The sequence below is a fragment of the Eschrichtius robustus genome, chromosome X (genome assembly GCF_028021215.1).
Source record: "Eschrichtius robustus isolate mEscRob2 chromosome X, mEscRob2.pri, whole genome shotgun sequence".
In the NCBI taxonomy this organism is placed as follows: Eukaryota; Metazoa; Chordata; class Mammalia; order Artiodactyla; family Eschrichtiidae; genus Eschrichtius; species Eschrichtius robustus.
The window spans coordinates 13,195,999-13,314,119 of NC_090845.1; the positions used below are offsets into that span (position 1 = coordinate 13,195,999).

Here is a 118,121-nt window from a genome sequence, read left to right on the forward strand (position 1 = left end):
AGTGTGAAGATGGTGAATTTATGATCCAAAGTGGGAGATGAGTACAATGCATAAAATGCTATAAAAATAGCAACATATTTAAACACGTCAAAGCCAAGGCAGTAGGAAAAAAGTGCAGGAATGTGTGTGTTTAAGAGCCTGCTTCATTGCATTTTCCTCTATACTGTTAAATCTAATTTTAAAAAACTATTTATATTATCCGTTAATGAGAAATAGTTGAATAAAAATTATGAAAGCTAAAAGACAACCTAGCTAGATGCTGCCAACATTCATTCTAATCGTTTTATTTTATTTAGGACGACAATATGGACACAGAATCCATTCTAGAAGAACTTCTTCTCAAAAGGTCACAGCAAAAGAAGAAAATGTCACCCAATAATTACAAAGAGCGGCTTTTTGTTTTGACCAAAACAAACCTCTCCTACTATGAATATGACAAAATGGTGAGACCCTATTTATTTCATTGTTTTTAATGCTACTTATTTTTCTCAAGTCTCCACAAAGTGCTTAATATAAGGAAACATCAGGTTTCTTAGCGAACACAGTAAAAATCAACTTGCACTCACTTATCACATTGTCTTTTCTTAGCCAAGTTATAATTAATTCAAGATAAAGCATTTTCAAACATTGCTTAACTTTACTAAGGCAAATTGTAACTTTAGAACAGTGGTTCTCAACTGGGGGTATTTTTGCCCTCCAAAGGATACTTGGCAATGGCTGGGGACATTTTTGGTTGTCATCATTGGGGGAGGGGGGCAGTCTGCTACTGGCATCGAGTGGGTGGAGGCCAGGGACGCAGCTAAACATCCTACAGTGCCCAGGCTGGCCCCGCCACAAAGAATGATCTGGCCCCGAATAGTGCTGAAGATGAGAAACCCTGTCTTAACAAATGCTGGAAATAAGACTATTTCTGTGCAGCTGAGAATTCTGTCACAGTAGAAATACTGAAATACTGTCATAAAATTGAAACAAGATGAAGATGCTTAATTTTCCTGAATAGATTAACCATATGGCAGGTGATTTGAAATGTGTTTCAAGATTATCAAAAAAAATTAAGTGCTGCTTGAAGACTTGCTTTTGGAGGAGTTTATGTCCACACTCGAAAAATATATTCTCTCATCATTGGATTTTGACTAGTATGGAATAATTGGAATGATTCTCACGTGCCCATCTCATCTCCCAATCTCCCTCCTAAGTGTAACGTTAACTTGATTCTGTTCTTTGTGCACCACTGTATATCACGTGAGGCATCTTATATTTTCCTTTTAATTCAGAAAAGAGGCAGCAGAAAAGGATCAATTGAGATTAAGAAAATCAGATGTGTGGAGAAAGTAAATCTTGAGGAGCAGACCCCGGTGGAGAGACAGTACCCATTTCAGGTAAGGGGAGGGATAACATTCCATTGGATGGATGGCTCTTCTTTTAATATTTTCTATTATGAACTCAGTATTGGGGGGATAAAGAAAGATGTTGCTAAATGATTCATTAAGACGATGGCAGGTGCTTATATTTGTGTAACCATAGAGAGCATTCTCAACCTCTCTCTGAATTTGGAACATCCCCAGATAGGATTGGGGCAGTTTGCTAAAATTCTATCCACCAAGCTGCCTTCCCTAGCGGGAGAGAAAGATAGATGAGTGTGTAAGCCTTAGTGGTCTGACTTGCCTTGGGGTCTGATGATCTCTTTCATCAAACATTGTGGAGCATTTCCAATATGCTACAAGGTACTAGGCAGGCTATCAGGAATAAAATGCCATCCCTGTCCCCAAGGCATTTACAGAGCATTATAATGCAGGGAGGTGGGTGTTAAGACGAAGGTGGCAGCGTAGCCATGGTGTCCCAGAAAGGAGAAGCTGCACTTCTCACTCCAAGAGGTCAGGGAGATTTCCTGTTGGAGGTGACACTCAGGTTGGGAAGGACAATGGGAGTTTAGCTCAGCAAAAACAGGAAGGGCAGCGAAACCAAAGAAACAGCAGATGTCAAGACCCTGGTAGGTGAAACAGTATGGCATGTTTGGAGAAATCCAGGTGGTGCTTAGAATTAAGCAGCCCCATGAAAGAGTGAGAGACGAGCCTGGAGAGGCAGCCAGGGCCATATCATGAATGCCTTTGCAAAGCACGCTAAGGAGTTTGAATTTTACCCTGAAGTATTTCAAACACCGGTCTCCTATGGAGAGGGTGCCTACAGTACCCCATGGAAGTGACTTGATCTAACACCTGCCCTACTTTTATTATATCAGGAACACTTATCTTTCTGCTCTAGAGACAGACAGACTGTTCTTCCAATGGTCAGACTACCCTGTGCTAGTATGAGGGAACAGTGGCCAAAAAATGAAATAAAATAAAATAATCCAGTCAGTGAACAGTCTATACTTCCCACTTAAAAAAAAAAAGAACATTGCCCAATTGGGAAAAACCGGAGGAGCGTGTGCTCATGGAAGATGCTTCAAATGAGTATCACCACGGCATGGAATACTCAAAAGAACATGAGCTTTGGAACACCACAGAGCTCCTAGCCCCACTGCTTATATTCGTGTAACCATAGACAACATTCTCAACATCTCTCTGAGTTTGTTTCTTCATTTGCAAAGTGGGCATAATCATATATTTTTATAGACTTGAAAGGGAATTAAAATGTTAAATTATCTAGGAAAGAGCCCAGAAACTAGTTGGTATTTAGTAAATGGTCTGTATTGTTTACCCACAAACGCTGAATAAACTAGAGAAGGATCTGGGCAAGATATTGGAATGTTTAAACATTTCACCAAGTATCATAAGGAATAGAAAATGATTTATACTGGGGATTCCAAGGGTGGGACATGACCCAAGGGAGTAAAGTAACAGGGAGACATATTTTCACTCAATATAAGCATGAACCATATAATGATCAGAATGAATGGAAATTGGCAAGGATGGCATAGCAAAAATAAAGGACATTCTATCCCTGAACATATTTTCAAGGATAGAGCAGATAAACATTTTCCAGTGGGCTATAAAGACAGTCATGCACTGGGTTGGTGGATAGACCAGAACACTTCTAAGACACCTGTAATGTCTAACATTTTATACTTTTATTAATTCTCCATGGTCCAGGGCATTCCTGCTGAGGCCTCAATGTTCACTGCTGTCAGATGCATCATTGCTGTGATTTTCCAAAGTGTAGAGGTGTCTGGGATAAAATAAATTGAGGGGTGGAGGATAAAAATAACTAGATTTAAAAAATCGAATTCCAGAGCTAATGTGTATCATATAGGCAAACTCAGTGTTTCTCTTGGATAACAAAAATTTGTACTTGTACCAGAGTGAACTATTACACAATTATATCTAAATGCACTAAATCTTTTCCTTTCCAGATTGTCTATAAAGATGGGCTTCTCTATGTGTATGCATCAAATGAAGAGAGCCGAAGTCAGTGGTTGAAAGCATTACAAAAAGGTAATTTTTTAAAAATGTCACCAAAGGGAGTCTCTGACTGGGCTCTTTTGAGGCTTAGTGTAGGAAAGATATGGCAATAAAAGGGCCTAACGCCGATACAGAAATCTGTTGATTTTCCTACCAACCTCAGAGAATGTGCTGCACTCATCCTTGTTTTGCATTCTCTTTGTTACCTAGAGGAAGCCTGGGGATCGGATTCCCTTTCCTGCCCAGCACAGAGCTGGCTATTGTGCCTTCCCCACAGCTAGGAGGAAGCCAGACCACCTGCTCTCCACCCACTGCGCTTGCCTTTATCAGAGCAAAGTCTAGATCCTCATGGGGCTCTCTCTTGGGTCCCGTAGCTACTGTGCTTTGGATATTTACAGAAAATTATGTCTAATACTTACTAATACTTATCATTTGCCAGCTACTGTGTCAAGTAGTTGTAAAACATTTTCTTAGGTAATCCTCTTGACAACTCTACGGCAAGGGGTAATAATACTATTCTCCATTTTTCAGATAAGTGAAATTAAACAGACATGGCAAACGTCACATACCTAATTACGGAGAACACATAATTCAATTACCCAAACCCAACTTTTTAAACAGTACAGTATAAATGCCAGGCAAAACTGGGAATTTCATGAAACATTTATTTAGTGATTCTTAGGCTGCCCTGGTAACAACCTTTGACAGAAGAGAGAAAATTATTACTAATTTGGCACTATGATGTTTCTCCCTATGATATTTTTATTTTAAAGGTGGGTAATGGTGTGAGGACAGTATTTAACTCAAACGAGTGACTCTATTGGTGGAATTTCAGATATTAAGCTCCCAGATGGGGGAAGATTTTACTTCATTTAAGTTTTAGATTCGGGCTCTTCTCACTACCCCTCAAATTACACCACTTAGACAACCACCTACTCTACTTCAATGCAAATACATCCTTTTTCACTCATAGGGCTTAATTTTCCCTTTGTATGAAAGGGTTTAGCAACCTATTCTGTAGGAGAATCAAGTGGTCCAGGTAAGAGAAAACAACATGGTTTTTTAAAATATGCACATATTCCTAGAAAAGTAGCCCCATAAACCGTTTATTCCTTAATGGAAACAGGTCAAAAGTCACGAAAGACCAAGAAGGGATGAGGAACTGTTCTAGCTCAAGAAAAACTAGAAAACTAAATGCCATGTGTGTTTCTAGATTGGATCCTCCATCAGAAAAAGTGAATGATTACAAAGGGTATTATTGGAATAACTGGAAAATTTTTGAATACAAAATATATATTAAGTAACAGTATGGTATCAGTGTTAAATTTCTTGAATTTGATAATTGTATTACAGTTATGTAAGGAAATGTCCTTGTTAACAGAAGTTACATGCTAAAGTAGTTATGGATGACATTATTTAGGTCATGATATCTGTGACTTACTCTCAAATGGTTAAGCAAAATATAATAATGATAAAAACTTTTAATAATAATAATAATAATGTGTATGTACAGAGAGAAAATGAGATGAAACAAATGTGGCAAACAGTTAAAAGTTGGTGAGTCTGTGTGAAGGGTATATGGACATTCACTGCACTATTCTTGCAACTTTTCTGCACATTTGAAATGTTTCAAAATAAAAAGCAGAAGCGGGGGGAGTATATGTTTATTGGAAACTTCTTTTCTTCTTGCTAAGATCTAGTGCTACTCTAAAATCCTAACACCAAGCTGATGCGTATATGTAGTTTCTAGCAGTTTTTTTTTTAAGACTGATATAAGTTATTGTGTTGTTCTTACTAAAACATGATTAGACTTTTCTTTTTGGCTTTTTAACTCCTGAGTGAAAGACTTACATCCTTTGGGAACCATTTGCTCTTAGCCTGGTTGCTAGCAAAATGAGGTTTTCATTGTTTTATGATAACAGCACTTACTGAATGTGTTTCTTCTCTTGGGCCAACGTTTACTCATGCTATGTTTTCTTCCTGCCTGCTCCCCAGAGATAAGGGGCAACCCCCATCTGCTGATCAAGTACCACAGTGGGTTCTTCGTGTACGGGAAGTTCCTGTGCTGCCAGCAGAGTTGCAAAGCGGCCCCAGGATGTACTCTCTGGGAAGCATGTAATGTGACCCCTCTGTCGGGCTGGACCCTGGGTGGACGAGGCCCTTTAGGCAAACCTGGCAAATGCCAGAACAGCTCGCCAGTTCAGGAAAACAAGATGTGCCAGATTGGTCAGCATCATGAATATCCAGCTTCGAACATGATATCTAGCAAATGAAATCTAATTCCATGGTCAATTGAGTCATGTTCCTTAAAATAATAACAATATGAACATCTGCCATTCATTCATGTCATGAGAAATATTTTTAAATGGAAATCATAAATCAAGCAAGGAGCTGTTTATTTCCTCCCAAAATTCTTCCTGGTTGAAGATAAACTCCAGATGGGTAGAACGTGGTGAACATATCACCATGGTTCACAAACTAACATCATAAACTTAAAAAACCAACATTCTTTTCAAAAATATGTCCAAGGATAAAATTTAAGTAACACTTTTAATCGCCATATATACCAAAATGATGGATGGCCAAGTTTTCAGATATATTTAAAGTGGTTTGCCATTCTGTACATGTTTGTTGATTTCTTAATAACATCACAGAAAGTAGTGTAGGGTTTGCTTTACATGCAATCGGATTCTATCCAGAGTTATATTCCCAGGGAAATCTGCCTGAGACTTTATCCAGGGACAGAAAGCCCACTGAGTGGCTCTGAAGGGCTAAGGGAGGGAAAGAATTATGTTGTTTTCTGCTTGTGCCCTACGGGGCCCCATTCTATCACCAGGATACTTACATGAAGCAGTCATATATTTTAGAAGTTTATCGTTGCTTAACAACATGAAGTTGTTGATAAATAAGAAGGAGAACTTATTTTGGTAACAGTTTTACCAGCCTGGACAAAATATGCTTGGACTATAATGACTTTAAAGAATTAAATGAGATCAGTTGCATGATAACAACTTCAGGAACTGTAAAACAAGGACGTGAAATATCATTCAAATTCACCCCACAATAGTATTGACCCCCGACAATCGTGTTAATACTACGGGTAATTTTACAACAAAATCAGTGACTAAATATTCATTGTATTTCCCATCTCAATTAAACTATACAATGAATATTTATTCATCTTAATTAGATCACATTGCCCTTTATACTCATGAATTGTAATGATTTAATGAACTATACAGAATGAACTGTGCATGTATCTTCCCTCCAGTGTGAAGGGCCAGAGAGTAATGTCTCCATACAGCATTAATCATTTACCCCACTGATTCTGTCTACGGTCAGCATTATTACTCAGCAGGCCAGATTCCAGCTCTGACTTTGCCCTAACTCCCTGGGAAAGAGCAGGAAAACAGGCCAGAGAGAGCACTGCCTTGGGATTATCTTCCTGGGCTCTGTCTGGACGGCAACTGCCATGTGTCCTGGGGGCCAAAGGCTCTCTGCCGGCCTCTGAAGAAAACTACAGAATGTAGTAGAGATGTCATGGCTTGCAGAAGGCTGTGATATTGTCTGTCTGCCTAAGTGTAACTTCTTCCCTCGGCCTCCTCCTCTGCTGAGCTACAAGGCAGCCCGCAGGCACATCTACTAGGAAGGGAACAGTTGGGCATCTTTGCTTCCTTCTGTTTCCAAAATGTCATGGACCATCCTCTGTCCAAGGTATATATGGCCTATAAATAAGTTGACCATACACCCCAATTTGTTTGGGACAATCTCATCCTGCAGCTGGGGACGAGGCATAATTATTAAAAGCCTACCCATCACTGTCAGAAATGTTCCAGCTGAGTCAATAAACCATATGGCGACCCCACTTATAAGGCATACAATGGCTTCACCCTCACAACCTGGATGTCTATCTACATGTGTGAGTAGAAAGAAAAACCAACAAGTATCCTAACAACGGGAGGGGGGGGGAAGCATATGATAAGTTTGTTCACTTACAAATCAGCTATTTCTATGCATCTTGTATGAGCTGATCAAAGAAGAATCAGACATGGATTCTGAATCCTAGGGTCGTAGATACTACCCAATGAGATTAGATATCTGTTACTCAGATACGAGGTGGAAATGTGGTATAAATTAACAGTTTATAGAATTTAGAGGACCTTGAATTTCTTATCCACTTAGGAAGATACTGATAATCAATGGTGAAGTGGTATCTGAGTTGGGTATTATACAGGAAAGCAACAGAATCACTCCAGATGTTCTGTCTAAGTTCATGTAATCTGGAGTATTGCTCACACAATCTAGTTCACTCTTTTGATTCATAACATTGGGTGTTTTGCTTTGTTTTATTTAAAGTTTTTTCTGCTATTACTTGGTTTTACTCTTCAGATGCTGATCTGCACATTGAACCCAAAGAAGAAAAACACAGAGTTCCCATCTTCCCAGACAGAGTGGTAAGTCGACATTTCAATTTTTTCATAGTCAGGATATATTAAATAAACCAAGAGTTGCCAAATTCAAGACTAGAATACATGGGCTTCATTCAGAATGCCCAGCAAAGAGAGAGAAGACGTGACCTATCGCCAATAGCCATGGCAGTAGCAAATAATAAATTCAAACATAGAACCATTTTACCATTTTATGTTTTTTGCATTTAACGACTGGGCCTTTTTCTAACCTGTAAACACAAAAAATGGTGTATGTGGGAGAAGCCCTTAAGATGGCATCACATATAACAGGCAGCTAGGCTGACAATAGGCTGACATTCCTCCCCCACCACCAGCATGGCTAAGTCTGCCTCATGTTCGTATCCTGGCAAAGGAACGGGACCCCATAGGGCACGCGCAGAATATAATTCTTTCCTTCCATTATCCCTTCAGAGCCACTTGGTGGGCTTTCTTCTCTGTCCCTGAGGTATGTCATTACCTCAGATGACATAAAATTTCCCAATTACTAGTAGTCATGAGAACAGCCTCTAAAGTGATCCATCCAATGTTATAATCCCATGACTCGAAACGTCATTTCAAGTTAAACCATCCCCCCCTTCCCTTAGCTCAAGTCTACATCAGAGGGCAGCCTGCTTTGGGGGAGGGGTCATGGAGAGGCTGAGATTTCTGACGCTTTCAGGATTGAGGCCCAGGAAGAGACGGTCTAATGAAAAAGAGACGGTCATACGTGGCCACTCCCATCATGATTTGGTAGTGGTGGCTTCTGGGTGAGACAGTTTTCCAGTGCTGATTCTTTATCATACAGGAGACTTTCGTGGATTTCCCCCTGGGGTGCAGTTTTACGACAGAGCAAATGTCTTGACCCTTAGCTCTTCGGTTTCTATCCCTCAAACTTTCTACTGGGTCCATTCACTCATCTGGGGCAGAGTTCCTTTCAAGATGGCTCCCAGCCAACCCTCACTCAAGGGTGGAGTTGGCCTACAGGAAAACAAACAAAACCTTGATTGCTCTGCTCAGTAAAACTGTATGTGGCTCGCGCTCACAGTACAGGCTATCCTTGTACTCTGCTCTCTTGGGTTCAAAGCCATAACTTCCTGCTTTTAGGCTTCCCAGGTAGGTGTCAGCCTCCTCAAATGCCAGGAGACACATAAAATGGCCTCCCTGTGGTTTTGTGGAAGCTCACCTGAAAGTAAGGGAGCATCTCCATCCACCCATCAGCTCTGTGGTGTCTTGGGTACTTATTTTCACCTACACACATTCACACATACTTACTTCTCTCTTTCTATCTAAGTAAAAACCATGTAACTTTTGTAAACCAACATGAAGGACAAAAAGAAATCCATTATTGTCATAGGTTGAATTTTTGTCTCCCCAGATTCATGTCCACCCAAAACCTCAGAATGTGACCTCATTTGGAAAGAGGGTCTTTGCAGATATAATTAGTTAAGGATCAAGATGAGATCATACTGGATTAGGATAGATCATAAATTCAATCACTGATGTCCTTGTAAGAAGAGGAGGGGACACAGAGAGATACACAGAGAAGGAGGCCATTTAAAGACCTAAGCAGAGATTGGACTTATGATGCCACAAGCCAAGAATGCCTAGAACCACCAGAAGCTGGAAGAGGCAAGCAAAGATCCTCCCCCACAGCCTTTAAGTGAAACCTTGATTTTGGACTTTTGACCTCCAGAGCTGTGAGAGAATAAATTTCTGTTGTTTTCAACCACCAAATGTGTAGTAATTTGTTATGGCAGCCCTAGGAAACTGATGGAATTTTTAAGGTTTGGGGGTTTTAGTTTGTTATCAGTGATATTGCTTTTTTTGGTTTGGATACATGCTACAGCCCTGAAGCTTGAAAATTATGGCTCTGTAAAACACCTAAGAGCAATGTCCAGAATAAGCAAAGGTCAATTAGTGGTTACCTAGGGGCAGGATGGGAACGGAGACTAACTAGAAATGGGCCCGAGAGATCTTACAGGAGTGATGGAAAGATGCTAAGACTGGATTGTGGTGATGACTGCTCAACTTGATAAATTTACTAAAAATCACTGAATTCTACACTTACAAGGGGTGAATTTTATAGTATGTGGTATGTAAATTATACTCTAATAAAGTTTATTTTAAACAAATCTAAGAGCAGAGGATAATTTAGGAGCCCAAAACCCTGGCATCTAGTCTCTGGCAAGTAATTCCCTCCCCCTCCCTCCCCCTTTCTCCCTTCTCCTTCCTCCTTCCCCCCTCCCTCCCCATTCCTCCTTCTCCCTCCCTCCCTCCCTCCTCCCCCTCCTCCCTTCCTCCCCCCGTCTCCCCTCCCTTCCTCCCTCCCCCCCTCCTTCCTTCCTCCCCACTCCCTTCCTTCCCTCCTCCCTCCCTCCCCCTCCCCCCTCCTTTCGCCCTCCCTCCCCCACTCCCTCCCTTCCCTCCTCCCTTCCTTCCGATTTTTTAAAATTTAAGAGCTAATATACTTTGGTTGTTAGTCCCCAGTTCATGCATCTGTGCCTCACTGTGATGTACTAAAATCTCTTATCCTTCAAAGCTGAAGATTCCTCGAGCAGTTCCTATTCTCAAGATGGATGAACCATCTTCAAGTACCGCTCTAGCTCAGTATGACAGTGACTCCAAGAAAAACTGTGGCTCCCAGTCAAACATCAACATGTGGTATATGCCAAGAGAAGACTGCCCTGACTGGTGGCAAGTAAGAAGACTGAAAAGGTAAACCCCAGCTTTCAGTCTGGCTGTGCGGTGCATAGAGTAGACACTGCCCCACTGCCTTGGAGCTGAGCCTCAACTCGGTCCACACAGGCCTCAGCTGAGATAGAGATGCCCTCTGAGAAAATGTTCAGTGCCTGAGCCGGAAGCCTGGGTAGCTAGCGGTGGCCCTGCTGAGACTCAGCAGCACAGACTTTCCATTTAGATGATTATATCTAATGATCTAAGTAATACTTGAGCATTTTATTCCCTTTCCTTTCTCTCCCCTCTTCCTCCAAATAACCCCATGCTCCAGAACACCAAATCTTTAAACTATATCCTCCATCTGAGAGAGCTCAGAGTGGGTTACTTTTTAATGTACTTCAGCATCACTGGCCAAATGACCAGTAAATCAAGTGAGGCCATGGCTGCCTTCTCAGGAGGTACACCTTCGCCCACACAGTCTTCTTTGCCACTTCCTCTTTTCACTTACCATCTGGGACATTTTTCCCATTTGAATACATGAGGACATACTAAATTTTTAATTTTTTAAAGTTTTAATTGTGGTAAAACGTAATGTAAAGTTTGCCACCTTAGTCATTTTGCAGTGTAGAGTTCAGCAGTGCTCATTACATTCCCAGTGTTGTGCAACCTGCCTGATTACTCTGAATGTCTGTATAGTATTCCCTCATGTGGATAAACCTAAGCGATGCACAATTGATGGATACTCTCCACGTGCTCTTAAAAACCACAAAAAGGCTAAATAAATCGCTTAGCATTTTTAAATAAGAGTTTTCTTATGAAGAACTGAAAGGAAAAAGCTATGTTAGTGAGCAAGGCTGTTTGGGAAGCTGGGGAAGGAGGTATTGCTGTGCTGGGGCTTCTCCAGGCATTCACTGAAGTGTGGTTTTGAAAAAGAACCTGGGCTGTGAAGGCAAACAGGAAGTAGGTCCTACATTCCAAATAAAACAGCCTTTGGACTTGGAGAAGTCGGTACTTCCTCATGCTCCTCTTCGCACCCCAAATGAGAGAGAGAAAATGATGGGTGGCAGAGGATGAAGAGAATCCTGCAGATCCATCTGTGTCCACATGGAGTTAAACGGTTTGATATTTTCAGGACTTTCCTTTGCAATCATAACAGCAAAGAGGAAAATAACTTATTTTAAAATATATCAGCAACAGAATGCTTGCATACATACAAGAAAATCAGGGCAAACCCAGTCAAGATGATTTATTAATCCAAGTTTTCTATTGTTTGGGGTTATTATGAGCCATTATTAAAATTCTCTTTTGTTTAGGCATCCTGTCAAACTACTGCTTTTTAGTGGAGTCCCTGCAAGTCTGAAAATGTGAAAATGACTCAATAGCTTCCATTTCCAAACCAAGTGACATATATGGGTCAAAATGTTAAAGCTGAAACATATCTAACAAAATTACTTTTGTCATTTAACATTTATAAATAAACATCAATTTATGAAATGTATCCCTCTTTTTTGTAGCAGTGAAGATTTGGCATGCAGTAACCAAAGGGAAAGAAATGTTGTAGATCACAGCACCTTAAAGATGTCATGGTAAATCAAATTCAGATATTCTTTTACACCCAGGATTTCTTCCATTTGCAGGAAAACTAACCACATTTGTAATAATTTTGCAACTAGCCTTTACTTTTTAAGGTAAATATAAAACAAATCCAGGTAGTTTGCTTCTCTGAACCCTGAAGGTGGTCTGAGTTGATGGCTTCTGGGTCACGCTGATACTTCCTACCCATCGTTCATGATATACACTGGTGTTCTCATGAACACGGACATACCGGGCTCAGGCATCTCTAGCAGGAGGGAAAGCAACGTAGAGTTGAGTAACTCTTCTCTGAGAATAGCTCTATACACAACCAAGCTTTTCTCTGGCTTTATATCACGGCTCTCCCGGAAGCGTCCTCATTTATTTCACGAGCCCGCTCTTCTGACAGAGTCAAAGAAATCTACATTCCTGGGGGCCTTCTGTATCAAGGAGCCAATTTCTCATGAAACTGGGCATGAGCTCAACTTTTAAGCAATTCTCTCTTCACTCCGCTGACACCTTCCCAAGTGCAAAAAAGGAGAAGCTAACAGTCCAGATTTTATTCACATGGATGAAAGCAGGGTGGGGTTTGATATGGCACTGTGAGGCACCTGGATTATTTCTTGGTGGTTTTTTTTTTTTTTTGTATTCATGTCATTCCCTCTCTTCTTAAGGGGATCCCCTGAGTCAAGTTCATCTGAAGAAGAGGAAAACCTTGATGACTATGAGTGAGTTTTGAAAGTCCTCTGTGTTTCTCTAAAACTAGACATAGATGTTTCTATTGTTTTCTTCCCCTAAGGTTATAAGCAGATGGCTCAAACTTGCTCAGGAGGCTGTATTTACATGGAGACACTCATGTGAGGTTCTGGGCCATGTATCTGGAGGATGGGTGACAATGAACTGGGTTGTTACTAATGAAAGTATTTTTCCCCAGTCTGGATGATCTAAATCAGCTGCACATATTCCTGGGATTTATCACATACCTGGCCTCCTCTTCATTTCGCTTTGACTTCATAGATACAGTCCATGACATTTCTGCTGATTATTTCTTCCCTGGAGGCCCCTTGCCAGGATGATGTTTGAAGGCTCTTATTAGCGTTGAGTCCAATTGTGAAGTTAGTTATGATGCAGTAATTTTACAAGGTAGCACAACCGAGCCTTGAATATCACAGCATTTATGTTGAGAGATTCCTATTCCTAGAGTGACCTTACCATTGAACATCCAAACTAGGACACTTTAGGAAGAGAAAGAGTACACTGCTCAATGTTACATCTGGACATCAGGCATAAACTGGACTCCTGTGGGCAAATAAGAATGTGTGATCACCCCAATTACACTGCGACAGGGTGGTCTTAAGTGGCTGTTAAGGTCCTTTCCAAAATCTAAGACTCTATCATTTGACAACAAATAGGGACAAAATAATCCTCTCCTGGACTTAGAGTCTGGCATTAAGGAGAGGTGGGAGTAATAAGGCACACTGCATCTCTCAGACACCTGCTACCCAACAGCGACCAATTCAGTTGGACACTAGGGTAACACATATTTCTAGTTCTGGTTTTGTATGAGTGCTGTTATTGATTCATTGGCTACGAGTGCAGTGAGAGCATTTACAAAGTACATGTCACTCTTCACCACCTTCTGGTTCCCCTTTGACCGTAGCTTCTTCCCCAACATCTACCCTCTGGAAAGCAACTACTGGAATCATTCAAACTAAGATAAAAATGACTGAGATACAAAATGTAAAACCGATAGCTAGTGGGAAGCAGCCGCATAGCACAGGGAGGTCAGCTCGGTGCTCTGTGACCACCTAGAGGGGTGGGATAGGGAGGGTGGGAGGGAGACGCAAGAGGGAAGGGATATGGGGACATATGTATACGTATAGCTGATTCACTTCGTTATAAAGCAGAAACTAACACACCATTGTAAAGCAATTATACACCAATAAAGATGTTAAAAAGAAAAATGACTGAGAAATGCTAGCACAAAAATCATCCAAAGATAATTATACTTTAACAGATGACAAAGACTTAAACCAAAGGGAGAGAACCTCTAATCATGGATTTTAGTCTTTCGCATTTAGATGAATTGGAAGGCTTTCTTTGAGTTGGAAAGCCCAGGTCTGACCATATAGACAGTCTCTATCTCCATCATTTCTAGATTCCAATGGGGTGGAGAGGCGTGCCCTGGGGAAATGATCAGGGCCGCACCCCAGAATCATAATTGGGTGGCGGAGACTGAGGAGTCTGAGTTTTTAACACCTCCTCAAGTGATCCTCTTGAACAGCCAGGTTTGGAAAACCCTGATCTGGGCCAATGCCTCATTTTACAGGTGAGAAAGTTAAGTGACAAGTTATACAATTAAAAACTATTAATTCTCAAAATGGAAATCCTTTCTATTGCAGCTGGTTTGCAGGTAACATCTCCAGGTCACAATCTGAGCAGTTACTGAGACAAAAGGTAAGTAGTCTAGTCTTTAAAATGGCCTCTAAGGATGTCTTTCTACTGTTGGGCGTGGAGGGTAATGCACTGCTCATAGAAACCTTGCTGCGAATTACACAGCCAAGACATCAGAGTGTTAACTGTCCGCCCTGTGGGTTACCAGGCCCTTCACAGCCAGCCACTTCCTCTAACCCCAGTGCTCTGTAAGAAACCACTCCAAAATGTAGTGGCTTCAAACAACAAGCTTTATGATTCTTCACCGCTCTATGAGTCAGCTGGGCCAGCAGTTCTGCAGGTTCTGCTTAGGGTCACCCATGTGGCTGCATTTAGCTGGTGGATTGACTAAGGGTGCGGTTAGCTGGGGTAGTCAACCAGGGTGCCATATTCCATCTCCATGGGGCTAACTTGGGCTTCCTCACAGCATGGTCATCTCAAGGCAGCGGTTGAAGAGGCCAAGCCCCACAGTTCAGTGCAAGCAATTACAGAGTCTCAGCTTTTGTCATGTTTGCTAATGTCCCACTGGCCAAAGCAAATCACCTGGGCCAGCCCAAAGTCGATGTGGGAGGGGACTACACAGGGCAGGAATATACAAAGAGATGATTTACTGGGGGCCATCTGTACCTCATACTTCAAGCCTGTCACTAAAACCATTAGCACCTAAACCAGAGTACAGCAGATGTAATGGGGAATAAATCTATTGGATTTTGTTACTAATTGGTAATGGACTTACCAATTGCAAACTCTTTTGACCTACAAAAATGACACTTTGCTATAGTTCAACCTAATACAACACACCAATTATTTCTTGGAGGGGTACTAGTGAGAATGTGGTGACCACTACCTAACTTGGTATTTTGTCACATGCATGGTTTAATATCCACTTTGTCTAAATCTAAATATGCTTAGTATCAGCACATTACAAAAGACAAGTTGAGCATAAATTTAATAAATGGTTTGTTCTGCATCTTTGGTTTTCTAAAACCTTCCAAGGGCATGATATGGTGATATGTGGTTTAAAATTTTATCTCTGAAAGATTAAAACGTTAGGCTTGCACAAACACAAAACAGGGAAAATTATCAGAGAAGGTTAAAAATTAACTGGAGAGGAAGAGTTGAAGCACACAGGGTAGATCTATAAAGACACTGAGTGAGAGAAGGAGGAAAGCTAAACCAGGGGTCCCTTCTGTGCCAACTGGTGAGTAATCTGTGCCATCAATGTTTAAAGTGGATCTAAAAGATCTACTTTCCTACCACCTACCAGGGCAAATCGTTTTCAAGAATAATGAAAATGTTTTCTGTCCCTTCCACACTCTCCTTCCTGTTTAGGGAAAAGAAGGAGCATTTATGGTTAGAAATTCCAGCCAGGCGGGAATGTACACAGTGTCCTTGTTTAGTAAGGCTATGAAGTAAGTATGATGCGGACTTCTTTCATCTTCTTGTGTATGTTCTTTGAATATGCTGGTCATTCAGTCACATTTTGGGACAAGATCCCATCTTTAAAGTCTGGAATTTGGGATCAAAGTATTTCTGTGGAATGCGACCATTCGTAGTTGCCTTCCCCGCCCCCCCCCCCCAACCCCGTACTATCAAGAGGCTGTTTTCTGGGCGATTCTCTCCTGCCCATCCCAGACAGCAGCAGAGCGCCCAGTGCACGGCGAGCCTTTAACATTTGTGAAAGGAATCCTGCGTTATTCCCCCTTGATTCATCCTAAGCCTAGAAAGAGAAAAATAATAGGAATGGTGCCTCTACACTCTTGGCCCTAGCCACCTGCTGAGCTGAGAAAGCTACCCCAGTGTCTGGTTTTTAGTAAGTCTTTCCAGGGGGAGCAGGAGGTTGAATCAGTGTAGCTGTGTTCCCTGGATGGCTTCTTTCTAGGGTGCTGTCCTGTTGGTGTGGTTAAGAGTTCTGCTGTTAAGCTGCACCTCTGAGTCCAAATCCTGACTCTGCCATTTCAAAACGTTATGACATTAAGCAAGTTTCTTAACTTCTGTGCCTCAACTTCCTTATCTGAAAAGTGGACATAATAACAATTATTATGTCCTATGGATGAAGTGGGTTAATTCACATATTGGATCAGAACAGTGCCTGGCACATAACACACACTTAATAAAGTAATAGTAATCACTAGTATTGTTGTTGTTGGGAAACAGTAATTCTACTACCCCCCCCCCATGCTTAGGTATATAAGGCCCCACGGTTACCTCAGGCAAGTCACCCTCACCAACATTAGGGTCCCCCTCCAGAGTTTTACAAGCCACTTTCCCATTGGTTGTTAGCCTTTTTATTCCTTCTAAACATCCTGTGAAGCAAACAGGAAAGCTGTTTTTATTCGCACCATTTTACATATGAGAGGACTGAGGTTCAAAGAGAGCTTTTCTTTTCTTTTTTTTTTTTTAACATCTTTATTGGAGTATAACTGCTTTACAATGGTGTGTTATTTTCTGCTTTACAACAAAGTGAAGCAGTTATACATATACATACATCCCCGTATCTCCTCCCTCTTCCATCTCCCTCCCTCCCACCCTCCCTATCCCACCCCTCTAGGTGATCACAAAGCATCGAGCTGACCTCCCTGTGCTATGCGGCTGCTTCCCACTAGCTATCTATTTTACGTTTGCTAGTGTATACATGTCCATGCCACTCTCAAAGAGAGCTTATAAAGACCACCCTCAAAACTAATAAATGACAGACTTGAAGCCAAGCCTTCAACAGCCAAGTTCATGTTCCCTCAATCATATCCCTGTGCCTATGCTGAAACCACCCAATGTTTTGGAATGAGAATCTGGTCAAATCTTGATTAGGGCCATTTGAAAAAAAAAAGTCTATGTGTGCGACCCTTTTTTAATGCTTGGATTGAACGACCTTGAATGACTGAAGGGCCTTGGTGGTTTCTCCATGTGCCCTGCCTTGTGGTGCATATATGTATTTTTTAAATAATTAAGTGATGAAAAAGTTATTTTATTTAGGGAATTTTTTTTTACAGAGTACCTACCTCCAATTTGAGATAATAGCATGTATCATAAGCCTTCGCATGGCATTTTCCGGTGCCAGAAGCCACATCCCCGGTGCACCTCGTGTACTAGCTTGCAAACTTGGATGCTGACTAAAGCCAACCCAGTAAGAAGGGGGAGAAGGCTTGGTTCACTGAATATCAAAAGCTCTGTGGCCCTCAGGGCCTCCAGTTTCAGCCAAACCTGATGTCAGAAGTCCTCTTAGTTAAGCTTCTTGACACCAGATTCATTTTTGAAGGTGGCTAGGTAGAAAAAAAATCAGCAAATAGATGAGGAATCAAATGAAAAGAATCCCTATGAGTGACTACAGAAGCCTTCTTTAATGAAACACCATCATTCGGCTGGAGTGAATGTGATGCTGAGACGAAGAGCCAATGAGCCGTATGCAACAAGAAAGCATCCTTTCTCCTTTTTATAATTGTAATTCTAACGAGGCCGACATTACAGCAACAAGAATATATTAACAGTTTCTTACGTGCCAAGCATAGTGCAACTGATATATACATACTCTCATCTGAGCTTTACAACAACTGGATGGGGTAGCTAGCCAGCAACAGAAATGTACTCAAAGCCCAGTTCTTGACCGCTATGCTAGACTCTAAAATCTAAGACAGGCATATCTTTCCTGGTTAGCCTAAATCAACGTGCAGCAATTCACCACTATTTTCTACAAGTAGAGCAACAGAAAAAAAAAAAGTTTTATGGGGAAAAGGCACAAGTTCGCGTGAGGAATTTAAGGCTATTCCCACCCACTCCAACCTGTACACTCCACTCCCCAAAGAGCTTCCCATCCACAGCCTAATGACCTTTGCCTCCCACCTTTTAATCTCCATTACTATGCTAAAAGAGAATTAATGTTCAGAATAATGATCCTGAAAATTGCAGGGCTCTCAATCACCAAAGGAAGATGCCAGCTTTATATTTACTAAAGGAAGAACGGTACAGAAAGGGGGAATTTTATTATAGATGAATTCTGTATGAGCACAAAGGATCCACTGAGTTCAGAGAGGAGCCCTCTTCCATAATTACGGATTATCGTGGACACCTCCAGAAAAACACTAGATGTCAAGACTGAGAAACCACCTCTGACTTCCCTTTCTAAAATTTGCAAATGCACATAAAATAATGATTTAACCATTATGTAATCAAGCTTCACTTGTTTATTAAAAACGTTCTAACATTCTTTCTTCCTTACTAGTGATAAAAAAGGAACCGTCAAACATTACCATGTGCATACAAATGCCGAGAACAAATTGTACCTGGCAGAAAACTACTGTTTTGATTCCATTCCAAAGCTTATTCACTATCATCAACACAATTCAGCAGGTAACTTGGTTCAGTTTTTCTTTTATGGGTCCTTGTTGATAAATATAAATTTTCTTGGATATTACTGACCCTCCTAATACTCTTTTTTTAAAATTGAAGTATAGTTGATTTACAATGTTTTAGGTGTACAGCAAAGTGATTCAGATATATATATTATATATATATATATATTCTTTTTCAGATTCTTTTCCATTATAGGTTATTACAAGATATTGAAGGTAGTTCCCTGTGCTATACAGTAGGTCCTTGTTGTTTATCTATTTTATATATAGTAGTGTGTATCTATTAACCCCAAACTCCTAATTTATCCCTCTCCCCTGCTCCTAATACTCTTAATTATATAAGGAACCATGAAAGTAGGGGAAAAATGCTCTCAAGCCCTATGACTGTTGTGATTTTTAACCTACATTTCCTGGAATATAACATTATACACTCTATAATGCCAGGAAAAATGAAGTTGAGTGAGTTCAGTGACTTAGAAGTAGAGATTCTCTTTATAAAAATATTTGCAGCTTTTTTCCTGCCTACAGAAGTAAGATGATTGCAAAATTCAAGCAATATAGAAATGTGCATCATTGGAGAGATAACCTTCATGGACAAGCTGGTGTCTATTTTGACAGAATTTTCTTCTATGCTGACACTAGCATTTATTACTCATTATATATATTCATATATATAATATATATGTATGTGCACACATTATATGTTTACAGATATGAGGTCATTCTATACATACTACTTTTCAGCCTGCTTTCTTTACTCTGCATGTCTTAGAAGTCTTTCCATGCACATGCGTATAGCTCACTCTGATCTGTTTAATGGAAATCTATTGTAGAATTACTCTATAATTCATTCACCGAACCGTATACTGGTTAGCAGTTGGATCATATACAATATTTTCACATAACAATGGCTGTTTCATGCAAACATAGCTCTGTGTACCTGTATGAGTGTCTCTGTAGCCAAATTCCCTAAAAGTGGAATTTGAGATAATGGTTAAGAACGTTTAAAATTCAGACACTGTCAAATGCTATTCAGAAACGTACGCTCCCACTAACAGCAACACTTCATCCTCACTGACCCTGGGTGCTATCACTCTTTTTAAATTTTGCCTAATGGACTGATACAAATAGTATAAAATAATATTAAAAATATATAGAAATCCCTTGTAATGGAAGTATTAACTAACCTTATTGTGGCAATCATTTTGCACTATATACATTTATCAAATCATCACAGTTGTACACCTTAGAGTTACCTATATGTCAATAAAATCTCAATAAACCTAAAAAAAATGAAATTAAAATTTAAAAATCCACTCTAAATGTCTTATCTAGACTAGTTCCACTTACAGGCAGTGACTGGATGAATTTCCAACAGTGAGAAAAACTACGCTGTGGGATCAGCATCAAACTTGTGCAGCTCTCCCTGACCTGATCACAGGCACGTAGGTGAATTGGTCTTACTCCTGGTGTTGATTTTGGTTTTTATTTGTATTTTTCCATGGTCCCAATTTCTTCAGTTGTTTATTTTAACATGTTGCACCTGAAAAATACACTTTGCAAAAGGTATTGTATAAATAGACGTCTCCAAGTGGAATGATTCCACTCCGGAGGATACACAAGAAATTCCCCAGGGGATTGGAAGAAAATACTAAAATGTTTATTTAGATTTGTTTCTAAAATCTCATTCTCTTAAGTTTTCTATTTGTGAGTATATTTTATGATTCATATATTGTATCAACACAGCAGCAATTATATATACACATATTTTGGAGGAGTGTATTAATTTTTTTTTTGTGCTAATTAAAGGTGCAGGATTTACAAGAGACCACTCATGTAAAAACTAGATAAGTAATAGAGAAAAAGGAAGGAGAGAAACGAAACATGTGTGATAGTTCCCAGGACTTGGAAAACGTCACACATTTAAAGTAAGAAACATACATTTTTTTAAATGAGTTCTTTTGAGCCACTATAAATACTTTGATTATTTTAACCCAGGTTTACCATAACTCCATGTAAACAATTAAAATGACTTGACCGTTAAATGCAATTTAGGAATAAGCTCAGTTTTTTAAAAAAAAATTCAAGTGGTTTACTTCTTATCTTGTACCCTTGTGTACTGTTTGGATTTGTTTTTTTTAACCAAATGTATGTGCTGTGTGTATAATACTTAAATATGAGACTAAAAAAAGATAGCAAAATACCTGAACAGCCATTTTTCCAAAGAAGATAGACAGATGGCCAAAAGACACATGAAAAGATGCTCAAGATCGGTAATCATCAGAGAAATGCAAATCAAAACCACAGTGAGCTATCACCTCACACCTGTCAGAATAGCTACCATCAAAAAGTCCACAAATAACAAACGTTAATAAGGATGTGCAGAAAAGGGAACCCTAGTACGCTATTGGTGGAAATGTAAATTGGTGCAGCCACTATGGAAAACAGCATGGAGGTTCCTCAAAAAACTAAACATAGGGGCTTCCCTGGTGGCACAGTGGTTGAGAATCTGCCTGCCAATGCAGGGGACACGGGTTCGAGCCCTGGTCTGGGAAGATCCCACGTGCCGCGGAGCAATTAGGTCCGTGAGCCACAACTACTGAGCCTGCGCGTCTGGAGCCTGTGCTGCGCAACAAGAGAGACCGCGATAGTGAGAGGCCCGCGCACCGCGATGAAGAGGGGCCCCCGCTTGCCGCAACTAGAGAAAGCCCTCGCACAGAAACGAAAACCCAACACAGCCAAAACTAAATAAATAAATAAATAAAAACACGTCTGTTAAAAAAAAAAAAAGCTAAACATAGTACTGCCGTATGACCCCGCAATCCCACTCCTGGGTATATATCTGAAGAAAATGAAAACACTAATTTGAAAAGATATATGCACCCCATGTTCATAGCAGCATTATCTACAATAGCCAAGATATGGAAACAACCTAAGTGTCCATCAACAGATGAATGGATAAAGAAGATGTGGTATATGTATATACAATGGCATATTACTCAGCAATAAAAAATAATGAAATTCTGCCATTTGCAACAACTGGGTAGACCTAGAGGGTTTATGTTTAGTGAAATAAGTCAGACAAAGAAAGACAAATACTCTATGTTATCACTTATATGTGGAATCTAAAAAATAAAACAAATGAATGAATATATAACTAAACAGAAACATACTCACAGGTAAAGAGAACAAATTAGTGGCTACCAGTGGGGAGAGGGAAGGGGGGAGGGACAAGATAAAGGTAGGGGATTAAGAGATACAAACTACTATGTCTAAAATAAATAAGCAACAAGTATATACTGTACAGCACAGGGGAAACGAGCCAGTATTTTGTGATAACTTTAAGTGGAGTATAATCTATAAAAATATTGAATCACTGTGCTGTACACCTGAAACTAATATAATATTGTAAATCAACTATACTTCAATTTAAAAAAATAGTTGATGGCTAGCTACAAATGCAATAAAATAATTAAAACAAGAAAAGCTAGCAAAATAAAAATGAGATTTTTTAAAATAAAAGATTCCATCAAGCAACTAACTTCGATGAGATTTTTTAAAAATCACATAAAGTATTGATAGTTTTACTCTTTGAATTTTTGCTTTACATAGAACTAGTTAGTCAAGTCAAGCAAATTAATATAACTACAGGATGAATATGGTTAGAATGGATTCTCTCTCTGCATGACAACATCATTAACTCTGTGCTTTTTCAGCTGCTCTAGAGAAAGCTTAAGCAGAGGTGTGAACCAGTGTAAGGTAATGTGATGTGACATAATGTGATCATGTGATGATATGAAGCTGATTCCATTGCAGGCATGATCACACGACTCCGCCACCCTGTGTCAACCAAGGCCAACAAGGTTCCCATCTCCGTGTCCTTGGGAAGTGGTATGGACATGCCCTTGGGCTCTTAAACTCCATTTCCTACCATTTTTCGTTTTAAATATATATATATATATATATATATATATATATATATATATATATATATATGTAGTTAATTTACTGAAAAAAAAAAAAAAGATGGAAGACAGGGAGGAGATCCCTATTCAGCTATTCAGATTGTGCCAGGGAGGGCTTCAGCTCTAACACATTCTTTCGTTTTCTTAAACAAACTGAAACCTTTTCTGTCCTCCCAACCTAACTCTGTAATCTCCCCAGCATTACCAAAAAGACTGACCCAGTCATCAGCCTCTAGAGCCCCACTGCCTGTCCTTTCTTCTTCTGGGATTCTCTGCCTGCTCAGGGGAGCCAGTTTGCGACCTGGATCACAGTTTAATTTATTTTATAAGAAAATGTAATGATATTTTACTAAGCTAAGGGCACTGAGCACATTTTGACACCAAGTCTTTCCAAGACGCCTCTGGTTGGCAAAGGTTTTTTCACTCTAACTTTTCTTGTCAATAATTGTAGCTGCTTCAGGAACAATATTGTTCTGGTGGCATTATCATGTGGTCTAATAGACCATAAGACCACATCACTAAGGATTTTCTTTTTAAGTGATCAAGTTAAAATTAAAAGGTCTTGCTGTTCTTTATATTGTCAGTGTTAAACTCTCATTGGAGAGGGAATCACTTGGGAAGCTGTTAGCCCCAAAACCTTCTATTCTCATCCTAAAGAGTGTCTGTCTTGCCTTATTAGGAATCTGGGAACTGAAAAGAGAAGAGATTACCCTGTTGAAGGAGCTGGGAAGTGGCCAGTTTGGAGTGGTCCATCTGGGCAAGTGGAAGGGGCAGTATGATGTTGCTGTTAAGATGATCAAGGAGGGCTCCATGTCAGAAGATGAATTCTTCCAGGAGGCCCAGACCATGATGTAAGTTTCTTCTGAGGAATGGTGGTTTACCCTCACCATGAGGGGACATTCATGCTAACAGATCTGTCCCTAACATTTGCAAGGCCTGAATCAAGAGTCCACATATCATAGAATATATAATGGAATATTACTCAGCCATAAAAAAAGAATGAAATAATACGATTTGCAGCAACATGGATGGACCTAGAGATGATCATACTAAGTGAAGACAGACAGAGAAAGACAAATATCATATGATATCACTTATATGTGGAATCTAAAGTATGACGCAAATGAACTTATTTACAAAATAGAAACAGACTCAGACATAGAAAACCAACTTATGTTTACCAAAGGGGAAAGGGGTGGGGGGATAAGTAGGAGTTTGGGATGAACAGATACACACGACTATACATAAAATAGATAACCAACAAGGGCATACTGTATAGCACAGGGAACTGTATTCAATATCTTGTAATAACCTATAATGGAAAAGACTGTGAAAAAGAGTGTGTGTGTGTGTTTGTGTGTGTGTGTGTGTGTGTATCTGAATCACTTTGCTGTGCACCTGAAACTAACACAACATCGTAAATCAACTATACTTTAATTTAAAAATGCACCATTTTTCAACAGGAAAAAAAGAATCCACAGATCATAGATACAAATATTTAGAAGTTATAAATCAATTTAACACACCATTACACAAAACTGGTTCTATGCGTCTCCTTTGACAAGTATACCTTCACAACAACCTGAAAGGTCGTATTCAAATTTAGAATTTTCAAGGCTCTTTAGAGAAGTCAGCCTCTGGACCATGCTCCCCCCACCCAAAACTCCACCCCTCCCCTTTCTCTTCCCACCCCCAGCCCCATCCTGTACTCAGTGCCTATGTGCAGACATAGCATTCAGTACATCCGAGCTCCCTCTGTGTCTCCCACAAGCAACTGTCTCGGCTAGGGGTAGGCACACCAATAGCATGGTTCACTCTTGGGGAGATAGACCAGGAAGAGTCTGCAAAGGTCCTGGAAGAGGCCTCAGTACTATGTGGGCAGGGGATTCCAGAGTCCTGGTACCCCAAGAGTGATAAAGAGATACACTGGTTCTGAGTGGACATGTCTCCTTAGCCCTCTGGCCTCTTTGTCCTGTGGGGAGGTACGCGGTGGAATGAGGAACAGAGTGGGGCCCTGTAAAGCACATGCCCAAGGGCACGAGCTTCTAGTGGCCAGGACCAAGGCACTACTGAAAACTAACGCCCTACAGACAATATCCCAACACAGTGTGGTAAAAATCTTTTTCTCACCCTACTTCCTTCCTCATCTGATAAATGAAGATACCCTTCCTAATGGGCCTCAGCTCCAAGCGCAGCTCTCAACTCTTGGCAATTCATATGTGTTCTCTCTCTCTTTCTCTCTCTCTCTCTCTCTCTCTCATGTATGTAAGTACAAAGAACTCTTTTAATGATTATACCTCTTGTCAACATGGTGAATCAGACTTTGAAGGGTGACCAACCATCCATTTTTGCCTGGGACTTTCCTGGTTTCAGCACTGAAAGTCTCACATCCTGGGAAACCCCTCAGTCCCAGGCAAACTGGGACAGTGAGCTGGTCATCCTACTTTAAGGAACCAATCAGCATGGTATGAAAAACAATGCTATAGCAGGCCTTTGGTCAAAGACACTTGAAACCATAAATCCTCGCCTGCTACAGAGGAATAACATTTTTTAAAAATTTACTTAAACACTTATATACAGTGTTTACAGGCATCTCTCTGAGTGCTTTATAAACATTAATGCATTCAATCCTCATAAGAAGGCTATGAGGGATGTACCATTGTTGTCTTTGGTAGGAAAACATTGTTGTGTTTGGTAGGAAACTAAAGCACAGAAATGTTAAATAACTAGCCCAAGGTCACCAAGCTAGTAAAAGTGGCACAGCAGAGATGCAAACCTAGCAGACCTTCAAATGTCCATTTCCTTAGTCATTCTTTTATGAAAACCAAAGGTACCCGGAGAGTCAGAATAACCACTTTTACTGCAATTGCCGAATTGTTTGGAAGCAGAGGTACTATGCAAACAGAAGCCTTTGGCTGGGGCTGGCTTCACGGGCACACAACCTGCACAGTATCGAGGGCTCCTGCACTTAGAAGGGCTCCGTGCTTGGTTTAATGCTGTGTTGTCACCATTGAAATTCTTAATAATTCTTACACAAGGATCCCTGCATTTTCACTTTGCACTGATCCCTGCAAATTATGTAGCTCCTCCTGTCTCTGGCAATTGTACTGTCATAAAACTGGGGAAGGGGTCCTTGATGTCCGCACAGAAAAATCCGACAGAAACTCCCTTAGGGTCATGGTGTAACCCCTGTGTCATGGTGTAACTTTAAAAGATATTTTTTGCTATTAGAGGGCTGGTAATCCTACAGAATCCTAAAAAGTCATTAACAAATCACCTAGTCATAGAGAAAGAGTCCGAACTGTATCATCAGGGGAAACTGTTAAATCTCAAATGTAACGGTCAAACGGAGGCCTGAAACGTGGGAAGTGTCAATTGACATGGTATTCCTACCATGTGCCCGCTGGGCAGTGACTGAGTTTGCTCAAGGAACACCTTTTATTGGGTGATAGACCTTGGTCCCACCACAAGCCTTCCCTTTGAAGGGAGCAATGCAGGTCCCTAAAACTGCTCAAATATGCATAACCCAGCTCATCGCCTTGAGTGACATGATAACGCGTGTCCCTATAGTTAAACTAAGGGGGAAGAAAATAACTAAATATTTAATAAATCCTCATCTGTTAAAAAAATTGTCAAGTTGACATGTTAAATTTAATTTACTTTACACATCTGAACATTAAAGAATCATCCTGTAATGCTCATCATCAATTTTTAGAGAAATGCAAATCAAAACTATGAGGTACCACCCCACACGAGTCAGAATGGCCATCACCAAAAAAATCTACAAATAACAAATGCTGGAGAGGGTGTGGAGAGAAGGGAACCCTCCTACACTGTTGGTGGGAATGTAAATTGGTGCAGCCACTATGAAAAACAGTGTGGAGGTTCCTCAAAAAACTAAAAATAGAGCTACCATATGACCCTGCAATCCCACTCCTGGGCATATACCTAGACAAAACTATAATTCGAAAAGATACATGCACCTCTATGTTCATAGCAGCACTATTTTTTTATTGGAGTATAGTTGCTTTACAATGTTGTGTTAGTTTCTGCTGTACAGCAAAGTGAATCAGTTATACATATACATATATTCCGTCCTTTTTAGATTTCCTTCCAATTTAGGTCACCGCAGAGCACTGAGTAGAGTTCCCTGTGCTATACAGTAGGTTCTCATTAGTTACCTATTTTATATACAGTAGTGTATATATGTCAGTCCCAATCTCCCAGTTCATCCCACCCCCCCTTCCCCCCTTGGAAACCATAAGTTTGTTTTCTACATCTGTGACTCTATTTCTGCTTTGCAAATAAGTTCATCTATAGCAGCACTATTTACAATAGCCAAGACATGGAAGCAACCTAAGTGTCCATCGACTGATGAATGGATAAAGAAGCTGTGGAACATATATACAATGGAATATTACTCAGCCATAAAAAAAGAATGAAATAATGCCATTTGCAGCAACATGGATGGCCCTAGAGATTATCATACTAAGTGAAGTCAGTCAGACAGAGAAAGACAAATACCATATGATATCACTTATATGTGGAATCTAAAATATGACACAAATGAACTTATCTACAAAACAGAAACAGACTCACAGACATAGAGAACAGACTTGTGGTTGACAAGGGGAAGCGGGGTGGGAGAGGGATGGATTGGAAGTTTGGGGTTAGTAGATGCAAATTATTATATATAGAATGGATAAACAACAAGGTCCTACTGTATAGCACAGGAAACGATATTCAATATCCTGTAATAAACCATAATGGAAAAGAAAAAAAAGAATCATCCTGTAAATTGATAAGAATAGATCAATTACATAAGGACTAGTTGATGAACATCATAATAGCTGTCATGACCTACTAGAAGTGCTATGTCACGTGGTTATTATTTTCTAAATTTATCATCAAAAAAATAACGTCACAATAATGCAAAATGAAAATTTTTAAAAAAGAAAGGAAAATCAGAACTAATCTCACTTCTCTAACATGGCATCTATTTTCATTTTACCTACGCCCTTCATATTCTATTTTTTTTTTAATGAAATGTTTAGACATGAAAGTTGGATGCTTTAAAAGGGAAGTGACTTCTCCTAGGGTATAGCTTCCTCCAAATCAGCCATGGAAGTTCTCAAGATGCCACGAGACTAAGCAGGATTTCTGAGGCAACAGACCACTGCTTCCCTGATTCTCTGTAGGAAAGTTGGACAAGCACCCAGAGCAGCTTAATGGCTGCTGACGTTGTCAAGATCCAGTAGGAGGCAGCATTTTCCTGCTTCCAAAGGCTGATGCTCCCAGAATCAGACTCTTCCTCCGTTCCAGTAGGAGGGGGGAAATTAAAACACACAAAAATCTGACAGTGATTCTTTTTCAGGACATCTGGAAAATGGAGTAGGGAAATTCAGTATTGAACTCTGAACATCTGTTGTTTCCAGGAAACTCAACCATCCCAAGCTGGTGAAATTCTACGGAGTGTGTTCAAAGAGATACCCTATATACATAGTGACTGAATATATAACCAATGGCTGCTTGCTGAGTTACCTGAAGAGTCATGGGAAAAGACTTGAGCCCTCCCAGCTCTTAGAAATGTGCTATGATGTTTGTGAAGGCATGGCCTTCTTGGAGAGCCACCAGTTCATACACCGGGACTTGGTAAGGAAAGAAAGCAATCCCCAGCTCCCTCCTCCAGCGATGGGGCCATTGGGAGGGACGGCAAGGAGGGCATCTTCACTTATACTTTGCTCACTTGTGACGTGCTTAAGCGCATGACATTTTTGTAATCAAAATCAGAATTTCACAATAAAATACTTGAAGTATAGAAAGAATAGAAAGAGTAAAAGTAGCCATCAAGATCTATGTAGTTAGGTTGTGGTATAAAGGAAAACAGATGGAAAGGAAAGACTCTGGTCACTTTCGTGTTTCCCAGAACCATTTAACCCAAGGTTACCTTTACTCCAGGAAGGGTTTAGTGCTAAAAGAGTTGTTTAGTACGATAACCAAAAATACAAGAAATGAAATTTCTGTGTGTCTTTGGGTCAGGGTGGGCGTGGAGAGTGTTCTGCTTGGTTTGCACTGGTACTGATTGATCCTTAAGATTTTCTTGTGCTGAACAGCAAACCTGCCATGCACACTAGGCCAGTGTACTTGGGATCCTCAGTGCAACAGTTATGCCTTCAAAGCGCCTGTTAATGCACGGTGCCCTAGCAGTGTGGAGAGGGAACCCCTAGACATGATTTTTCCCTTCTCACTGATGAGCTCATGTTCTGTGTTTAATGTCTAATACCTTTCATGCTGTTTGACAAGGATGGATGCTTGAGGCAAAATACTTATGGGAGCACATTTTCATTCTGAAAAATTAAAAATTGCGAAGGAAAAAAGACAACTCCTATACTCTAGATATTTCCTTTGAAATACAGCATTTGGGGTTGTGATAGGCAATCTTAGATTTTGCTGAGAACTCTGCCAAAGAAAAGGAAAATGTCTGATTTTGATGTCAGGGGATTCTTGGTCACTTTTACTACTTGGTAATTCTGCTTTCCCTCTAAAGGCTGCTCGGAACTGCTTGGTAGACAGTGACCTCTCTGTGAAGGTTTCTGACTTTGGGATGACGAGGTAAGCCAACTCCAAAGGGCAACCGATGCAAGAGGGATTTCCATTCACAGCAAAATGGGGATATAGAACCCGCTCTGAATCAGGGGCTTAGAAACCGGGATCCCCTCCCCCACTCTACCTCTGCCCACCTCATTTCTCCACCTATAAGATGGGATTGTTCTTCAGAAATTGCCCCAAGTTCTTTTTAGTTCTTTCAACACCTTGATAAATATTTTCTAAACTTAAGAATAAATTCCATGAAAATCCTAAATATTCAAATATAACATGTTACAGCCAGAAAAAAACCCAGAAAAGTTTAAAAAGCCTTGATTGAGTGAGTGTGTGTGTGTATTATGGCTCCTTTACCCCTTCTGGTTGTTTCCTCTTAATACTATATGTTCAAATGGACAGAGCATTAACACTAGGAAAATTTTTCTTGTCATTTTATTAAATTCCCTGTATCATCAGGTAAGGCAGTAGACTCAGATTCTCTTGGTGAGCATTCTAGCAACACTTCAGGATTTGAGAAACTTGTTTGAGTATGATAGCAGTTTAAGAAGAATCTTCCATTTCCTGAATTCTGAATCCTTATACTGTGTAAGCCTCAGAGTCAATTTTCATGGTTTTACATAGGAAATGAAGACATACATGGTAGCCTTTCCATTCAACAAACATTTATTGAGTGCCTACTAAATGCCTAGGCCTTATGAGAGATACTGAAATGTATGGGATAGTCCCTGCCCTCAAACTGCCCATGGTTTAGTCTACAGGGCAAGTAGATGTCCCTGCCATTGAGACAAAATACAGCTATAAAGTTGTGCCCACTCAACATAAACGCATGTCATTCTGAGGAGAGATAACGCCGTTTCAAAGCGATCTGAAGAGGTGACGAAAGCCAGCTCTATGTTTAGCCAACATGGCCCTAAAACACCATAGGAAGATCTATTTTTTTTTAGGTCTTCTCCAAATTTCATTACGACAAGCTGCTCCTCTTCTGGGACCCCTCAATGTTGGCAGGTGTCCCTTTAGCTGTGTGCTCCCTGCCATCCTCCTCTGACCATACACTTGCTCTCCTACGCCCACACTCCAAATGTGCAGCTCGCCTGAGCTCAAGAGAAAAAGCTGCTCACAGCTCCTCAGGGCAGGGAGAAGCTCCCAGGCCAAGGCAACTGATCCCACTTTGTTCTCAAAGCAGAAATACTGGCTGTTATGCCAGCGTCCAGGGAATATACTGTCAAGTTCTTTGTAACTTAGGAAAAGGGGGCTGCAGGTCTTGTTCTAAATAAGGGATCCTGGAGGCCATGCACCAGGCCCTGTTGGTCATGAAGCTCTGGGGTCACATTAGTCAGATGCCTGTGATTGAACTTGGTCCTGATGATTTGAAGGAAGGTTTAGGTCGTGAGCAGAGCCCAGTCAGGGGTGTCAGGGTTGTTTCTGAGTGTCTGGTGGTGTCTGAAGAGCTGAGGGGGCTTGGGAGGGAAGTATGGAAGGTGCTATATGTAATCTTATGGAAGCATTATTTATTATTACTATTATTAATATTTCCCAGAATGATTTGCCACACCAGCTTTTTCAGCTATTTTAAATTACAATAAACATCTCTAACACATTTTTGTGTGTGAAGTTTTCCTATAAATTATATCCAAAGTTTCAGTCTCCATCATTTTCGTTTTTCTATTTTCTTGAGTTAGTAGTCATTATTTATGTGTTTTTTTGTGGGTTTCTCCTTGATTAATTATACAAATAATATATGCTTATTGTAAGAAATATAGCAATAGTGTATAAAGCAAAAAGTAGAATCTACCCCCCCCACCCATTCCCCTTATTTTCAGCACTAGGAGTAACTATGGCTGACACATTTGGTGGATGTCCTTTCAAACCTGATTCCTAAGTGTACCCAATCATATACACAAATATGGACATTTACTGTTTGTCCCCACAAAAATGGAATCACATTACCTATACATGCTTTTGCACTAACCATAAACCATAGGCATCTTTTTATTTTGGTCAGTGTACAGTGATCTCTTTTTTCATGGCTGCATACTATTCTATTAATGTGCCATATTATATTTAATCACTCCTCAGCCTGGGGATATTGAGGTTGATTGCATTTTTATCATTATTATAAACAAAAGTGTACTGCATATCTTGAGCATATATTTTTATGGTCTTGATAACTTCATAGGATATTACTGCTGTCCATCATTGTTTACAATAGCAAAAGATTAGAAGTAACTTACACGGTTAAACAAATTACGTTAATCCATAAGAAGGAAGACTAATCAGCCATTAAACATGATGATGTAGAAGAGAATGTAACCATGGGGAAAATGTTCTTGATATGCCCTTAAAGGAAAAATAAAAGCAAACCTCAGTACAAGAGAAAATCAATTTTGTTCAAAGTATATATAGAAAAAAAGATTGGAAAGTACAAGCAAAAATGTATCTTGAGTGGTAGCATGACAGGTTATCTTTGGGGTGGGATTCGGAGTGATTTTACTTTTACTTGTTTGTGTTTCTTTCTAGTCACCAAATATTTTGCATTCGGATTTTGGTATTTTCAAAGTTAGAGATCATTTTTTTTAAATGCTTACAAGTCATAAGCAGCCTCTAGCTAAGCTCACACACTGAAAGGAAGCAAAAGATCCGGAAAACCAAGGCCCTCAGCTGAGACCGGACGGCTGTATGTCCTGCATACTCGGCTGAAGGGCTGTGTTGATGTTTTCCTCTGCAGGTATGTTCTTGATGACCAGTATGTCAGTTCGGTAGGAACAAAGTTTCCCGTCAAGTGGTCAGCCCCAGAGGTGTTTCACTACTTCAAATACAGCAGCAAGTCAGACGTATGGGCGTTCGGTAAGAATGTGGCCACGTGGGACCCAGCCCCATTTCATAAGCTGGCTTCCACAACAGGAAACCACAAGAGCAGCAACATCCATTTTCAGCAAAAGCTCTGAGCACTTACAAAATTACATGTATGGCCAGAGACAAGCAAGGGATTGAAGAAGATGATGGTGACCCTTTCTTGTGTTGGTGTTAGGATGTCTGCCACGTATTGTATAATTGGCATCCTGCTAGCACCTTCTCATAAAACCAAAAGGGATAAAAGCTTTCCCACTGAAGATTTCAGTTTTCAAAAAGGAGTCACTGAAAGCTAAAACCCAGTTTGCATGAGGTACAAAACGTTGAAGGGCTTAAAATGAAGTCATTGACTTTCTGCACGGAAGCGGGGTGATAATCATTCCCTTCTGAATTGACCAATTTGGGGGGCATGCCTGGTGTAGATACCAAACATGACTCAGCACTTTCTTTGGCCCATCCCAACTTCAACTAGTGTCCTTGTTAAAATTCATCATTTAGGTCAGGGGTCAGCAGACCATGGCGCAGGACCAATTCCAGTGGCCTGTTTCTGTAAGGAAAGTTTGATCGGAGCACAGCCATGTCCTTTGTACATATGGTTTATGTACTGTCTGTGGTTGCTTTTGTGCTTGCAACAGTAGTTGCCACAGAGGCTGCATGACCCTCAAAGCCTAGAAAACTTACTTTGTGGCCCTTTATAGAAAGAGTATGCTGACCCCTGTTTTACTGAAAGATCTATATTGAAATTTAGTAAACGTAATTAGAAAACAGAGACAATTCTTAAATTGTGATTCTTAGATTTTCTGGTATTTTTCTACATTGGGAGGAATGTCAGGCTTGTTTAAAATCACTGTCAGATGAGCTCAGGATAAATATTCCAAATTATCATAAGGCTATGGAATCTATTAAATACAACTGAGAACTATTTCATGCCTGTCTTAGCCCATAAGCACAATCTGACTTTCTACATGACAGCCTGAAGAAAGGAAAATGTAGTTAGCTGTTTATTTTTCTATGGGGCAATTGTTAAAAATAATTATTCCTTTTGTAAAATTGGTATTGTTCATTGTAAAAAAAATAATAATCCAATGTATACAGAAAAAGGAAAAACCACACAGAGCATTTTGGCGAATACTTGATGTCATTTTGTGCTGATGAACTTGTCAGAATTAGTTTCAATCTCTTTGTGTCAATTGATATGCCTTATGAGAGATATTATTAAAAATCAGTATCCTTACTCAATAGTCACAGCTGGGTTTTGACCAAAAAATTGCATTACCCAGGTCGACTGCTTACCTTATGTGCCAGAATTTGGCTCCAAATATTTGCTGGCTGTTTCCAAGAACTAAATTCATTCTTAAATAATTTGTCCCCAGTGAAGATACTCAAAATAAACCAGGACCTCTGAAAGCAATTCTCAAAGAGGAGTCCCACAGATATTTTAAGCAATGATATTATTCTTGAGATAAGTGGTTAGCCTTCCAAAGAGACAATTGTGAAAGGGGCAACACGTTTTTGGATGGTTGTTTTAGAATATTTGTTTAAAAAAAACACACAGCCGCCATAACTTGTAACACTGCCTTACTGTAAATATTTTACAAAATATCTGTAGCCCTAAAAGTCAAAGAAGTTTTGAAGTTAGTACTTCAGTTATGGTTCTAGAACAGTTCTCTCCCTTCTTACATATTTCTAGTTTTCCAAGCTTTTGAAGCTGGCTGAGTGCTGGAATTCTCTGGCTTGGCCAGTACAACATCACAATGGTCACCATTTAGAGAGCATTTAAAATGTCTCCAGCGCCCTTCTAAATGCTCCCCGTGTTTTATCCTATTCAATCGTCACGACAACTCTGTGATGTGCAGATACCCGCATATTACAGAAGGCAAGCAGAGCTGAGAAGGGCTAAGAAAGTTGCCCAGCCTGTAAGTGGCAAACCTGGGCCTCAAAAGGCACGTCTGACTGGCCCCAAATGCAACCCTCTTGACCACCATGACCAGAATTCGGTTTCTTAACCTGGAGTCCACCATACTCTGGATACTTCCAGAAAATACCCTGTGAACTTCCAGAAGAGGAGCCCGAAAATGCTGTGCATTCACTTCCCCGAGGAAAAGCCAATGATTTTAATCAGATTCTTGAAAGGACACCTGACCCACAAAGTATTCTAGAACACTGTGGCAATAGAAAAGGAGGAACGTTGCCCACGATTTTATCTTAAATTTCCACCAAAAGGTAATCTGATGGTGCAATGAAATTGTTGCCAAGTCAGAGGGAAAGGGCGAGGACTTCCATCCGTCACTCCTAAGGGCTGGACCAGGCCTCAGCCGCCTGTCTGAAGCAGCCCAAGGGCCTTGACCCCAGGGAGCTCCCCCTGCAGCGGCCCTGGCCGGTTCCCCGTTTCCCGGCGAGAATGGGCGTCCGGGTCTCAGGGAACAGGGAGAGGAGAGCCTGGGCTCCGGAAGCTAGGGTCCAGGCCCGCCGTCCCTACCCCGTCCTTCATGCTTGGACTCATCCCCCAGGGATCCCGGCTCCGACCCAGAGCCTTCCTGACCTGGCGTGTGAAGCTCGTTCGGCAAACTGTACCTTTTGACGCTGGCTCTCTCTCCTCTGTCCGCCGCCGCCCTCCCCATGGTGCAGGGATCCTGATGTGGGAAGTGTTCAGCCTGGGGAAGCAGCCCTATGACTTGTACGACAACTCGCAAGTGGTCGTGAAGGTCTCCCAGGGCCACCGGCTGTACCGGCCCCAGCTGGCGTCGGACACCGTCTACCAGGTCATGTACCGCTGCTGGCATGAGGCGAGTGCTCCACTGCGGGGAGCGGGCAGGGCGCCGGCGCATCCGGGCCACCGGCTACGTCACCACCGGAAGAAGCGTTTTTGGGGCGGGCGGGGTGGGGGAGGAGGGGGCACCTGCTACAGAGCAGGTGGAAATGGGCCTGGGCCCCTGCCCTCAGGTGTTGGTGATCAGAAACCAGCACTGTAGGCGCCAACAACTTAACAAACAACTTATATCAGCAGTGTTCTAAGGACTTTACGAATATTAACTCATTTATTCAACAGGAAACACACTATGAGTAGGTTACTCTTATCATGGCTAAACGAACAGAAGCGGAAACAGATACCCAGAGAGGTTAAGTGACTCGCCCAAGCTCACACAGCTAGTAAGAGGCAGGCTGGCTAGTGTCAGAGGCCCTGTTCTCAACCACAACACTAGAGGGTCTCTCCTCAAGGAGAAAACGTGTAACAGAGAACAAGTAACACGTGTAGAGAGCACAGAATGGACACCAGTCTGTTCTCCCTTCCCCTGTCTCCCAAGTGCTGAATAAAAGCCTTCCATGCAGGGAGAGAATAAGAGTATCTTTTTTTGTGGGACTGAAAACAGCAAGTAGCTTATAATTATATGTGCAAATTAGAAACACAGACAAGTAAGTACAGGAAGAGCTCGGAGGAGAGGCAGCCCAGCTTCCGGAACGCATCGTTATCTGAGCCAGGTCTGGAAAGCTCTACAGAGCTTCCCCAACTATGTGGGTGGAGACACAGTTCAAGGGTGTCCAGGTGAGAGCGACCAGCACAAGCACAGGTGGGGACGCAGGAATGAGCACTGCATGCTCAGCTGGAGCTGTGGTTGGAAGGGCTGGAAATGAGTTTGGAAGAGTACGTCTGGTCCAGATTCTGTAGCCTGAATGACAAGGAGAGGAGTATGAGTTTGGCTTTCTATAGGCAACACGGAGCCCCTGAAGACATTTGCGAGTGATGTGATAATAGGAGACTTCTAAGAACATTCATCTAAGAGCCCGCAGCCCATAGCCATTATACGGCGTAGCCTCATTGACAAACGGGCCTAGTGCTGCCGTCATGCGTTCACGCATTCATTCATTCACTCGTAAAAGACAGATCAGTGTCGTGGTTAAGCATGTGGACTCTGGAGCCAGAATGCTAGCTCTGGGTTGAATGCTAGCTGTGGGACCTTGCATAAGTCTCCTAACATCTCTGTGCTTCACTATAAAATAGTACTTAACTGACGGGATTATTGTGTGGATTGAATGAGTTAATATTATAAAGTCCTTAGAACAGTGCCCGGTATACAGTAAGTGCTCTAAGTGGTTGTCGTTGTTGTTACATATTAATAGAGCAGCTGTGCACCAGGCACTATGCTGGTGCTAGGAATAAATGACTGCACAGGATTTAAAGAGTTCCTCATCTCTTGTGTTGGAGCCTAGAATTCCACTTTGGAAGAGTTACTGACTGCATCACGTAACATTTTATCTTTTAGCTTAAATTCTTCTTGGAATATGGGCACTTGGTGACTTCCCACCCAATGTCACTTGAAATACTATCTAAGGCTCCCCCACTCTTTTTTACCCCAAATGTAAAGGGGCTGAGAGCCTTAGGCGGCGCTAGAGGGTCAGACTGGGTCAGAGGAGGGTTAGAGACCTGGCACTGCCCACACCAGGCAGACTCACTGCTGTCACCTGCCCGATGGAGAAGAGGAGCAGACAAGGGTGTCTGAGTTGAAGCTGGGACCCTCCCTGGCCCTCCCCACTCCAGCTCCTGGGAATGTGCCTGCACCGTCAGATGGGCAGGGGGCCCTGAACAGGAAGGAACTGCCTTCTTCCTACTGCTGGTCCGTAAAAGTGTGAGAATTGGGGCAGAATCCACTGAGGGGGGTTTGCACGGGGGCAGTCCCCAGCTGAAGGTTCTGCTTATAGTGAGTGTTTTGTACATTTTAGTCTCCCTTCTTTTTGATATTTTATTTCACAATTTTGGGGAGAAAATTCACAATTTTCATTAGATTCCAGTTTAGCTTTCCCGTATTTCTTTGTACAAAAATGAACATGTCTGTATAGGTGTGTGGTTTTGTTTCCCTTTCTTTCTTACAAAAAAAAAAAAAAAAAAGAGCATACAAATTCCTCTCCACAGGCAATGGCCCTCTAGCAACACAGACCATTGTCAAGCTTCTGAATTCCTGCCAATCTGATAGATGAGAAATGGCATTTTAGTGCAGCTTTCCTAGGTACATCTTTCATTATGAGTGAGGCATATTTTGAAGAGCATTTGTATACCTTTCTGAGAATTATATGTCATGTCTTTTCCCTTTTTCTATAAGGTTTTTGTTCCCCCCACCTCAATTTTAAAGATCCCTTTATAAATTCAGGAGATTAATACTCTATCTCTGACATAAATTGTAATTATTTTCTCCCAGTTTGTCACTTATCTTTGATTTAGTTTATGATGTTTTTTGCCATGCAAAACTTTCTTTTAAAAAAATACAGTTGACTACATCATTATTTGCTTTTTTTGCTTCTGGAAACTGAGTTATAGTTAGATAGGCTTTCCCACACCCAGATTGCAAAGGCGTTCACTCAGATTTTCCTCTAGTACTTTTATGGTTTCATTCTTTTACATTTAAGTGTCTGATCTAGTCTGTTTGTTTTGGTATATGGAATAAAAAGTATGGATCCAAAGATTTCGTTTTCTAAATGGCTACTCAGTTGTTGAGGCACCATTTATTAAAAGACTATGTTGTCCCCAGCAATAAGATTCTATCGAATGGTGTCAAAATACCCAGTAACAGGATAGTAAATTTCCGTATGTATTTGGGTTCATTTTGGGACTTTCTCTTCTGTTCTCTGGTCTCTATTCATGTGTTAGCACTGCATTGTTTTAATTACAGAGACTTTATAACACTTTTTTTAATGTCTAATTTTTTAAAATTAATTTTTATTGGAGTATAGTGATTTACAATGTTGTATTAGTTTCTGCTGTATTTAACATGTTTTACTACTAGGTAGGCTAGCACCCCCTCATTGCTCATCTTTCTTTATAGTTTTCTTAGCTATTTTGCATATTTAAAAATCCACAAACTAGAGAATCAATTTGTTCAGCTTGAAACCAGCTTGTTCATATTTTGGAGGAGATTGTATTTGGTTTGTATTTTAACTTGGGAAATTCACCATCTTTATGGTATTGGTGTGTCCTATTCAAGGACAAGCAATGTTTTTTTCTATGTGTTCAAGGCTACGTTTGTATTTTTCAGCAGCGTTTTAAAGTTTTCCTCATTTGCGGGGGGTACATTTCTGTTCGTATTTTATTGAGGTGTCGTTGCTATTGTAAATGGGGTTTTCTCTTCCATTACATCTTCTAATTGGTTATTGTACATGTATAGGAAGGCTATTGGTTTTGTCAGTTAATTTTATATACTGCTCTCCTGGTGAATTCCTTTATTATTTGGGTTGGTTCTATCATTAATTCTCTTGGTTTTCCAAGGTCTGCAGTCGTATCTTATGCAAATAAAGGTACTTTTTCTTCCCCAATTCTTAGGGCTCTGTTTTCTCTTTAGAAGAAATGTCTATAGTGTTTCCACATTGTAAAAGTTGCTAGTTTTAGGACTGAGGTATAAATATTTTACATAGTTTATTTTTAATCATAGCCCTCATAAACTAAACCATTGGGTTTTTCTTTTATTTAGCTTCCAGAAAAGCGTCCCACATTTCAGCAACTCCTATCTTCCATTGAACCACTTCGGGAAAAAGACAAACCTTGAAGAAGAAATGAGAAGTTCTGATGAGAGTGAGTGTAAATGTTGGCCAACATTTTCATTCTTTTTAAGGGATGTAGCAAAGCACAGACATTGTAATTTAGCTAGTTCTTCTTAATGGTATTTTGTGTGCTGTTTGTTCTATTATCTAGAAATGAACAAGGTAGAAAACAAAAGATTTCCTTGAAATTTAGGTCAAATTAGTAATTTTGTTTATGCTGCTCTTAATATTATACTTCCCAGCCTATAGCAGAAGCACATCTTCTGATTGATTGCAAAATAGAGAGGGTGTGTACCATGTGTAAAGATTGAACAGAATTGAAAAATTGTTGGATATTTGTTCTTTTCTTAATATCACCACTATCATGATAATTAAATATGCTATTAGCAAGTATGGAAATTGTGACACTTGCCTTCATGTTTCAATGTTCTCAATCTTTAGCATGTATGAGAATCAAATGGAGAGTTTATTAAAACACAGGTTCCTTAGGAGCTACCCCAGAGATTCTGGTACAGCAGGTCTGAGTGCAGCCTAAGAATTTGTATTTTTAACAAGCTCCCAGATGTTTCTGTGCAGTCAGTCCGAACTGCCCTAGGGGACCTCATTATGTAGTGGGCACCGTTAGGTGGTCCATAATTCAATCCAAATGATACAATTCTCATTTGATATCCAAATCAGGAAAATGAATTCATGCCATTATGTACACAAATATAAAACTAAAGTTAAATAACATAATTCAATAATATACTATGTATCACATAGAGACAATTTTTAAAGATGCTAAGGTATAACTTGATGCCTTTTTCCTTACAGTTAACTATTTTCAATTTCAACTCAAGTATAACCACGATCTTGTATTAGATTGTTGCTTTCTACAGTACTCCCCCCTTATCTGCAGGGGATACATTCCAAGACCCCCAGTGGATGTCTGGAACCGAGGATAATACCAAACCCCATATATACTATGTTTTTCCTATACATACATACCTATGATCAAGTTTAATTTATAAATTAAGCACAGTAAGAGATCAACAGCAATAACTAATAATAAAATAGAACAATTATAACAGAATACTGTAATAAAAGTTATGTGAATGTGGTCTGTCTGTCAGAGTATCTTACTGTACAAATTGAATGCCTTTTCCATTTTAAGTAACCACTTACACACTGCGGCCATAACTTTTGCAGTTTGACAGCAAAACTAGTTATGAATTTCTTTTTCTTTCTTCACAATGTCACCGATAAAAGATTTGGTCTTACCGTAGGTTTCAGCCTGCTCAGCATCTGATCTTTTTTCTTTCCTTATTAAGTTGAGACCTTTCACCTTTTTACTTAAAGGAAGCACTTTAGGTCTTCTCTGTGGCATTTCCGAATCACCAGTATCACTCCTCTGGCGCTTTGGAGCCAGGATTAAGTAAAATCAGCGTCACTTGAACACAGCAGTGCGGCACTGCGACAGCAGATCTTGTAACCGCGGCCACTAATTGACTAACAGGTGGGACATGCTGGCCAAAGGGATGATTCAGGTCCCGGGGGAGCAGAGCTGAAATCGCGAGATTTCATCACGCTACTGAGAACGGCACGCACTTTAAAACTTACGAATTCTTTACTTCTGAAAATTTCCATTTAATATTTTCAGATAGTAGTTGACCGCGGGTAACTGAAACCGTCAAAAGTGGGTGGGGGAGGGTGGGCGCTACTGTAATCATTTAAAATCCTTGAGTTTGGGGCCCTGGGGCTTCTGGCTAGTTTCATAACTGAACTTTCTCTTTCGGTCTTCTATCTTGACACAGAGGTACAGGAGTCCTATTTTACCTTCTTATGGCTATTACTAAAAGGTGCCTTAGCTTTCAAGCTTCCTGGGAATGCCCACCTTCACGGTCTGCTACTGAACCCATAGGTTTTCATCATGTCTGTGATGTCAAGAAGGGAAAGAAAAAGGTTATGTGAAGGGCATTATTACAGTGAAAAGACACTAATGAAACCCTGCTACTATTTTCCAGATATAAGTTAACAATCTCCTTTAAGAGACATTCACACCCTTCCTCATCCCACTCACCCCTCACCCCCCAGCTATTGTGAATGATCCCTCTTGGTTATTTGTCTCTTGACATTTAAATAATGATTCCTTTATTTTCAGCAGAATCGACTTATGATAATAGTCTTCTATTTTTTTTTACCGTGGTACGGAAATCTCAATATATAATGAAATGTGCTGCTCTGATTCCGTCCACCAGAGATTTGCACCACAGACTGTTAAAGCCCCCCGAGAAAGATTTCCCACGCCCAAAGTAGGTCTTCCTGGTCCGCCCCCCCCCCCCCCCCCCCGCTTGAAGGGTGTTTTCCTTTCTTCTCCTTATTTTTACATATTTGATCTTCTAAAAATGAAGCTCAGCAGGACTCTATGGGACCTTCCCGGGGACATGACCCCTCCCCCTGCCTCTTGTTTGTAGAAAATCTTTAGCTCTCTAGGCCTTCCCCAAGTTCCAAAGAGCAAATTTAATAAGAGAAATGAGAAAATGCAGGAACAAAGAAAAACAGTCAATCAAGACAGTAATAGTTTAGCCATAAAGCAAAGTCAAGGACCTTTAGCTCCTCCTCAAGGGCTACAGATAATATCCTGAGCCGTATCCTTGAGCTGTTTAGCAGATACTGAAACCGCCACCAGGTGGAAGAACTTAACTGCATGCTGCCCACCAGCACACAGACCCCACACTGGTTAGAACCAGAAGGTTGATGATGCTGACTCCAGAAATACCACCCAATTACCTCACCACCAATCAATCAGAAGAATGTCCACAAGCTGATCAGACCCCCTACGTTGGGGGTCCCCCTCACCCCTAACGTTGCCTTTAAAAGCCCTTCCCTAAAAGCCATCCGGAAATTCGGGTCTTTTGAGCAGGAGCTGCTAGTTCTCCTTACTTGACAAAGTGACTCTAACAGTATGCTGGTCACCACGTAAAGTGAATTGATGGGTAGAGTTTGGATATTTTCACCTATTTAATCCATTTTAAATCAGTTTTCAGGTCTGTATTGGATGCTGTGCTCAGAACTGGGCTGGGGGCTCTGAGATATATAAAAGCATTACCAGGTTTGGTTCCTAACCTGATGGTGTAGACGCTCTTAACACAACTCTTTTTCGACTGATTTTATAATTGATTTATACAATAAATATAAAGCAACTGAAGGCATTGGGATACATTCCAAGACATATGGGAGGTCAAGAGTCCTGGACAGTCAGATGGCAACTTTGTCCCTGGAAGTGAAAAGCAGACTGAAGCCACAGAAACCCGAGCACGGAAGTACACATAAGACCACACGAGTGTGTAAATCGAGTATTTACTGAGTGTCTGCTTCGTGCTCAGCACTACTCAGACATTGTGGGCAAATACAAAAGATTTAAGAGATTGGGAGCCCACTTCAGAGGGTGACATTCAGTTGGGATCTCCAGGCACTCCACAGTTAGAGAGCAACGGAAGTGAGTTTCTATCACGGGTGCTCTGGAGGGGGGTTCACGGAGGCCCCTGGGGCTAGTTTGATGTTGTCAGGAAGATGGTGATCAAGCAGCTTGGAAGTGAGAAGGCAGTGTCCTCCAATGGCTCTCTGGATTCTTCTCTCTTCTGTAGCCCTGTCACCCTGAAGAAGGCATGTTCCAGTCCAATCATCACTGGGGGAAATCACTAGAGTACTTAGATCAAGTTAATGTGAAGAGAGCATGACATCCTTTACACTTGAATTAAATCCAAGTGAACAGTGTGTGCTGTTCTCCATCCCTGCAGCTCCATCTGTTCACAGGCACCGTCTTTAAGAGCGATCCACCCAGGTTCCACACCAGAGCCCAACACCTGCTCCTGCCATGTCTCCTTTTTTTTCAATTCCAGCAACACAGCGGACATTTCCATTTCTATTACCCCCGAGCAGCGTGTGAGGCCAAAGACAAACTTTCTCTATTCTCAAATAGAAACACCTCTTTCAGGAAACAGAAAAGTCAAATCCTGAGGCAGAAACAAATACTAAAGGCGATGCAAGTGAAGATGCCCTCTCCTCAGGCATGTCTTCTTTGGACAGCTTTTCCTGAACAGAGCCATAGCTTTGACATTTAATGACATCCTTATAATCTCCTATGTTCTGTACTGTGAAATTAACATTTACATACAATAAGATCACCTCAAGAGGAAATAAAAGAGATTTTTCTAAAACGAAGTGTTAACATCACCACTATTTTGGAATCCTGAATTATTTTCTCCTTTACTCAAGTCCATGGAGATATAAGGATTTTCTTCACTGCTTGCTTGACTTTTCCTGTTAAATAAAGTGAAATCACCTTAATATTGTGATCTTAGAATGACACGGCCTCCCTTGGACTCCACTGGGCCCAGGCATCTTTTTCGTCTCAGCATCTAATCACCTGTACTCATTTGCATACCAGTCCCCTCTCAATGGACTACAGGCAGCCAGAGTGCATCGGATTCACTTCTTTAGGCCCATGATTGGTCGGCACGATGGCTGGCAGAGCACAGGAGATTGGTTAGGGTATAAGCTCTGGAGTCAGAGAGCAGGGGGCTCTGTGTCTCAGTCTGCCTATTCGGCAAATGATGGCAATCATGTGAAGCCAACGAAATAATGCTGGCAGAGTACTCACGGTACTCGGCATGTAATCCTCAATAAATATTGACCATTATTATTATTTTTAGGAACTCAGTGGTCATTCAGCCAATCACTTCATTTTAAAAAGCTTCCCCACTAAAGTATCAACTTCCAAAGTATAAAGATCAGGGTAGGCCTGCTTTGTAGTACAATAACCAGCTTTAGAAACCAAGCATATATCCTCATGTGTTACTGACTAGCCGTGCAAACTTGAGAAAGTTTCTTGGCCTCTCTGAATCTCAGTTTTATATATACATGAAGATAATTACATATTTACATCATACAATCACTGAGAACACTAATGTAAGAAATACATGAGCAGGGTTGACAGTCTTATTTTTCTATGTACCTTCTATTAACATAGTGTGTAGCATGAAGGAGGGGCTTCCAAATAATTTCTTTAATGAATTAACTTTGGAAGAGCGTCTCATGTGCAAGTTTTTAGTTTGTAGAGGAGCGCTTCTTAAACTGTAATGTGTGTCCAAGTCTGCAGGTCTTACTAAAACACAGATTCTGATTCATTGGGTCTCCAAAAAACTGATCGTTTTTCAGAAAGACTCACAGACTTAGAAAACAAACTTATGATTACCAAAGAGGAAAGGGCAGGGAGGGATAAATTGGGAGATTGTGATTAATATATATACACTACTGTATATAAAACAGATAATCAACAAGGACCTACTGTATAACACAGGGAACTCTATACTCTGTAATAACCTATATGGGAAAAGAATCTGAAAAAGAAGAGATATATGTATAACTAAATCACTTTGCTGTACACCTAAAACTAACACAACATTGTAAATCAACTATAATATAAAATAAAAATTTTTTAAAAACCGATCGTTTTTGTTGGCTTTGGGAAGGGAACCTGGAAGCAAAGAGTGACAGAAGACTCTGTGTATCCTTTTGTACTTAAAAAATTTTAACTATATGAATGTATTCTAGTAAATGCCTATTTTTAAAAATGAAGTTACTTGGGAGAACAAATAATATAGTGAAGAAAATTGAGCAAAATAGACTAGTGCGTGTAAAAATTAAAGAACATGTTTAAACAACCGAAAGTGTGCAGAGAGTTTTGTTAGGTGCTATAAAATATGATTAACTTCAATGATATAAGCCCAACAAACGTAAATGATGTCTCAAGGTCAGAAAACAAATCTAGTGGCAGGGCAAGACTATACATCAGGTCTCCGGTGATTTAAATCCTCCATGAACTTGGATCTTCAACTCAAGAACAAATTAGAGGGTGCCTGACCCATGAACTGAGGGGATAGTAGGGCGTCTGTGCTATCAGAGGAGGGATGAAGAGGATTCGAGTGTAGCAGTTTGAAGCAAATCTCAGAGCTCATTCCTGAATGATTTCACAGTTCAATATCCATCACTAATCCAGCCTCTAAGGTCAGTTCTGGACCGAGGAGGACTTATCAGTTAGGATAATGCCCTGAGCCCACTCACTCCTGCTGGGCTTGGAGTGCCTCTTAGCAGTGGGGCAATGATGCTGTGGGCCAGGCTGGAGTTTACCAGGGCACACCAGCCAACTCCAGCCTGGACATGTCCTGTACGGTGGGGCTTTGCTAGGGAGGCAAAGTGCTGATGAAATCTGGTAAATTTCTAGGGGAAGAATAAGAATATTTAGCTGCGAAATTGTCCAAATAAGTAATTGGCTTGTACAACCTACCACTTACTGCAAAATTTCCAGTTAGTTTTCCCTAAACCTTTCTGTTTTAGGCTAGATAAGTCTAAGAAAGGTCACTTACTCTCTTCGATCTCTGATCCCAGTGAAGATGAGCACGGCAATGCCAATCACTACCACTCCCATCACGGCCCCAAAGATAATCAGCCATATGGTGACAGGTGGCTCATAAGGGGGTCCCAGCGTCGGCTGAATCCCCAGAAACTCCAGGCTGTTGTCATCCAGGCGGAAAGCATCATTGATACGGCCCCGGGACATCCTATTCCCAAAAGCAAAACACTTAGGCAAAAGAAAACTGTGTGCAATTATTTACTCCTTATATCATTGTTCCCAAACGGATTTGATAAGGCTTATCCTAAAAATGTATACCTAAAAAAGCAATGAAATCAAAGTAAATAACCAGGTTCAGTGAAAGATTTGAGTTTTGACAATTATACATCTTTCATATCTTGTAACCTAGATTAGGTTTGGAAACAGCTCCATTGGAAAATTAGGCTGCAAGTGTGGAAACGTGCAAATGGTTGGCATTTGTTCATCTGTGACTCCTGGGTTGTAAAGGCAAAGTTAGCATGTTTGGTAAGAATTTCCCTTCTGTCAGGGTATGCCTACAATGATGTTATATCAAATAATGGAAAAGGACAACTGCATCCACCTCTTCAACAAATGAATCAGTCCCTCTACACAAGTCTCCACAGTTGTATTTTCCAAATGAAAGGTGTTGACATCCAAAATTATCACTAAAAGGCAGCACTGGGGAGGAATACAGGGAAGGAGCCTTTGCCAAAAAAAAAGGTGAGGATTATTTTTAAAACAAAAAACAGTGAAATGTTCAATATTCTAGATTGAAAACCAAAGTGTCTGGCATCACATCCTCCTGCCCTTGGGTATAGGGCAGGTCAGGAGGCGGTCAAAGTCCACCCAGAGAGAGAGAGAGAGAGAGAGAGAGAGAGAGGTCAAAGCAGCATTAGCCATGTCACCCCTGGCAACCTCTGCCTGAAAGAGTCTGGGCATTCTGGAAACAGGAAGTTTGAGGGCCCCTGTAGCTTGCAGGAGGGCGGGGCTCCTTCATGATGATCTCAGCTGGCGCTTTTCCCCAGGACAAGTCATGTGGAGGCAGCCAGTGAGTCTCTGGGCATGCTCCAGTTGTAAACCCCACTAAACCAGATTTTCTAGGCCCACTCTGCCCAGCAAGTCTTGTTTCTGCTTCCGAAGATGAACAGCAGCTCAAGAGTGCCACCTAGTGAGCGCTTCCTGTAGTCGTGAGTAGCTTAAGCCTTTTTTTTCTTTCTTTCTTTTTTTTTTTTTTTAATGACAAGGGGAAACACCTACATCTATCCATTCTTCACTATTGCTGTTTTGGGAAACAGCTGAGGCAAATTGGGAAAACTGTTCCTTCTGAACACTCACCACCAATAGCAAGTCCCTCTTTTGGTATGGAGGCTAACCAGTGTCTAAGGAATCCTATCCTTGCCCACCTTGTTTCAGACTTCGGTTAGTTAAATGGATCCTACATCAAAGTCCCTACAGCAAATGATGGCGACACCTGCCCACGTGCCCTCTGCTCTCACCATTTTCCGGGTGTGCTGGCCAGACTTCCTTCAGCCAGTACCTGCTGCCTTTTCCCGAGAGCATTCTCAGGCCACAAGATTCAACCCTGTCTGCAGGCCAGCAATGCTGGGAAATTAGTCTCCCCTGTAAGCAGTTCTCAACCAGTGACTGATGGGAGGTGGTGAATAAATACCCCAGCTCTGATGGGACAATTGAGGTGCATATTCTACGCCGTCTCCCAGAATTCCCAGCAGAATGGAGCTCTAGCTGCCCACAGCGGTAACTTGCTCATAACGTGTCCTTTACTACCTTCCTTCCATTCTGTCTCCTGTCCACATTCCGCCATCCGTGCTTCTTGAGGTCACCTCCCAAATAAACTACTTACACTCAAATCCTTGTCTAAGGACCTGCATCTGGATAAACCCAATTAAGACAATCCCCTTGCTATGAGATTCTGGAATTAAAACCCAAGTTTTTAAGATGAGGAAAAACATGTAAATGACTCAGAAGAGTGCCTGGCACTGTAAAAGCACACCAAATATTCGTTACTGCTGTTGCTGCATTGGGGGACCCCCTTGCCCTGCTATCATGCATTAGAAAGTAAAATATCACCTGATGGCCTCTTCAACTTCAGTTCTAGGAATGATGTCAGACACATTTTTAGGTGTAGTGACAAAGAAGTTGAAGGAGATTCTTGGTTTCAAGTCACTCACCCACACGTCCTTCTCCCTGTGGAGAAACAAAAGAAGCATCTTCCCTGGTGGCACAGAGGACACCGTACAGAGAATGAAACCTTCTCCTGCTGGTGCAAAGGAGATGGGAGGAGGATCACAGGGTAAAGTAGGGAGACATGGGGCAGGGCCCGTCATGGAAGGATGTAATTGTCCCAACAAGCTTAACACTGCCCAAAGCACACGAACTCAACTACATAAGGTGTGACGGCAAGTCTTGGCGCTGTTAGTTCTGCCACCATATAAGAACAACAGTTTGGTTTTTTTTTCCAATCATAGAAAAATTTCAAACTGAAAGCAGTAGCAGAATCAGCAAGGAATCGTTGGTGACCCAGACTCGTGCTAAACAACATGGCTGCCAGCAATGGCTCTGTTCCATGGACAGAGGTGGTGCGTTGATATCTTCGAACCTTGCCCCTCCCAGCAAAAACCGTCATGTTACCCCCACGGTGAGGGTGAGGAGCGGGGTTTACAGTACGATGTGACAAGACTCTGCTCTCACAGCTGCCAGACTGACCCTAATAAAACCCAAGGCAGATCACAGGGCTCAGATCCTTCCTCACCCAGAAGGAAAGCCAATGGCCTTAGAACGGCTTGGGAGGCGCACATGAACTTTCTTCTCGCCTCCCCACCCCCCTGGCCCAGTCCCACCATGACCACATCTCCCACTGGTCTTCTATTAGCTCACTGTGCTCCAGCCACACTAGCCTCCTTGCTGTTCCTTCAACAGGTGAAGGATATTTGTTCCTCAGGATCTTTCCACTTGCTATTTTCCCAGCTGAAACATTTCCCCACATAGTCTGCACCTCTGACTCTCTTTCCTGTTTCAGCTATTTGCTCAAATATTAACAAGGCTTTCTCTGACCATTTTAGTTAAAATTGAACCCTACACACACACACACACACACACACACACACACACACACACACACACACCCCAGCACTCCCTAGCTCCTTTCCTGTTGAATTTTTCTCCCTAGCACTTATCACCATCGAATTCTACTACTTACATATTTACATATTTTGTCGATTGTCTATAACACACACACACACACACACACAAAACAGATACATTAGAATATAAGCTCATGAATGAAAGCAGAGATTTCTGCCTTTTTTTTTTTTCAGTGCTGAGGGTGGATGAGAGCATTTGGGGAAAAGAAGGGGAGAGGAAAAGAGGAGAGAGGAGGGAAGGGGGTGGAAAGGGAGGAGAGAGGCGAGGAGAGGGCCATTTAATAATAACAGTGCTCTTGTCACCTACAAGTCAAATAAGTCACAATCATCCCTAAATAGACTGGCCCAAATTCCAGGAGATCAAAGAGATTTAAAAGTTATTAGGAGGTTTTTCTTAATTTCACTTGAATAAAAGTTGAAGCATAATATTTTCTTAGACCCAAGAGTAAGGGAAATACTGATTGAGAGCACAGCAAATCAACTCACCCAAAAGGAATGGTCTCGTTTCTGACTTTTGAAAAATACTCTCTCATGGCGTATGCAACAGACGACCGGAACAAGTACATTTCATTGTCATTCCATTCATACTGCAAATTCAAAACAAAAACACTGCTCAGTAGAGATCATGGGGTACATTAAAACCTGATATTCTAAAAGCTTTTTTTTTTTTGGTCGCGCCGTGCATCTTGTGGGATCTTGTGGGATCTGAGCTCCCCGACCAGGGAATGAATCCACGCCCTTGGCAGTGAGAGCGCGCAGTCCTAACCACTGGACCGCCAGGGATTTCCCCACAAGCGTTATTTTTAAATTGTCTAATATGCCAAAGATTCTTGCTCTGCATGAAGTCAGTGACCTCCAACTTGAGTGTGCATCGGCATCACCTGGAGGGCTTGTTAAACCACTGAATCCTGGGCCTGAGCCTCAGAGTTTCTAATTCAGAAGGTCTGGGAGGAGACCCAAGAAATCGCATCTCTAACAAGCTCCCAGGTGGTGCTAATGCTGCGGGTCGCGCAGCCACGCTTTAAGAACCATGGCGTTCACTGCCCTTTTAATTTAGTTTGATGTAAGCTGAAATAAACACCCGGAGGGAAGGTTTATAGATGGGAGTCATGTGAGCCATTGGTTTTGGTTAAAATGTCCATATACTGTAGACAAATGTGCTGAGTTTTTACTATTTTTATAGTAAATTCTTGGATATGTGTTAGTGTAAAAAAAAAGAAGAAACTTGAGGTTCAAAGGAAAAAAATTTTTTTGTAAACAAGGTAATTTGTTCTTGTTTTTCAGTGCTAAACTAATGGCTTGTGTATCTGCATAGTCCAGGAAAAACCTGTTCAAACAGAAAAAAAAGCGTTCACTCTTTCCTCCAGTAGATGGCAGTAGAGATCATGAATAGCACGAAGTTTGCATCTCTCCTTCCCCTTCTAGGAAAAACAATTCTGAGGTGATCATACTAAGTGAAGTAAGCCAGACAGAGAAAGACAAATATCATATGATATCGCTTATATGTGGAATCTAAAAGGATGATACAAATGAACTTATCTACAAAACAAAAACAGACTCACAGACGTAGAAAACAAACTTATGGTCACCAAAGGGGATAGCGGGGAAGGGGGATAAATTAGGAGACTGGGATTAACATACACACACTACTATATATAAAATAGATAACCAACAAGGACCTACTGTATAGCACAAGGAACTATACTCAATATTTTGTAATAACCTATATGGGAAAAGAATCTGAAAAAAATATATGTGTATATGTATAACTGATTCACTTTGCTGTTCACCTGAAACACATTGTAAATCAACTATACTTCAATTTAAAAAAATGTAATTACATTTTCAGAAGTAAATCTAAAATTTTAGCTGTTTAAAAAAAAGATTTCATTGTAAAGCAACTATACTCCAATAAAAATTAATTTAAAAATAAATAAAATAAATAAAAATAAATTTTAAAAAAGATTTCAAAGGACTGCTACATTGACCCCAGCTTGATATCACACAGCTGTTGGAAAAAGTTGCTCTAATAGTAATAATGATATTATTAATATTATTACTAATATTCTGGTTACTATTTCTATATTCAAAAAAAGCAAAGGCCAAGTTCCCAAATTAGTGTCAAAGATCCAGGTGGACTTTGCCATGAAATAGCTTGAACTGGGCAGTTATTCAGGCTAAAAGTATGGTTCTGGTCTCATCAAAGCAACCTGTCATTCAGTGAATAGGCCTCAGAATGTTACACCATCAACCCCTCTGAAGGTTACTGATCCCTCACTGCATGGAAAGAGAACATGGGGACACGTGTCAAGAAAAAAGAAGATAATTGAAAAGGATCCTGACCTACCAGATACTTTAAATTAAAATAATTAAATTTCATTAGTCCAAGGAAGAGCTAATAAAAATATGACAGAAAGAGAAATGATCCCAGAGACACTCAATGATTGTTAAGAAATAGGAACATGAACTTTTAGAGTTTGGGAAGTGATGCACTTCCATTTTTATTATTTCTTTCTTAAATGTTCCTTTTTTACTCCTACTATGTTATTTATGTTTAGATGTCTTACTTATCTATGAAAATTACACTAAAATACACTACAACTACTGTGGAACCTTGGACAATATTTAACTTCCCAGGAAAAGTAAGGGGGTACAAATGCCATCTTTGGGTCTATCCAACGCAAAGAACAATTTTCTGTAGCACCTTGGACTGTTTTATCCAATAGTGCCAGGCTGCCCTCTAATCCTGCAAAGCCTGCAGGATGCCACAAGCCCACCCACGCCTTTGATCCCCATCTGCCTGGGGCGACCCTCTCCTCTCCTCTTTCCCAATCAAAGCCGCTACTGCTTCAAACTGGATAACCTGAGACAGGTTGCTTCAAACCGGATAACCTGAGACAGGTGTTTAGGAGAAAGGAATAGCTGATTAAAGTAATTCACATGAAGGTGTAAGTAATCTGATTTTCTGTAAAACATTCTGTTGTCCTGAAATGCATCTCTACATCAGTGGTTCTCAAACTGTGCCGTAATCAGTCACCTGGGGAGCTTTGATGACTTGATGCCACACCACACAGCAATTAAGTCAGAATCTCTGGGAGTGGGATTCAAGCACTGATATTTTTCAAAAATCCCAAATGACTCCAGTGTGCAGCCATGTTTGAGAAACTGTGTTCTAAATCAGAGCTTCCCAGTCTTTATTGCATCTACAAACCCACCGGGGGGCTTGTTAAAATGCAGATTCCGATTAAGCAGGTCCAGGGCCGGGGTCTAAGATTAAAACAAGCTTCCAGGATATAGATGATTGACTAAGACAAAACAACGCAAAACTGCCTACAGTGCTTCTAAGAGCAAGCAATCTCTCAAAACATAACCATGTCCTCTTCCTCAAATACAAGTAATGGTGATTAGAGTGAATTGGGAGGGTGGGTATTTGATACTTAAGATTGGATGTTTTCTTATTGATCTTCATAACACCTTCAAAGTCACAAGGAAAGAGGAGGCATAGCCAATCCAATAAGGAACGAATGTGTTCCTAAAAAAAACAACCCAAAAGCCAAAGGGCAGAATCTAGAGCTTTTTAAGAGAACCATGTGTCCTCTCATCTTTTCGACCACACTGGAATGGGCTTGTTGTGCCCTATTTAAGGGAATGCGTTGAAAAGTCATCGACGCACTGTGTAGAATACTCACAGCTTTTTCTCCAAGAGCTGATTTTAGGCTTATCCTCACTTTGATGCTTTGGTCAGAATCTGATTAAAGAGAAATAACAGACTGTTGTTACAGATGACACATTGACCATGTGTGTTTATTTCCTTCCTCTCCCAAGATCCCACTAAAGTGATAGTAAAGGAATTTTTTAAGGTATAAACACACTTTTGGAAAATGAGAAGTTATGGAGGAGTGGTAAGTGCTTTCACAAGGGTCAGGAAGCCATGTCCTAATGTGTATACACAGGCAGCACAGACCCCCAAAGTCCCACAGAATCCTGGAGAGGCTTGGGATTCAGGTACAGTAGGGGGTGGGAAGAAGATACTGGACTGAAAACAAGGGGAATGAAACTCAAGGTCTGGTTAAAGACACTTTGGGGGGGGCTTCCCTGGTGGCGCAGTGGTTGAGAATCTGCCTGCCAAAGCAGGGGACACGGGTTCGAGCCCTGGTCTGGGAAGATCCCACATGCCGCGGAGCGCCTGGGCCCGTGGGCCACAATTACTGAGCTTGCGCATCTGGAGCCTGTGCTCTGCAACAAGAGAGGCCGCGACAGTGAGAGGCCCGCACACCGCGATGAAGAGTGGCCCCTGCACTGCGATGAAGAGTGGCCCCCACTTGCTGCAACTAGAGAAAGCCCTCGCACAGAAACGAAGACCCAACACAGCCATAAATAAATAAATAAATAAATACATACATATTAAAAAAAAAAAAGACACTTTGGGGAACAGTTGATGTTCCTACCCCATGAGCTCTTGCTTAGAAAGTCACTTGGAGGCTGTGCTGCAGCAAAACAAGAGGTAATTCACGAAAGAAGACATGGCATCCAGGAAGCAGTGGATTCAACCCAGGACAGCAGCAAAGGGATGACTCAGGATGAAAACTGTGGTCCAGATTGAGATAGGAGGACTCTAAGAGGGAGTTCTTTAGGAAAAAATGAGACTGAAAAGAATAGATATGTTGGAATAGTTGTAAAAGATGAATGTGACGTACATAGCAAATTAGACATACAAAAAACATGAGACAATAGAAACTCCAGGACAAACAAAAAACCACATAAGAAAGGATGTAAAATAGTATATTGGTTCTGCAAGCATAATGATGCAAATATTGATAATTTCTCTATGAAAAATTGTGTTAAACCTAATTGGGAGAATGAGAAAAGGAGGCAGAAGAGTAGGCAGAAGTGCATGCCTAAAAGTGAGCTATAGGGAAATGACAATGTAAACAAATTGTTTAAAAATATGACTGTGACCACCAGAAAGAAGAGGCAATAGCATTAAAATTGTTAAAAGTACTTGTCTTTGAAGAGCAGGATTCGAATACAGTGGGTTGGAGACTGTTAGACTCTTTTATTTTAAATATGGGGCTAGTAAAGCAGACTTGAAAAAGAGAGAGAGAGGTAGTTTTCACTGTGCCAGGTACATAGTAGCTGCTCAACAAATGTGTTTCCTCCCAGATAAAATGGCAGCTACCACCATAGTACAGGGGCTAAGTAGAGGGAGAACATATTCAGCTGTGTCACAGTCCCATGAGACTGGGGCCAGAGAGGACTAGAGGAAGCAGAAAGTGGGCAATTAGAAATGTGTCAACTCGATGTACTCACATGGAGTCCAGCCTGTGCTCCATCCCACAGACGAATTCCTGTTCTGCTCTTTCAGCCAGGTCAACAACGGCTCAAAGTAGTTGAGCAGTGGTTTTACGTCCATAGTCTTTACTCCCACAATATTTTTCAATGCTAAGGTCCAGGGTTCTGATTTTCCAAGGTGCAGCATTTGGCTACATGAAAAAAGGGGAGGGTGGGTTCAGGGCCTTTTGAGGGATTCCAGATGTACACCTACTTACATGTACAATCTATGCTTTCTCCTCTTTGGCTTGACTAAGTTTGCTCCTGGCAAATAAGAAAAGAAGCCATGTTAACAGATGTATTCATCCTTCAATCTCTCTTCCCCTCCAGTTACTACAAAAAGAGCTCTGTAGTTATGACATGGAGAGAGGAGGTGGCCTGTCCAGCCATCACATGGTCCAGGTTCCTGTGTGACCACGAAACAAACATTTAATTTGTGGATGAGAACATTTTGAGGCCCCCAGTTTTCTTCTAAGAACAAAGAAATCAAATTCAAACCTAGGCATGGAAATGAGTAAAATTAAATAGGAATGAGAGGTTCAATATTTTGAAGCATCTCTTACAGCAGCCTTTGCCCAGCTTCGGTGGAATTCGAGATATCACATTTGTACAGGGGACCTTCATGTTTAGCTGTTTGACAAAGGGCTTCATGAAACTGGAATTGATAAATGGTCCTTGTGTAATATCTGTAAAAGAGATAAAGAAAAAAATGGTTGTCCTGTGTTTAGTTTCTGTGGTAGAATCAAAGATTGGGGCATATATTTATTAAATGTTGAAGCCCTAGTAACCAAAGAAGTACCAGTTAAACCTCTTTCCCTCCAGAAAGACCCAAACATGAACCCTACAGACTCATCATACTTGCATTCATGTATCAGCTGATAAAAAGGCAGTATTATTTTGTTAAATGTTAGCTCACATTTGTATTGTGTTTTACAGATTTATAGCCTTTTCATATAAATGATGCCAATCGATCCTCATGGCAGATCAACAATATTATTTCCACTTTACAAATAAAGAAACTGAGGCTCGGGGCTTAGCTGGTGGTCCAGTGGCTAAGGGTCTGTGCTCCCAATGCATGGGGCCCAGGTTCGATCCCTGGTCAGGGAACTAGATTCCCACAGGCCGCAACTAAGAGTTTGCATGCCGCAACTAAAGATCCCGCATGCCACAACTAAAGAACCTGCATGCCACAACTAAGACCCGGCGCAACCAATTAAATAAGTAAATAAAAAAGAAAGAAAGAAACTGAGACTCAACAAATTCAAGATCTGGATCTAATAGGGGAAGAACATAGGTTTTGGGACTTCAAGTTAAAAATGCTTTATTACAGATATTAGTTGGCCTGCCGGTTCAAGATGGCAGAGTAGAAGGATGTGCGCTCACTGCCTCTTGCGAGAGCACCGGAATCACAACTAACTGCTGAACAATCATCGACAGGAAGACACTGGAACTCACCAAAAAAGATACCCCACATGAAAAGACAAAGGAGAAGCCACAGTGAGACGGTAGGAGGGGAGCAATCACAATAAAATCAAATCCCATAATTGCTGAGTGGGTGATTCACAAACTGGAGAACAATTATACCACAGAAGTCCACCCACTGGAGTGAAGGTTCTGAGCCCCACGTCAGGCTTACCAGCCTGGGGGTCTGAAAACGAGAGGGGGAATTCCCAGAGAATCAGACTTTGAAGGCTGGCGGGATTTCGACAGGACTGGGGGAAACAGAGACTCCACTCTTGGAGGGCACACACAAAGTAGTGTATGCATCGGGACCCAGGGGAAGGAGCAGTGACCCCATAGGAGACTGAACCAGACCTACCTGCTAGTGTTGGAGGGTCTCCTGCAGAGGCGGGGGGTGACTGTGGCTTACTGTGGGGACAAGGACACTGGCAGCAGAAGTTCTGGGAAGTACTCCTTGGCGTGAGCCCTCTCAGAGTCCGCCATTAGCCCCACCAAAGAGCCCGGGTAGGCTCCAGTGTTGGGTCGCCTCAGGCCAAACAACCAACAGGAAGGGAACCCAGCCCCACCCATCACCAGACGATCGGATTAAAGTTTTACCGAGCTCTGCCCACCAGAGCAACACCCAGCTCTACCCACCACCAGTCCCTCCCATCAGGAAGGTTATCCAAGCCTCTTAGATAGCCTCATCCACCAGAGGGCAGACAGCAGAAGCAAGAAGAACCACAATCCTGCAGCCTGTGGAAGAAAAACCACAATCACAGAAAGACAGACAAGACGAAAAGGCAGAGGGCTATGTACCAGATGAAGGAACAAGATAAAACCCCAGAAAAACAACTAAATGAAGTGGAGATAGGAAACCTTCCAGAAAAAGAATTCAGAATAATGATAATGAAGATGATCCAGGACCTCGGAAAAAGAATGGAGGCAAAGATCCAGAAGATGCAAAAAATGTTTAACAAAGACCTAGAAGAATTAAAGAGCAAACACCTAGAAGAATTAAAGAACAAACAAACAGAGATGAACAATACAATAACTGAAATGAAAACTACACTAGAAGGAATCAATAGCAGAATAACTGAGGCAGAAGAACGGATAAGTGACCTGGAAGACAGAATGGTGGAATTCACTGCTGCGGAACAGAATAAAGAAAAAAGAATGAAAAGAAATGAAGACAGCCTAAGAGACCTCTGGGACAACATTAAATGCAACAACATTCGCATTATAGGGGGTCCCAGAAGGAGAAGAGAGAGAGAAAGGACCTGAAAAAGTATTTGAAGACACTATAGTCGAAAACTTCCCTAACATGGGAAAGGAAATAGCCACCCAAGTCCAGGAAGAGCAGAGAGTCCCAGGCAGGATAAACCCAAGGAGAAACACGCCGAGACACATAGTAATCAAAATTGACAAAAATTAAAGACAAACAAAAATTATTAAAAGCAACAAGGGAAAAACGACAAATAACATACAAGGGAACTCCCATAAGGTTAACAGCTGATTTCTCAACAGAAACTCTACAAGCCAGAAGGGAGTGGCATGATATATTTAAAGTGATGAAAGGGAAGAACCTACAACCAAGATTACTCTACCCGGCAAGGATCTCATTCACATTCGATGGGGAAATCAAAAGCTTTACAGACAAGCAAAAGCTAAGAGAATTCAGCACCAGCAAACCAGCTCTACAACAAATGCTAAAGGAACTTCTCTAAGTGGGAAACACAAAAGAAGAAAACGACCTACAAAAACAAACCCATAACAATTAAGAAAATGGTAATAGGAACATACATATCGATAATTACCTTAAACATGAATGGATTAAATGCTCCAACCAAAAGACACAGGCTTGCTAAATGGATACAAAAACAAGACCCATATATATGCTGTCTACAAGAGACCCGCTTCAGACCTAGGGACACATTCAGACTGAAAGTGAGGGGATGGAAAAAGATATTCCATGCAAATGGAAATCAAAAGAAAGCTGGAGTAGCTATACTCATATCAGATAAAATAGACTTTAAAATAAAGAATGTTACAAGAGACAAGGAAGGACACTACATAATGATCAAGGGATCAATCCAAGAAGAAGATATAACAATTATAAATATATATGCACCCAACATAGGAGCACCTCAATACATAAGGCAACTGCTAACAGCTATAAAACAGGAAATCGACAGTAACACAATAATAGTGGGGGACTTTAACACCTCACTTACACCAATGGACAGATCATCCAGACAGAAAATTAATAAGGAAACACAAGCTTTAAATGACACAATAGATCAGATAGATTTAATTGATATTTATGGGACATTCCATCCAAAAACAGCAGATTACACTTTCTTGTCAAGTGCACACGGAACATTCTCCAGGATAGATCACATCTTGGGTCACAAATCAAGCCTCAGCAAATTTAAAAAAACTGAAATCATATCAAGCATCTTTTCTGACCACAATGCTATGAGATTAGAAATGAATTAAAGGGAAAAAAACATAAAAACACAAACACATGGAGGCTAAACAATACCTTACTAAATAACCAAGAGATCACTGAAGAAATCAAAGAGGAAATCAAAAAATACCTAGGGACAAATGACAATGAAAACACGACAATCCAAAACCTATGGGATGCAGCAAAAGCAGTTCTAAGAGGGAAGTTTATAGCTATACAAGCCTACCTCAAGAAACAAGAAAAATCTCAAATAAACAACCTAACCTTACACCTAAAGCAATTAGAGAAAGAAGAACCAAAAAACCCCAAAGTTAGCAGAAGGAAAGAAATCATAAAGATCAGAGCAGAAATAAATGAAATAGAAACAAAGAAAACAATAGCAAAGATCAATAAAACTAAAAGCTGGTTCTTTGAGAAGATAAACAAAATTGATGTGTATAAAATGGATGACTAATAAGAACATGCTGTATTAAAAACATAAAATAAAATTCAAAAATTAAAAAAAAACCATATTAGCCACTCTAAATAAATAAATAAATAAATAAAAATACTCTATTACAATCACCCTGCACTCTGTCAGTGACAAGAAGACAAACAAAAATATATTTCTATTTCTCCCAAGGATACTATAAATTCCCTGATGGTGGGAGAAAAGATCTCATGTAAGTTTTATTTAACTCAATACATCGTGTTGAGTTAAATCGAATTGAAACTGATCATCTATTTTGAGGATCTAAGGGGGAGGTGAATGGAGATAGAAAAAGAAATTAGAGTTGTCACTCTGTCCACAAATCCTAGAAGTGAAACAGAAGAAAACTGTCATTTACCGGATGAATGAGTAATCTTCAGCAACATGGAACAGACACGCGGGGTCACAGTATGTTTCGTCATGGGGCAGAGGCTCCACCACCCCGACTATCTCTCGCCTTTGGGGAAAAAAGAAGATACATTAGCTCTGGGTCACTCATCGTGAGAAAGTATGGATGGTGCCATTAGTGCAGTGCCATCAGCCAATGGCATTTCTACTGAAATTGGTTGTCAGGTGAAATTGAAACAGTGTAAAGAATTACAGAATAAAGTGCATCATGTAGTCATCTCTTTATTTTTTAAATTCAGCCAGTCTACAGCATTGGAAAATAGCTGTACCTTCAAAATACTAATTTAATAAAGTGCATTGCGTGGCCAAAAACATACAGTGAAAATCCTAATAATTCCTTTCCGGCACCACATTTTATGGGCTCCTGGTAGGCGGAATTTTCTAAAATTGAAATCTCACTGATTCTTCAAGGCTAGCTCAAATGTCCCCTCCTCTGTGAGGCCTCCCCCTGCTCCCAACCACCTGCCAGCACAGTGAACCCTCCAGCTCCCTTGGCCTTCTCTAGCTCTGCCTCCTTTGCCATTTCTCTCTCCGTTTTGTAATTATTCACATACAGCTCCTTCTTGCCCTGGAGGCTTGAGCACCTAGCGGGCGGGGCTGTGTTTTGGTCATCTTTACAGTTCCAGTGCCAGACACGATGGCCAAGGCTAAGAAAAGACCTCACATGGATTCACTGAATGCATAGAGTAATTAATGCATTAATGAATCATTTTAAGGGTCTGATTCCATGTACCTTTGGAAATAAACTAAAAGGGATCAAAAATTAATTCAATCAGAAAAAAAAGGTAGGGAAACCATGTATTTGGCCTTGTTTAAAGTGAATACATCCGTCCTTTCTGATTGTGGGATCATGATAGACATAATTTCAGTACTACTCAAATGCTAGCAACAGCTACTACAGATGCTGCCTCCTCCCTCCCAAGGAGGGTTTATGTCACCAGAGAGAATCTTGGCAGAAGAGCGGCACTGACTTCAACTCACGGATATGGGGCTGAATGTTATAATGGTAGATCTTCACCACAGAGAGGAAAAATAAAGAAAAATAATTGACAGGAGTCTGACTAATAGATGGTGAGGAGAAGCTTTCTTTCTTTTTTTCCTTCATTCATTCGTTCGTTTGTTCATTCATTCCTTCTTTCCTAACTTCCTTCCTTCCATCTTCTTCTGTAATACTTTCATCATTTATTTCATACTTTCATGTGCCAGGCACTGTGCAAGGCACTTGGGATACGGTGATGAATGAGGTAGCGCTGAAACTATTGGAAGGAATCGCCCTCTGTTGCCCAAATACAGCAGGCTCTCACTAGCTTGGAATTCTCTCCCTTCCCCTCTACATACCCCTGGTTAAATCCCACATCTTTCTCAAAGCTCAATTTGGATGCTTCTCCTCATCTGACCTATCAGCCAGGGTTTTGGATCCCCCCTTGGATGCTCATGGATGCCCACATTCTCCCATCACAACCCAACACGTTGCAGTGGTTTCATTTCCCGCATTCCTCCATAGACTACAAGTTCTTTGAAGTCGAGGAGAACATCAGAAATGATCAGCATCGGATTCCCCAGTGCTTTACCTAAAATGTGGGGTTAATATTTTTGTTTCAAAGAATGGACAAAAGCAAAAATAAAAATGAATGAATTGATCACTTCCTAAATAATATCACAGTTTAATGGGTGCCTCAATACTTAAGATAGAGCATGAGAAATTATGTCACTTGACCCTGCTGGGGGGTGGGGCAGAGCCAAGGAAACATTATCTGAGAAAGCTCCCAAATGGAGACTTAAAAAATAAAAAGGAGGCAGTTAATGTGGTGTGTGTGTGTGTGTGTGTGGTATGTGATGGCATTCCCCTAGCCTGAATACACTTCTCTCTCATTTTCACATATTTAGCCCCACATCACTAGATTTCAAGATTTAGCCACTGAAATCCCAGTTATTCTGACTAGGAAGAATTCTCTGAGAACTCCAATGCTAGTTGTCTTAGGTGGGTTCTCACCCAAACAGACCCTGAGACCAGACCCTGGGACGTGATCCCAGGAAACACAGGCAAAGGAGTGAGGAAGTGAGACAGGAAAAGGAAAGCAGCCCCCAAAAGGTGTGTTATCAAGCAAGTCACCACAGTGGGTAACTGGAGCCTTTTCCCACTGAGGAACTCTAGGATCCCATGTAGAGCACTCACCTCAGAATTCTCCCCGCTGAGGGCGAGGGAGCTGAAGTACTTATCCACCAATTCCCATCACACATAGTTCCTCAGTCTTTTCTCCATAGGAGGGTTCTAGTGACCAGAGGAAGCCCTCAGGCAATAAAATACAGATACTGGTACTAAGTATATGATGTCTGTGTGTGTATGTGAGTGTGTGTATACAGGCCAACCAAATGCTTTTACATAAACAGCAAACTCATGAGGAAACATTTTACTGATTGCATATTCATTGACTTACTTCATCTCCCACCACTTTTGCATCCACTGCTCCTTGGGTATTTCACCCTTAAAGACCATCCACCTCCACTTTTCTAACATGTAAGTAAACGGTAGAGTTCCAACAATTTGAAGTGCTTGTTTGAGCAGGAAGTTTATTTCTGTTACTGAAAATAAAATGGGAAAGGATAAATATTAAGATGAGGGTGACAGTGGATGTCTTGTATTAGATAATTTCCTAATCTCAAGATATTATTCCTCAAGATATACTTACTATAAAGATGATCACATGAGAAATATTGACAGTGGACATAATAATATGTATATATTCGTTTTCTCAGCTGAGGGATTTGGAGCAGGGTGAAGCCTTGGATAGATCAGGTTAAATAAATCCACAAGGAACCCCTAATCCTTTTTCTTTATTAGTTTCAGTTGCCTCCCTTAAGTACTTCTTATCAGAGCTAATCAGGGGTATTTTATCTACTTTCCTAGTCATACTGTTTATCTTTTTTGTTTTTGTTTTTTTTTTAATTTATTTATTTTATTTATTTATTTTTGGCTGCGTTGGGTCTTCGTTGCTGTGCGCGGGCGGGCTTTCTCTAGTTGCGGTGAGTGGGGGCTACCCTTCGTTGCGGTGCGCGGGCTTCTCACCGCGGTGGCTTGTCTTTGCCGCGGAGCATGGGCTCTAGGCACGCGGGCTTCAGTAGTTGTGGCTCACAGGCTCCAGTAGTTGTGGCTCACGGGCTCTAGAGCGCAGGTTCAGTAGTTGTGGCACATGGGCTTCGTTGCTCTGCGGCATGTGGGATCCTCCCGGACCAGGGCTCGAACCCGTGTCCCCTGCACTGGCAGGCGGATTCCCAACCACGGCACCACCAGGGAAGCCCCACACTGTTTATTCTTGTAAGCTCCATGAAGGCAGTGACTGTCAATTCTCATTCAAGACTGTATACCTAGCCTGGTGTCTGCTACATGATGTCCTCTGTGAGTCTTTGCTAAATAAACAAATATTAAACAGATGTGGCCAAAAGCCAGTAAACCAGGGAAGGGAAAAAACAACAAAAACGAGCCTCCCTAGAGGAAACCATCCACTGGATAATCAGAAGTACAATGTACTTTAAATTTACTGACATCTTCCTTACCTGAGTTTAAAATGCTTTAACGAATTATGTTATTTCATTTATCCTTTATTATTGATGTAAAAAGGCAGTGGAGCTCATATCTAGTGCGTAAATGAAGCTCACTGGAATGTAAGCAGAGGGATATTATCTACTTGGCACACCAATGTATTTAGTGTCTTTTAAAATGCTTTACACATAGTAAGTGCTCAATAAATATTTTTGGAAGAAGAAAGGAAAAGAGAGAAGGAGAGAGAGAGAGAGAAGGAATGAAGGACCTTATTTTGTTTAGCATCATTCACAGATCAGGGCCAGAGCCAAGGAAAGAAGCAGGAGTTTTTCAAATCAGTGGTTTAACCATGCCTAGTACTGTCTCAGTGATTCAACCATCTTTGACTGCTGTCAAGGAATATTAAAAAATGATAAAACTAATAATGGTCAGTTAATCGACTTGAGAACGATACTTTAAAATTAGGAAACAGGTGTGGTTACTGTGAACCCCCTTTCCTCTGTTGCTCCCTTCATGGGAGGATGCCGCTGCTTGTCTATTACCCACTGGGTCTGTGCTCACAGTAGCTTTTTCAGACATGATGATGGCTTTACACTGACCTACTCCCAGGTCCTTGTGAGATCATCAGGGTCTGGAGCCAGAAGTCAAGGCAAAGTGAATTGCCCACACAAGGATGGAGCTCATGACCTTGACCTCATCGACTAAATGTACTAGTAGGCAGAGCTGATGTTTATGTCCCAAATTGCTAAAATGAGGGGAGAGAAATACATGGGAAAGAAGAACATATTTGGCTCTTAAGTGTCCTCCTTTTACACGAAACAATCCTCACTGAAAAATCTGGATCTCATGAATATTTGTTGTGTTCCGTCAAGTCCAACCCATCCAAAGAGAAACAGGCTGCCTCGGGCAAAGATGCTGAAGGATAGCCTGAATCTGAGGGGATGTTATGGGGCAAATTCATGCTTCAGCCACATGAACAAAACGTTTCAGTCTCCTCCAATCCTGATATTCCACCACCTGTTCCTTAAGAACTCCCAAATTTCAAGTTATACTTTGCTTTGCACAATATTATGGGAAAAGTTATAGATTAGGGCTCTGGTTCCGGTTCTGCCATGTTGCTTCTTGACCTTGGGTTAATTATTTTCCCTCTCATGTCTTCAGTTTGCTTCCTCTGCAAAATGGTTTTTAGAATCTGTTCCAGCTCCACTGTTTTGGTTTTCACCTAGAACCGGGGGATTCAGTCAGAACTCTGACACTAATTAGCTGGGTAACCTTGGATAAGCCATTTCAGTTCTGTGGGCCTGTTTTAGCATCTTTTTAAAAAGCTTCTGTTAGATGGTTCTTAGAGTCCCAAGACCATTCACTTAGTTACCTCTCTTATGCCCTTTTCAAAGATACAAAACCAGAAGCTGGCATATTATGCTATATACTTAAAAAATTTTTTTAACCAGTAGCAATTTCCAGTTACCCATAAATAACTTATATTTTACATGGCAAAAATTAAATATATCCTATGCATGACAATAAATACCTTTGCCCATGTCAGACTAAAGAACACCCAAAACAGGCCATGAAAAAATGTCCGTACCATTGTCTTCATAAAAATCAGGTGGCAGAAGACCAAGGGCTTTCAAATAGTGAGGTGTAGCTGCAGAAAGTGACATGATTTCCCCAACAGCTTCATGGAAACCTTCATTAGCTCCATTTCTGAGCAGGAAGGGCTGTGTGGCATACGCCATGTCATACTGGATGTGCCCCATCTCGTGATGGGCTGTCAGGAAGTCATCCATCGTCACCTTTGTGCACATTTTGATCCTGAACAAAAATGGGCAAGATTAAAATGAATCTCATTGAATTTCATTTAATCATCACAATAGAGTTATATGGGATTTCCATAGCATGGATCACCTTTCCAAGATTTATTCACCAATGATTCTTGAGGACCTATCTTGTACGTCCTAGAAACTGTACTAGGTGCTCAATATAAAGTGATGGGCAGGGCTGAATCTTGTCTTCCTGATCACAGACTAACAGAAAGGACGATAAACAGAGTCATCTACTACAAAAACTCTGAGGCAAGTACTCTACAAGTGATCAGTAGACATGGCCTTGGGCACAACAATGAGTAAATGGAGGCATAGTCTTCTGGAAGCCCCAGGAAGGGCATAACTCAGGATGCAATGAGCAAGCTGGACCTTGATCAACATGCAGGGGTTTGCCAGGCAAATGGCAGGAAGGGACAAGAGACTGACATTCCTAGAAGTGCTCAATGAGGATGGCTTGAGAAAAGAATGTGGCATTCAGGACACAGCCAGCAGTTTGGTACAGCCAGGACATAGTAGTAGTAGGAGAAAGGGCTAGAAATTGATATTTGGGAATCATTAGCAGGTAAGTCAGGGAGTGGATGTGATGGCCCATGAAGCTGTGTAGGATGGCAAGAAAAGAGGGCCAAGGACAAAGCCCCAGGAGGTCCCAGGATGTACAGGGTGGAGAGAGGAAAAGGAGACAGAGAGAGAAGTCAAAGAAGTCCAGAAGGAATGACGATGCAGACACCAGTGAACAACAGCACTTCAAAGACAACTCCTCAACACTGCCCCATGCTGTTGTGGCCCAATGGTATAAGGAGGGCATTTGGCAATTAGGTGCTGGTCCTTTTCAACTTGGCAAGAGCAATTTCATGCAGATGAGCGTAGGGGTCATATTTCAGCAGGTTCAGTAGTCTTCCCACCACTCTGAGCACCGCGTCATCCCCCTGATAAATACCCTTTAAGGACTCACACTGCTCAGGAATAAACTCAACCTCCTTTGTACACCCCAATATGACCTCCTTCTCTAACTTGGTTCTTCTCTATACTCTCTTGGCACAATTATAAGAATAGCTATTATATAGTTAATATCTACTGTGTGTAAGATCCTGTGCTAGGAAGCTTACATACGCTTACTCATTTTTCAACTTCACCCTAGTACTGGAGTTGGTGAGCTATGGCCTGCAGCTGGCCACCTGTTGTGATAGATTAGGCTTTACTGGGACACAGCCCTAACCATTTGTTTCTGTATTATCTATGGCTGCTTTCATGCCACAAGGGCAGAGATGAGTAGTTGCAACAGAGACCTGCAAAGCCTAAAGAAACTGTTTACTATCTGACCCTTTATAGGAAAGGATTGCCAACCCCTACTCTAGCGCATGCAGCTGGGGCCCTGCCTAGATCTGCTTTACCAGAAAGATCCACCCATCTCCCAGTTGTCTGAGTCCTGGCTGTTGGCCAACAGCTGCTTCCTTCTTTAATGTTTTTGGCTAAATGGGAGGTGCCTCAACCAGGAGGTTATATGGCCCCATACTTTGGGGCAGTCCACAGCCAATGACTGAGTAATATGGGGTACAAAAGGCCAGTCCTCTTGTCTCAAGATGTGACCAACTCTGTGGTACAAATCATGCTCCAGAGAGCCCCGTGGGATCAGGCTGAGGCCAAGTCTCTAGCAGAGACCACATCCTTACTTAACTCTTTCCCCTGCCCCATCCTGCTTCCCTCACTCCCCTTTGCCTGCAAGCTCTCCCTCAGTGAAACACGTGTACAAGAATCTCCATCTCAAGCCAGGGAACCCAACCTAAGACACTCACAAACCTGCAAACTGGGAATTACGATTCCACTTTATAGATAAAGAAACTGAAACGCAAGAAGGTTAAATACCTTGCCCAAGGTTGCCTAGTCATTAAGTGACACAGCTGGGATTAGAAAGCCTGTGCTCATTCTGCCATTTCACACAGACCCTCCTTCACACGCCCTTTATTCTAGCCTAACCTGCTGACTCCAGTACACAACACTGGTCCTGCCTCTCTGCATCTGATCCTGCTATTCTCCCAGCCCGGTGTCCCTCCCAGCTCTGTCTGTCCAAACCCTTCTTGTCTTTCAAGCCCAACTCAAATGCCACCTGAAAAGCCCTGTCTGACCCAAACCCCTATTCCAGGTGTGGTCACTTATCTTCCAATTCTCCATGGAGTGTTCTCTGTGTTTCTCTTAATGACACATACCAGCTTATCTATTCACCTGTCCTAGCTCACTCAGAAGAGGGAAACGGAGGTGGGTATCAATGCCTGACTCACATATCCATCTTCCATAAATCTTGCACCAACCCTTTCCTAATGGGGGCACCACCATACCCATGACCATGCAACTCTAATGGGTGCATATCATCTCGGATGAGGCAAACTGTCTAAAGGTTCAACTTAGGGCCTGCTGACAATCCCCTTTTCCTTGGAAAGCCCAGATGTGCTCTCATGGACTCCCAGCCTTCATTCAAGGAAAATTCATTCATCTCTTCTGTGCTCAGAGGAGCAGAGAAGAAATCCAAATTCATCCTCATCCCTCCATTGTCTCCCATTTTAGTATCAGCTGTGTAAACATCAGCCTCACTACCTGAAGTCACCCTTCCCCAGGTCCCATGCTGTGGGGTGGCAGACCACTTTCCGGCCATCGCCTGGCTCAGTTAGCATGGAGTTAACCCAGAATCCTTGAGTCATATTAGGAAGGCCAATAGACACAAAGAACTTCTCAGCCTCCTTGAATATCCTCTTTGCATCCCAGGACTGGAAAAAAAAAAAAAAAAAAAAAAGAACAGCATTTAATTCTAGCATTAAAATCACAGCATTCTTTCTGTTGGATATGTACAAAGGCATAACTGTTCTGGACAGCTTTCACAGCGTTTATACTCTTTGTCTCAGTAATCCTGTCTCTAGGGAACTAACCTAGGAAATTCTCAGAAATTAGGTCGAAGAATTACGTTTAAAATGATTTTTATTATTATTTTTCAATTGAAATAATTTGATATATTGTGTAAATTTAAGGTGTACAACGTGTGAAATGATTTTTAATAGGGGGAAAAGTGGAAACAACCACCAGAATGGTTAAATAAATAATGATGCCTTTGTGGAATGGAAAATCTAAATAAATTAGATTTATGAAGAATTTTTATTGATATTTTTAATAATTTAATAGTGAAAAAGTAAAATATATAAACCACTTCTATGGTATAATCTTAATGAGGAAATACATTAAAATGTTAACAGTAGATGGGGTGAGATTATATGTGAAGTTTTTTGTCTTTATTCTTTATGTTCCAAGTATAAACACAAACGATAATGACCTTCTCTTTGCTAAAAACTGTTCAACTCAAGACAACAACCCTTGATTGATCTCCTTCAATGGGCAAGGCCCTGGCATTAGGCTCATTAGAAGACACAAACAATAAAGCAGACATGAAGTTGCGTGATTTTGGAACCAAAAAGGCCCACATGTGACCCAGCAGCCAATGGGTAGGGGGGCCTTGGCTTCCTAGTCTGTATGGGAATCTAAACTTTCAGAATGTTCTGGAACTGGAGAGGGGCAGCAGAAGGTGTGTGCGATTCAGCAAACTCTTCTGGGAACCAGTGTCTCTGGAGCTGACCAAGACTTCTTTGGAGATAAGGCCCATTATCAGTCAAACTAAGTTTGTATAATTGGCAGATATTTAATGAATCACTTTTTAGTGACACAGAAAACTTCCTTTCATCTTAAAGACCAGTCAAGTTTGTTTTTTCTCCTATGTCAGCCTTGGGGATATGCAACTGGATATAACAGACACTATGGATATTTTCTTTGACCTTTAAAGGCTTAATGTCAGGCAATATTGCTATTGGTGAGTATGGCATTCTTAAGGAGAATGAACAAATACTAAAACAGTGTAGACTGGTAAGAACAGTTAACATCTGCTGAATGAAGAATGAATGGATAGAAAACCAGGCTGGAAATATTAGGAGTTCTCAGTTCCAACCTTAGTTATCACTGACTGTCTTTGTGACTTCAAACAAATCATTTACCCAAGCCTCAGTTTCCTCACCTACAACATGGAACTATCACAATACCTGTCCTGGCAGTCCCATAGGTTTGTCGTAAACATAACATTAGGAGAGATGGTGGGGGTGAAAACACCGTAGATAGGCTATGGAGCTACATAAAGATGGGCCTCTGCTGCTGCTCAACTGCCAAGTGGGGCTACAACAGCTGCAGGAGTTTAGGGGCCCTTGCAGCTTCACGTTTTCATTCTGCTATGGACTTTTCCTAGGAGTATGTTACGTAGGTGAAGATGTTCATTGCATTGCTGCTTACAGATTTAAAACTGTTAACAAGTAGTGCATAAATAGTAAACCATGGTGCAACCATCTGAAGAAATTTTACGCAGCCAATAGATGTATGATTATGGATCCTACCCAGAAATGTAGGCTATTAGCTGAATAAAGAAAAATACACAATTATAACTATAATATTATTTAATCAATGGAAGGGAACATAGAGAATTTAAACAATTATACCAAGATGGTAAAAAAAGGTTATTTAAAAACTATTTTAGGGCTTCCCTGGTGGCGCAGTGGTTGAGAGTCTGCCTGCCAATGCAGGGGACACGGGTTCGAGCCCTGGTCTGGGAGGATCCCACATGCCACGGAGCAACAAAGCCCGTGAGCCACAACTACTGAGCCTGTGCTCCGCAACAAGAGAGGCCGCGACAGTGAGAGGCCCGCGCACCGCGATAAAGAGTGGCCCCTGCTCACCGCAACTAGAGAAAGCTTGTGCACAGAAACGAAGACCCAACACAGCCAAAAATAAATAAATAAACAAATTAATTAAAAAAAACCAAAAAACTATTTTAGACTTGTAATATTTTTAACAATAATGATTTTTAATATGCAAAAATCTTCTAATGATATCTTTTTTTTTTTTACTATTCACAGAGATTACTGACTACTTAGCAATGACTAACTTTATTTTTCTTTAACATCTTTATTGGAGTATAATTGCTTTACAATGTTGTGTTAGCTTCTGCTGTATAACAAAGTGAATCAGCTATACGTATACATATATTCCCCTATCTCTTCCCTCTTGTGTCTCCCTCCCTCCCATCCTCCCTATCCCACCCCTCTAGGTGGTCACAAAGCACCCAGCTGATCTCCCTGTGCTATGCGGCTGCTTCCCACTAGCTATCTACTTTACATTTGGTAGTGTATATATGTCCATGCCACTCTCTCACTTCGTCCCAGCTTACCCTTCCCCCTCCCCATGTCCGCAAGCCCATTCTCTACGTCTGCATCTTTATTCCTGTCCTGCCCCTAGGTTCCTCAGAACCATTTTTTTTTTTTAGATTCCATATATATGTGTTAGCTTACCGTATTTGTTTTTCTCTTTCTGACTTACTTCACTCTGTATGACAGACTCTAGGTCCATCGCAATGACTAACTTTAGAAAGAGTTATGGCAACCAGTTGATAATTCCACATCTTATTGCTTAATGGAAAACTCAGGTCATCTCCACTTTTAATATCTCTCAGCAAGATCAATACCATACTTATTCAAGGTACTTGATGTCACTGACATTGTAAACTACTTTTCCATGAAAAGACAGCTACATAAGAAATAAATTTAAATTAGCTTGAAAATTTTCTCATTTACCTGTTTTCATAAGACAAGAAGAGAAGGATGGCATAAAAAGAAATGAGGTCGAGGATTTAGATTTGGTTTTCAAGGTGTCTTCTTCCTACCTGGTTCTGCATTTCTTTGGTAACATCTATGCTCGGTTTCTCTCCAAAGGGGACTGTCAAAGGGTACAGATTTGTCCAAAATCTCCCCCACATATCGCCTATTAAAAAAAAAGATTTCGTTAATACGTGACAAAGACAACAGAAGTATAGACCTGATTTTACACAGTGCATGAGGTGGGATTGGTAAACAGGACACAGAGTATTCTAGATTTAATCTAGTTTCTGTGCTTCCTTTTCACTACCTCTTTTTCTCTTCCCTTATTTTATATTTTCAACATCCCCTTCTTTTTTTATCGCCTCTAAAAGGTTAAAATGGCAGGAGATGATGTGGCTAGGCAAAGCTTGTTAGGGAATCATCCCTGTTTCTCACATTTCAAATTACAATTCAAAGGCACAATGTATTAAATATACGGGACATCATAGCTACTATAGATTAGAAATAGATTTATATAGTCCCTCATCCATGGGACAAAATACTACAAATTAGACTATTAGTAATCTATGATATTGGATTCAAGAGAGATCATATAGACAGACTTGTGGTTGCCAAGGGGGATGGAGGGGGAGGCAGGGATGGATTGGGAGTTTGGGGTTAGCAAATACAAACTATTATATATAGAATGGATAAACAGCAAGGTCCTACTGTATAGCGCAGGGAACTATATTCAATATCCTGTGATAAACCATAATGGAAAAGAAAAAAAAGAGAGAGATCATATAGGATCATCATTCAGGAATCTCTGCTAACTAACCAGTAACTAAGTTCCACTTTTATTACTGTACTATAGGAATCCACTTAACTGGGTGATTTTTCAAACATCTCAAACAAATGTTAAATTGAATTCCAAGGCCAGAAACCCTAAAAGGAAAAAAATGGATCTAGAAAAAAATCAATCTCATAATAGGACCAGAATCCTGGCACCAAAGGAATGGGGAAAAATAACTACATAAAGAATATGTCAATGAACTCATGTTTTAAAAGATAAAATTCAGTAGAGATCAATGTAAAGTCCTATGCTTCAATTTTAAAGAAACATCTATCTATTATGGAAATATGTGATATGTGACATCAGGCTGAAACATATCCCACATGTAAAAGACCAAAAGGGACCCAACAAACAGTATGATGTGGCTTCCAAAACACAAATGTGACTGTAGGGTAAGTGAGTAGAATTACAGTGTCTAGAACAAAGGAAACCATAGCACCATTTTTACTCCATGTTGGTCAAACTTCGTCTGGAGTAACTGTTCAGTTCTGAGCGTGATACTTGAAGAGGGACATCAACCAAGGATAGCTTGTCCAAAGGAGAACAAGTAGAAAAGTGAGATTTTAAAGAATGGTTGAAAAATCTATGTAGGATATTTAACATAAAAGAGGAAAATAGTGTATACATGATGATAACAGTAATATACAGTATATACAATATACTCTTGTGCCAGGTACTATGCTGTGCCTTGACAATGGTTGTTTATAAATCTCTAGAAGGCCATCTTGTGGAAGAAGAATGGACATATTCTGGGTAACCTCATAGCATGGAATTAGGCAAAGTGAATGGAAGGCATTAGAGGGGGTGTTGATTCCCCTCCACATAAGGTAGGACTTTAGGTTAGTTTACTTTGGAAGGAAGAAAGAGCCACCTCACACCAGACAGGTTTAAGCAGAAAGTGAATTACCAAAGAACACCTGCCAAAGACACTGTAGAGAGTATTTATATATTGCTTTAGAGGAAAAAGTCTCCACTGATCCTTTGTCCAGATTCCCTCCTGCTAAGAGAGAGGCTTGGCTGTGGAGAATCAGCTATCAGCAACTTAGCTTGACTATAGTAGGCATGTTATGTATGCAGGACATGAACTTTTCAAACACATATTTTATTTGGCCTCAGCTTCTGGGGTGAGGGAGAGGGGAGGGAGGATGACCACCCTCTGGTGGGGAATAAGGAGGTTCAGTAAAGGGCCCCAGGTCTTGCATGGTCTACAAAAGCTCTATGGCAGGATCCAAAGTTCTTGGAAGATTGATTCTCCTCCTAAGCTAGGCATCTTCCTTCATGATGAAGACTTCATTCATTACTCATATGATTCCAAACCAAGTACTTTTCAGCAAAAGAAATTGTTGCAGTTGAACAATGAACTTAACAAGGTTTCACTCAGGCTATACCTTAATTCTAGAAAGTCTTTCCCTCACCCCTGACCGCCCCCAGCCAACCAAGCTTCTTTCCTCTGACAATATGATGCTAAAATCCCACCTCGAGGATTAGCCAACCAAGTTGATTAATAAAACTTATTTTCCCCATTTCCACTCTCATTTCTCTAGTGATCTTAAATAACCCCTTTATCCTATGGATTGTGGCCAACATAATAGCTCTTTATGTATAAAGTAATGCAACAGAGAACAATTTAAAATGACTTCTCTGTTGAAGACAGTGCTTTCAAACTGTGATTTCTATAATGTTACTAACTTCATTCACAGAATTTTTCAAAAGTTGGGCCTCACTCCAAAAAAAAACAACTTTATTGGTAGAAATGACAAAGAGCAAAGTACACAAAGAATTCCTGGAGTTTCTTACCAAGCAAATGGGCAGGGAGGCATCCAGTTGGACTGATACGGGAAGGGTAGGCATCCATCAACTTTGCCCTCACATAAGCGTGAAGTTGTTCATATAATGGTTTAATCTGAAAAGCTCAGGAAGAGAGTTTAAGACCAAGAATAGCCTATTTCCAATCCCCAACACTAAAAATAGGAGCTTCTTTAGACAAGTAGAATTTCCCTAAATTCTAATTTCTTCTCCTCTGAAATATTCTGGAGAGTGTGAAAGCATTCATTCTTCCCAGATATCGATGATGACCAGTTCCACTGCATAAAGCAATGAACACACCTGGAGGGATACAGATCCCAAAAGGAAGGCAGATGCAAAAAAAAATTCATTTCTAAGATGCTACCTACTTCCTTCATTTTTAAACTGAAGTATCATTTACATATAAAATTCACCCATTTTAAAATATATAGTTTCGTGAGTTTTAATAAAAGTACACTGTTGGACAACCATCACTACCGCTCAGTTTTAGAACATTTCCAACATTCCCCAAAGTTTCCTTGCACCCATGTGCAGTCAACTCCATTCCCACCCCCAGCCCCAGTTGATCACTGAACTGATTTCTTTCTCTATCGTTTTGCCTATCCTGCACATTTCATATAAATGAAACCATACAATATGTGACCTTTCATGTCTGGCTTCTTTCACTTGGCTTAATGTTTTTTAGGTTCATCCATGTTGTTGCGTGTAACAGTGTTCATTCCTTTTTATTACTGAGTAGCATTTCATTAAATATGAAAGGTCCATCCATGTTGCTGCAAATGGCATTATTTCATTCATTTTTATGCCTGAGTAATATTTCATTGTGTGTATATATATATATATATATATATATATATACCACATCTTCTTTTTCCATTCATCTGTCAATGGACACTTAGGTTGCTTCCATGTCTTGGGTATCGTAAGCAGTGCTGCTATGAACATTGGGGTGCATGTATCCTTTCAAATCAGTGTTTTCCTCTTTTCCAGATATATGCCCAGGAGTGGGAGCGCTGGATCATATGGTAACTCTATTTGTGGTGGTTCTTAATCATGGTTTTAATGTGCATTTCCCTAATAACGTTTTATTTGCTTATTCATCTTTGATGATGTACTTACTCACATCTCTTGCCCATTTCTTTTTCGGGGGGGTTGTTTGTCCTACTTCCGTTTTTGATAGCTCTGCCCAGCTATGGCTGTGACAGAACAGCTTCACATAAGAAGCTGGAAGGCATGGGGATGTGGGGGTCAAAATGAAGGAAGAGGGAGACATTGAGAGGTGTCTATGGGGCACTTCTAATAGGACTCTCCCTTCCCTAGAACGTCTTCCTTAGCCAAAGATAAGGAAACAACAGTATCAAGTGTCCTGAGGAAGGAAGCAAAGCCTATGGCTCTGCTAACAAAGGAAGACAGCACAGGCCCCACATAGCTCCTGAAACCCATGCTTTCTTATAATCTAAAAGACCACTCCTTCCTATTGTCTTTCCTTCTCATAATCTTCCTGTTGGTAATTGCTGGTCAATGGCTGAAAGGGAGAGAAAAGCAGAGCAATTCCGATCATCTGTAGCAGTTGCCCTGTGATTCTTTACAATCTTTTCAAGCTCTAATATTCCATAACTCTGAGGCCTGGGAACGACCAGCCAGTGTGTTAAGAATAAGCCAGAATACTGTTGGTCCCTGTCCCTTCTTCCTGCACGCTGCCCTACATCTGTCTCTGCAGACAGTTCCTTGTTACCTCTGCAAAGGTACGTTCCACATCTGCGATCAACTGGTCGCGGCTGTAGTCATAGCCACCTGCCCCCGTCACTTCATAATCCCCTCTCCAATAGTCCCCATAGTCCTCATAATCTGTTTTTAAAAAAGAGAAAAATGAGAACATCTGGAAAGAAAGAGATAAAGCACAGTATACATAGAATAGCTTTCCTGGGAGGTTAAAAACTCCAAAAACCTGTCACATATCTATTGCCCTTCTAAATATCAACTCAACGGGATGCAAATAAATAATAACACTAGCTAATGTGTCCGAAATTTAATTCATTATCTCATCTACTAAGCACAAAAACTCTACAAGACAGACAGTATTATAATCCCCGTGGTGCAGGGTAACAGCCTGCTCTTGGCCGGTTGAATGATTCGTCCAAGGTCACACAACTGGTGAGGGGCAGAGGCGCACTCCGAGTCTCCTAACCCCGGGTCTCTACTCTCTCCATAGGTCAATTTGCATCTTTAGCTTTAAAACACGTGATTGGATCTTTAAATTCTCATTTTGTTCAGGGCCTTATATTTTCAAATCTAACCCAACTCATCTTGGACACGGCCACAGTGGGCCTGTGTTTGTTGGCAAATTGTATGTATGCTTCACGTAGTGTCTTGTTATCAGGAAATGCAAGCTTGTGTCAGGGTAATAGTTAATAAAGTTTGTAAATGTATTTTAGCAACTTTTATTTTTACATGCACATTGGCAATGGATGATCAGGAAGATGAGGAGACAAGTAAATATTTGGATGGAAGGATGTGGCGATGGGCTCCTGTCTCCAGCTTGCCTATGGCTTGGGAATATGAGTTTAAGTGGTAGTGAAAGATATTTAGGAAGAACAGATGAAGAATTTTTTTCCTTCCTCAACCCCAGAGCATAAATTAATTCATAATGCCATGGCTTTGGCTCATTATTCAGGCTGGAGGGTAAGTTAGGAGATATGGAAATTCCTCACCATGTTAAGATTTTGATGACCACATGATTTGAGTTATAATTACAACTACAGAGAATAGTAGGTTTCCAGCCTAAACTACTCTGATTTGTTTCTTTCTGGGACACCACTCTGACGTAAACACACAAATGACCTTTGAGAATGAACCGTAGCCAGATGGGAGTTTAGGGGAGAGATGGTGTCTCTGACTCTCATCCTTTCTGGTAAATAGAATCGATCAATCCCCCAGACTACCTCAGGAACCCTCGGGGGCCTGAGCCCTACCCAGACAACTGATTTGTTTGAGGCCTGGTAACTTAGTCTCACTCTTGAGCCCTTTCAACTGTAGAATGTCAATTCACCTTTCCTTATTCCCTGGTGGTCTCCTCTTTGAGACACGTAACCTAATTGTTCAGCAGGTGATCGTTAAATTAGGAATACCCCTTATATCAAAGGGAAGGCTTGGTGATTCATGAGAAATAGCCCCACAGCCCTGTAGAGAGCTTCAGAACCGCCACAGCCCAGCAAACTCACTGTTGGCTCTGGCCATCTCATTTTCCAGGACCACATACTCTTCATAAAATGGCCTCAGCTGCTTGCCGACCTCAGCCCTCCAGCCTTCCCAAGCCCAGAGTCTCCGATTGTAGTCTTCGCTGTTTTCCATTATGTCATCCAAACCTATTATCGCAAAGCACCCAAATGGAAATAAACATGCATTTGTAAAGTTTTTATTTGTAAAGAATTATATGAAATTTAAGGAATTAAAAGGCTGGCAGACATCAAGGTCATAAAGTTGTTCAATGAAATCTCATGATTCATTCATTTCCTCACCCTTATTATAGTTTCAAAATATTTCTGCAGAGAAAATAAACCACTGAGATCATTGAACTACTAATGTAATTAAATTACTTGAGTGTGACAGAATTTACAGTGCAGTTTTGTTAAAACTTAACAGAGCATCTGAAACACACATTTGGAATCTTCCCCTCTTTGGATGATCCATCTGAAAGGCACAATGTCGTCATCTAATGTTAAACTCATTTTTAAAGCTTGGAATGAAAAAAGTAAATTTTATAATCACTGCTCAAAATTAATAGCCCACCTGGTTCAAGTACTAAGTACTCCTGTGTATTTGGGTCCAAAACTTTCCCACTACTGTAGATGGTGCTCATTGTATTTAGAATTGTGTTCAACTGCAAATTAAAGATAATAAACAATGTTAAAAGTGGAAGATGTACAAAAGAGAATGCTAATGTAGAGATATCCTTTCAACCATGTGATTTTTTTATGCCTCAAAATACAGCAGTTCACATCTTCTTGGCTAAGTATCTTCTTTCATGTAGGGTTGGAACATCTCAGTTAAATTTTCCCACCATCAACTAGCACAGACTGGCCTTATAAGCACATGATAAATATATGTGGAGTGACTGAAAAAAAAAAAAAAAAAACAGATCCACCAAAATCCCAAGAATGTATCTCACCCCCACACGCAGAGCAGTGCATTTCTTGTTCCATTCAGCCTTCACTGAGTGCACATTTATTGAACATCTGCTGTGTCCTACACTCTGACAATTATGACATGAACAAGTCACTGGTCCTCAAGGACCCCACAATCATGCGACAGTGAGACAATCATGAAATCAATGATTACATAATAGAGTGACAGGTACTATAACTGTCGCCAAAAAGTGATGTGGCAGCATGGGGGGGTGGATAAATTAATAACCTGGAGATTCAGGAATGGCTTCAAAGAGGGGGCACATTAGAGCTGTGTCTTGGAAGAGAGGTAGGAATTGGTCAGGTAGAGAAGGGAAGTAGAGGACAGAGCTTACAAGACAGAAGAAGGTTGAGAAAGACAAGGCATTTTCAGGGAGTGGTGACATGAGAGAGAAAAGAAAACTGGGGTAGTGGTGTTGATTGAGGGGCATGGAGGATGGGAGAATAGAGAGGGAAGTAGGGGCAGATCATGAGCAGCCTTCTATGCCTTACTGAAGAGTTTAACTTTTACCCTGTAGGTAAAGGAACATAAGGGTAATAGAGTAAAGCAGTGCTACTCAAAGTATGGTCCATGGACCAGTGCAAGTCAGCAAATAGTTTGTTTCTCGTCTATGAGAAGCACAGGTATTGAGAGAATAAATGTTTATAAACTTTTAAAAACGATTTGATATTTCCATGACAGCTAAGCATGTGATCAATGAAATTAACCAAGCACTGACCTGCGATGGATTGGAAATAAAGAAAGATAGGGAAGAAGGGAGGGAGGAAGGAAGAAAGGAAAGAAGAAAGGAAGGAAGGAAGGAAGGGAGGGAGGGAGGGAGGGACTAGCTCTCTCCCATAGATGATTTAAGAAGCACTGGATGAACGGCCCTGTTTCCCCTTCTCCTATTTCTCTCTTCCGTTATTCCTTCACTCTGCTGCAAGAGCCATTATCCTAAAACATGAAACAGATCTCATGCTTAAAACTTCAACAAGATCCCACAGTCCAAAGGAATAAACCCAAGTCCATGGCACAAAACCCCTCCTGTTCTCTTTCTCTACCTGCTTTTTCGATCTCCCCTCCTTCCTCTCCATTGAATTCATGCATCCTTGAGCCTCCCCTCTTCCCAAACACTTCAAGCTCTTCTTACACGCATTTCAGTGATTTTTAATCCTGGCTGCACATCAGAATTACCTGGGGATCTTTTTAAAATACCATGTCCAGTTTCCACCTAGACTAGACCAAGCTCTAGGCTGTAACAGAGCAACGGGCAAGGTTTCACACGGTGCCCTTGTGGAAAAGATGGGGAAGGGCGAAATGGATAAAATAAAGTGGATTAATAACTATTTGAATAATGGGCCCCAAAGAATGCAGAATAATAAACGACAACTTGTAGGAAGACACAGGCCATATGGTTTTATCTTTGTCCTTATCGTGCATTTTTCTTTTTATAGATGCAGATAAGAACACAGTACCAGAGGGCAAGCAGCTGAGAAAGACTTTGATGTTAAATAGCCAAATCTTTTAGATAAAAATATTTCAATAGATCAAATCAAGGGTCTGTAAATTATGATTTGCAGACTGAATCCTGTCTGCTGCCTGTTTTTGTAAAGTTTTATTGGAACACAGCCATGCCCATTTGTTTCCATGTTAGCTGTGGCTGATTTCCCGCAACAAGAGCAGACTGACTCAGTGGGACAGAGACAGTATGGCCCACAAACCTAAAATATCTACTATCGTTCCCTTTATAGAAAGAAAGTTGGCTGACTCCTGGGCTAGAGAGATAGGATGAGAGATTTTTATTTTAACAGGGGTGAATATAGACTTTCTTGAATTTAGACAAACTACCTACATAAGAATAGAATTTTCAAAGGTATCATTTTTGGAGCAACATTGGTGGAAGAGATTTGGAGACTCTCTTGACAGTGATGTTGAGATGAATCAACCATGGAATTTGACTGTCAAAAAACCAAAGCAAGCAAACAGAAGCCTAATGTAATCCTGGACTGTCTTAGTAGATGTAAAGCACAGGAGGCAGGATGTCGTACCCCTGCTCACCTCCATGCAGACCCAAACCCACTCGGAGGGCTGTGTTCAGTCCAAGGATACTGACAAAATGAAGCCAGCAACTAGGACTGGTTAGGGAACTTGAAACCATCGTATAAGGAAAAATCGACAGAGTGAAGGATGTTTAGCCTAGAGAAGAAAAGACTCAACTAGTTAAAAAAAAAAATTACCTGCCTTCCTTCATTTAAAGACCATTACGGCAGAGAGCAATCTGGCTGGAGAAGGCGGTACAAAGCGGGGGTAAAGCACTTTACGCTCAGTGGAGGGAGTATCTTGCCATCAGTTAGAGGGACCCACGTATGGAACTGGCGTCTTGGAAAGAAGTGAGTCGCCCATCCCTGAAGTAGTCTGAGCTGGGGTGGTTTAGCCACTTGTTAAAGAAGTTGCAGAGGAGAGTAAAGAAGCAAAGGGGTGGGGGAGGATCAGACGACATACAGGGCTTCTCAAGCTTAGCACCATTGACGTTTTGGACCAGACGACTCTTGTCTTTGGGGGCTTCCTTGTGCCTTGTAGAGTGTTTAGCAGAATCCCTACCCGCTAGATGCCAACAGCACCCCTCAACAGTTGTAAAAACCAAAAATGTCTCCAGACGTTGTCAAACTGTCAGTGTCCATATACACCACAGCGCCCTTACAATCGTGGTTTAACGATGTGTCCTAACATACCAGTGTCCTCCTTCACTCTCAAAGGATTCCAGTTTGGATGATAAGTTACGTGGCCACCCTACCGAGGCACAGAGCTCTTTCTATTGTGAGCATTGCTATTTTGGCAGATAAAGGAAGCAGCCCGGGGTGATATTAATGTTTAAGATTTCCCAAATATTTCAACTCTTGGGGTCAATGCTAGCATGTCACATACTCGTTTGCTCTTGTCTGCTGAGAGCACTGAGGTCCCACTCTGCTGAAGGGCCTGCAATTGACGTTTGAGTGTGAGATTCTGAATTTCTTCTAGTGGATAAGTTTTGGCAATCCTGGACTGTTCTTCATAAAAGGCAGACCATTTGGCCCTGGCTGCATTCTGAAACGACACAAAATAAAAATAATAATAATAATAAAGTTGAAGTTAGAATGGCACTGCTCGAATAGATAGAACAGAAGATATAGTCCAAAGAGCATCTGGTGGAACATTTAATATTTCCTGAGTGGTTTAATCCTCTATTTTGCTGAAGGTCAAAGTTTAGGTTAAGAGTGACCAAGCCACTCTTGGTCACTCTCTCTTTCTGACCTAGTGCTTAGTTTTCCCAAGGGTCCTGTCCCCAGAACTGGAAGTGAATTCTCACAGATGATTCATGTTGTGAGGCCCTGGAATGTACGGCCTTAGCACTTGTGACGTGGGTGAGTTGTTCAAGGATTCAAGGATGAGCGCTCTAAAGGGAGAGTCCAGCAGAGCTCAGAGCGGACTTCCTGGGCATACAGCGCCTCACGGCGATGAGAACCATAAGAAATGAGAACCAGTTTACAGGAAGCTCCGTGGTGCCATGATTTACCAGAGATTCTGATCTTAAAGTATGATCCCCAGTCAAGGTTGCCCAGAACATGGCCAGTTGGTAGCTGTGGTGATTTTCTACCAGCAAAAGAAACCAATAAGCAGGTGATGATGCCAGGATTCACTTGCCCCCCCCATCTTGACCATCAGTAGGCAAGTGGACTTCTCCAGACTTATCCAATGCAGTCTTCTCTCAGCGCACAAGCTCATTTCCATTTATCAAAGACTGAAATGAGCAACTATTTTGTACATTGTACTTCTCTAGACCCTATAAAAGAGGTAGCATATGAGGCAAGTAAGAACTCCATTCCTTGAGTCAGACACTTCTGACTAGCTGTTGTGACCTTGAGCAAATTACTGAGTCTCTCTGAGTCACGTTACCTTACCCGTAAAATGAGAGTAATAATAGTAGAACTTACCTCAAAGGGTTGTTGTAAGGGCGAGAAAATTTAACAAGTAATATAATGCCTATCAAAGTGCCTGATACATCCCAAGCATTTAAAAATCATAGCTACTTTATCACTTACAGGGAAAAAAAGTCTTGTCCTTAAGTTGCTGACAGTTTTATCAAATAGATAAGATATGCATCGTGAATGTTTCATTACTGAAACAAGAGCATATGATAATGTATAAACTATGAGTGGGGCTAAGCAGTTCCTGTTACAGGGACCAGATTTGGCAAGCCCTCACGGAGGAGGTGGAACTTAAGACAGACCTTAAAGTAGGTAGGAGATAGATGGGTGTAGAGGACTTTGCAAAATAATTTACCTCATTTGGTCTTCTTAACAACCCCACGAGATAGAAAATTATTCTATTTCCATTTTTCCTATGTGTAGAAAGGGGCTAAGAGAAATAAATAGTGGAGCTGGCAACTAACTGCCAGTATCTGAATCCTGGATCCTGTGGTGGGCAGACACTAAGATGGCTCCTGTGATCCCTACTTCCTGGTGGTACACCCTTGTGTGTCCCCCTCCCCTTGAGTGTGAGCAGGACCTGTGTGACTCACTTCTAACTGGGAGAATATAGCAAAAGTGACAGGATATACATGTTTATGTTACATAAGATTGCCATTTTTATCTTGCCAGAAGACTCTCCCTTGCTGATTTTGATGTAGCAAGATGCCACGTTGTGAGCTATCCTATGGATAGGGCCACATGGTGAGGAATTGAAGACGGCCTCTGACTGACATCCTAAGGACCTCAGTTCAGCAACATATGAGGATCTAAATGCTACCACTAACCACATTAGCTTGGAAGTGGATTCATCCCCAGTTGAGTTGCAGATGAGACCACAGCTCTAGCCGGGACCTTGATTGTAAGCTTATGAGACTCAGAAGCAGATCCAGCTAAGCTATGCCTGGATTCCCACCCCACAGGAACTGTGAGATAACAAGTGTGTGTTGTTTTAAGCTACTACACTTGTGGTAATCTTTTACTCAATAGATAACTAGTACAGATTCCAAAGCAGGATCCAGGCATGACTGCACTCTCTAGGCCAAGGAATTTTACTTTTATCCTGTAAATACTAGGGAGTCACTTAGGGGTTGCAAGCAGGTGTGTGACATGATGAAAGTGGTGCAGGAAAGGGACAACAACGGATCAGACAAGAGATGAAGGGAATAGTCGCAGTGAAATGGAAAAAGATTTCTCTCTTTATTGAGCACACCCCCTCAGGAACTACTTCTCAGTTAATCTTCACAAACAATCTTGTGAGGTAGTTGTGATTGTCTCCACTTCACAAATGAGGGAAATGAGGCACAGAGCAGGTAAGTAACTTTGCCTAGGTCACACAGCTAGCACCTGGAAGAACCAGGGTGTCAACCCAGAAATGTTTACCTCCAAAGCTAATGCTCTTAACCATTGGCTATAGATTGGATTCGACACATTCTGGTCTTGTCTCTAACATGCCCAAATGAGAGGGAGTGAGCTATGGAAAGAGGAGTTTGGTCTACAGCACAAATTCATTTATGCAACCCACCACTCACCTCTCAGTCCCTACCCTTTTTCATCCAATCCAGAATGACTGACAGCAAAATTTCTAGTAAAACTTTGATCCCAAATTAAGGCAATTCTTTTCTTTTCAATCTACTTTGGAAACAGCTCACAATCCCCAAAAGGCCCCAATCTTAAAATATTTTTTAAAAATTATACTGCATGTGGGAACTTTGAAGATATCTGTTTTATTTTATTTATCACTATCATATACAAGTGTTATACTTTATATCACAAAAAAATTACTTTATGTTGCCTTGAATTTTGGCCCCTGAGGACACACTGTTCCATCCCAAGCTGTTCTTTTTAATACTGCTTACAATTTATTCCATATTCATACTATAAGGCTCCCAAGCCTAAATAAAACTGACAGCTTAGAAGTTATACAGAGAATCAAAGTCAGTTCATACATACCAACCAAGTAACATAGACAGTGCTTGAGAGCTATATGTAATTTTTGGATTTGAATGATGAATGAATTGAAGCATATACAGTAACTTACATAGCTACAGGGTTCAAAAGGAACCATTACAAATCAAGTAGGTGGCATCCCATACTGCCTCTGTGCAAAGGCAGGAGAGCAGCAACTAACACAGCAAAAGTTTCCACAGCCATTGATGGGGGTTTGGGGTCAAGACACACATTACTCAGTACAATCACAGGAAGTTAGAACCCTCTCTGACTTCCTACATATAACTACAGTGGATACCATATTCTCATCCTACAAGAGATTCTTTGTAATTTCAAGGACGGAAAATGTAAAATCCTAAATTATATTTTAAAACACTCCAAAAGATATCCTGCTCTTTTTGGCCCTAATGATATACAAGTTAAATATGATTTCATTATGCTTTTAAATGTTTTCATATGAGCTTCATCTTAAGCCATAGGTCTGCAGTCTCTACCCAAATTATGATAGTTTTATCTAAACAATTAAAATGCTTTTGTGATAAGTTGTTTGAAATGAAAAGAATTAAAATCTCACTTTCTTTTTTTCTATAGCTCACTATCAACCCCTAAACCACTTCTTCCCCTGTAGGTATGAGGGTTCCCTGAAGACAGAAGATGAAAAACTGAATGGAACCTTAGCATCCAAGCAGTGACTTGGAGCCCGACAGGCTCCCAGGGAACCCTCCACCCTCAGGTCCCATATGCTGGTCCAGTTTCCATATATAGCTCTCAAGACCACATCAGATTCAAAGATGAAAACTGCCTTGGTTACTTTTCAAATATGCCCAGATACTTGCATATTTTTTAAAACAGCTTATTCAACGAAGTAGGTAATCTAAATTATAACAATATTGCTTTGCCATGAGAATCAAAAATTTATTTTTTCTTTTTTCAGATGGGAGGAAGGGGTGTGGCTTCCAAACATTTTAATTTTTTCTGAATTTTATCTCATAGGGAAAAAGAAAAATCCACACACACCTGAAATTGGGTCCTGCCAGAAAGTGGCCCACCAGATATATATTTGAGATATTTCATAATAAAAAAATATAACATAGTATAAGTAACATAGAAAATATCACGAAAACCTCTACTCAGATTTTTTAAATGTTGACACTTTGCAATAGTTGCTTCAGACATATTTATTTAGTGGTTAGAATCAATAATACCATATTATATACTCAAAAGTTGCTAAGAGAGTAGATCTTAAATGTTCTCACTACAAAAAAGAAATGGTAGGACTTCCCTGGTGGAGCGGTGGTTAAGAATCCGCCTTTCAACGCAGGGGACACGTGTTCAATCCCTGGTCCGGGAAGATCCCACGTGCCGCGGAGCAACTAAGCCCATGTGCCACAACTACTGAGCCTGTGCTCTAGAGCCCGTGAGCCACAACTACTGAGCCCACGTGCCACAACTACTGAAGCCTGCATGTCTAGAGCCCATGCTCCGCAACAAGAGAAGCCACCACAATGAGAAGCCCGCACACTGCAACGATGAGTAGCCCCCGCTCGCCGCAACGAGAGAAAGCCCTCACAGCAAAGAAGACCCAACACAGCCAAAAATTAATTAATTAATTTAAAAAAAACACATATTCTCAGAAGTGGAATTGATGGGTTAAAGCAATTTTCAACTCCTGTAGATATTGTTAAATCTTGGTAAATCTGATTTTATGTCAACTCGACGTTTCATTATTAATATAATGTTATCCCTCTGATTATTAGTGAGGTTAAACATATATATGAGGTATATAAATATACATATATTCAAATTTCCTCCTCTATGCATTTACTGCTCATATCTTTTCCCCATTTTTCTAGTGAATTTTTGTCTTTTTTATCACTTAGTAAAATCTCTTTATAGATTCTGACTGTTAATCTTCTGTTAATTATATGTATCACAAATGTTTTCTCAAGCTCTGCTTCTTGTCTTGTGTGTGTCTGTGTGTGTATGTTTATGATGTCTTTTAGTGCACAGAAGTTTCTTTCTAATCCTAGTTCAACTGATTTGCTCAGTCTTTTCCTCTATAGATTGATTCTTTTGTCCCTTATTTAATAAATCATTCTAAAGCAAAAGTCATTTAATAAACCATTCCTGGGCTTCCCTAGTGGCACAGTGGTTAAGAATCCACCTGCCCTCTCGGACTTCAGACTATACCACAAAGCTACAGTAATCAAGACAGTACGGTACTGGCACAAAAACAGAAATATAGATCAATGGAACAGGATAGAAAGCCCAGAGATCAACCCACGCACATATGGTCACCTTATCTTTGATAAAGGAGGCAAGAATATACAATGGAGAAAGGACAGCCTCTTCAATAAGTGGTGCTGGGAAAACGGGACAGCTACATGTAAAAGAATGAAATTAGAACACTCCCTAACACCATACACAAAAATAAACTCAAAGTGGATTAAAGACTTAAATGTAAGGCCAGACACTATCAAACTCTTAGAGGAAAACACAGGCAGAACACTCTATGACATAAATCACAGCAAGATCCTTTTTGACCCATCTCCTAGAGAAACGGAAATAAAAACAAAAATAAACAAATGGGACCTAATGAAACTTAAAAGCTTTTGCACAGCAAAGGAAACCATAAACAAGATGAAGAGACAACCCTCAGAATGGGAGAAAATATTTGCAAATGAAGCAACTGACAAAGGATTAATCTCCAAAATTTGCAAGCAGCTCATGCAGCTCATATCAAAAAAACAAACAACCCAATCCAAAAATGGGCAGAAGACTTAAAGAGACATTTCTCCACAGAAGATATACAGATTGCCAACAAACACATGAAAGAATGCTCAACATCATTAATCATTAAAGAAATGCAAATCAAAACTACAATGAGATATCATCTCACACCGGTCAGAATGGCCATCACCAAAAAATCTACAAACAATAAATGCTGGAGAGGGTGTGGAGAAAAGGGAACCCTCTTGCACTGTTGGTGGGAATGTAAATTGACACAGCCACTATGGAGAACAGTATGGAGGTTCCTTAAAAAACTACAAATAGAACTACCATACAACCCAGCAATCCCACCACTGGGCATATACCCTGAGAAAACCATAATTCAAAAAGAGTCATGTACCACAATGTTCATTGCAGCTCTGCTTACAATAGCCAGGACATGGAAGCAACCTAAATGTCCATCAACAGATGAATGGATAAAGAAGATGTGGCACATATATACAATGGAATATTACTCAGTCATAAAAAGAAATGAAATTGAGTTATTTGTAGTGAGGTGGATGGACCTAGAGTCTGTCATACAGAGTGAAGTAAGTCAGAAAGAGAAAAACAAATACCGTATGCTAACACATATATATGGAATCTAAAAAACAAACAAACAAAAATGGTCATGAAGAACCTAGGGGCAAGATGGAAATAAAGACGCAGACCTACTGGAGAATGGACTGGAGGATACGGGGAGGGGGAAGGGTAAGCTGGGACGAAGTGAGAGAGTGGCATGGACATATATACACTACCAAACGTAAAATAGCTAGCTAGTGGGAAGCAGCCGCATAGCACAGGGAGATCAGCTCGGTGCTTTGTGCCCACCTAGAGGGGTGGGATAGGGAGGGTGGGAGGGAGGGAGACACAAGAGGGATGAGATATGGGGATATATGTATATGTATAACTGATTCACTTTGTTATAAAGCAGAAAACTAACACACCATTGTAAAGCAGTTTTACTCCAATAAAGATGTTAAAAAAATTTAAAAAAAAAAGAATCCACCTGCCAATGCAGGGGACAACGGGTTCAAGCCCTGGTCCGGGAAGATCCCACATGCCGTGGAGCAACTAAGTCTGTGCACCACAACTACTCAGCCTGCGCTCTAGAGCCCATGAGCCACAACTACTGAGCCTGCGCACCACAACTACTGAAGCCCGTGCACCTAGAGCCCCTGCTCTGCAACAAGAGAAGCCACCGCAATGAGAAGCCCACGCACCCCAATGAAGAGTAGCCCCCGCTCGCCACAACTAGAGAAAGCCCATGCGCAGCAACGAAGACCCAATGCAGCCAAAAATAAATGATAATAAATAAAAATAAATATAAAAAAGAAATCTTATCTATAAAAGAAAATAATAATAATAAACCATTTCTAACCAAGAGTCACCTATATATCCTTATAAAAGTTTGTCTTGCTTTTCCCATTTAATTTTTAGTCTATCTTAAATTTATTTGTATCTATTACATAAAGTAGGAATGCCTTGAGCTTTGGGTCATAAAAGGGTCCCTACAGATTTTTTAATTTGCTTCTTTTTTCCAGAGCTCTAGGAACCTGAACAAGTTTTTTGTTAATTTCTTGGCTCAATATTCCTGCACCCTGCTAGTTGTGTAAATTCATTTTCCACACCTATTAAAAAAATTCACAAGTGAAACCTGATTTTGATCAAGTCTCTAGATCAGGACTCTTCCCACCATTTGTTTTTGTAAATAAAGTTTTATTGCAACATATTCACACCCATTTATGTGCTGTCTATGGCTGCTTTTGTGCTACAATGGCAGAGTTGACTGGTCTACAATGGCAGAGTTGAATAGAGGCTGTAGGGCTCACAAAGCCTGAAATATTTACTACCTGGCCTGTTATGGAAAAAGTGTGCTGACCTCTGTCTCGGATCTATACATTTACAGAAAACACAGGGGTCAAAAGAGCATGTTAACCAATATTATAGGGACATAATCAGCAAATCCAGAAAGTGGGAGTTTCTATAGGACTAACAGTTCAGTACTTCTGTGAATAAATTGCAAAACAAAACAAAACAAAACAAAACAAACAGAAAAATGAGGGAGGGACTCTATAGACTAAAAGAGACTTAAAGTACATCTGCTAAAATGATCAAGAGAGGACCTTGTTAGATCCTGATTCAAACAAACCAGCTGAAATTCTTTTTAAACGAGACATTAGGGTACATTTGAATACTGACTAGATATTTGATGGTATTGAGGGATTATTGTCAAGTTTTTGACATGGTACTGTTATTAAGGTTGTTTTTAAAATTCTTACTTTGAGAGCTAGAAGGTGAAATATCTACACATAACTTATAGTTATATGATGTTGGGGATTTCCTTCAAAATAATCCAATAAACATGGGGTTGGGTAGAAAAACAAAACAAGATTGGCCAAAGTGTTGACAATTGCTGAAGCTAGGTGATGGGTATAAGGAGATTCAACGTACTAGTCCTTCTTCTTTTATATGTGTTTGACAATTTTTACAATGAAAAGTAAAAAAAAAATCCATATAATGGAATACTATCTGGCAATAAAATGGAACAAAGTAATGATACATGCTACAGCATGCAAAGTGAAAGAAGCCAGTCACAAAAGACCACCTAGTGTATAATTCCATTTATATGACATGTCCAGAATAGGCAAATCTATAGAGACAGAAAGTAGATTAGTGGTTGCTTAGAGCTGGGGGTGGGGGAGGAAGAATGATTGCTAATGGGCGTGTAGTTTCTTTTGGGAGTGATGGAAATGTTCTAAAATGAGATGGTGATGACGGTTGTACAATTCTGTTAATATACTAAAAAGCATTGAATTGTAGACTTTAAATTGGTGAATTTTATGGTGCATAATTGTATCTCAACAAAGCTGTTGTTAAAAGCCCTCAATAGTAAAAGCAAAGAAAAAACAAACCCACCTTATTCCCTAGCTCCTATAACTAGATCTGAAACACCCATGGAACCGCTCCAAACCAAAGGATTTAGCCAAAATTAAATGAATTCTCTTTTGCCCAGTTACCTGGCACACACTAAGAAGCAGCGGCAGTTCCTGACCACCAGGCCGCCCTCCCTGGGCGTAGCTGGTGGATGCCTGGTGTCCTGTCAGAGCGCTTAGATCAGTGAGTAATTGTGTCAAATTTGGATGGAATTAAACATGTCATTTTGAGTTGCTCAAGTTCAGTTTCACCAAATTACATCACTCAACTGGGATATCATCAAGTTTTCATGACAAAGAAAAACTAGCATGAACAGGCCTCCAATGCACTTGACTCGTGTTAATCCTCCACATGTGGAACTTACTCATTCCCCAGTTATCCACTGAAAAATCTTGGCTGGGCCCATCCACCCTCTTATGTTTCAAGAGACAAAAAATAAGTGACTTGCCCAAGGTATCACAGCCAGCTCAGGAGAGTCAAGATAGCATCAGATTCCCTGAATTCCATCGTATTTGCATCACACTGACTTTTCCCAACCCCTGTACCTGGGTGTAGGTACTTGTATGTGTTGGGGAGTGTGGGACAAATTCATTGGAGACAGGGTTGGAGTCTACATTCTTTCCTTGGGTACAGAATAGCAGTTTAAAATGACCCTTCTCTGGGTTCACTGTGCCCCCAGCCCTAAAAACAGAGGAAAAGGTTTAGGAAGCAGGTGTGCCCAAGGACTCTAGGGGCCCTGACCACCCAAAGGGTAAGTGTGGGCCTCCTGCTCTCTCTTCACAACTTCTGATAACTCAACAAGAAATATTTATGAAGTGTTTTTGGAGACCTCCAGGGCTCCAACAGGGCAGTCTTCAACACGCCCTTCAGCTGCATGCACAGGAATTTGGGGCAGCTGTAGTAGTTACTGCCAAATACTGGAACAGTGAACCAGGATGCCCCTGCCAGTGATGGGATCCTTTTGCTCTCTTCCAGGGATGAAAAAATTGTCCAGGGACCTCCTATGTTGCTAGAGAGCTTCCGACTTTGCAAAAAAAAAAAAAAGAAAGAAAGAAAGAAAGAAAAAGAAACAAGAAAAAAAAAATCCTTTTGACTTACAAAGGACTCTTTCAAAAACAAAACCAACAATAAACTTACAAAGAAGGGGCAATGCAAAAAAGTAATGTCATTTTACTGAGGAGAGAATTACAGTTTAATTGGTGAATGTTCGATCTCAAACATGAGAACAGTATTTGCTCTAAAGCAAGTGTTTGGTCATTAATTTTCACTGAATTTCTGAACTATATGGAAACCTGTTTTGAACCAAGCTTTTTTCCTTATCTCTATCTGATGGGCCTCTCCTAAGCAGGGAGATTTGGGGACACTATACTGATCAAGTTTTGGTGTCTTCTATTATTTTAAGCTATAGTCTCATGACTTGATCTGAGAATCGCCATACTAGGTCAGATTGATTGGCTGACAAGTCCAATATTCTGACTCTGAAAGTTATACCAAGGGATAATTAGGAAATGGCAGATTGCCCTCAATAATGTCACCCTGATAGGATATGAACAGACACATGTCATACAGCCCAAATTTCTCTTCCTGTATTAGTTATCTATTGCTACAATAATACTACATAACAGACAACCAAAAATCTCAATGGCATGTGTTCATTGTTTACGTGCCTAGAATCACTGAGGGTTACCAGGCAGCTCTGCTGATCTTGGCTGGATTTGCGTACAACTCTGGGGGATTGGTTTCAGACGGGACAACTATTCCACACATCCCTCACTCTTTAGCTGGCCAATCCAGGCATGTTCTCACGGCAAAGCCAAAGGTGCAAAGAACAAGCCCCACCGTTCGAGTCCATTCCAAGCCTCCACTTGCATCACGTCTGCTAACAGCCCATTGGTCAAAGTAAGTCACATGGCAAAGGACACAGTCACATCACCTTCAGTGGGATGGCACTGCAAAGTGACATAACCTTGGGTGTTGATATAGGGAAAGGTAAAGAACTGGGTCCATAAATGCACTTAACCATACTTCCTTACCCACAGGGGATCTACAATCCTTACATTCGCTTAAATACTTCGAAAACCGACTTATAGTTTTCAATGTCTCACTATTTTAGATTAAAGAATGGCCTAGTTTTACAAGTCTTACCAGTTTTACCACCTGTGATGTAAACAGCGCCTCTTCCTATTTACTGTACATTTCTCTCTTTTGAGCTTTCAAAGGCACCACCTTTCTAGTCTGAAGAGAGTTGGCCAGTACAACTGGGAACACTCTATCCTTTCTTGTTCCCTCTCAGACTCGGTTTTTTTGTTTCTTTTTGAGTCAGGCTTTGTAGAGCTAATTCTGCTTTCTCTTCTAACTCTCTCTGATCCCCCTAAATCATTCCAGTGGCTCTTGAGGAACAAGCTCCGTTTCTCCAGTTCTTTCTATTGAAAGTTCTTTCTCAATATTCAGCTTCCTGCTCATCTTGGTGCCTCTTGTAGCACCAGCTGCAGTGCCCGTTTCATCAGGGGATCTCAATATATGTGATAAGAGAATAGAAGAGCTATTGCGCTCCCTGTCCATTGCCCCCTCCCCAGGTAAATCCACACAGGTGCACTAATGCACTAACGCGCCCTTCACCATTGCTGGAGGAAGGAGATATTGGGCCCCCTGCTTGCTTCTTGCATTCAGATATTTTCACTTTTCCTTAAAGGGCCCATACCGTCAGCACTTTGACCACACTTTGTGGGTTTGTGCCCTTTCATTTCTGGCCTTTCCTCTAATCAACCAGTGCAATTCAAAAATGATAGCACTTAAGATCCAGAGATGATTCCAACAAACATCACTACATCTCGGTGTACAACATGCCTTCTCAGCATGTGGGCACTCAACAGAACTGTTACATGTCTCTTCAGCAATTATAACTCCCTCTCACATTCACAGCAATGATATCGTATTGTTCTCCCAGGCTCACAAGCATTGAGCACTATTTTGGTGGTTGTGTGTATTAACTGTCATCACAGCAACCCTATGAGGCAAATATGAGTGTTACGTTGTTCTTCACAGGCAGAAAAACTAAGGCGCAGAAAGGTTCATTAACTAGCTCACGTTCACCCAGGTAGAAAGTGGTGGAGCCAGGATTTGGACCTCAGCAGTCTGACTCCAGAGCTCTTAGGCATGATGCTGGTCGACCTCCACCACCACCTGCGGACCATGCGGCTAAGAATGAAAACAGAAGCTTTTTTTTTTTTTTTTTTTAGATTCCATATATATGTGTTAGCATACCGTATTTGTTTTTCTCTTTCTGGAGGGTGGGAGGGACACGCAAGAGGGAGGAGATATGGGGATATATGTATACGTATAGCTGATTCACTTTGTTATAAAGCAGAAACTAACACACCATTGTAAAGCAATTATACTCCAATAAAGATGTTAAGAAAAAAAGAGAATGAAAACAAATGCACAATGCACTGCAGGTACCTCCAACAGAGATCAAATAAAAAGTGAGAAAAAAGCAACAGTGAAGAGGTGAAGAGAGGTAAGACCAAACTATGAGACAAGAAAGAAAAATGCTCTCCTATGACAACACTGGGCTGTCAAAATCTCCTGGATTTCTTTAAGCTTTAGAAAAATAGGGGGAAAAAATCTCCTGAGGAATTCAAATGAGGCAGCAGGTCTCAGATTGGATCTGTCCAGTGAGCAGCAGTAATTTAATTTACATGCAACCCACTATTTGAACAAATACGCTTCTCAACTACATTTTTGAAAGAATGTATTGCTGTACAAGTGTCATAAAAACTTTTCTTAAATAATGTCACTCCATTTTCAGCACTGCTTTGGGATCTGTGAGGGAAGAAATCTCCTAAATCCTTGCACTTGTCAAACAAAACATCTTGCTTTCCCAGAGCATTCTGAGATTTGTCAGAACTGGTTTGATTATGGTTTTTCTTGGAGGGTTCTGCGGATCCCGTATGCTCTGGAAGTCCCTCAGAGCTCCGTAACCATTAAGGAAGGAATTCCCAAGTCCAGCCTCACCCGACCCCTGGTAATCTTAATTACTGGCTAGCTCTTTCACTAAGCCTCCAGTTGCATTTTTTTCAGTTAATAGATCATTTGTAGAGAGTCTTTAGACATTCCTGTTGGCATTGTAGGCTTGGGAAAATTATTAACTCAATAACTTATGGCATTTCTATGAAATGCTTTGAAAGCCTGACTATGATGAGAATTACGGTGGCAACTTTCTAAAGCATGTTCACTGGTTTCCAAGAATCTGTACTGAGACCAGTGAATTATTTTGTAACAATTTTCCAAATGAACCAAAGGTCAATTGTTCAGGCATCTGGGACTCCAGAATCAGAAATACTGAGGCAAACATCCAACCTCACAGCTCAGAGCATTTCTTTGATTTCCCTTTTCAGTTTCCTGGGCAGTAAGCTGATTTTTAAGAAGCAACCGATATCCCTATGTAGCTATAGGAAAGAACTCACCATCTTTTGGACATTCTCATCGGTAATATTGGTGTTATAATTCCAAGAAGCAAGTGAACTTTCATAAGATAGGTCTTCAGCTTCATGGTCAAACTTCTGCAAAAATGTCTTGGCCTGTTCCTCAGTGGTGGACTGAGCAGCAGTTACAGCAACAAGGCTGAGAAGGAGCCAGAAAGAGCCTGACATCCTTCTCTGTGCGCCAAGATCCCAGTCACTGAACAACTTCCCTAGAGTGAAACCTCCTCATGAGATTTTCTCTCTCATCAGCCTTTGAACTTGGGTTGGGCACTGAGCAGGAAGATAAAAAAAAAAAAGGAAGAAGAAGAAAAAACAGTAAACAATCTGCTGAACCAACACAAAATTCATCCTGGAGAGGACAGATATGTAAACAGATTTTAGAATGATTTCTTAAAGTAAATCAAATAAACAAATGTTATTCATTAATCCTAGAGAATCATAGCTCTCCTCAAATTTTATGGCCAAATCAAAACTTGTCCATTTGGTTAGTATGTTCCTTAAAATCTGTTAAAGATACACTAAAGGTGTTATGATTTTACAGTGACCAACGAACTCTAGAATTAGGGGTCATGGGGGTAATGTTGGGACTTATACGTTTTAGAGACAATTCCGTTAAGTCACTTCTCTCTCCTTCCTTTTTATTTTACACTCATATTCACAGAAACTCTCTATTTGGGTAACATTTTCCCTTCCTAAATAAACAACTTTGCCCTTGTCTCTATAGAATTCATTTTTTTCTGATAAATTTTAATTTCCAGGGCCATTTTTAAAATTATAAGACCACCCTCCACTCCACAAGTTAACTCTCCTGATTTAACTTGGAAAAACTTAAAAAGGCTCCTTTTCTCTTTCTCAGGTGATCATGCTAAACACTGGTTCTACAACTAACTTCACTGTGTGCCTCCATCCCTTTCACTTACCTGTTCAAAGCTCGGTCAAGGTCACAAGGAAATCAGAATGCCACCACATGGTATGAAATTCAGAGACTGTCCATCTCAAGTTCTGGTCATCCATAGCCATGTATCATTGCATAGAATTCAAAGAGACTTTAGTGGTCATCCTGTAGAATCTCAGGAGCTGGACCACTGTCCTCATCCCCAGGGTGTAGGTATGAGTGTCATAGGTAAAAGAGAGGAGCCACTTTAAATGGCAGGGCTCATGGGCCTGCTTGACTGTGATTATGAAACCTTCACACAGGGAAAACATTTCTTTACCCAAAAAACAAGTCTTCCAGGTCCAGGTGAAACGGCAGTAACCAAGCCTTTAAAAAAAGTTTCCACTACTTCTCCTTATTCCAAAGTTGTACATGTTATTGTAGAAGAGGAAAAAAAAATAAGTAACTGTTTACAGTGCTTTGCATTATAATATCTCATTGAAGCATTACAACAAACCTAGAGGCAAATATTTTTATCGTCATTGTACAGATTATAAAACTGAGGCTCAGAGAACTCAAATAAATGACCAAACCTTACTCAGCCAGGAAGTGGTAGAGCCAGGATACGAATGCATGCAGTTTGAATCTAGAGTACAGGCCTTTAAGTTGCTGTCAATAGTCTAAGAGCAATGATGGAGGTGTAGATAAAGAGCAGCACAGGGACGTGGGCCTTTGGTGACGATGATGGACTTGGTTCCGCTACATCAAAAAGAGGTGGATTCTGGGACTTCCCTGGTGGTCCAGTGGTTAAGAATCCGCCTTCCAATGCAGGGGACGCAGGTTTGATCCCTGATCCGATCGCTGGTTGGGGAACTAAGACCCCACATGCCGCAAGGCAACTAAGCCCGCAGGTTCTAGAGCCTGTGCGCCACAACTACAGGGCCCTCGCGCCACAACTAGAGAGCCTGCATGCCACAACGAAAGATCTCATGTGCCACAACTAAGATCTGATGCAGCCAAATAAATAAATATTAAAGAAAAAGAGGTGGATTCTTACTACCCTTGATATGAATCAAAAGACATGATCCTTCTAAGAAATAAAGTAATTGACACATTTAAGCAATTATGATCAAGAAGGTTAAAAGAAAGTGAGCTGAGGGGATCAGTGCAGTTTCAGTCAGGCTCCTTCCACATTCAAGGAAGCTGAGATCCACTCGCTTTCACAGGCATTAAGAGAAAAACCGGTCAAGAGAAAAGGGGGCAGTGTGTGGGGCTCTGAACCAAGAGGTGGAATGTTACTTTAATAAAAGCTGAAACACAACTCTACTCAGGTTGCTTCCTGAATGAAGCTCTTGGGTTCAGGAAAAAAAATGGGAGTAGTCCAACTGCAATACACTGAGGCAGAAAATCAGATTAACGCGATCAAATTGAAATAGAGAAAGCAGGACATGAAATCTAAATGTTAAAACAGATGAACAAGGAGCCTGAGATAACAGTGAGGCAGGAGAAATCTAGAAGCCAGGAAATTTTGAGGAGCAAGGGAAATAGGAGAATTTTATCACAATAATTCTGTAGGAAAACTAGATCACAATGGCCAACTGCAAGCAATGACTGAATTATTGGAAGTTTTGTTGACTCTCCACTGAGAAGATACTGATGTTCTGACAGCCGCCCAGAAGTGTCCTGAGACCATTCTGAGAATGGGAAGAGTCCACTAAAGACCCAGGGGGTGGGAGCCAGAAAGACAATTGGCCTAAAGGAACAGATCCTTTGTGAAAGAATGAAGAACCAGAAAAAACAGGAGAGTGGAAATTGAGGAAACCTGTTCTATTTTTCAAAAGGGTAGATGGAAGAGTTTGGTCTTGACACTAGACAAAAACTATAAAATATCATTTTTAGAATGTGGTTTGCACTTGGACAATATATATCTCTGGTCCCAAATATATATCTAGGGATTCACTAGGAACAAATAAGACGTTGCCTGCCTCATTTCCTTTGTATCTTCCATTTCAATAAGGGATTTAACAAAATGTAAAGTTCTACGACTAGCTCTAAATGTCCCTGAAAGAACCACACAGCACAGAAATAAGCAGTCCTCTGATCAACAACAGCTCATGTCCAAAACAACAAAAATCTTGATTCATGTATATAAAATAGATAAACAACAAGGTCCTACTGTATAGCACAGGGAAGTATATTCAATATCTTGTAATAACCTATAATGAAAAAGAATATATACATGTATATGTATAACTGAATCACTTTGCTGTATACCAGAAACTAATACAACATTGTAAATCAACTATATTTCAATTAAAAAAAAGAATCTTGATTCAACAATTATTTATTGGCTACGTACTCTATGCTAGGCACTATTCTAGATACTGGATATACACTAAAGAATAAGACAGAAAAAGTTCCCGTGGATATCATATTATATGAGGTGGGGTAGCAGGAAGAAACAAATAGCTGATGGTAAATACTATGGCTTTACAATAAGCAGGAAAGGAGGAGGGTGAATGATGGGGTGGGGATGAGAGGATGACATCTGAGCAAAGACCTGAAGGAAGGGATGAAAGCCACATGAATATCTGAGGGGAGTCTTTTCCAGGCAGAGGGAACAGCAAGTGCAAAGGTCTCAAAAACATCAGAGGCCTTTGTGGCTGGAGCCCAGTGCATGGGGAAAGTGGCAGGAGGTGAAGATGGAGAGGAAGCTGTAAGGAGGGACAATTATAGACAATTGTAGGACTTTGGCTTCTACTCTGAGTAATGTGGGAAGACATTGGAGGACTTCAAGCAGAGAAGTGATCCAGCAAACGTTTTAACAGGATCACTCTCACTGCTGGTTAGAGAACAGACACTGAGGGGTGAGGGTAGAAGCAAGGAGGTCAGTCAGCGAGCTACTACAGCTGCCCAGTCAAGCAGGGTTGAATAAAAGCTTAATATGAGCAATCAATCCAACATGGCTGCCACCAAAAAGCAAAGCCATCTTAGACTATCTTAGACTTTGTTACTAGAAGTATTAAATACAAAAGAATTTAGAGCATCATGCTAATTTCTAAGACCCACAATTTTAGAGAGACACAGGAGAGTATCCAGAGGAAAATAAAGAAGAGAGTAAATAGGTCTAAAAATAATGTCATTTGAAGCACAGTGCAGACGTGAGGAAGGAGACCCAGCATAGACAGCTCTCCTCCATCACGGGACTGTCATTTAGAAGAAGACTTAGGTAGCTTAACGGATTGACTCTGCCGCTGATTAGCTGTGTGACTTTCAGCAGGTGATATTTCCCTCACGTCTAATTGCCTTATTTCAAAGCTGATAATCATATTATACCCATCGCACAGGGACATTGTAAGTATTCTATGAATTAATACACGAGAACACAGAGAAAAATGCTGGGAGCCTAGTAATAAAAGCCACTCAAAGCGCGAGGAGCTGTATAATAATTAGTGGACTCTGAGAAGTAAGGGAGATTGGAGACTCGTCCATAAGCGTTCTGTAGGAAAACTGTCATATTCTGAGAATAAGCAGGCCCACGTAAGCAAGATGAAAATGCACTGCTTTGACTCTACTAGTTTTGCTTTTTTTAACCATTTAAGGTAGACATTTTTCTAAAATACATTCCATCTAATCAGGATGTTGCCTGAACATTATTTTATGTGTTTTTTTTTTCTTTCCAGATGACTCAGTGTCATCATCTTGGGCAGCGTTTACTGACTAGGCTATAACGTGACAACATCTTCGGGGCTTTACATTAAATGGCTCCAAACCGCTTTATTGCTATTAACTGCTGTCTCTGCAGGTTTTGAATTCTGTGCCACTTCTTGAAGAATGCACTTTGACTGGCCCTGCCCACCACGAATCCCCTCCCTGTTTCTGATTTGCTGTCTGCTAAGAACTAAATGGAAACCAGATAACCATGGAGTTCAATCAGAACGCTCCCTCTTCATAGGCTCAGACCTGAGGGTGGGTCTTCATTCTCCTTGAGCAAAGTGCATAGACTTTGAGATCCATTTTTCCCTTACTGCTCAACTTTCTATCCACTTCCAACCGAGTCATAAATGGTGAGGTTGCTAAATAGCTATAGCAAAAATTTCCTCTAGCTCCCCAAGTTAAGAGGACAACTTTGGTCAGAGCAAAAAGAATGTTTTGTGTAATTTCTTATCTTAAAATTGAGAGAGTAATGTTTCTGACAGAAATAAGAAAGGATATCAAGAACATAAAGTAGAGAGAATTTAAAACTCCACATGACCAAGAATGATTTGCCTTTAGTCCAATTGGTTTTGACCACATATTTATCACACAAAGTGCATTTATAAGTACTTTACAGAAAATAAATAAGTTGACTCTTTAGCCCAGAGGAAAAGCTAAAGTTCTTTCCTGTTTACATTTCTAGTTGCATAGCTGCCCCTTTTTCCTACAGATAGAGCAAAGATAATCTTCATTAACCAAATTGACAAATATTTTCAACAGACAGAGTTCAAGTTTGTGAGGCCAAACTCTGGATTCCAGGGAGGTTGTACGGATTATTACTGCCCTGAATTTATAATAGTACAGTGCTTGCCATGTAACCCGAATTTATTCCCCCACCCAGACTGTACAAAATAGCAGGTAACACTAGAGTCGCTAGTATAAATTTATATCTAGGGCCTTAGAAGCAAAACTTGAGCCTTTATTCTAAGTGAAATGAGAATCCATGGTAGAGTCTGAAAGGAGGAGTGACATGATCTCATTTACATTTGAAAAGCATCACTCTGGCTGCTGTATCAAGAACAGGTGGCTAGATTTTGAATACAGTTTGAAAATGAAACCAGGAGGATTTTCTGCTGAATTAGATGTAGGCTGTGAAAGATAGAGAGAGTCAAGGATTACTCCAGAGTGTTTGGATTGAACAACGAGAAGGATGAGGTTGACATCAATTTATATGGGGAAGGTTGCAGGTAAAACAGTTTAGAGGGAAGAGTAGGAGGTCAGTCAAGGTTGTGAGAAATCCAAGTGAGGATATATACAAATCTTCAGTTTGGCAGCGAGCTCAGGGATGAAGATATAAATTGGAGAGTTGTTAGTCAAGTATGTCTTTTCAGTTAAGGCAAAGAGGAAAGGATCTTACTTCTTCAGGATCCCAGTGTGCTGGAAACTATTACATAGTCCAGACCTCAAAAGGAAAATGGGATGGGATAAGAAGGAAAAAAGCTACTTGAAACAACCTCCCTAGAGGAGCCATCAGTGGACTATACAGGGAAGTGATAAAAGGGAGTTTCAGGAACTTGGCCAGAGCATCACATTTCTTGACTGGCTTATAGAAAAGTAGACACATCTCAGGAGCACAGGATGGTTGAGGTGAAGCAAGGTGCAGGTTCAGAGAAGGCAGCTGACATGATATACAGTCAAAGTCAAGTGGCTTAGACCCAGTCCAGGTCAAGGCTTAAACACTGACGGGCATTCAAAGCATAGAAGACTCCTTTTGGAGCTAGCTCCTGCCTGTCAGCTAGAGTCTGAGGGTGACTGAAGACTTTTACACTTTGGTTAATACTTCCTAATTGGCTCTAAATATCTTAGAATAAGCCTTCATCCCTATTGACCTCTATCTCAGTCTGCAGACTGAGTGGAAGAGCCATGTTTTCAGATCCAACTAGAAATGTCCAACAGCAGTTGTCTTCTTGAAGTCCAGCAGGTTCACCTTGGAGACACTGTACCATTCCCTCCTCCTCTTCTAAGGGATGTGTCTGGTCTGGGTCATCGGTAGGGCTTGGCCAAGGCTAGTTACCTTGGCCAAATCAGAGAGATGGGGAGTAGGTAAATCACATTATAAGTCCTCAAGGGCCTAACATAACATCTGCGCTTCAATCTCATGCCCACATGGATACATGCACTTGGAATTATAAGAATTTTTCTGAGACTTCAGAATCTACCATTTTTTAAATCAAAATATCTTGGCTTTTGATGAAATGTCATCACAAATACATAAAAACTAGAAGCTCAGTTGGGTAAGAGTCTTACTACTTCTTCATTCTTTGCCACTGACGACCCTCTTAAGGTTTGCCAGCCTGTCATCAATCTCATCAGGAATCTTCTTTGGCTGAGAAATATGTCAATGCCTAGAAACCAGAAACTATACAACATAAATCCCAGGGCAGCCTTGCATCTTTTCTAGGACAGTCAGAATGTGGTAGATATTAATAATATTAATTTGGATTCCATCCAGAAAGGAATCAAGGCCTTATGGCCTTGGAATCTGGATAATGCCATTATGTTACAAGATGTTATTTTTGGATTTCAGTTATTCCCAATGTTTTGACGTTGCTTTACATAAGGTTAGGCAAAGCTTCAGCGATCTCTGCAAGGATGAAATCACTAAGCAATCATGAACATTGAAAACTTGAGAATACACTTGGAGGAACTCTCATACTGAGCATCCTTCTCTGCTCAGCCTTTCCCCTGGATTTTGTGATTGGTACCGTCACAAGCTTTTTTGCCTCTCCTATTGTAATACTGGAATCTCCCTAAAATTAGCTGGGGAGCAGAAGTCAGTTATAGGTCGCTGCGATGCTTGATCATCTTTGGAAGCTGATTCAGCATCTTCTCTGAATTTATTTGGTCAAGAAGTCCTTAGGCCCAAGTTCCATACAAATTCAACATGAACCTGAAATTTCGGGATAGCTCCGACTCTTCCATATTATGTTTCTGGAAGATCTAGGACGCTTGGGAGCATGGGGCACTCCAGAGACACTTTTGGTAGTCTAGATCTATGCCGACAAGTAACATACTCCTTGGGAAACTGGAAAAGCAGTGGGGGAGGGCAAAAATCTCCATATATTACTCAGTTGGGATTTCAACCTGGCACTCTCCCTGAAGAGAGAGCTGCTGCTTATCAAAAACCAGAAGTAACAAGGCCCAGGACAAGGCAAGGCATTAGGTCAGGCCCCAATACACCCATCAGTGAGCACCAGGCATTGGCAAGCCAGCATCCTAAAGAGCTCCACTGGAGGCATGAGCCCCTGACAGGTATGGGGGTGCTGGGATGCAGCTGCCAGCTGGAATAGTCATGGGGTCAAGGGGAGCGGCAGAGTGGATAAGAAATGACTCACAGTGTTGTTTAACCAAGAGAGGAGAGGAGAAGGAGGAAAAGTGAGAGAGAGGGAGAGAGGATTCTAGGGCATTAACTAGAGCATACAAGCCTGTCTTTATAGATTTCAAATCGTGGTTAATATTTGTATGCCAGGGACTATGTTAAGCACTTTACAAGCAATATCTCCTGGAATCCTCACTGTCACCCTGTAAGGAATCATGATAATTTCCATCTAATAGGATTATAAATGAAGACTTAAAGAGGTTAACTAAAGAGCCTAAGTCTGAGTAACAAGTACAGGTGCCCACATTTTAACCCACTATTTACAATGATGCTCAGCTAATCAGGGAGAGGGCTTTTTTATCTCTTTTTTTTTTAAAATTAATTTGGTTGTATTTCTTTTTGTTTGTTTGTTTGTTTTTAAATTTATTTATTTATGGCTGTGTTGGGTCTTCGTTTCTGTGCGAGGGCTTTCTCTAGTTACGGCAAGCGGGGGCCACTCTTCATCGCGGTGCGCGGGCCTCTCACTATCGCGGCCTCTCTTGTTGCGGAGCACAGACTCCAGACGCGCAGGCTCAGTAGTTGTGGCGCACGGGCCTAGTTGCTCCATGGCATGTGGGATCTTCCCAGACCAGGGCTCGAACCCGTGTCCCCTGCATTGGCAGGCAGATTCTCAACCACTGCGCCACCAGGGAAGCCCTTTTTTATCTTTCACTATAAGATATTTGTAGTAGATTGCAAAACTACTTCTTTACTCCTCTTTGTATCAACACCCTTTATAATGTGACTTTGCAGTTTCTTCCATCAAGATATATAGTCTATTTCCTTCTTCTTGAATCTGCTTTGGCCAATGGCATGTGGCAGAAATGATAGTGGGCCAGTCCATCCTTTCTTTCTCTCTCTCTCCCTCTCTCTCTCTCCCCCCAACCCTCTCTCTCTCTCTCGCTCTCTCTCTGAAGGCTGAGTAGCTATCAAGTGAACAAGCCTGAGCAAGGGACCACTGGAGCAGAGATGAGACAACCAAGCTGAGGCCATCCTAGACCAGCCAGCCCCCAGCTTCCCTGGCAACTGACTACAGATGCGTAAATGAGAGCAGCTAAGACCAGAAGAATTTCTCAGGTGAGCCCAGACAAAACTGTCAACCCATAGACTCATGAACTAAACAAATGGCTGTTGTTTCAAGCCATGGAGTTTTAGGCTGGCTTTTTGTGTAGCAAAAAGCTAACTGATACAATCTCTTAATAACTTCACCAAGGTCTTTCCAAATTATCTATTCAGATAGGATGCTCTTGGGTTGCAAGTAAGAAGACACTCTTACTCAACTGGATTAAACAACAAGGAAAACATATTAACTCACGCAAATAAAAGACCACGATATGTTAAATCCAGAGTTAGTTAACTTAGTGCCTTAATGATACCATCAAAGACCCAGGTTTCTTCCATCTTTCCACTGTGCTACCCTTGGCATGTTGGCTCTGCTCTGATTAAAGCTTCCCTTGGGGTCACAAGATGGCTACATTCATTTCAAGCGTCACATCTAGAAATGACAACATGGAAAAAGAGGAGCAGTTTCTTCCTGTGAATCTCTCTCTTTTTTAATGACTTTTTTAAGACTAAGGGAAGCTTTCTCAGGGGACTAGCATAATTGGCTTAGACTAATCAAGATTTACATCTGATTCATGTTGGAGAATGGTAGACCTCCAGCTAAACCTGGCTTTGCCTTAAGAGAGTAGGAGGGGATGCCTTTCATATATGTAATATAGGTCATGCGTATTCCACCCACTGTAGAATGTCCCACTATTTCTGGGATATTTTCTGTAGAGATTTCATTCCAACCATGAGTGTGGGTTCTTATGAATTTCAGGCACAGAAGACAGAGCTTGTAAGATCTTCCTGAATTGTGCCTTGGTCTGGAGGGAGTTTCCACCTCAGTATCAATAGCATGCTGATGTCTCTACCCACTGAATATATATGATATAACCAAGAAGAGTGGGCAAGAGGAGAAGAAAGTTCTAATAGGAAAGAAAAGATATTTTCCCAAACCACTACCCAATTTTTTCCAGGGATATAGATCCCCTCAACAGTTTTAACAACTACTTATCCAATAAGTGAGATGGATGAGAGAATGCAAATCATATAGAACACATAATCTCTGGCTCATTACATCCTGTGTTATTGGGAAATTTTACTCAGAAGACACAGATAAAAGATGATGGAACAAATTCTGATTCGTAAGAATATAAAACTTTTCATGATTTCAGAGAAATAGGAGGTCAGAGTGGGCACAAGGAGTCAGTCAGGTAGGCTTTACAAAGGAGATGAGACTCTGAATCATAGCGACTAATACTACTAATAATAGTAACACTAATAATAAAATCCAAACTCTGTTGAGTGCTTATTATGTACCAGGCAGAATGTAACTGCTTTACATGTGTCCCCACATTTAATCCTCACAACAACCCTATAAGGTAAGCGCTAGCACCACCCTCATTTTCTAGATGAGGAAACCGAGGCATGGAATCAAGATCACAAAGCTGGAAATTAACAGAACTGGGGTTGGAACCTCAGCAGTCTGACTTCATGCCCAGACTCTCTGTGGTCAGAAAGGGCTTTTCGAAGGAATTCCTGTTGCAGACATGGAAGAGAGGGACAGTCAAGGCATAAAGAAGCATAACAGGTGTAGCTGGACAGCTTGAAAAATGGTCCCACAATGACATCAAACTTGCACAAGTTACAAACACAATTCCTCCTTGCACTCTTTTTACTGCATTCATCTTCATAATTTTCACTGAAGGGAGACAACTGGTGCTCTACCCTCTTTCGGTGAAAAGCTATGTTTTTCTCAGTAGGGTGAGAATGTTCAGGAATAGAGAGTAATTAGAGATCATAGGTTCACAGATGACAACCTCAGATGGTGTGGCAGTCATTTTGTTCTCTTCAAAGCAAATCTATATCAGTAACAAAGAGCAGCGGCTCTCAACCAGGATGATTTTGCATCCCAGGGGACAAATGACAATGCCTGGAGACATTTGGGGTTGCCACCACTTGGGGGGAGGGTGCTACTGCATCTAGTGGGTAGAGGTCAGGGATGCTGCTAAACATTGTACAATGCATAGGACAGCTCCCCACAAATAAGAATTATTTGCCCCAAATGTCAAGTGTGAGGTTAAGGGACCCTGACCTAGATAGACAGCGCTATGAACATAGTACTCTCAAGAATCATGTGTGTGTGATTCCACCTCCTTACATCTCAATCAGGGCCAAGCAGAATAGTAAATTACCTACTCCCAATAGCAAAGCTGCCAAGACATTTGAGCACAAAGTAACTAATCCTGTTTAGACATGAATATGCGTGCATTTGCACTAGTCTCAATAACAAATAGGAGAAATACGGAAAAAATAAAATATCAATACAAATAATTAGCCCTGACTTTAACATGACAGGGGAGAAAACTAACACTTAAAGCATTTACTGTAGATCACCTTGCTGAGTGTTCACAACCACCTTTGTGGAAGTTGTTACTTTCTAAACACTCAGCATGATCAGTAACTAGCTCTATGTCACCCAGTAAGAGAACTGGGATTAACCTGTCAGTGTGTTTTCCATTTCAACTCCTGCCTCTTTCCGTGGGATGTGGTCAAGTTCAAAAGAGCTAGTAAGATTGTTGAAGAAGAAGATAATTATGATTTTTAAAAATAGATGAAAATCATGTAGTACTTCTGCCTTGAAATTTGTTGACGTCAATATGTAGGAGATATTATCCAGACAGCTCTGTCTCTCCCAAGAAAAGGACAGGAGGAAATGGGCTGAAAGGACATGATGGCAAGAATTCAAGTTTAGTCTTAAGGGAGAATCGCTTGACAGTGGTCAACACTGACATAGACTATTGAAGGGTGTTGTGTAATCTTTGTCTGTGGAAGGTTTCATAGGCTGAGGAAGGTTTAGGAGGGTTTGAATTTGGCCTTGACTGAGGGGGAGGACATGGCTGGGCAAAGCTCCAATTAAATGCTGCTCTGGGAAAAAGAAAAAATAATGAAAGGGGATGAAGAAAGCCTATGGGACTAATGGGAAACCATTAAGAGAAATAATGTCTGTATCATTGGAATTCCAGAAGGAGAAGAGAGGGAGAAAGAGGCAGAAAGACTATTTAAAGAAATAATGGCTGAGAATTTCCCAAACCTGGGGAGAGATTTGGACATCCAAGTTCTCAAAGCTAATAGGTCACCCCAAAATTTCAATCCAAGGCAGTCTTCTCTGAGACACATTATAATAAAACTATCTAAATCAAAGCCAAAGAGAGAATTTTTAAAAGAGCTAGAGAAAAAATTTTTTCTCTCATACAAGGGAACCCCCAAGAGGCTATAACCATATATTTCAGCAAAAACCTTGCAAGCTTGGAGAGGAAATGGGATGATATATTTAAAGTGCTGAAAGAAAAACAACTGTTAGCCAAGAATACCTTACCTAGCAAAGCTGTCCTTCAAAAATGGAGGTGAGATAAAGATTCTCTAACAAACAAAAGTTGAGGGAGTTCATCACCAGTAGACCTGCCTTACAGGAAATGCTGAAAGGAATCTTCAGGCTGAAATGTAAGAGTGCAAATTAACAGCATGAAAACACATGAAAATGTATAACACACTGGTAAAGAATTCAGAATACTCTAATACTGTAATATGGTGGTGTGTTAACCACTTAACTCTAGTATAAAGGTTAAAGGACAAAATTATTTAAAATAGCTATAGCTACAATAATTCGGTTATGAATGCACAATATAAAAAGATGTAAATTCTGACATCAAAAACATAAAAGGGGCGCGTAAAAGGGGAGAGTTTTTGTATGTGATCAAAGTTAAATTGTTATCAGCATAAAATATTCTGTTATAGCCATACAATGTTTTATGTAAGCCTCGTGGTCACCACAAAACAAAAAGCTACAGTAGATTCACAAAAGATAAAGCAAAGGGAATCAAAGCATACCACTATGGAAAATCATCAATTCGTAATGGAAGGCAGCAAGAGTGGAAGAAAGGAACAAGGGAACCACAAAACAGCTAGAAAACAGTGAATAAGATGGCATGAGCAAGTCCTTACCTATCAATAATTACACTAAATGTAAATAAATTGAATTCTCCAATCAAAAGACATAGAGTAGCTAAAAAACAAGACCCAACTATATGCTGCCTCCAAGAGACTCACCTCAGCTTTAAAGACACACAAAGTGAAGGGATGAAAAAAGATAATTCATGCAAGTAGAAACCAAAAGAGAGCAGGGGTGGCTATACGTATATCAGAGAAAAGTAGACTTTAAGTAAAAATATGGTAACAAGAGGAAAAGTAGGTCATTATATAATGATAAAAGGGTCAATTCATCAAGAAGATATGACAATTGTAAATATATGTGCACCCAACATTGGAGTACCTATATATATTAAGCAAATACAGATCTGAAGAAAGAAGTAGACAACGATATAATAATAGTAGGGACTTCAATACCCCACTTTCAGCAATGGATAGATTATCCAGACAGGAAATCAATAAGGAGACATTAGACTTGAACCATACTTTAGATCAAATGAACCTAACAGACAAATATAGAACATTCCATCTAACAGAAGCAGAATACACATTCTTCTCAAGCGCACATGGAACACTCTCCAGGATATATCATATGATAGGTCACAAAACAAATCTTGGCAAATTTTAAAAGACTGAAATCATACCAAGTACCTTTTCCAACAACAGTGGTATTAAACTAGAATTCAATAACAGGAAGAAAGCTGGAAAATTCATAAGTATGTGGGAATTAAACAACACACTCCTGAACAACCAATAAGTCAAAGCACAAATCAAAACAGAAATTAAAAAATATCTTGAAACAGATGACAATGGAAACACAACATACCATTATCTTTTTTAAGACATTTTCCCAAAAAAACCCATACAGATGGCCAATAGATACATGAAAAGGTGCTCAACATCACTAACCACCAGGAAAATGCAAATCAAAACCACCATGAGATATCACCTCACACCTCTTTAAACGGGTATCATCAAAAAGACAAAAGATAGTGTTGGTGAGGATGGAGAAAAGGGAACCCTTGTGCACTGTTGGTGGGAATGTAAATTGGTACAGCCACTATGGAAATCAATACGGAGGTTCCTCAAAAAGTTAAAAAATAGAACTACCACATGATCCAGCAGCCCCACTTCTGGGTATATATCCAAAGGAAATGAAAACAGGATCTCAAAGAGATATCTGCACTCCTGCATTATTCACAATAGGCAGGATATGGAAACATCATAAGTGTCTGTCAATGTATGAATGGATAAAGAAGTTTTGGAAATGTAGTGTACAGTACGGCAACTATAGTTAACAGTACTGTACTGTATATTTGAAAGTTGGTAAGAGAGTAGATTTTATAAGTTCTCACCACAAAAAGAAAAATTGTAACTATTTGAGGTGATGGGTGTGTTAACTAACTTTATCATGGTAATTATTTTGCAATATATATATGTAACAAATCATTATGTTGCACACCTTAAACTCACACAATGTTATATGTCAATTATATCTCAATGAACCTGGAAAAAAACATGGTGTGGAAATATATATATACACACACACACACACACACACACACACACATATATATTGAACTATTATAAGCCATGAGAAAAAAAAAGAAATTCTGCCATTCGTGACAACATGGATTGACCTTGAGGGCATTATGCTAAGCGAAATAAGTCAGACATAGAAAGAGGAATACTGTATGATCTCACTTCTATGTGGAATCTAAAAAAGCCGAATTCTTAAAAACAGAGAGTAGAGTGGTGGTTGCCAGGGGCTGGGGTGGGGGAAATGGGGAGATGTTGGTCAAGGGGTACAAACTTCCAATTATAAGACAACTAAGTTCTGGAGATTTAATGTAAAACATGGTGATTATAATTAATGATACTATATTAAATACTGAAAGTTGCTAAGAGTAAATCTTAAATGTTCTCACCACAGAAAAGGAGACGGCGGACTTCCCTGGTGGCGCAGTGGTTAAGAATCCTCCTGCCAATGCAGGGGACACGGGTTCGAGCCCTGGTCTGGGAAGATCCCACATGCTGCGGAGCAACTAAGCCCATGCGCCGCAACTACTGAGCCTGTGCTCTAGAGCCCGCGAGCCACAACTACTGAGCCCACGCTCCTAGAGCCCGTGCTCTGCAACAAGAGAAGCCATCGCAATGAGAAGCCCGCGCACCACAACACAGAGTAGTGCCCGCTCACCGCAACTGGAGAAAGCCCGTGTGCAGCAATGAAGACCCAATGCAGCCAAAAATAAATAAGTAAATTTATTTAAAAAAAAAAAAGGAGATGGTAATTATGTGATGTGATAGAGGTGTTAGCTAACACTATGGTGGTCATCATTTTGAAATCTATGTCAAATCAACATGTTGTACACCTTAAACTTTCACAATGTTATAGGTCAGTTATATCTCTATAAAGCTGGGAAACAAACAAAGGAAAGCAAATGCTGCTCTGAGAATGAGCCCCAACCACAGCCCAAATGGGGCTTCTTCCCCACTCCCCTCCCCACCCCTACCTCCCACTCCCTGTGTAAGGAGCCCAGCCCATCCTCCATTACATCTCTAACAGCCTGACCTGGTGTGTCCTCTCTCCTTTCATTTCCAACCCTCTCAGGACCTCATCTCTCCCAGCCCTTTATAATTCGTTTTGAATGGTTAGATCTAGGTGGTGGATAAGTGGGTGTTCATTATACTACTCCTCCACCTTTCTTTATGCATGATAATGTTTATAATTAGAAAGTAGCAGGAGGTATACAGGAGCTGAGGGCAGATCGTGTAGGGCCCCATCACCATTTAGAGAGGTTGGGTTCTACCTAGAAAGAGATGGGTAGAGAGGAGAGGCTTAAGTAAAGGAATGATATCATGGTTTGACTTTCCATTTGTTTTTGTTTTTATTTTTGTTTTGTTTATTTTGGGGTTTTTTGTTTATTGGTTTTTTTTGGCTGTGCTGTGTGGCTTGTGGAATTTTAGTTCCCTAACCAGGGACTGAACCTGGGCCCTCGGCAGTGAGAGCGTGGAGTCCTAACCACTGGACCACCAGGGAATTCCCTGACTTTCCATGTAAACAGGATATGTCAGGGTTTTCTTCCTCCATTTAAATCTGACTCAATATAGGATGAGGAAAGTTGCAGTTCTGATTGCAGTTTTACCAGAGCCACTAAAATGTGCCTTTCATTACCCCCAAGCCAAGTATAAATAGCAAATGACCTAAATCAAGCATAGCACAGGAATGGCCAACAATGATCCAAAGAGCTATACAAATGCTGAAGCAAAAATATAATCCTCATTTTAAACATTTTCCAGTTGTGAAACACATTCAATCTGTTCAAGATTCTGATTTCTCTCTATGCCACTGCCCATGGTACTGTATTTGGTTTGGACCAAGAATAATCCTGGCAACCACCCTGCACATTAGCCAGTCATGGGGTTTCAGGCACCCCAACCCCAGCTCTTCTCCTCCATTGAGGACACGGCTGGCATGGCACTGATGACATGTTTCAAGTCATTCCAGGAAGAGGAGTTGATGACAAAGTCCTTTTTAAACGGAAATAAGCTAAACGTAGAACAATATAGTTAAAATATGGAAACTAAAAGAATCAGTTGCTCCAAACCCTCTAACAACATGTGAACATTTTTAAATGCTGCATGATTTCAGGTAAGATATTTAAATTCACTCAGCTGTTTCTTCTTTTGTTAAGTCGGATTAGTAATACTTGCTTTTGAATAAAATAAATAATGAGAAGCAATAAAAATTCGTAAATAAAATGGACCTTGTGGGCTTCCCTGGTGGTGCAGTGGTTGGGAGTCTGCCTGCTGGTGCAGGGGACACGGGTTCGAGCCCTGGTCTGGGAGGATCCCGCATGCCGCGGAGCAACTGGGCCCGTGAGCCACAACTGCTGAGCCTGCGCGTCTGGAGCCTGTGCCCCGCAACGGGAGGGGCCGCGATAGTGAGAGGCCCGCGCACCGCGATGAAGAGTGGTCCCTGCACCACGATGAAGAGTGGCCCCCGCTTGCCGCAACTAGAGAAAGCCCTCGCACGAAATCGAAGACCCAACACAACTAAAATAAATAAATAAATAAATAAATAAATAATGTAGCTATTAAAAAAAAAATGGACCTTGTGAATAAAACTTTTATATTCTTTATAAAAAATGTTATTGAAACTATTCAACTTGAGTCCACAAAGAGAAGAAAAAAAGACTGATTTAGGGAAACTATTTTACAATACGGATATTCATATCTACAATGACTAAATCTTAACTAAGATAACCTATCTATCTGGAAAGAAACATAGATCTGACAGGGAGGTGGTGAAAGGGAATACATAGATATTTTAAAGCATCTATTTGGACTCGCAACACAAAGTAAAAACGAACTACAAAACTATGAGAAAAATTGCCAGGTACCCTGATTTCTAGCCCCCCACACCCTTAATTCTCCCCCAAAGGACTCCTGTATAATCCTTGGGGAGGTTTTATAAATGGCTTTTTTTCCCCCTCATCTATTGGAATGTGCTGTGTCAAAGCACTATATTTGAAACTGTAACCTGAGGCTTTTGGCAATCACTGTACTACTAAAATGAACCTTGGTATTCCCCTTTATAGCTAAGCAGATGATAATCTAGCAGACAAACACTATAATATATGACAAGCATTTAATATGAGCTTCAGTCACCCTTGGAATGATGGCAAAGATATTAACATCAGCAAGCCTCCATCACTTTTGAGCAAGCAGATTTTAGTTCTTGCATTCATAGGTTTAAATTTTCTTTAGTTCCTCAAAAAGTACGTTAGATTACCTGGAATTGTGCTAAATAAAAGTCAAAAGGCGGAGGACCTTCCAGATGGCGGAGGAGTAAGACGTGGAGATCACCTTCCTCCCCACAAATACATCAGAAATACATCTACATGTGGAACAACTCCTACAGAACACCTACTGAACGCTGGCGGAAGACTTCAGGCCTTCCAAAAGGCAAGAAACTCCCCACATACCTGGGTAGGGCAAAAGAAAAAAGAAAAAACAGAGACAAAAGAATAGGGACGGGACCCACACCAGTGGGAGGGACCCGTGAAGGAGGAAAGGTTTCCACACACTAGGAAGGCCCTTCGTGGGCGGAGACTGCGGGTGGCAGAGGGGGGAAGCTTCGGAGCCACGGAGGAGAGCGCAGCAACAGGGGTGCGGGGGGCAAAGCGGAGAGATGCCCGCACAGAGGATCGGAGCCCACCAGCACTCACCAGCCCGAGAGGCTTGTCTGCTCCCCTGCCGGGGCGGGCGGGGGCTGGGAGCTGAGGCTCGGGCTTCGGTCGGATCGCAGGGAGAGGACATGGGTTGGCGGCGTGAACACAGCCTGAAGGGGTTAGCGCACCATAGCTAGCCGGGAGGGAGTCCGGAAAAAGTCTGGAGCTGCCGAAGAGGCAAGAGACCATTGTTTCCTGGTGCGCGAGGAGAGGGGATTCAGAACACTGCCTAAACAAGCTCCAGAGACGGGCACGAGCCTCGGTTATCAGCGCGGACCCCAGAGACGGGCATGAGACGCTAAGGCTGCTGCTGCAGCCACCAAGAAGCCTGCGTGCAAGCACAGGTCACTCTCCACACCTCCCCCCCGGGAGCCTGTGCAGCCCGCCACTGCCAGGGTCCTGTGATCCGGGGACAACTTCCCCGGGAGAACGCACGGCGCGCCTCAGGCTGGTGCAACGTCACGCCAGCCTCTGCCGCCGCAGGCTCGCCCCGCCTCCTCTGTACCCCTCCCTCCCCCCGGCCTGAGTGAGCCAGAGCCCGCGCTAATCAGCCTCTCCTTCAACCCCCTCCTGTCTGGGTGAAGAACAGATGCCAGGGGGTGACCTACACGCAGAGGCGGGGCCAAAACCAAAGCTGAACCCCGGGAGCTGTGCGAACAAAGAAGAGAAAGGGAAATCTCTCCCAGCAGCCTCAGGAGCAGCGGATTAAAGCCCCACAATCAACTTAGGTACCCTGCATCTGTGGAATAGCTGAATAGAAAACGAACCATCTGAAAATTGAGGCAGTGGACTTTGGGGGCAACCGCAGACGTGGGATTTGCTGTATGCGACTGACTAGTTTCTGATTTTTATGTTTATCTTAGTATAGTTTTTAGCACTTGTTATCATTGGTGGATTTGTTTATTGGTTGGGTTGCTCTCTTCTTTTTTTTCTCTTACTTTAAAAATTTTTTTATATTAATAATGTTTTAAAATTTTAATAACTTTTTAATTTAATTTAATTTAATTTTATTTTTCTTTCTTTCTTTTATTCTCCCTTTTCTTCTGAGCCGTGTGACTGACAGGGTCTTGGTGTTCCAGCCGGGTGTCAGGCCTGAACCTCTGAGGTAGGAAAGGCGAGTTCAGGACATTGGACCACAGAGACCTCCTGGCCCCATGTAATATCAATCGGCGAGAACTCTCCTAGAGATCTCTGTCTCAATGCTAAGACCCAGCTCAACTCAACGACCAGCAAGCTCCAGTGCTGGACACCCCATGCCAAACAACTAGCAAGACAGGAACACAACCCCACCCATTAGCAGAGAGGCTGCCTAGAATCATAATAAGTTCACAGACACCCCAAAACACACCACCGGATGTGGCCCTGCCCACCAGAAAGACAAGATCCAGCCCCACCTACCAGAACACAGGCACCAGTACCCTCCATCAGGAAGCCTACACACCCCACTGAACCCACCTTACCCACTGGGGGCAGGCACCAAAAACAACAGGAACTATGAACCTGCAGCCTGCGAAAAGGAGACCCCAAACACAGTAAGTTAAGCAAAATGAGAAGACAGAGAAATACGCAGCAGATGAAGGAGCAACGTAAAAACCCACCAGACCAAACAAATGAAGAGGAAATAGGCAGTCTACCTGAAAAAGAATTCAGAGTAATGATAGTAAAGATGATCCAAAATCTTGGAAATAGAATGGAGAAAATACAAGAAACGTTTAACAAGGACCTGGAAGAACTAAAGAGCAAACAAACAATGATGAACAACACAATAAATGAAATTAAAAATTCTCCAGAAGGAGTCAATAGCAGAATAACTGAGGCAGAAGAACGGATAAGTGACCTGGAAGATAAAATAGTGGAAATAACTACTGCAGAGCAGAATAAAGAAAAAAGAATGAAAAGAATTGAGGACAGTCTCAGAGACCTCTGGGACAACATTAAACACACCAACATTCGAATTATAGGGGTCCCAGAAGAAGAAGAGAAAAAGAAAGGGACTAAGAAAATCTGAAGAGATTATAGATGAAAACTTCCCTAATATGGGAAAGGAAAGAGTCAATCAAGTCCAGGAAGCACAAAGAGTCCCATACAGGATAAATCCAAGGGGAAACACACCAAGACACATATTAATCAAACTATCAAAAATTAAATACAAAGAAAAAATATTAAAAGCAGCAAGGGAAAAGCAACAAATAACATACAAGGGAATCCCCATAAGGTTAACAGCTGATCTTTCAGCAGAAACTCTGCAAGCCAGAAGGGAGTGCCAGGACATACTTATAGTGATGAAAGGGGAAAACCTACACCCAAGATTACTCTACCCAGCAAGGATCTCATTCAGATTCGACGGAGAAATTAAAACCTTTACAGATAAGCAAAAGCTAGGAGAATTCAGCACCAACAAACCAGCTTTACAGAAAATGCTAAAGGAACTTCTCTAGCCAGGAAACACAAGAGAAGGAAAAGACCTACAATAACAAACCCAAAACAATTAAGAAAATGGTAATAGGAACATACATATCGATAACTACCTTAAATGTTAATGGATTTAAATGTTATGTCCAACCAAAAGACATAGACTGGCTGAATGGATACAAAAACAAGACCCGTATACATGCTGTCTACAGGAGACCCACTTCAGACCTAGGGACACATACAGACTGAAAGTGAGGGGATGGAAAAAGATATTCCATGCAAATGGAAATCAAAAGAAAGCTGGAGTAGCAATTCTCATATCAGACAAAATAGACTTTAAAATAAACACTATTACAAGAGACAAAGAAAAACACTAAATAATGATCAAGGGATCAATCCAAGAAGAAGATATAACAATTGTAAATATTTATGCACCCAACATAGGAGCGCCTCAATACATAAGGCAAGTGCTAACAGCCATACAAGGGGAAATCGACAGTAACACAATCATAGTAGGGGACTTTAACACCCCACTTTCACCAATGGACAGATCATCCAAAAAGAAAATAAATAAGGAAACACAAGCTTTAAATGACACATTAAACAAGATGGACTTAATTGTTATTTATAGGACATTCCATCCAAAAACAACAGAATACACTTTCTTCTCAAGTGCTCATGGAACATTCTCCAGGATAGATCATATCTTGGGTCACAAATCAAGCCTTGGTAAATTTAAGAAAATTGAAATCGTATCAAGTATCTTTTCCGACCACAACGCTATGAGACTAGATATCAATTACAGGAAAAGATCTGTAAAAAATACAAACACATGGAGGCTAAACAATACACTACTAAATAACCAAGAGATCACTGATGAAATCAAAGAGGAAATCAAAAAATACCTAGAAACAAATGACAATAAAAACACAAGGACCCAAAACCTACGGGATGCAGCAAAAGCAGTTCTAATAGGGAAATTTATAGCAATACAATCCTACCTCAAGTAACAAGAAACATCTCAAATAAACAACCTAACCTTACACTTAAAGCAATTAGAGGAAGAAGAAGAACAACAACAATAAAACCCCAAAGTTAGCAGAGGGAAAGAAATCATAAAGATCAGATCAGAAATAAATGAAAAAGAAATGAAGAAAACAATAGCAAAGACCAATAAAACTAAAAGCTGGTTCTTTGAGAAGATAAACGAAACTGATAAACCATTAGCCAGACTCATCAAGAAAAAAAGGGAGAAGACTCAAATCAACAGAATTAGAAATGAAAAAGGAGAAGTAACAACTGACACTGCAGAAATACAAAGGATCATGAGAGATTACTACAAGCAACTCTATGCCAATAATATGGACAACCTGGAAAAAATGGACAAATTCTTAGAAAAGCACAACCTTCCGAGACTGAACCAGGAAGAAATAGAAAATATAAACAAACCAATCACAAGCACTGAAATTGAAACTGTGATTAAAAATCTTCCAACAAACAAAAGCCCAGGACCAGATGGCTTCACAGACGAATTCTATCAAACATTTAGAGAAGAGTTAGCACCTATCCTTCTCAAACTCTTCCAAAATATAGCAGAGAGAGGAACACTCCCAAACTCATTCTACGAGGCCACCGTCACCCTGACACCAAAACCAGACAAAGATGTCACAAAAAAAGAAAACTACAGGCCAATATCACTGTTGAACACAGATGCAAAAATCCTCAACAAAATACTAGCAAACAGAATCCAACAGCACATTAAAAGGATTATACACCATGATCAAGTGGGGTTTATCACAGGAACGCAAGGATTCTTCAATATATGCAAATCAATCAATGTGATACACCATATTGACAAACTGAAGGATAAAAACCATATGATAACCTCATTAGATGCAGAAAAAGCTTCTGACAAAATTCAACACTCATTTATGATAAAAACCCTCCAGAAAGTAGGCATGGAGGGAACTTACCTCAACACAATAAAGGCCATATATGACAAACCCACAGCCAACATCATTCTCAATGGTGAAAAACTGAAACCATTTCCTCTAAGATCAGGAACAAGACAAGGTTGCCCACTCTCACCACAGTATTCAACATAGTTTTGGAAGTTTTAGGAACAGCAATCAGAGAAGAAAAAGAAATAAAAGGAATCCAAATCGGAAAAGAAGAAGTAAAACTGTCACTGTTTGCAGATGACATGATACTATATATAGAGAATCCTAGGGATGCTACCGGAAAACTATGAGAGTTAATCAATGAATTTGGTAAAGTAGCAGGATACAAAATTAATGCACAGAAATCTCTTGCATTTCTATACACTAGTGATGAAAAATCTGAAAGAGAAATTAAGGAAACACTCCCATTTACCACTGCAACAAAAAGAATAAAATACCTAGGAATAAACCTACCTAAGGAGACAAAAGACCTGTACGCAGAAAACCATAAGACATTGATGAAAGAAATTAAAGATGATACAAACAGGTGGAGAGATATACCATGTTCTTGTATTCGAAGAATCAACAATGTGAAAATGACTCTACTACCCAAAGCAATGTACAGATTCAGTGCAATCCCTATCAAACTACCAACAGCATTTTTCACAGAACTAGAACAAAAAAATTCACAATTTGTATGGAAACACAAAAGACCCCGAGTAGCCAATCTTGAGAAAGAGAAGACTATACTACAAAGCTACAGTAATCAAGACAGTATAGTAGTGGCACAAAAACAGAAATATAGATCAATGGAACAGGACAGAAAGCCCAGAGATCAACCCACGCACATATGGTCACCTTATCTTTGATAAAGGAGGTAAGAATATACAATGGAGAAAAGAGAGTCTTCTTCAATAAGTGGTGCTGGGAAAACTGGACAGCTACATGTAAAAGAATGAATTAGAACACTCCCTAACACCATACACAAAACTTAACTCAAAATGGATTGAAGACCTAAATGTAAGGCCAGACACTATAAAACTCTTAGAGGAAAACATAGGCAGAACACTCTATGACATAAATCACAGCAAGATCCTTTTGAACCCACCTCCTAGAGAAATGGAAATAAAAACAAAAATAAACAAATGGCACCTAATGAAACTTAAAAGCTTTTGCACAGCAAAGGAAACCCTAAACAAGATGAAAAGACAACCCTCAGTATGGGAGAAAATATTTGCAAACGAAGCAACTGACAAAGGATTAATCTCCAAAATATACAAGCAGCTCATGCAGCTCAATAACAAAAAAACGAACAACCCAATCCAAAAATGGGCAGAAAACCTAAATAGACATTTCTCCAAGGAAGATATACAGATTGCCAACAAACACATGAAAGGATGCCCAACATCACTAATCATTAGAGAAACGCAAATCAAAACTACAATGAGGTATCACCTCACACCGGTCAGAAGGGCCATCATCAAAAAATCTACAAACAATAAATGCTGGAGAGGGTGTGGAGAAAAGGGAACCCTCTTGCACTGTTGGTGGCAATGTAAATTGATACAGCCACTATGGAGAACAGTATGGAGGTTCCTTAAAAAACTACAAATAGAACTACCATACGACCCAGCAATCCCACCACTGGGCATATACCCTGAGAAAACCATAATTCAAAAAGAGTCATGTACCACAATGTTCATTGCAGCTCTATTTACAATAGCCAGGACATGGAAGCAACCTAAGTGTCCATCGACAGATGAATGGATAAAGAAGATGTGGTACATATACACAATGGAATATTACTCAGCCATAAAAAGAAACGAAATTGAGTTATTTGTAGTGAGGTGGATGGACCTAGAGTCTGTCATACAGAGTGAAGTAAGTCAGAAAGAGAAAAACAAATATCTTATGCTAACACATATATATGGAATCTGAAAAAAAAAAAGGGTTATGAAGAACCTAGGGGCAGGACAGTAATAAAGACGCAGATGTAGAGAATAGACTTGAGGACACGGGGAGGGGGAAAGGTAAGCTGGGATGAAGTGAGAGAGTGGCATTGAGATATATACACTACCAAATGTAAAATAGCTAGTGGGAAGCAGCTGCATAGCATAGGGAGATCAGCTCAGTGCTTTGTGACCACCTAGAGGGGTGGGATAGGGAGGGTGCTCTGGAGGGAGACGCTAGAGGGAGGGGATATGGGGATATGGGGATATATGTATATGTATAGCTGATTCACTTTGTTATAAAGCAGAAAGTAACACACCACTGTAAAGCAATTATACTCCAATAAAGATGTTAAAAAAATAATAAAAAATAAAAAAATAAAATTCAAGTAAAATTTTAAAAAAAAGCCAAAAGGCTTATCATATGAAATTGTTCTACTGCTGTCCTGTGGCCCTGTCCTCCCAGGGACCTTTGAGTCTTTGCTTGTAAGAGCCCTAACTAATGAAGAAATAGGATGGGTGACTCATCCCCACATACCTGGCAGACAAGTCACAGGCACCAATCCTCAATATAGGAGAGTCTAAGTATCAGTAGAGTTGGACTGGATGTACAAAGTTCTACCATATTGAGTAGTTAATTCAACAAAACAGCTTGCCCATCCAGTCAGATATAATTTTTAACTCAGTTGATTGGGAGGCCAGTTGATTGAACAAATGTCAACTGGTTCAATGATAGTCAAAAGAAAAAGAGTAATTATTTAAAAACATAATCACCATTACCTAACGGAACTGAAGTTAATACTGGGATGACTAGCTGAGTTACCACAAGTTTCCCTCTCTCTCTGTCTCTATCTGTCTCTCTGTCTCTTCAGGGATTATGTAGAATTATATCCTCTGGGGAAAAATGAAGGCATTGTGGTAGTTAGAAGCAATGTGTACGGACTTGGAAGTTTTTTCTTTGCAGTTACACTAGCGGAGTTTTGCAGGTTTGTTTTTGTTTTTGTTTTTTTTTAATTTCCTTGGGTTGAACATTCAAATAGATACTTCATCTATGTGTAGT

At 40.9% G+C, this 118,121-nt stretch overlaps 2 protein-coding genes across 3 annotated transcripts; one reads left to right on the plus strand and one right to left on the minus strand.

Moving 5' to 3' along the window:
• The first annotated feature begins 296 nt into the window (after window positions 1-296).
• BMX (BMX non-receptor tyrosine kinase) lies at window positions 297-39,916 on the plus strand. 2 transcript variants are annotated; one of them, XM_068533026.1, is made up of 19 exons: window positions 306-443; window positions 1,275-1,379; window positions 3,353-3,434; window positions 5,397-5,516; window positions 7,791-7,855; window positions 10,389-10,564; window positions 10,896-10,901; window positions 12,040-12,111; window positions 12,772-12,825; window positions 14,500-14,554; window positions 15,863-15,942; window positions 18,747-18,874; window positions 22,693-22,767; window positions 23,521-23,692; window positions 28,277-28,493; window positions 29,389-29,453; window positions 32,170-32,288; window positions 34,923-35,080; window positions 38,753-39,916. In XM_068533026.1, the coding sequence occupies exons 1-19, from the start codon at window positions 306-308 to the stop codon at window positions 38,825-38,827; spliced, it is 1,962 nt and encodes a 653-aa protein (XP_068389127.1). In that variant the 3' UTR covers window positions 38,828-39,916. The 2 variants fall into 2 exon arrangements, with proteins under 2 accessions (XP_068389129.1, XP_068389127.1); XM_068533028.1 differs by lacking the exon at window positions 10,896-10,901 and having other exon boundaries at window positions 297-443.
• Window positions 39,917-41,955: 2,039 nt separating this feature from the next.
• ACE2 (angiotensin converting enzyme 2) lies at window positions 41,956-92,719 on the minus strand. Its single transcript, XM_068533380.1, has 18 exons — window positions 92,487-92,719; window positions 79,286-79,444; window positions 75,986-76,076; window positions 75,418-75,561; window positions 73,932-74,044; window positions 72,188-72,293; window positions 69,624-69,721; window positions 66,473-66,642; window positions 63,646-63,872; window positions 60,955-61,099; window positions 58,467-58,565; window positions 54,293-54,415; window positions 53,709-53,881; window positions 52,088-52,146; window positions 48,885-48,985; window positions 47,326-47,442; window positions 45,230-45,424; window positions 41,956-43,124 (listed from the first exon to the last, which is right to left on the minus strand). The coding sequence occupies exons 1-18, from the start codon at window positions 92,670-92,672 to the stop codon at window positions 43,016-43,018; spliced, it is 2,415 nt and encodes an 804-aa protein (XP_068389481.1). The 5' UTR covers window positions 92,673-92,719; the 3' UTR covers window positions 41,956-43,015.
• Window positions 92,720-118,121: the final 25,402 nt, after the last annotated feature.

Bases quoted from the DNA above. Each gene is read 5' to 3' on its own strand.
- BMX (XM_068533026.1), top strand. From the start codon at position 306: ATGGACACAGAATCCATTCTAGAAGAACTTCTTCTCAAAAGGTCACAG. The intron at 15,943-18,746 runs GTAAGTATGATG...CTTCCTTACTAG, and splicing joins TTGTTTAGTAAGGCTATGAA to TGATAAAAAAGGAACCGTCA. The intron at 18,875-22,692 runs GTAACTTGGTTC...ATTCCATTGCAG, and splicing joins TCATCAACACAATTCAGCAG to GCATGATCACACGACTCCGC.
- ACE2 (XM_068533380.1), bottom strand. From the start codon at position 92,672: ATGTCAGGCTCTTTCTGGCTCCTTCTCAGCCTTGTTGCTGTAACTGCT. The intron at 52,147-53,708 runs GTGAGTACATCG...CTCTTTAATCAG, and splicing joins GAGCACAGGCTGGACTCCAT to ATTCTGACCAAAGCATCAAA. The intron at 45,425-47,325 runs GTGATATTTTAC...TTTTGGGAATAG, and splicing joins GAAGTTGAAGAGGCCATCAG to GATGTCCCGGGGCCGTATCA.